The sequence below is a fragment of the Sprattus sprattus genome (assembly GCF_963457725.1).
Source record: "Sprattus sprattus genome assembly, chromosome: 13".
NCBI classification, from domain to species: domain Eukaryota; kingdom Metazoa; phylum Chordata; class Actinopteri; order Clupeiformes; family Clupeidae; genus Sprattus; species Sprattus sprattus.
In genome coordinates this window covers 5,363,527-5,507,705 of record NC_137911.1, presented here as the reverse complement: position 1 = coordinate 5,507,705, position 144,179 = coordinate 5,363,527, and the positions used below count along the sequence as shown (strand labels likewise).

Genomic DNA, 144,179 nt, shown 5'->3' with positions numbered 1-144,179 from the left:
TTACAGTAAACATCATACCAATGATATGGCTCTGGCCATCCTATTATGACAAATGAGCAAACTGAAGTGATCTTTTCTAAAATATTATTGTATCTCAGTGTCCAATTCATGTGCAGACATGTGTCCATGCATACATGCAAACATACATACATACTACATAGTACTGTTGCTAACAATGGATATCTCGTTTCACTTGGTGAAGAAGTATGTCCTACTTGTACGTCATACAGATGAATTGTCACAGTCACCAGATGTTTTCCTCATCTATTGGCTTCCATCTGCTTGGGATTATGATCTGAAAGATGCACTGTCTCTATTATGTAGTTAGCTATGTCACAGAGTTAGGAGTGACTAAAGTGATTTTATCCTCTTGACAAGTGTAACAACATAACCATATAGTCCAAGTATACCTCTTAACCCCCATTTCAATGATCATAGAATTGTGGTTACACGCGTAACCCTTCTTGTGTGGGCTGACTGAATTATTAACAGGTCCAACAGCAATAGTTTCCTTAATGACAAATGGAAGTGACAAGAGTTCTGGGGGAACTCTCTGGTTGTAAGGACTGTGTTTGATATTAGTGCTTTCTGGGGGAACTCTCTGGTTGTAAGGACTGTGTTTGATATTAGTGCTTTCTGGGGGAACTCTCTGGTTGTAAGTACTTTGCCTGATATTAGTGCTTTCTGGGGGAACTCTCTGGTTGTAAGGACTGTGCTTGATATTAGTGCTTTCCAGGTCAAAGCCTCCAGGCTAATAAGCTCAGCCCAAACTGGGGCGCATACAGTAACTGCTACATGATGCTGTCAGGAGATGCTGCCTAATGCTGTGGCGGCAGCACATGCCAGGTTGATGCACTGTGGTTTCCCATGGATTATCAGCCACAGGACCCCCTCTATGCATAATGAATTATGCTTGGAGCTAAACTTCTGCACTTTTTATACCTTTTTATACCTCCTCTGGTGTTTGATGATACTCTGTATTGAAAGTGCCACCACAAGTGTCTGCCTCATATGTACAGTAAAATCCTCTCTTCTGAGGGAGAATGCTAATTAACAAGTTTGGGTCCTTGTGGATTTGCATCCACCTTTATTCTTCTCAGTTGTAGAAAGATAATTGGTATTCTTACCACAGAGCTATCCTCAAATAAATAATCCAGTTGGCTTCCAAGGCATTATATGTCAGATTTCTGCAACTTCTTTCGCCAAGGTTTTCTTTTGTGTTCATTTTGTTACATAAATTGTACTCTCATTGTTTGCATCTGGCTGAAAATAAGCTATTTTTGACACGTTATCCAGGTCAACAGAAACTTCTGTTTTAATAGCTACTGATACTGCCACGTATTTGCCATCTAGAATTGAAATGCCATAATAACAATGATAGAAGGTGAAACTGGAGTTACACAACAAGTGTGGCAGACATATTCACTTGTAAAGGTGGGGTCGACTATGAATTGACAGCATATATGTTTAGTCGGAGTTTTTTTCTTCTGTTTGCCGATTTTCTGTCAACGATTTCCGGGACACTGATACACCGGGGTGCACAAAATTTGGTGGGCATGTAGCCTTACTAGATTAGCGTGGAACCACTTATTTTCGTTTTGATCCGTTGCACCCCCGTGGGACTGGACTCGTTTTAAAGAGGGTGGGGCGATTCAGTTTTCTGTGAATTCGTTGAAAACCGTAGGGCTTAGGAAGACCACATTGTTTTTGTATGTTGGTCTTAAGAGGACACGTCAACTATTCCACTACCACTTATTTCATGTATAGCGCCCCCTAGTTACAAATGAAAAAGCAAAAATGGAGTGTTGTAAAAAATGTTAATTGTAAGTTGACAAGGTCAGAACTGCACAAAATCGGAGGTGTGGGATCAATATAACACCTTCTGATTGCACGTTCAGTTTCGTGGAATTCTGTTCACGGGGGGGGCATGCAATAAATTGATTTATATGATTATACACCAACTGGCCTGTAGGTGGCGCGACACAGTTTTCTTCGAATATCCCGAGAACCGTAGGGCCTTGGAGGGCCAAATTCTTCTTGTATGTTTGTGTCAAGGGGCCATGTCAACCCATACCGTAACCAGTCATTACATGTATAGCGCCACCTAGTTAAAGGCACCCAGTGCAACTTTCGAGGCTTTAAAATAAACATTCAATTTCTAGTCTTTTTTACACGTAGTACGTTTCAATAACTCCATACCATTACATACCGACATTCAAGCAGCAAAGATGAGACGTCGTTGTGTGGTGGGAACTGATAGAAAATCGATAACAACAACAATCGCCGCCATTTTCTTTATTTTTTGTAACCTACAATAAATAAAGCAGGCTTCCAGTCAATGGAAAAATGGCTTCTCCCCACCGGCGATTGTTGTTGTTTACGATTTTCTATCAGTTCTCACCACACAACAACGTCTCATCTTTGCTCCTTGAATGTCGATATGTAATGGTATGGAGTTATTGAAACTTACTACGTGTAAAAAAGACTAGAAATTGAATGTTTATTTTTCATTGAATGTTTACATAAAGTTGCACTGGGTGCCTTTAAAAATTAAAAAGCAAAAATTAGGTGTTTTAATCGAATGTATGTCAAAGTGCTCAAAAAATTACCAAATTTGACAGGGACATTAAGCCTGTAACCGTCCATCTTTGGTAGAGTTTTGGTCCATGGATGGAGCAAACTGGCTCTGTAGCGATCCCTAGAACATTGCAAAAACCCCTGCGCATTGGGGTTATTTTGGCGAAGCTTGACGGAATTCGGTACACGTCTTCATCATGCATGGACGCACCAAAAAGTCTCTTGACGCCATGGTGGCGGGTCCACAGGAAGTCGGCCATTTTGAGTGGAAGATGCGTTTTGACAGCGTTTGCACACCTCACATCTTATCGAACTCCTCCGACAGATTTATTGGTAACGCCTTGAAATGTGGTCCGGCTACTCTTCAGCCATGGGCGACTAAAAGTTATATTGGATTTTCTCATTAGTCAGAAGGTGTGGGCGTGGCAGACCATCAAACTTTGCCAACTTGTTAGTGCTTGCCACAAAACACAAAGTGTCTTATAACTCAATCGCATATATGTCAAAGTGCTCGAAAAATTACCATATTTGCCAGGGACATCAAGCCTGTAACCATGGATGGAGCAAAATGGCTCTGTAGCGCCCCCTAGAACATTGCCAAAAACCCTCAAACTTTGCCAACTTGCCAGTGCTTGCCACAAAACACAAAGTCTCTTATAACTCTTGCGTGCATTGTTTGATCCAGAGAAAATGTCTTAGGTAGGGCGCTGGATCCAGCCCGAACGCATACATATGCCTGACTGATATCACCTATAGCGCCACCTGTTGGTGGTTGGAAACTTCACTTTGTTTCTACACCTCTTTATTTGACCTGTTTTAACAAACTACATTGCAAAAGAAAAATATACCAAAACAATCCACAAAAAAGTAGTACACAAAACATTGCATAACCAAATCATCAAAATCTATCACAAATAATTCCTTTAATACATAAAAATTAAACACAAACCAATTTACACACACAAACACACTGACAACCATGACTCATTCTGTGCCAAAACCTACTGAACAGTTAGGCGGTCATATTTTGTAATGCTTTGCGTTACGTCTAGTTCTTTCTGAAACAGTGTGTGTGCACCTCAGGAACTCTCAGTAACCTGGTAGCTTATATTACAGTATAATAATAGCATGACTACGAAAATGTATATTGAACCCCTAGGTGTTAGAACATATTTATTTATGTACATCATTTTGTCAGTGTTCAGGTGTATATACAATAGCAGAAATAATTACCATTTAATGCTTCTCTTGCAAACGATATTAGAATCACTAAGAAATATCTAAGACATTAAGCTATTTGAGTGAATATTACACATCAGCTTATCAAAATTAATTGCCCAGGTGAATAACTTTAACCAACAAACCTTATCTAACAAAGTATTGTATTTGACACCACAAAGATTGTAGGAACAAGCTTTTCTTCCTTCACCACTAAGATAATCGGTGGGAACAAATATTAGCATTGTAGAATGCGTTGAGTAGGCCACATCAGTGAATAAATGCAGTAGGCCTAGATACGCAGAACATATAAGTACAGTCTAGCAGAGAGGTTTTGGCGGATTGTCTAAGAAAACAACAAAGATATAATGGTGGCAAGGTATTTATTCAACATTGTCCATTAAATGTTATGTTTATTGTGTCTTTCTTATACACATACTATAAGCAAAGGCAACTTAACATTGATTTGTCGAGCAATATTTGGGCAATAATACAGAGATATTGATCAACGCTAAATGAATGAACGTAAAGTGAAATGTTTGGCGTGGTGTTAGCGATAAGCATTCACCAATATGCTTCCACACACGCCAGCTAAGATGAACTACTTCAGAGAGTTATGTCGGGATGTACAATAAGGACTTTGGAAAAGTCCCTTGCGTCCGCCATGCGGTGAAGACGCACCTAGGAAATGCGGCATCACACCAAGGGTGTTACATTTCTGCAAAAGAGGCTAGCCTATTGCAATTGCTATAGCTAGCTTGGTGTTGATGTCCTTCAATTGTGTAATGCGTGCTACAATTGTCCCCAGCCGACCCCTCCTAATATTTGATAATATAATTAGTATAGAACACATTATGTGCAGCTAATACTTATACTAGCATCTACATTGGAAAGCACTGACCATAGCCACCTGTAAGGCTACTTGTATCCCTGTCTAAAAACATCAATTGTGCAGTTAAAAAGGAACAATATGTAATACATTCTGCTATCAGTCTGCTATCAGTCACACTGCAGGAGCAACGGGCTATGGGTGTTTACAACCTTGGCAACAACCAGCATGACAGAAATGTACGACAGAAACTACAAGTTTGACTCTAAATTGACTCAATTGACGAACGCAATTACTCTACGTTGAATGGATACTGATTTCCAAACAGAGTAAGGTTACTCATGCCCATTCCTATACTAGTTATTCATCTATCTTATCAAATAAAAGGCATATACCCGTTGTGAAAGACTTTGTTCAATTTTGTGACTATCAATGTGCTCAAATTTCACCAGCTCTCTCCTCTTTCTGTCGTTCTTCCTATGGCTCTTCCTCTCCGTACTCTGTGTCTTGGGCCAGTCCTGTCCAGTCCCGTTGTATCCATGAGACATTTCAACATTCCTCATGTCTCACACTGTCCGCTGGGATTTCACTAAATCTCACGGATTTTCACTCCCAATAGCATAGAATAATAATTACATGTCAATAACACTGCTGTGCAATGCAAGTGAGAGACTGCCATGTTTGCACTGTGTGACTCACTATGTCTGTGTAGCAGTTTTAGGCTAATATAGTCAACAAGGTTTCATTATTCAGCATCACTGAACAACTAATTTAAAAGCGAACCAGACCTATTTATGAAATGCCTCACAAATGTAACAATATGCTTGAACATGTTGTCTTTTGTGTGTATGTGTGGGCAGTAGGGATGGCTCATAGATTTACACAGATCACTGACCTCACAGATTTCAATCATGTTAATGTGACACGTATGCAGGAGTCAGGACCTGCACTTTCTCTTCTCTCTGTTGCTCTTCCTCTAGATCCTCTTGTACCACTAAGACCTGCACTCTCTTCTCCTACTCCTCTATCTAGCTCACCCTCTCTGCCCTCTGTCTATGGTACCAGTAGCACCTGACCAGCCCACCCTGGCTTCACTTGACAATGGTAAGAGCATTTCATAACTGAGATCTGCATCGGGCTGCAACAAGGAAGAACAGTTACTACTCCCAAATAGATGTGAAATGATTTATACGTTATCAGTTCAATTGAGCAATACGTTATCATTAACTGGGGCCTGGAAACTAAGAAGTAACTCCAATCCAGTGTGTAGCCTATTTTTGAAGCAGTAGGCTTACTTTCAGGATAACAGGCTTAGTTCTAGCCAGGCATGCATCTTGCTAACACTGACAGAGAATACAAAAATGAATACAAACTGGTTTATAATTTGCAAACAATAGAAAACACTGCAAATGTATACAGTAGCTGGCCTACTTATAGTCTAGGACTCGTCATCACTTGTCAAAGTTTAATATTGAGCTCGTCATGCGTTTGTTCGTGTAGGTTCAGTGACCTCAACCTGGCAACTGGGGAGAAAAGGGAGGGGGACACAATGCTAATGCAATAACGATTGTAAACGCTTGGTGGACTACAGATAGCTCCTTTAAAAGTTACAGGTGTGCAGCACAAAAATGACTTCTGTCTATAACTTTTGACCGAGATTGAGATTGAAACTGACATTTTGAGAGAAGTATGCTCACATGTTTGTGTGTCTGTGAGTTTCATCACATGGCACAACCTTGTGAGTAATGTTCAAAGCAAATGTCTAGCGCTTCATTAGCCAATATCTTGTGATTTAAAGGTTCACACTTTGACAAAATTTGACACCCTGACATCTTGACCACATTCCTTGCACACAGTCCAAATTCCGACACATTTCAAGGTGAACAGACATGCCATTATTTCTCTCTGTATCTGTTCAACCAACAAAATGAACTGTATTTGTATCTGTATTTCGGAAAAGAAAATGGGCATGGTTTTAGCGTTCTCAAAAACCAAACTAGTCCAATCATCCATTCTTTGTTGGCATTGAAACGGAATCTGAGATAAACTAAACCACGAAACACAGTTTCAGCTGCATTTTTATTCATCAAGCACATTTAACCACAAGTAGCGTAAGAACATGTGCCCTGTCACAACAAAAGTACAATATAATGCTGTAACAGCACTAGCTGGGTTTCCATCCAACTCTTTAATGCAAATCGCTTAAACCCCAATGAGGAGCGTGTACATTTTAAAATCTGCAGTCACAGCTGATGGAAATGCACAGAGACATGATGATGATGCCTAGGCTAAATGATGAGTCAGAGACAACAAGGCATGGCATTGAAAATTGTTATTATTGCATCATTGTTTGTCTAACCAAATTGTATGCAGCCAGTTCATACACAAGCCACCTGCTACTGCCAACATGCGTCTGATGGTGCAGGGGCTGCACTCGTGTCCTCTCTTTAAACTAGCATAGGCCTACACTAAATAACAAATCTAAACTCATATCTAAGCATGCACCCATGTCAAGGACGTGTTCTCAAATGCAGATTTTTTTTTATACAGTTGTATTTAGCTTCAAATTAAATTTGAAGAGCTAAAAATAGCTGCTAATGTGCATGGCTGTCACCCGAGCTGTTGTTTGTTGAAATACTTGGTAGGGTGTTAGTTGACACTATGTCAACATTCCGTGAAGCTTATGGCTGATATGTACATCATGTTATTGACTGAAATGCAGGGTAGATTGTTGTATTTCCCCATATTTCAACGGAAATTAACACTTACATTTAAAAATGACAGGTGGTGTAGAGGTTGCCGGGGTTTAAACTAAATCCACCAGGCTTTTGGTTTTGTTAGCTATTCCTGATTATGTGGGGGAGAATACAGAGTATAGCAGTTGTCGCTGCCAAATGTGAGGACCCTGCCTGATGTGAGTCCGCCGCTGCCTGATGTGAGTCCGCATGCGCAAACACAAACGGTTTACGGCAGAAGGCTCAGGAGCAAACTATCCAAGACGTGCATTCTCATACATGGTTTAATATCAACTCATCTGGCTTCTCTTAACGCATAATGTAGGTTTATTTAACGTAGTGTTTTATAATTTTGTCAACGGTTTACAGCATAAGGCTCAGTGTCAACATATGGGGCTATGTTGTATTACTGTTACTAGTAGGCTAATGAATGCACTGCTTAACTAATAATTCAATAAACATGAAGCTTAACATCATAAACCTTGGTGGATTTCAAACGTAAACAAATGCGCTTGTCATTCCGCTTCATGCTGTAGCCTACACCACCAGCATTAGGCTACCTGGCTCGTTGTACTACAATAGTGTCGCAAAGTTTGCGCATGCGGACTCACATCAGGCAGGTCCTCACATTTGGCAGCTACAGCAGTCACGTGCGGTGGGGTTCCTAGCTGATGAGGCACAGAAACCGGAAGTGATTACGTCATTCCGATCTCTAGTTGTTTAAAAAAAATTGAAATGTATACACATACATGCAGTGTTGTGCATGAGCGCGTTCAAAACAACGCTTTCATTGAACACGTTCATTTTTACGAGAACGATGAACTGAATGCAACTTAATTAGAAATAATGAATTTGAACGGTGAACACGTTCATATTATCTGGGTCCGGTGCAACTTAGGTCTAGCTAAAACGTTACGGAAAGTTTTCCTTCTACTGAGGAGAGACGATGTTTAAATCGAATGCTTGCAACCTGTCATTGCTCAGTAACTGTTAAAAAGGCCATAGTAATTATTTGTTAAGTTGCCAAGACAGAGCATGTTAAGGTAAATTACCATATTTGGTAATTGCGTTGGTCATGTGATAGTGTTTTGATTTCTCTTCACGGCTTATTTAGATGGAGTGGCAGTTAACATCGGGAATATTTTCACATAATTGAACGTTGCACTTTGTTGAAGTTGTGTGCGTCCATGTAGCCTATACATAAGTTTGACTTTGTAGCCTACCTTGTCATTACGTGTTTGTTATAGTTTAGCTTGCTCATAATTGTTACGAGCACTCTCACTTAATTAATCTAGCAGGATGGTACTGTTCGTGAAGTCGCTTAGCATAAACTGCTAATGTACAAATACGAGTGTTACAGGGTTTACCTTTGTTAACTTTTGAGCGGTCATTCATTTAGTGAACATGCTCTTGTCTATCTTAGATTAAGCCAGTCGCATATCATTGAGGTTTGCATTCTTACCGTTAGTTCCCTGTATAATTCATTATTTAAATGGTAGCCTACAACAGGGCTGTGTATCTGATAAAGTTTCCGACAGTAAAAATCGCACCTTTCTGTGCAAACAATGTCCTCCTGGAAAATTAGCAATTATTTAAAAAAAATGAACTGAACTGAACTATGAACGAGTTCAGAATTGAAATGGTGAACTATGAACGTGAACGATTCATATTTACTTGTATGAACTGAACTTTGAACGAGTTCATGTGAGGTGTGAACGTGCACAACACTGCATACATGTATAAATGCATATGGTTTAAAATTTGTCATCTGACCAGGACTGAAAAAAACGTTATGTTTTATTGTCTAATACTATTACTTTTAAACGATCGGTTTTTTTTTTATTATAAGAAGTTATGCGGCTCAATACTCAACTGACTTGTTAACCTAACTTTTACAAGGCTATAGGCCTACAGCTAAACGTACAACCGGTGTGCTAATTGAACTTTTACACCCTGTCAAATAAGATATTTATAGTATCAAGCGAGCGTATGTAGCCCTTATATGGCTAAAATTGATTAAACATTGATTTCTCGCTAAAAATGCAATAATAATAATAATAGAAATCAATGTTTAATCAATTTAAGCCATATAACAGAAAAACAGTATTTCATGAAGCAGAAAACAAGGAAGTACGAAGGTTTTGACAAGACCCCAGTCAAGTGAATGGAGAAATTGCCTCTAAAAATATCCTTCTCGAAGTCAAACGGTGTAAAATAAACGTGTTATTATTGCATTTCTAGTGAGAAATCAATGTCAAAATTTTACAATATAACAGAAAAACAGTATTTCATGAAGCAGAAAATACGTAATTACAAACATTTTGGTACCATTGATTTAATAGGAAACGCTCAATCCAATATGGCGGACAAAGACGGATTGAGCGCTTCAGAGTTCAGAGTTTTGTATATATATTCAGACTTCGTTTTGTATATGGGCCATTCTACCGAATTTGTGTAATATGCTGTCCCTCAACAATAAAAACTATTTACAAAATAATTAGGTATTAAGGCATAGATATTTACTAAGAAAATGATATGGTCTATATAAACCAAATGCATTAAATGAGATAGTGATAAGCTAAATATATACAAAATCATCATTTATAGGGTACTTTCTATTGGGAAGTAGCTGTCCCTAACCCTGACACCTAAATTTCAATGCCTGTAAATAACACTTTTAATTTTTTTTTCATTTTTTTCAATGATTTCATTTCAAAGATCTTTATGATTGGGTTGAAACAGAACTTGGAATATTTAGATTTATTGTGGGTTTAATTTTTAAATCAATTAACTATACTCAAAAAATCATGTCCCTAGTTTTCATGTCACTACCGAAACACAGGAGTTTTAGCCCATTGGCTGAGCCTGTTTTTTAGCCTCACCCCTGCCTTTATAAACAGGCAGTGATACTGCATCCTTGTCCTTCACGGCTGAATGGTAAGTAGCTTAACCCCATACTTTTGATATAAATGTGTTCCAAAGTCTGAAAATCAGTGTGTAACCTTAAGAATCGTCACTTCCGAAACGCATGTTTTCTTCAATTAAGTAAACCTTTTGTTTTTTTTTGCAAAATCTTATGTTTGTATGTGTGTACACCTCTTCAAAGATTTGTTTGCTAGCCATGTGCTTGCTAGAATTCTTTATTTATGCTTAAAGTTAGCTAGAATTGTCACTACCGAAACAGTCACTACCGAAACAATTTGGTAAAGTTTCGGTAGTGACATGATCGTTTCGGTAGTGACATGATCATTTCGGTAGTGACAAAATGTAATGTTAAGTAGTTAAATCGCATCATTTTGAAGTAAATGTGTTATGTGGACGAAATGACTAATGGTTATGTTGATAATGCTGATTTCTATCTGAAATTGTTTAGGAGAGAAAGTATCATAACACACCAAAATGCCAAAAGGAATGCCAAAAAGTGGAGCAGAGAGGCTGAGAGAACACCGGCAAAGAGTGAGGGATGACCCAGTGAAACACCAAGAATATTTAAGGAAGGAAAGAGATAGGAATAAGAAACGAAAGGAAGAAGGAAAGTTGTACCAGTGATTTATCCAACAGGGAGCAAAAGAAGGTCAGAGAATCATGGAGGATAAGACAGCAAAAGCACAGGGCGTTGGTGAAAAGACAGAGCACGGTGGCTTCCACATCACCTAGCACTTCTAATGAGGCTGTACAGACACCAGAGCCTGCCGACCAGGAAAGGAAGAGAAGTGCAACTAGAACTTCTGGCAAGGCTAAACAGACACCAGAGCATAGACCTGCAGAAAAGAAAGGGAGAAGGAAAAAAATGTCTACCTACAGAAGATTACAGGACCTAGGGCAGAAGGTCAAAGACACGCAGCGGAGTGAAGCAAAATTTAAAAAAAGATTTCAGAGGATAAGGTTGAGGTTGGCATCAGACAATCAAACATCAAATATTTCCCCAAGAACGAAAACTCGGAAGGATCTACAGAAGCACAGAGTTCCTGCTCATCTTGGAAAGACGCTTCTCTTTCACAATACACTCATTACACACAAATTAAGGAGAAATACAAGTCTGTCAGCTATAAAGAAAGAAATCCATTAAGAAGGGCTGTCTCAAAAAGGTTTCTCAGAAAATACAGACTCGTTAATTTGCTAAAAAAAACTGTAGGAATCTCCCACTAAGTCTACAACAAGGCTGTAGACAAGCCTCAGCTGAGGTTCACATATCAAAGAAGTGGTCATAAAAATACGATGGACATAGTCAAAATGTTCTTAAGTCGAGATGACAATAGTAGGGCATCAGCAGGGAAGAAGGAAACTATCACCAGATTTAAAAAGAAGAAACAAAAGAGGTTCCTCTCTGACACAATGCTGAATTTGCACCATAAGTTGATGCTGGAGATGCCTCATCTGAAATTGTCCTATTCACTTTTCTGCAGGACAAAGCCGTTTTGGATTGTTGCCCCAAACATTAACAACAGGGAGACATGTGTCTGCAAACTGCATGACAATGCACAAATGAAGGCAGAAAGGCTCAAGCAACTTGGCATTATTAAGTCACAGAGCTTGAGAAAAGTTGCAGAGGAGTTGTGCTGTGACACTCAGGCTAAAGCTTGCATGTACAGGGAATGTCTCTCATGCAAGAACAAGTCTCTCACACAAACCACAAGTACTGGTACATCAGGACAGGAAGCAACATGGTGGTATCAGTGGCTCACAAAAAAAGAAGAGTATGAAAAAGAAAAGGATGGAAAAAGACAGAAGATCACTGTAACAAAAACGGTTAAACAAAGATGTGAGGGCAGCCCAGAGCAACTTTTGGGGGATTTTGAAAGACAAATGAAGGCCAAAGTGTGTAAGCACCTGTTAAACATCCATCACCAGTATACCCAGCTACAAATCCTGCATAGATCTTTGAAAGAAGACGAGGTTATACTTCAGATTGACTATGCAGAAAACTTGCAGTGCAAATATGCTAAGGAGGTGCAGCAAATCCATTTTGGAGCATCCCACAGGCAGACTACAGTCGTGGCCAAAAGTTTTGAGAATGACACAAATATGCATTTTCACAAAGTTTGCTGCTTCAGTGTCTTTAGATATTTTTGTCAGATGTTACTATGGAAGGCTGAAGTATAATTAAAAATATTTAATAAGTGTCACTGGCTTTTATTGGCAATTACATGAAGTTAATGCAAAAAGTCAATATGTGCAGTTTTGACCTTTAAACGAGACTTCCAAAACACAATTGATATCACCTAACCTACAAATACTACAAAAAGGTTACTCAAATATCTACTCCTAATGGTATCATTTAAGAAGTTCCATAAACTCTCTTCCATTTGCAGTGTACAGCAGTGCAATAGGCAATTTGATAATCCTTTGACGCTGTATAATCAGTAGCATAACTTTAGTGTGACATTCAACAGATATGGGCCTAACTGCCTCCATGAGACTCATTAAAACTGTAATGGTCCAAACCATTCTGGCCATAACACCATGACCTTTCTCTCGTTCTTCTTTTAAATTGCTTAAACACTAATAAGACTGGCAGCTACACATGCAATACAGTGGCGGTCCGTGCATTTCACGACTAGGCCTTCAGCGATGTCCTACACGATGTTAAACTGAGTGAATCCACCTCCTCATACCATCATTATGACGCCATGGCTCTCGAACCAGTATATTTTATACAGAAAGGCAGTAAGTGAGCATTGCATCACCTTAACATAGTCGAGTACAACAGACTTTATTAATATTTCCGGAGCATTTCAAATCAATACACCCGTATTAACAATACATTAAGAGTAGTAAACTCTAAGTTATATGATCGCTTGGATATTACTGTCACAACTTAAAAATAAAAGGCGATTTTCAGGGATTAGTCTACAAAGTTTTATTAAGTCCACCAAAAGTAGCCTATGTGACTCAATGTGAGGTTTAACAAGTTTAACAAGTAACATCGCATTGTCCCACCTGCAAAGCAGTTTCATTAAACTTCCCATCCTCACGATATCCAGTTTTTCTTGAAAGTTCCGTCTTGAAAATGGCGTTGTAATTGTATCAAAAACTGGAATTATCAAGTTTGTGTAAACTAATTTATTTGAGTTGGTTAATGTAATTATATTTAGTCTTACCAATTGAAACAACTAGAAGAATAAGCATTGAAACCGATGTACGTCGTTTAGCCAGCTAAACTGAGCACTGAAGCACTGCACCGGTCTGCCTTAGTATCCAATCAAAGGACGTTTACGTGTCACGTTTAACGCGAGGAAAGAAATCTTCCGGGCCTTCTAGAAGGCCCAGTGTCGCCAACTCGAAATCTGATTGGTTGTCACAACTGTCTGTTTCAGTTCATTCAACTTAAATGAACTGAAACAGCAGGTTGTGATAACCAATCAGATGTACACGGGCCTTCAATGTGAATTCTGAAGGCCTCAGGGAAGATTTCTGTTCTCGGGGAAGATTTCAAGGAGCGTGGCAACACATGATAGCGGAAATATGATTGGATGAAAGCTCTAACATAAATGAACAACGCTGGAAGCATGAAATGAAGATAATGGACTATGGGGAATCATTTAATACATATTTATGAAAAGAAAATATTAAAATTAAATTTATTTTGTTACATTTATTTTCTGATGATGTTTAGGCCAGCAGAGAAGGCCTTGAAGGCCCTGACGGACCGCCACTGATGCAATATCATCTATGGGGGTCAATCCCTTCATCTGAATGCCCACTATGTATTGAGCTCAACTATCGGTGCAAATATCTCCTCTATCTTTCTACCATATTCTAATAACACTCAGTTTATCATGATGGAAAATGAGCTAAGTCCTTGAATAAATATGGCATTTCATGAGAAAAAAAATCTCAATCCATTTTATTCTAGCAGGGGTTTTTTTTTTTTTAAGAAACTTACTTTCAATATCCTTTTCCCCCATAATTCATGGTATCCACTTAAAAAAAGAAAAATATGGCTAGCTATAATGGCTAGTGCTCTTTCTGAAATTCCTCATCTCAGATTTGCTTATTCATTTTGGTCAAAGCACATATTTTATACCATTGTCTGAATATTGCAAATCATGTCACCCATACCCACACCCCCTCCCTCATTGCTCAAATGGATATGCCCTGTAGCGTTTAATTGATAAATACAACATGAAGTTCATCAGGAAACGTTGGCCACAGCTTATCTACTGACCTACAAAACTCTAATGGCTTACCACACTTGTGCACAAGAGAAACTACCAAAACCAGTGAACATGATATTAAACTGCTTCTCTCTCTCTCTCTCTCTCTCTCTCTCTCTCTATAGGCACATACTGTATGTCCAAATGGCCATTAACCTAGGCTTCTCTCACACACATGCACCCAAAGACCAAACAGGAGTGAGCACATTTGTCATTATTTGGAAGAGTGGTGTTGAGTTACAAAAAGACTAAAAACCCAAACTCTGATAAAAATGTGTTTGCTGCTTTCCATTCCATTTGCTGCTTTCCACCTATGAGGAAAATGACAAAGCAGTAACATCAGTTACCTTGACACAACTTAAACAATTGACCTTTCCTGACAATTAAAGCTACCGACTCTAACAGTGTTTTATTGCTTGTGGAGCCAACATCCAACTAGTGCAACACTGGGTAAAAGCTCAGCACGAGCCCATCTTTTCTCCTTTAAAGAGACATTATGAAGCACTGTGTATCCTATTAGTTGATACCCACTCAGTTCTTTGCCTACTTCAGGCCGATCTGATATTCTGCACCCACAATCAGCCAAACATGTATCATGTTGCCCTAATGCAGATCCAATGGTATTTTAATAAGACTAAATCCAGTTGTGGTACATTGTGATGTTATGCTGTCATATTAATGTTGTGATATTCGTCTTGTTTTTATTCAATGACTTTTGAAGTGATAGGGTCTCATTTCCAATCTCCTTTTCAGTGAATGCATTGAAATTCTTAGAACTACTGCAAAAAAAAGAAATTGCACAAGCATCACAACCTTCGATTGGTTTATCCAAGGACAACACTGGCACTAAACCTAAGAGTTATTTCCCTGCAAGCCATAATGTCACAGACAGAACCACTGATAACAGCATAGGCATAAATGGCCCAACGGTACTTTTGGAATCACCTGTGCAAGTTGTCTTGTTAAATATAATCCCTCGACAACAGAAGAGTGTGTAACAGTACTGAACTGGGACATGAACAACCTGATATTTCTGACCTTTTTGGGGTTATTGTGAAGCCAATAGGCTGATAACTGAGTCTGTTGTTGTTCTTCTCCTTTACACGTGATGATTCGACCATCTGTGTTTACATTTCAGATCTCAGTCTCAGCCATGAAATCAGATATCAGATAAAAAGATGACAAAGTTGTGTTTTTGAACTTTATTGACTTTGTTCGTCGTTGTCCTTAAGCCCATATAAAATTCATGAACAGCCTCCTACGATCAACACAATAGAGAGTACACAGGAAATCAAGCGTCATCCCTCTCAGCACGGGTATCAAAGTCAAAATTGTCTGTGATGTGGATTTGAGGCTGGAGATCTAACAGTGCAAAGTGTCACGCTAGAAGAGTGTTGAGGCTAAAATGGTTTTGAAATGTAAGTCTTGTGCCCAGGCTGGTCAATGTAATACTCCTGAATGAAACATTTTTCAACAGTGCACAAAAGGCCCTTTTATGATACATAGGATAAGATGTTGTGTTAATAATTAGAGGACAAAACCTGAAAACATCTTACCAATAGCAACAACTTATAAAAACAACATCCCAGAATGCTAAAGCTGCATGCACATTGGATACATGCTCCATGCCATCCCCATCCATAGTTCCATGGATGGATTATGGTATCCACCATTGATGTGCCAAAGTTTGTGTTTAAATGTTGTCAAATAATTAATACTATATTTTATGTTTGTTTGGGATGGAAATGTGATGTCCGCAACCAGAGAGAGACCTGTGCCTTTGTTCGCCTGTGCAGTATTCAAGAGGCCCAGTGGGGCTCTCATCATAAGAATAAAACAGCACTGATACTCCGTCCATGGGGGTGCACTCCAGGCTAGAGGCAGAGGGTGTCTGAACTGTAGGAGGTGGAACAGAATTGACCAACTTCAGTCAGCAGCTGAGTTTTAGGCTCAAAAGACAGAATGAAGCTAAACATCAGTCAAGCTGAGCAGATCAACCTGATGTAAACTGATCTGACTGAACTAATGCTATGCTCATTATAGCGAATCTCAGCCAGCACTGTTCTCATCCGATCTCGATACTGACCGTCTTTTTTCTCATCTTCAAGAGCTCTTATTTAAAATTGGGCTGAAATACTAGCACTATTAAGAGGGACAAGGAGAACAGTGGGCTCATGATAAACAACATTCAAAATCCAGTTCAGGAAAATATATAAATAAACAAATTGTAATGTTCCAAAGTTTTTTGAAAGCATTAGAATATATCATCATACATTTCATCATGACAGGACCACTGAATCACAAGGCCAAGCATAAATAACAAAAATCATCTTATTCATTTTAGCGGTACAGTGAAAAAATAAATATAATTATAAATAATCTATCATCACTGTCATTTCCAAGATATAAGACAAACAACTTAGCATTCACTAATGGAGCATGCTGTCTGTAACATCTTGTCAGCAGGGAATTTGTGTTTTGGCCGAAGGGCTGAAGCAAAAATTGTATTCGAATTTGAAAGAACGGGTATTGCTTTTTTACTCAAGCAGACATAGGAATTATTCATGTGATCTTTCATCTTAAAGCTTTAGCATCCATGACAGTTAATTTGATCAAATTCGTTTTATCTAACTGAATATATTGTTACAAATTTTTAGCCGTCTTTACTGATGTACGTGCATGAAGGATTGTTGTTCCCCCTAGTTGCCTGTTGAGCATAACAGACTCACAGATTCTTGCACCAGGATGATACCACCGTGATCCATTAGGTGCATCACAGAAAACTAGGAAAACTAGTTTGATGTTATCACATGATGCAGGAGATGTGCCTGAATGCAGCTGATGTGTCTCCCACAAAAGTGTACTTTGGAGGGATAGTTCTGTAATCTTCTTTAATGGCCCTTCACAGGAGATCTTTAAGCAGCTGCAGCCTGTGCCCGGAACAGTAATCATTCTGATCATTATTCTGCACATCATGTTCAGCCCATTTCAAGAGTGTTTTTCACCACTCCAGTTCGCAAGGAAACATAAACGCTGAGTTATAAGTAGTCCTGGGTAATGTTGAAAAGACTGTAGGTTTGGGGGTTGACATAACATCTAAACCATGTTTTTTTCATTGCTTTTTCATGGCTTCATGGTCTCAAACTCAGGTATGCACCACAGGGTGCCATTGTTTCTCCAGCTCCAGTTAGGCAGAACTTTCCACCAGAATACTCAGAAACCAGTGGCGGCTCCTGAAAAAATTCTCAGGGGGGGGCAATATTTTGATAATGATTAAGGCGACCCATTCAGTAGGTACATTAAGTAAGCTGATTTACTCATATAGTAATATCTTTTTGTCCACTATTGGCACCAACCAACAATATTATTTCCCCTCTTTCTACATAGCTAGAAGAGTAGCAAGTTACAGTAGGAACTAGGGTTGCCACCTATGTCTGACAAAAACCCTGGACATATTGATGACACGACATACCACGGCCCACCTATGGACGGATTATGAAACCATGGGCCCCTGGGCCTGGCCTCTTCGCGCCCAAAAAAAAACATTCTTGTGCGCTCGCAAAACCTTACATTGAATTGACATTGACATTTGTTTTGTTCAACAGCACAATAACTTAATTCACCTGTACCTCAACAGGATATACAGCGCACATATACATTTGCTAACACAGCGCAGGTACACTTAATAGTTAATAACAGCGACTTCATGCAGAGGCTCTGGTTTAGGGCCCCTGAGCTCATGGGGGCCTGGGCCCAGTATGCCTGTTCGGTAATCCATCCCAGGCCCACCTGCATAAACAAAAATGTCCTTTAGACATCCAACTGACGCGACAGAATTGTCTTTGGTGCAGATTGTATGCACCGAATATTTTAAACATAAAGTATTCTCATGAGTGGAAACAGCTTACCTAATTCCTTAGATAGTGGTGTGTGCATTGCTTGTGTTTGCCTTCTCTACCTCTCAGCTAAACACATGAGGGATGATATTAGAGTTGCCTTTAACATACTTTGGCATCACATAGACTCTTAATGCATCTGCCATATAGGCCTTTTTGATGTAATCATTTTCTTACCTGGTCTTCCATGTATACTGTGTCACACTGACTGACTGTGTGTTTCCCTTTGCTGCAGCTATCAGTGACACTTGACAGGTAGCTGTAACCATGTCGCACACCCTAATAAGAAGTTGTTAATTCGGCAACAGTAACTTTGTCTGCTGAACATTTTGTAATCATGAATGAAATTGCCTTGGTTTGTCTGGTTACTTGAACACGATTCTGATGGTTTTATGTTCATCCAAAACATATTTCACTTCATTCTTAACGAGAATCTTAACTGAGCATAGGTAACATGTAGCAGAAGTGGATCGCCTGGTGTGGTTATTAGCCATTTGGAGTCATTTCCGTTTTTCATCCAATCATTATTATAACAGGTGTTACGTAACATTTTCTTTTTAACTGGCCTGTCAGTTCCAGTAGTGCCATCCCCGTCCTCAGTCTCCCCTCCCATGTCAACGTTGTTGAGTGGTATATAGAAATACAGACCGCGTTAGCCACTTCACGACCGCGATTTTCTTTCGTTCCAATTTCCCTCTCTTTGTAGAAACCTGTTGAATGGATACATTTGGTCTAGGAAGTCCTAATGGTTTTTTTGGTCAATTTATCTTCATTAGTACGCGGACTAAAAATAAGTTTCTGTCATAGAGCGGATGGAGTTGTTGTACTCATAGGTATATACAGGGGTTAAAGTGGGCCGGAACGCTCCGGTACTCAGTACCGGCACCTCAGATAAATTAATAAATAAATAGATTCTTAAAAAAAAATAAAAAAATGTAATGTTAAGGCCAGTCCACACCAAAGATCTCTCGATCAAATCAAAACGTAATATCATCCCCTAGCCCCGCCTTGTTCATCCCTCTGACAAACACGCTTCGCGCGAAAAAAAAAACCAGGTAACCTTCCTGTCAGTTCAGTTGAGAGCGCGACGCTTTGCGGTAAGTGTTTAGACTGTTCCAGTCAGAGCGAGTGCATGTGCATGTGCAACACAACTTAAAGAAAGAACCAGGCTTTTAGTTATTCGTTTTCTATCACTCTGGCCCTGACTGAGAATGACGAATATTAACAATGGTTAACTGCAACTAGTTGGTTATTGGCTATCACGTCAGCTTGTCAGAAAGACAAAAAATGTGAGTACCGGTACGTGTTTCCTAATTGGAAAACACGTTGGTAATGTTATGTCTTCATAATTTCCTTCTTAAAGATGGAGGAGGATCGAAATAAGAGAGGGTGTAGACGAAAAATAACTGATTATTTCCAAGGGTAAGAATTTGTCTGGAAATGGTGCCTAAACAGTCATTCTTTTTAGATTTTCTTTTAAAATCAAGCAATTGATAGTCTAAGAAGTCTACCAAGCATTGTTGCTATGTCATGTTTTGATAATTCATTTAACAGTAAAATATTTTTAATTTAAAGGTGCATTAAGGATTAATAGCTATTCGCTAAAGGTATGCTAGCAGCTAAAACTAACGAAATCTCTTGAAATGTGCTGACTTTGACATTATGACAAACTAATTACTCAACGACTGTCCTTACACAGTCAAACATCAATCATGTGCAACACAAGACCAAGCAAGACGGCAAATAAGCTACTTACTAGATCGTGAGAAGGTAATCAAAGTCAGGTCGGCGGGCATCGGCAGGCAAAACTACAGAAGGCAGTTATATGCCTATCGACCCTGCTATGCCATTGGCACGGACGCAATTCTCCATATTAAAAGTCATTGTAGCGCCCCAATTTTTTTAAAGCTGTTATTTTAAGGTTAAACTGCTTATCCTAACCCTAATCCTGAAGCATAATTGTTGCATATTGTGCCTTTAATAACTGAAGTCTGCAGTGTTGTTTATTAATGGCTGTGTGAGTGGACAGTCCAGGCCATGGAACTAAGTAGGCACTGTGTAATTTGCGCTGTGATTACTGTGTAAGAATGACTAAGATTTGGCCTGATGCAGAACAGATTTCAGCACTAATTGTTCATTTCCAGCTGGCCATCCCCAAAATGCACCAGACTACAGGAAATCATATTCACCAAATTCAAGCTAGATATCTTGCCCGCGTTTCTGGCCGACGGAGTCGAATGTCCGCACATGGCGGCCATTTTGAGTCCGTATAGCTCGCTCACCATAGACATGAGAATAGATTATTTTTCTTTTTCTATGTCTATGTCGCTCGCCCTTAACATTGTGTTGGTAGTGGTACTTTTTAAATAACCAGAACTTGCTCAATTTTCAACCGATTTTGAAACGGGTTGGTTTGTTATAAACGTAAGATATTTCTTATGGCACTGCATACTTATGAATAATTATAAACATGGGTTTTCATATGAAAATAACATTGAACAAAAAAGATAGGTGCAATAAATACACATGCACAAGCTATTTATGTAAAATCAATATCTAGGCTACTAAAACTCAACATACAGAGTGGCAACAGGAGATAAATGTATACTATTATTTTCACCTTTATCAAAGCAATATTACTGATATAATAAAATAAAGGTGATCCCACAGGGTCTCGTTTCAAGGGAACGTGCAATAGAGCAGGCTGCACAAAATTCTGGCATCTTTATTGGCAATAAAGTCAGCAATTTCCCATCGAAATCATAATGTAAGATGTTTAACAAACCAACCCAATTGGAAATCATGTGCAACTTCAGTTTTATTATGTGCAATAAGTTGTATTGAAAAGAAAGAACAATTATGCCTCGGCAATTGATGACTGATACACAATAGCTGTGATACACAATTAAGCTGCACATTTCAACATGTTCAAGCATCCAGAATTATTACCAAGGTAATGACGTTTGTAAATAAAGTCATTTGTAAATCCGTCAAGATTTCCGCGAGATAAGACTGTAAACGATTGTGAAGATGACTGATGTTACCTAACGTACCACTGATCCCTACCGGAAGCTATTCTGTCTAAAAATGGCCTCCTGTGTGGTCGTTCAAGAGTCCGCCATAATACATCTAGCCTTTATCTATATGTCTATGGTTGTACTGAACAGGTGCCATCTTGACATGCTTCTGTCGAAGCTGTGTGACGTCCTTATTGGCTTTTACCATAGGCTTTTACGTCCAATACTTATGACACGACATGGAGGGGCGAGCCCTCCCGGAAGCCATTGAGAGCTCTGTTTTGCGAAAAAAAATGGATGTAACATGGGACTCAATGAGAGAGGTCTGGGGCAAAATTCACTTCGCCCAAATTCGCCCCAAAGGGGCGGGGCCATTTGAAGCACGACTTTTGCCTTGACTGCCTGGCTGTTACCTGACTGGACAATGACATTCAAAGGCATATCAGACGGTCTAGTGGTAGAATCCGACAGAAAAAAAATATGACATTAACATTTAGTCGTAGACGCTTTAATCCAAAGCGATTTACAAGGAAATTGAATTAATAACATAGGCAGTGCGTCGCCCCAATCACCCTTATGGACAAGCCACTGTCAGAAACACAACAGGAGAGCTATTAAAAGGAGTCCTAAAAATCTCCAGATGTGGTCTAAAGAGTCAATTTGCTGTACCTCGCATCGTTGCAGTCTCCAATGCAGAGGCGATCTCCAGAACTCTATTAGTAGTTCTTTCTCAGGAACTACCCCCAAAGCAGATAGAAAAAGGCACCAGCATGGTCTGGCACAATGCATCCATGATGGTTTGGCCCCATGCTAGGATATTTTAGTTATTCAACACTGCTACTTATGTTGATAACAGAGGGGAACCTTTAAAAGTGATTCCATAAAAAAAGCACCTCAGAGAGAAGGACCTCATGACATCTTAAATCAGTTCTGTGAAGTCCATTAACACTGTTTGGCTGACGTGTCGAATTTTCTCTAATTTGCCCTGAGAAAAGGGCTCTGAGGGCTCTGCATTATGTTCTGCATACCAAATCTGCCCAGCCAAGCACAGGCTACTTGATAGCATGTCTTCTGTTGTTAGGTTTGCAGCTTTTTACATAGTGACAGTCCTTTTCATATATCTAAGCATTTGCATAAGACACCACTAAGGGGGAGTCTTTTCACTTCAGACAGTCCTCTGAGTCAACAGGAGCGAAACAAAGCCATCTTCAAAGGAATTCCACTTTAAAGTTTTCTAGTTTGAAGCATTTAAAAATATAAATAACCTCATTAACACGTTAACGTCTTTTGGTACTCTATTTGTGCCCTTGAAAGGGAATTTGTTTACACTCAACCAAAAGACATTTCGAAAAAGAACTTACTGTGAAAATGATTGGACCTAAAAAACATTTTCTTTTGTATTGTTAAGGTATACTGTGTTTAATGTAATTTAAACTCTAATTTGAACTAGAATGCCATGGTGCTTCTTTCCCTCTTTCCAAAGTAACACTACCACTTTGACATGACATGATCTTTGAACTAATGGCATCAGATGGACACTTTGATTGCAAAAGGTATTTAACAACAGTCATGCTGAACACCTCATGGTGGAGCTTGGGATTTAATGATGAGGTGAAGCCCCAGGGTTCAGTTTCACGGCAGCTCTTTGGTATTCATAATGATGTCCTGCCTTTGCACAGTCATTAGCCTTTGGTGCAGGCAGCCTTGTCAGATCTGCAGAGTTCTCTCTTGTACGACCACTCATTCTTAAAAACCGCTCTCAAGGATTCGAAAAAAGTAAAAGAGGCTTGTCAGTGCATATCAATATGAAATTGGGATAGGGAACAAACCCGCAGTGACAGACCCTTTGCATTGTGAGAAAATAGACTGCATGACTCCTGAGTTTCCCTTGATGTTGGGCTTGGACAGCAGAGCAAAATACTAAATAAGAGAGCAAGGAAAACAGAATTGAATCCCAAATGTTTTATGTGTGTGCTGACTCACAAAGTCATTCAAACTATGAGGAAAGCACTAATGGTGCATGGTTGGTTTAATCTGAAAATTATATTAAGGCTGTGTCTGTGTTGAAATGAAAATGCATGGATTCCTGTAGACTATTTATTTAAGGGATCTGTGGGACCGGAGTCCATGAGTGGTGGGGAATCATAGTGTCATTGGAAGGCAAACAAGGATTAACAGTGGGGGGGAATGGATGGAGGTGAAAGTATATTTTCAAACGCACCAAACAAAAACAGAAACACATGAAAGTGTTGTGAAGCTTCCAAATTCATATTAGAGAGCATACATAAGATAACCTCTCCATTAGCATGCAAAGACTCTCAGCACCCAGAATCAACCTTGTCTGTTGGGTAAAGAAACAGATGACGGCATTTATTATTTTCATCACACTTCACTGTTGGTCACTGCCCGTGAGTTTATTGGTAAATCATAGAAACTTGGAATCAAAGTCAACATCTTTTAGTGTGTCACTCAAGGTAGTTTTAAATTCTGTCACACACTCTTTTCTGAAAAAAAAAGTCTGTCCTGCTTCAGAGCGCTCAGGGATCAAAAGTATATTTCTGTGATAAACTGTTGCTCTGTTAAGGCTTAAGCATGACATGGCAATTTCACAAGAGGCATTAGTGAAGGATACAGGCTCCATTCGATTCGGTGGTTGATTCTCCTACATGAAAGGATGTAAATAGATGAAATCATGATCTGAAAAGAAAAACAAACAAATGAAAATAAGTACATGAGAGAGTACACAAGACAGAGAGAAAGACACTTGCTTGAGACTTTTTGTTGTAGAAAATATATATCAGCAATGACAGAAAAGCCAAGTAGACAAATTCCTCTTGTTTTTCTAAAGTGCTTTATGGTCCCCCAGAAGATCGGCTCCTGCCATAATAATCCCCTGGCATCCCTCATCTCTGACTACCTCATGACTGACTGATTTATGCTGACTGATGTATGAATCATGATGACTAATTATGCTGACTACTACCTGCCTGCCATAGATGTTATGCCTTTTCCACTGCCAGACTTGCTTCCTGAGCGTATGCTTGGGGTGGCTCTCTGCACATGCTGATTGCTGAAATAAACTTTAAATCATTGACCTCCTCTCCTTCTTCAAGTTGTGAGATAATGGTAGGTTTCACATACCAGGCCCTATCAACTGATTCCTACACTTAAGGGCAGGCGAGACTAAGCCGATTTTCATACTTTTGCGGAAAATAACTTGACAAACTGGCCTCCCGGCCAGATAAATCTGCCATTTGGAGCGTTACTTTCCGTCAAGGTTAGAATCCCCTCTCCAGAGTGGGAAGGTTGCAATCTACCCTGCTATCAGGGCCTGTCTGGCCGCAAATCGGGTTTGAATCCGCGAATCTGATGAAGTAATTATCCCACGTGAACGCTGGAAGCTGTCAAGTAGTCACGTACATCTTCCCAATCGCAATAAAAACAAAAAAATGTAAGTCTTCTGTTCTGTTTATGGCTGGCAAACAACGATCTAAGAAGGGCACGTTTTATTCACTGAGTTACCAAAGCAGTCTTCTTTATGGGGACTAATTTACACTGCACTGAATTACACAACTAATATTACCAGATACATATAATAGTGGACATTACACTAGGCAACATGGATCTCATTCATATCTCATCCAGTCGAAATCTTAGCAGGATTGAACACATCTTTATTACAGCGTATCAACATAAGAACAGAACATAGCTAAATCTCCGCTTAGCGTGCTAATCACTACTAATAGCACTAGAAGGTAGCCCAAAATGTGGTATTTAATACACACGATCTATCACAGTAGCAACTTCATGAAAACCCTTACTTTCATTAGGTATGCACATAATGCATCACATCAGTGTTCACGTTAGCCGGCTATGGCCGGACATTGGCCGATTGAACGCATGAATGGCCGGTATAATAAGATGTAAACGGCCCAAATGTCCGATAGAAAATATGTATGTAGGCTATGATTTATTTTAATCAGTAACATATGAAAACAACAAAACAACTGTAACATAAACCTGAATATAATCAGCCTGCTATGTCATTAAAAAAAAGTTCTAAAGCAGATTTGGATTGCATTCGGAACATGCGCTGGTCGAGGTTCCGCAACACACGCAGGCTGGTTTCCACGCTAAAAACTGTTCACTAAAATAAACAATAACAACATTTTAAAAAGGCTAAGCAGACGTCTCTCGGTCAGTTCTTCAAAAAGACAACTAATAGCCTTGATAGGCCTTGATAGGCCTAATGATTCGTCAAGAAATTATTCGACTCCAAGTACATCATCCGAGGCCCCGACGGATTTAGGAAATGCGCCTGCCAAAAACTTAAAAGGAGTTTTAAAGCTGAATGGCTCGAGCAATTCCGTTGGCTAAGGTCGGAAAAGGTGGATGGTCGAGACACAATGTTCTGTAGCATTTGTGAGAGAGCAGGCAAGTTAAATGGCTTTACGAAAGGCTCCATGAATTTAAAAAGATCTGCCTTAGTTGACCATAGCGAGTCGTCTGACCACAGGGCCGCTATGTCCCTAACACCGCAGCAAAGTGCAATGAGAGTGCACTGCGATAACGCCACTACTACTCGTGGCACAAATGAAAGTGATGTATCACATGGCTAAACGTGACATCCCAAGTAATCAGTTTTGCAGATTGACAGAATTACTTGAGTGTTTGGAAGCTCCTGATTTTTTAAAAATTTGTGTTGTTTCTCATTTGGAGTTTTGGTGGTTATTTAATTAGGCTATTAGTGAATAATGTCCGGTAGACATTCCAAATGGCCGATATTCTGGAATAGCGTCGGACATTTGTCCGGCCAAGAAAAAGTCTAGCGTGAACCCTGCATCACATACAGGTCGAACAATGATGATTTAAGCATAGGAAATGTATAAGGCACAGTATGGTCAACTACTTGGCGACAAACTGTCACCAACTTAACTAGTTGTAACTTGTCGTCTTCTTCTACGAGTCTTCTTCTCCATTTCCGGTAGCACCCTTCACAGCGCCACCAACAGGCCTTGCATATGTACTACAGCATATTCACCAGTTTCAATGGGTGTGTGTGGCCGTAGAACAGCACAGCACAGCTTTGTCTGGCAGCGATTGACTAAACCCGAATACGTTCCGGAAAGTATGAAAATCGGCTTAGTCTGGCCTTACTCTTAGTCTCAGGCACACCAGGGGCTTGGAGCCAGGGCCATCAAACACCCCTATAGACCTATTGTCCACATTATATTCCCCCACAGAAAGAGTGACACATTTACATAATCATTTCCTGCCAAAGGGTAGGCCACACTTCAGAGCTCCCAAAAGCTTCCTACCAAGACAGACACCTGTGGGAAGTCTTATGCTATTGTAGTATGTTCATTATGTAGACCTATACGAACTACAGAATTATGTTTCCATTCAGAGGATGGCAGCGAAAGAAGATGACGAAAGATAACCACGGAGAGTAGCCTACTCTTGTGACTACACGTTCAGAGATTACCTTGAACAACATGTCCTTGCTTTTTACAGTTGTTGGTATTACTACGAAGCCAAAACCACAGATATATCATGGTAAACAATGAATCACACCACAAGGATGACAGCAGTGTTCACCCATGATAAAAATGGTGACTACCCAGAATACTTTATCATTGAGGGGGGGAAAACAACACATTGTTGTCAGTCATTCAGTAACAACTGAACTCCACTATTCATTTCAAAACTCAAACATGCAGGTTTGTGTTGCATGCTATACAGTACTTGGCATGTGGGATATTACCAGCCTGTCCTCAGTAATGCATGGGTGGTCACGTAAGCAAGCAATTTAGAAAATGATTCATAGTCATTTGCAGTTGTGACCAGATCCATTAGGGGAGTGACCTAATTCAAGAGAAAGGTACAGAGTGTCTCACAGTTTCAAACCTCCTAATGTAACCATACGGATATCCCAGAATTGACTTTTTTCTCCTCCATTTCAGGTCTGTTTGCATTTTCCTCTCAGACATGTAGACGCTATCTTTCATAAGCAAACAAAAAGGCTACTCCAGCAGCTCCCATAGAGACCCAGAAACAACAACTCTGTTTTTGATAATGCATGCCCTTTTTAGGATGCTCGTTGCTTGCTCTTCTCCAGGCTGACTCACACATATTTACATATTTTTCATTTACACAAATGGATACACTGGGGGTATTTAGGTTCATTACCTTGCTTCAATTTTCCAAGTTTTGCCTCATACTCCAACCTGCATCCAAAAAATGTAACCAATGCCAAAGTTTTGATTCAACTGCAACAAAAATAAACCAGCCCAATGAGACTTTAAAGGTCTACTCATTTTCTCATAATCCAGATCGGCTTTGACATAATATGACACTTTATTCATTAAAATGTGATGTTTTAATCACCTTTACCTCCTTGAAACATTTTCATAGATTGACTTATCACTAAGCTCAAGGTTGATGTCATTAATTAACAAGGAGTGCAATCAAAGCTGGCAGTTCGGTTATGTTGTGGAAATTGAGACTTCATAGATTATACAGTATGTCTCACACTGTCTGTAAAGATAGTATACATATTTATACATCCAAGTATGAAGTAAGAATATATATTCTTGGATGTATAAAACTTCAAAACAAAAATCTGCAACAAATGCTATCCTACTACTATAATACAATGATTTTGATCTATCGCACAAGGTCACCTTTATTAATTTGCAAACTTATGTACAACTGATGTTAAAGATGCAGTCCTTGATTAGGTTTTGTTTTTTGGTAAAGGTTGTTGATATTTGATTAAATGACACCCCTCTCTTCTGTGCCCCTGTAGCACTGTGATGACATGCTGGGACTGTTAACGGTCCGAGCCACCATGTTTGTTTCCCAGTTTACAGAACCAGGGCTGTGAATGAATACCTGAGATTTTTTTTTTGCATAACACTGAACGGAAAGCTAGAGGACCGTAAGGAGCAATTAGCTGAATTTGACAGTTGGGATTAGAATTGTTGACTGCACCTTTAATTCATTCAACGTGTAGCTATCAATGGATCCTTGTTGCAATATGTGGTAAGAGTAAATACACACACACGCACACACACACATTCAAATAACAAAGTGTTCAAGGCTGTACAACTGTACAAATACTAGAATAATTGTATCCTGCTCCAGCCATTCTGCTTTATAAAATCTCTCAGTGGATTATTGCATCTCTCAGTCTGTGGGCTTCCTGCCTGTCAGCATCTTGACAAGCATTTGATCAATTATCAGAGACAGTGCTGGGGTTGCAAGGTGCTACTGGTTAGTGACTGATGATCGCTCAGCCTCGACACTGGAGTGGCATGCCGCACTCTTCTCCTCAGCACTCTTTGCCGGCTGTGTCGCTTCTAGCCCTGGCAGGCTGTCGTCTGCTGCATGGTGATCAGCGGATGAATGGGAAGCCAGAAGCGATGATCACTCCCAGGGCTTAAGCAAGTCCTCTGCACTGGTGTTGACACTCACACAGCTGGTGACAATTCTGACAAGCGCTTTGATGTCTTTATTTATCCAGCGCAGTGGAGATATTTATTTTGCTCATATAGTCTCACAATTTTCTCTATGCTCTAGGCTGTGGTCCCTGTAGGTCATATTTTGTAACACATACCAACGTAGTCTGATTAACACGACTTGAGCATTAACTGGAACATTTGAATTTGAGAAAAATAATCATTTTTACGGTTGATTAGTATTCAAGTTGCCATGTCTTGGTAGATTTATGTCAAAACATTTCTAAAGGGAATTTGGGATTTTAACTGACATACAGTATATGAATAATATCAATCAAGAAAATGGTCAGGATTTTGGCCCCCACTTTAAATGAAATGTGCCTTAGGGAAGCAGATCAACAAGTCCACACTTTTCATGTATTAGTTTCTCGAACAATAATTATTAAAGAGTTGGTTACCATGTTTTGAATCCTACCTGATATCTTGTTATTTGAAACAGGGAGTTGGCACAGTCTGTCCACTGATGTTTAGCTTGGAAATCGGTAAAAAATAGAGATGTTGTTTGCTCACTCCCATCGCCTGATTGGAGGCCCAACTGCTCATGACATTCTCAGTGACACATACAGTAGACAATCAGCCAGCACCCAACATAGCCTCTGGCCACAGAGAAACAAACAGAGAGCAGACAGCAAAAGGTCACATTGTGTACTTTATGGTTTCTACTTCATTTGCACATTATTTACAAATTACAATTTAATCTCTTTCCCTTGCTTTATCTTGTCAGCAGAGAAGCCTGGGTTTAAATCCTATCCTATGGCTCAACTTAAACAGTTTGGACAATTTTGCATTCAGTTTATTTTACATTACTATGTTAAAAGAGTCCCTATTTTAAATGGACCACAATGTACCACAATGCACCCAGTTCAGATTGGAGCCCTTTGAATTGTAACATTGCCTTATCATTTCAGTAGAAATCATCCAACCGGTTTTGTTACCAGTTCTCTTCAATTTCCAATGATTTTGGGAAAGGCAAACTAAACCCTTTTTGTGTGTAACATTTATAGGTATCAGGACACATTTTTAAATTAATTTTAGGTGAATACTAATGTAAACTGATTAAGCATCAACACCACCTAGACAAACGCACTGTATCTAAAATGATCTGGTGCCATGAATATTTCCCCCTGAAATGTGGTAAATTTAGCTCTTACTTATCATTTACAATGCAACCGTTAATATATCTGAAAGGTGTCACAGCTTATGACCTGCTCGAAAATATCATGGTGATGGATTCTTAAGGAAAAAGAGAGTGAAGAAAGAAGAGGGGGAGAGAGAGAGAGAGAAAGAAGATGTGTGATCATGTCAGAGTGACGTTTTGGCTGCCAGAGTTTCATTTTCACCTCAGAAATCGAAAAATGGGCTTTCTGTACTTCTTTACATTGAAAGCCTGCTTTCCTGGCTCCAAATGGCAACATTTCCATCCTTTATCAAATTGCTTGCCTTATTCAAATAGACCCCTGCTGGCAGTGTAAATGAGATCTATGATGCCAGAGTCCCTGACTGTGTGCAGCATGTTCAGCACCTTAGACAATGTCCTCACTTCTCAATGTGTGAAACTAGTGTTGGTCAAAAGGAGCAAAACAAAATGAAAAGCAGATTTAGGGCCTGTGTGTGTGTGTGTGTGTGTGTGTCTGTGTGCGTGTCTGTGTGTTTTTGGTATGTTGGACAGAGATATTGAGAAACATGCAGGACAGATATTCAGATGTAGTTTGTTCTAGGCGAGGTAAGGGTATACCCCATGAAGAAATACAATTTAAAAAAAACATGTGAAGACACACCATTCTCTGCAGAAATGTAAATAGGATGGTTCCTCTTACTGTGATATATTGAGTGAATTCATAAGGTGAGGCTTATATGAGGAAACTTGAAGTTCCCTAAAACATGTTTAACACCAACCGACAGTGACTGTCTCATGTTACTCCTGTCATGGTTATTTAATTGCCTAGGGCTTACTAAAATATATTTTAGGGACTCTTCAAAAATAAGTATTTGTCTAATTAATACATACACATTCCAAACTACAGCCTGAAGCAGATGCTGTTGAGGAGTGTGAGTGATTATTTTCCACACCATGGATTTCTCAAGCTTTATTCAACACCTACCGTAGTTTGGCCTGATATGACTGCTAAAATAAAGGCAAATCCATCATATCATCTTATCTCAGCGTGATTTTGATAAAACTTGAATTGTCAATGTGCAGATCTAATTAATCAAACATTGAAAGGAATTTAAGCTTGAAGGGGAATGTGCTTTGATGCTAAATTGTTGATGCAGCTTTCCCTGCAAATGTGAAAATTCTTCCGCATCATGACATGCAAGGACTAACAACCACGACAGAAAGCAAGGGAACAAAGCTGCCTGAGGCTTCTGAGAAGGTGTCTCCCAGTACCCTGGGTAACTGCTCTGTCATGCCACATCCCATCGAGTACATCGCGACCCAGGTGATTCTCCTGATGTCAGGCTCCTGTTGGGTTTAGTCATCCCCATGTGTAATGAATGTTTATCAGGGGGTCAGTTTATGCAAGGGTGACCAGCTCTGTCTACAGCAGCCTTCTAGATGTGCTGCTGGCCCATTGCCCAGACACTTTAGCTACCTCCCCCTTATCTCCAGCCCTAGGATCACTTCAGTCAGGCATAAGGAGGAATTTAGTTTCTGTCTTGCTGTGCCAAAAGGTTGAAATCATTTTTTTTGGTAATTGAATATTCAAATAGACAGAGCTTTTGACCTCACCCATACTGGTCGTTTGAAGGTGAGGGGATTGGTTATTTTGCCATATCTTAAAGCTATGCCTAGAACATGGTTGTAATTATGTGACCACACTTGTGAGTCATTTATAAGCACTTACAGGGCATGTGTTTGATAGAATTGTCCTCTACATTATAAAGCTGCTGAGGAAGCCATTGCAGATGTGGTTGTATACACAAAAGCAATATACGTAAAAAGGAAATGGAAACCTAGTGACTAGTGACTGTTTTAACGGCAGAGACAGTGACACACACACACACTCTGAATTTAGTCTCTGCATTTTACCCATCCAGGGTAGTGATACACACAGTGAAGCACACAGTGAAGCACACTAACCCAGAGCAGTGAGCTGCCTTCAGTGGCGCCCGGGGAGCAGTGATCAGGGTTAGGTGCCTTGCTCGAGGGCACCTCAGCCGTGGATGTGGGCATGGGAGAGCAGTGCTCAACCACTTCCCCCACCCACATTTTTCCTACTGGTCGGGGATCGAACTGGCCACCCTCCAGTTACCAGCCCGAAACACTAACCAGTAGGCCACAGCTGCCCCTACAGTATATTCTGAATGTTTTTTTGTATATGTTTAACTCTAGCAGAAATATATGCACTGCTGGGGAGGTATGGCGGTTGACCTAGATGTTGGCAAGGGTCAAAACAGACCCTTTTTTTTTTTTTTTTTTTACAGTTGATTACTTTACAATTTTCAAAAGAGCCAAGGTCACTGGACAACGGAATTAAGTTCTGGTATCAGTAAGCACACTTACATTTTTCTGGAAATGTACTAGAAATGTCTATTAGAATTGGTGACAGATGTGTAAAAAGCTGAAGCTCCTTATACTGTCTGCTTTTAAAATGCCGTGTTCTTCAGGGGGAGGGGACAAAAACAACAGCGAGCTAACCAGTGCCCTCTAGCAAACTTAGTAATGATCAGTTATTTTGCCAAGGGGAGCATGGCATCTTAAGACACCACCCCCTTCAAAGGAGAGAGAGGAAGAGAGAGATACAGATTGCAATAGCGATGTATTGTAAAAAAGGTCTACAGACATTCTCTATTGAAAGCAAATGTGAAAGGGAAAATTAGAAATTACTCAATACAAACAAATCAGATTTAGAATAGTTGTATGTGACAGACATTTAACAGTTAAGCTTTGACCTCGCCGGATTTCTCTTATCGTGGCGAATAGGAGGAGAGCGCGAGCGGCAGCAGGTGGAGGAGGCAACATGCTGCACAGATTGGGCTTCGCGCCTCTGAGACTACATCGTTTTCTACAGAGAGCAGCTGGCATCAGGGTGCAACGGTCACTTCAAAGCAGCCCTCTCACAGTTGGTTCTGTTCCACGACGACCATGTTCTGTTGAGGACTGAAATATTTTTTCTCTCGTGTCGATATCTGAAAATGGCAAATTGTCGACAATGTTAAAGTATTGAAGACATTGGACGTGTTCCTGATAACTTGTGCAGACAGGGTAGGCTTAGTTTGAAGTATATTTTGAAGAGTACAGAATGCGCGTTCCTCCGCCTTCGGACCACGGAGAGACATCGGCGGACTGAACTAACCGGTGACTGCTGGATAAATGACTGATCAAAGTCTTTTTGACTTCAGGGGACAGAGCCTGCGGCTGAATGGGCAATGAACGTGGCCGGAAAGCACCAACCTGATATTATTGAGCGACCAGCTAGTCTCCTAGTGCCAACATGGGTGAGCACAGCTCTTTCCTTCATCTCAGAGGTTACTGCCCCAGCTTTAACCAACGTAAAAAAAAACTCCTGGGTTTTCATTGATTGCGCTGCCATTTGCTTTAGCATGACCTAGATTTCGTATTTATTTCAAATGTAGGGGGGAAATAAAATAATAACGTGCTAGCTATGGAGATTGTAGCCTAGATAGGCTACCTTATGCTCTTGAATGTTGATACAACGTTATGTGGAACGGTTTCTAGCGACGGCACAATTCCTTCGCACTTTCACTGCTTTGATAACTAACATTTCTCATTAGGTAAGCCAAACCACTAATACATGTGCATGAGTAGGATATTGGTGCATATTCCGTCAATTCAATTTCACCAGATTGCTCAAAATAAAATATTGTCAACACTGTTTTATAGCAATTATATGTTTACATATTTCAGTAATGAGACATGCTTCTATTTGCTATGGCTATATGGCTGTTTTTTTAAACTTATTGTCTTGGTATTATGTGTTTCTTTATTATGTGTTTCTTTGTGTTGAAATGGATTTGTGAGTTCTGACTGGTTTGACTCGATAAAGTAGTCAGGTACATGACCTATTCTGAAAGATTTTTGGTATGCACGCGAAGTTAGGGGTGTCTTATGTGAATTAGACAATGTACTTAGTTTCATATCTGTTCCATATAAGAGATCCAGACTCAACGGTGTTAGAACTAGCTTGGCACGTAAGAACTGATATGTAAATTATGACTGAAGGCACATGTCTTTGGGCAATTGTTGGGCTTTTTTTGTACTAGGATTAGGTTGGGTGTAGCGCGTTATCACTCTTCTCATGTCACCCTTCCCCTCTCTCTCGCTTTCTGCATATATTTGCACGCGTTCTTGTGTGTGTGTGTGTGTGTGTGTGTGTGTGTGTGTGTGTGTGTGTGCGTGCGTGCGTGCGTGTGTGTGCGTTCGTGTGTCTCTCCGTGTGTCTGTCTGTGTGTGTGTGTGTGTGTGTTTGTGTGTGTGTGTGCGCGCGCGCGCAAGTGGATAGATGTATCATATATGTATCAAAATAATGTAATCAAAGACGACCTCTCTGAATTCTGAGTAGTTGTACGCATATGGTTAAATACCTAAATTACGATAGGATATGGGCATTCTTTTAATCTTAAGTGCTATGCTGAAATAGGTGTGTGACCATCAACATCTACTTTAAATAAGACGGAATAGCTGAAACATGATTATTTTATGATATTAAAAAGTAGAAAAGTAGTGCAGTGTTCATGTTGAACGATACTTTCTAAATTTCTTCCTGTGTGATTTGTGTTTGCGTTGTGCATGCTATTGTGTTTCACATTTTTGTTGTGTTTCACTTTTCCCACTACTGTTTAGTGAGGTGCTTTGACTGAATAAAAAAGCTGTTGGCTTGACAGGTTTTATTCTTGATTTCCATACTGGTTTCTATTAGCCTTTTTCTCCATTTGTTCATACTGCCAGAAATATATGAACAAAATGACAGAACTTCTGTAGCCTGGATACCAGCCTGAACTCCGCCCACAACATTTTTGGTCTGGGAGATTCAGTCTGGCTTTGAGCTAGTTGGGAGAGATTCAAGTCTTCGAAAAAGTCGAAAAAGCAATCTGACCACTAATCAAATTGTAAGGGCGGGCTTTATACGATGATGGACAGATGATCAACCAACGCTTGAGTTGAATTAACCGGTAGATTCGAACTCCGACCAAGATGGCCGCTTCTTGGGAGCTTAGTGGGGAATATTTTATGTGAATTAAGCTATCTACACAACTTTTTAATGTCTACATTGACTCGGTTAGTTGTGTATGTGCAACACGAATGTTGCAGAGTATTGTTTGTCTTAACTAAAGCTCTCTAGACCATTATTGTTAGGTCATTGCTAACGCGTACATCAAAAACCCATTGAAACACACTGTAGCTTCTAGCCTTGCTTCTAATTAAGTAACGTGAGCAGGCATATCTCAACAGATATTGACAGCGCATTCATTTTGAAAGAGGAACAGAGAAACGCGATCAAGGCATTTGTCGATTGAAAAGATGTTTTTGCCGTCCTTCCTACGGGATCAGGTAAAAGTTGAATCTATCAGATGGTAATACTACGTTGCTCTGATTGGTTCTAGGTATCCAATTCAGCGAAGAGGCATTTTCTTTCCTGGTTCGTTGAAACACGCCCCATAATCACAGCCCAATGGGTCAGGATCAGACTCATATTCTGACTAGAATTATGAGTATGACATCGTCAGGCTAGAACTTCTGGCTTCGTCTAACACAAAGGGGCTATCAAATACATTTGGTCGGATGCAGTAGGGGAGACAGTGTTCACTTGTTTGTTTACTTTTTGTCAAAAGATCAGCATGAGTGTCACGTTTAATTTTCACCTATAGCCTATGAAACATATGTCTTTTATCTGAATATATTTTCTGCATTTATTCACTATTTCTCGATGTTTCATCTAAATGCAGTAAGTGCCTTGGGTGAAATGTAATTTGTTGCAGACAGTTGTAACAATTCTAACATACCAGTTTTAAGGAGTAAAGTACATTTACGGCAACAGCCACGTATTATTCAAACCAAAATAGTGGTGGATAAGGATTTTTCTGTTAGGTGTAGTCTTTACAGTATTTGTTTCCAGGATGCCAGTAAGATGGTCACTTACAAACCAAGGGTGTTACATACTCACAAAAGTGGCTAGCCTATTTCACTTGCTAGCTACTCTTGCTGGTCGCAGCTGTTTGCAATAGGTGTTACAATTGTCCCCAGTGGTTCTCTTCTAATATTTGAGATAAGATAATTGGAATATAACACATTGTATGCAGCTAGTAATTACAAATAACTGATCACAACCGCCTATTACTTGAGCTCCTGTCCAAATGCATCAATTGTGCAGTAAAAATTGTGCACAGAACCTAAACGTTACAAATTTGCCCCACAAAAAGACTTCTTTCTCTAAGTTTTGACAGAGATTGAGACACAAGCTGAAATTTTGAACGGAATATGCTGATACCATCACATAGCCAATGTTGTCTGTAAATTTAATCGCATATTAGACACAAACTGAGACATGAAGCAAGCTACATCTGTTCCCGTGTTGCAACCATACCTGGTCTCCCTTACCTTCAATAATTGTATGATTATCGTTAAATAGTGTTGACATCAGTGTCAAGTCCTCAAACAACTGAGCAGGGGTGTTTATACTGTAGAAAGCATTCTTATCTAACCAGATGCGCTGTTCCTGCATATTTGCTGTTGTTAATCTTTAAATTGCGTTGGACAAGATTGACCCTCTCCCTACCTGCCTGAACACTCACCAACTGAGAATCGCACGTATAATACAGTTTTAAATTAATATCAATTAATTCAAATGCATATTTAAACTCATAGTCATACACACATGTTCTTACCATGGAGCCACTGTGCGTGTGCAGGTAGATGCTGGCCTTGGCAGGCTGTTATTAATAGAATAGTGGGACACTCATTCTTAACAATTAAGTATTAAGTATCAGATATAAGAGATCAGCCCATCGACTGCTCTAGTAAATGTGTAGGACTCCTTTTTACCCTCTACATTCTGCATTACGTCATTAACAACGTTGTTGGAGCTATGGTGGTGTGAATAATGGAAGTGGCTGTTTGTGATGCCGCTATATTTCAGCCAACGCGCTAGCATACCATGTCGTTTAGGGAGGACTTCCGTTGTTATTCTTAAAATGCACCCTAGGGGTGTCTAACTACGTCTCAATCTTGGTCATTACAACTGTCGTTCAGCGATTTGGTTTTTCGCGAAAGCGTAGTTCCAATGATCAATCGCAAAGATTGGGTGTTTGGAACCACTGCTCGAGACCAGTCGTTAGAATTGTCGTTCCCTGGATATTTGCTGTTGTAACATTTTAATTACATTTGTTTGACAAAACTAATCCTCTTCCTTCCTGAACACCCACCAACTAAGAATTTCACTCATCATACATTTTAAAATTATTACTCATTCATCGTGAGTGAGGCATGAACATAATTGTTAACAATTACAAGCAGCTTATCTGAGAGAAATAACACTGACAGATATGCTGAATGGGAACACCATGATTGTAATTATTTACTTTGAGAGAAAGCAGCAGGCCAATAACCTAGATACTGGATCTTTTTACCGATTCACTGCACGTCAGCAGGTAGATGAATAGACTGCGGCAGGCTGGAATTAATACAATATTAGGACAGCTTCAATAGAAACAATTATTAAGTATGAGCCATGTCCATCAGCTGCTCAAGTTAATGTGTAGGATACATTTTTAACCTCCACATGCTCCATTACATCATTAGCAACGTTGTTGGGACTACGGAGGTATGAATGATGGAAGTGCCGATTTGCGATTTGCTACCAGGGTTTCGGATTACAGTCGTGAGTAGGGCGATATTTCAGCCAATGATGCAGTGTACCACCGTGGTTCAGTAGGGATATTGTCATTATTCAGTCATGCTCTAGATCAGGGGTTTTCAACCAGGGGTCCGCGGCGGCGGTATTGCAGGGGGTCCGCCATTTAAAAAAATAAAAAATAAATTTGCTTTGATATTTTAACACATTTCCAGATTACTCTTGAAAATGTCTGAAATAAGAAAAATATGTCTAAAATAATATAAAGGAGATTCACGCTGACAGAATGTAGCCTTGCACCTATCCAGTCTATGGTAGCCTGTGCTTTGCTGATGTTAATGCATTGCGTTCGTAACGTCACGCCATACCGGATTATTCATAACGTACAGTCTCGAGTGCATAGCCTACGAGTACTTTTGAAGTTTAGTCGAAAAAGTTAAACTTTTGGTGAATGACTGAAATTATCTACCGTACTTGAAAAATAAGTACAGGGCAAGAGAATGATATGAGATTGTCGCTGTCTACCATCTCGCCACGAATAGACGCTGGCACATCAGGGGGCCGCGGATTACTTTCTAGTCAGAATGGTGGTCCCTGGGACAAAACCAGTTGAAAACCCCTGCTCTAGATGGTTATCTTCAGGATCTTCTATGAAGATCTCCTCGTCTTCAGGCAGCTGTACATATGCTGTGAGGGCCATGTTGTCGAGTAGTGGTGTAACGATCACCACAGCGCAACATTTTGTAGCGTGCAGTTGCACACCAGCAGACTTGCTGACAAACCAGAAAAGCTGCTTTCACGTCCTGTAGTCCTTTCCATGTGTTCTGGTGTAAGTGCTGTTGAATCTCATCTCTGCCTTGTTGTTGGCCTGCTGGATGGGGTTGAGGAGGTAGAGATGCAAAGGGTAGCCACTGTCTCTTAGCAGCCCCCTATGGCAGAGAGCAGACTTTGCCCACATTAATGCGTCTTTGGTGTTCCCCAGCCACTTTGTGACGATGTCTTTGAATACAGCTTGAAAGCTGTGGCATCTGTAGCACTGAAAGCCAGATGGGGCACAATAAACTCTGAATGTGCAGCTTCTGACTCATCAATAAAACTACACACAAACACTACAAATGCACCTCATCAATGATATCACAAATGTACATTTATTATCTTTAATGTGATGCGGCGCAGGACTTAGCTGAATACAATCATTGTGGTCTGCAACTGTAATAACACATTTCAGAGAAGGGAAACATTTTAGAGAAGAGAAACCCTTTGTTTTCCAGGCTTTAATCTACAGACAAACTAACACCCCTTGTAATAATGCAATAAACCCACCAATTACATTAATTACTTGAAATGCAAAACAATCTTTCATCTGGGAAAACTTGTCAATACGTTTTGTCAAAATCCACCAATCCATGAGTGAATTCATTTTCAATTGATAACATAGCAAGTGTATTTAACCTCTGTTGCCCCATGGCTTTGCCTGTAAATGTCTCTCTGACTCAGCAGTGGTCAATGGTGTAGTGATTTCTAGGTGAAGTTCTGACCTTTACTCAACAGGTATAAGAAGATATATGAAATGTATCGGACAGCGTTGCTGTTGTCCTATGTAATAAACGTGCAGCAATGTTAGTAAAATAAAATACTTATTAAATTGGAAATTGAATTATTGATTATGTTGTGCACTGCTCCACTGGGTCATCTGGTGGCCCCACCGGCACCTAATGTAGAGACCCCCTGCCTAATAGTTACTGCCTACCTGGATATGAAGAATGTCTGCAAATCGAAGCCTCAGTTGATTGTGGTGATCTGCACTGGAATGATTTGATAGGTCATCCTCTCAGCAAGCTGTTACAGCACTGGGATTTCAGTTGTCACAGCCCTGCCTGTAGAAGCTGCGTGAGGTGTAATAACCAGTATGAACGCATTCATGTATACCACCTCAGTGTGCTGTAATGCTGCCATTGGACTGTACTAAAAGCCTCACATGTTGCCACATCATTTATAAGGATCAGGAAATGGCACACTTACTTGGAGTTCTTGTACTTGGAGTACCTGGAAATGATAGGCAGATTTCATTGGTGGGTATGTAGATGGAATTGTTGATGTCAGCAGTTATTGTAGGGTTAATGAAAAGAATGTTTTAAAATATTTGAATTATCCATGCTTTCATTGCTTTGTCATGATTTTGCTGTTTTTAAAACTGAGCGATACATGCTGATAAAGGAACAGCAGAGATATAATTGTCAATTAAATAAACAACTGTCGTTCTCTCAACACTGTTATGGTTTTGTTTTCCAGCAGAAGCATTTCTCATCTTGTCTCAAAATAGCTTATTCTACTTTAAACTACAGAAAACTGCTATATGGCTACATGTTAGGGGTACCATATTTAAAATCCAGTAGTACAAGTGTCTGTGTTCAGGACTCAACGTTCACTTTAAAAAGTGGTCGCAAAACAGTGCTGACTGTTTCACACTCACTATTCCGTAACATGCAGTTTCATGTGGGAATGAAGACACACAGAACTCTGCGGGAGAAAGGAAATTTGTTATTGATTATGGATTATTGTTGATTTAATCTGACAGTTAGGATTTCATATGTGAAATGTACTTCACTTTGACCACTTCTGATCCAGTTTGATCGCTCATATAACAATTTGTAAGATCAAAGGTGGCATCCAGGGGTTAATTAATGTGGTTGCTGAGGGCGGGCAATTCAATTCACTCAAGGACTGTGGACATGGCTGTTCTAATGGATACTATTTATGCAGCCAGAACATATAATGCAATTTAATAGCAAGACTAACTTGCTTTCAGAGGTGGGGAAACACATTGTAACACTGGGCCTGTTGCCCTTTTGGGCCAGTAAGGCCAATTTCTCCCTCCAGTGGGCCATTATCTCCTCGTTGTGTCGTTGATTCTGTTCCCTCAGGGCTGCCAGCTCCTCCCTGATGCTCCTCGGAATGGATATATACTCACCCTCTGACCTGAAGAACTCTTTACTGTATTGGCAGCGGATGTTTCTGCACCGGTGCGTCTGGGCAGTGTTGGATGAGCTCTTAGACTGGGGGGATTCTGGGGACCCAGGGGAAAGTGCAGCCCTGCGGGACTGGTGGTCATGCCGAAGGGGGGCCGATGTAGAGGGGCCCTGTGTGGGGATGTCTGATGTAGAGGGACCCTGTGTGGGGATGTCTGATATGGAGGGGCCCAGTGTGGGGATGTCTGATGTAGAGGGGCCCTGTGTGGGGGTGTCTGATATGGAGGGGCCCTGTGTGGGGATGTCTGATGTAGAGGGGCCCTGTGTGGGGGTGTCTGATGTAGAAGGGCCAAAAGTAAGTGGGCGGTGTGGAAGACATCTCAGCCCCTCTGAACTCCCTCCAGAACTTCTGGGCCTAGGAAGCCCAAAATTCTATCCTCCCCAGGAGTAAGATCTCCCAGCACCAGTCATTTCTTGGTCCTTCCTAGGAGCTGCAGCCTTCTTCTTTGTCATGCTGGCATAGGCCATCCATTTCCCCTTCAGATCCTCTGCCTTTCCTTTTTACCTCAGAATTAGTAAGTGCTTTTTTCAGTTTGGAAAAAAGAATATGCCTGTTTGGAACAAACATATCTCTTGCAGCTTTTTTGCTAATGTAACTTAGACCTATAGGATGTCTGGCCACCAGCAGAAGGGATTAAATAGTGTCGAGCAGCAGCGACCTGTTCAAAATTGCTTAATTTACTGAATGACTCACCTCATGAAAGGACAGAGCATGAAAAAGGAGGACTTGTAATATTCCCTTTATGTGTATGTATGTGTGTATGCCTATTGAAGAAGATGTTTAATCACTGAGAGCTTTTGTTGCCAGTATGAAAAAGATGAAAAGAACGCATCGCTGCCCAGATTACGAACCCACGTCTGTGTACTCAAAAAGTCACATCCACCATTCCAGTCAGTGTTGGGCCAGGTATTAATATTGAGTTTTAATAGTGTTAAAAAGAACACATACTAACCAATAGAGCCCATTTCACAAAGAGCATTGGAATAGTTAATAATTATTTTATTTTTCTTCTATGAGCGATGCATATTATTATTAGGCTATTGCTATGTGTTTTAATGGTTCATTTCATTCATATTTTTCTTGTTGTTGGTGTATGATAACAATATGAATAGCCAAATAACAACTGTCATATTTATGCGTAATATTACATAAAGACTGAGCACATCTTGAAACATTGTAGTTCGATCTACAGTGGTTCAGGCGAAAATGGTTCAAATTACTGTAGTACGAACAAGGTAGAATACTGCAGTTTAGGAAAACCATTGTACTTCAGATGTTGGTTTACCGATGCATCATACCATGTCAGTTTAATTAAACTCTATTATTTCTCACAGATAAGCTGTTTGAAATTGTTTACAATTATGATAATGCTTCACTCAAGATGAATGCAGATTCAGTTTTTTAGTTATGATGGGTGAAATTCTCAGTTGATGGGTAGGGGGTACATTGACAACAGCAAATATCCAGGAACAAAGATTTTAACTACTGTTTGCTTGCAGTAGTTCCACCCACCCAACCTTTCTGCCATGTTTGCGATTGTTTGAACTACGCTTTCCAGAAACACCAAATCCGTGAGCCAAGGTTGTAATAATGGAGATTGCGATGGTGGTTAGACAAGGCCGCTTTCGAGAAATGCACCACTGGTCTAAAAACTATTTATTTCTCTTTTTTGCCATTTTACACCTTTTCACATTTTAATAAAAGTAGGAGGTGGGAGTTTTATCATACTGAAAGTATATCTGCTGGGCTGTCTTGTCTCAGCCTTGGAAACTGGCAAATGAAATTGCTATTTAAAGAACTTCAATGAAAAATGAAAGAGCACTCCTAGTAAGATGAATAGTGAACTGTGTACAAGTAATATTATGAATGAACTAGACATAGCGGTTCAGAATATGATTGCTGCACACAGTGAGAGAATGAGGATTATGAAATCAAGGGCCCCTGGGCACGAAAGCCTCCTGGGCCTTCCAACTCCTGGGTCTGTGCTGCGTGCCCAGCAAGAAGCAATAACAGTTCATCCACCCAGTTCTTACGTGACATATTTATTTACACCAGATCCATAGTCGTAAGACAATAAGATATATAATTGTATTTGGAATGCACATTAATGGACAAAATTAAACTACTAGCGCACCTCACAAACCCTAATCATTTGAATCTGAAAATCTTGTTGACATCCAAGTACTGTGTATTCCCTTTTTGTGTATGTATGTGTGTAGGCCAATTTAAGTATACGGTGCAAAACATACATTTAAAGCAGTACATAATGATGAGACTAGCTTTAGACTTTAGCTTTAGATGGGCGCCATGTGAGGGCTTTTGTGTATTCCAAGAGTCCTTTTAGGGTCTCTCAAGGGCCATCCCTGGAGCAGCAGGGCTTACTTGGTGCAGGTTTTTAGCACTCCTGTGACCTTGGGGCCCCTGTGCCGGATAGGCCCGTGTGGTAATCCAGTCCAGAGAATGAGCAAGAATTAAGTGAATAAGATGATATTTTCTGTTCAAAGAAAATACAATCTTGAATGATAACATTTCTGGCAAAAATAAGCTAAAACTTTTGTTGTTTGACTTTTAAATTCATTACATTATTTATTTAATTTATATTCTTGTCTTTGTTGACTTTTGAGAAATAAACATGTATTTATAAAAAGGATTCTTGTTTGTTTTCTTTTGGCAGGAAAAACTACTAATCTAACATTTTTTGACAGATGTAACTGTTTGCTCAGAGGTAAATATTTTAAGGGATTTGGTAGTTATTTTGGAAAGGGGGGAAAATGTTTCTGTACAATACCACCATAATGTATTGTCGTTTCTTCATCATTACCACTTTTCATAAACAGACCATGTTAATCTTTTTTGACAATTGCCGTTGAAGCGTGTGTGATATCAACTTAATGAAATTTGACTATGAAGATGGCAATATTTCGGATAATTGCCCATCTCTTTTACCCACCCATGGAAGTAGACTGGACATGATTAATACCAAACCACTCACTGTTCGATTTACAGGTGATGTGCAGGACTCAAACGCACGACTTAGAACTCAGTAGTAGATGGAAGGGTAAACGTTTTACTAAACAGAATTCGGTACACAGGTAGACATTCCAAGAGCAGGCAAACAAATCCAAAAGGGCATAGGCAAAATAGAAGTTGTTGTTCAGTCCAAATTCAGCAACACTAGAAACTTAATTAACAATCACGGAACTTGAGAGACAATCACGAAACTTTGAGAAACACAGAGAAAACACAGACAAACAAACACGTAACATTAATGACGAAGACTCAAAGAGTAACAAGAATACATGGACTATATACACACACACACACAACAGATACAAGGGACAGGTGAGAAAAATCAAGGTGGGGTAGACAATGAGACACAGGGGGAATTAACAGGACACAGGAGAACCCAATCAGACTAACAAACCAGGTGGTGATTGGGAACAGGTGAGGGGTGGAGACACGGACAACAACAAGAGGGCACATGGCATAAACAAACAAACACAGGAAAGCACATGGCGGGAACAAGGAAGCACAAGGACTAAACACAGGAACAAAGAACACGTGACAACACAAGGGAGACAAACTATGAAATAGAACAAGGACAAAGGACAGACCTTACACTCATGTTGTCATGTGATCATTTGATCATTTGTTCATCATTCATTTGGCTTTCATTCAGACTTTATTTGAAATAGAGGCATCATGAGAACCTGGGTGGTAAACTGGGAAATATTCATCTTTTGTTTTTTTTATTTAATTTGATTTGGTTTGATAGTCTTGATCCAATAGCCCTCATTGTGGCCATTCTGAGAATTTAGTAGAAATATTGTTTAAACAAAAAATCCAGCCCAATACAATTGTTAGAATTATTCAGAAATTATTATTACCACAAGAGGATGCACTTTCCTGTGATATAGCCAGTTTAGTAGTTTATAACTAAATTACAGTGGGGTAGTAAGTGCTTAGACACTGCATTGTTTGGTACAAGATTTAAGAACTGTTTCAACTTGTACTAGCCCATTCATAACTTCTGCCACTTGAAGGTATACCATGTTGCATATTGATGTACAGATGAATTTAATCTCTAAAGCCACTTTTACCTCAACTATTGCAGTACCTATCCAACGATGTTTCAATGATTTTCCCATTGTTTGTCTACAACTGATCCAGGGCATAATTGGAGGTATTTTGAAATAACAAACTCGAGGTGATCATGATTCACTTCACAAGTGACTACTAGTTCAGGCAAAGTAACCCATTTTTGAGCCAAAAATAGAACTATTTGTAAAATATTTTTTTTCAACATAGATCATTTCTATGAGGTGTCCAGAACAACATACTACAAGTCCTAAGAAATCCTAGTTCAGGAAATATGTTTAATTCTCATCAATCTGAGATGTGTGCTAATAATGCCATGTAACAATTCACCCCGAAAAAGTATTTTTTTTCCTTTACTCCTATCAAAATGAAACTTTTTTTTTTTATATACTTTATTTTTAAAGACATACATACCAACATGGAAACAAAAGGTTGGTCACCTATACATGTATACTGCTGGTACACAAAATGAAACTTTACATAATGAAAGTACCCATGGAAAGTAACTTTCTTTGTATTACCAGTTTCTTTGAAAATTAATTTAAATATACAAATAAGCTATACACTAATCGAATATGCCCAAAATACATAAAACATATTTCCTCAACTAGGATTTCTTAAGACTTTTAGTATGTTGTTCTGGATACCGCATAGAAATGATCTATGCTGAAAAAAAAAAGTTTTACAATTAGTCTGTCGTAAAAAGCTACTTTGCCTGGACTAAACTGGAGAACAAAAAATGAATGACAAGTCTAGAGATAGACGATGTTTTTGTGGTGGCATTTCTGTCAGAGACACTTAGGACATGAGGATTGAGAAGAGTGACAAAAAATGAATCACCTGAGTGGGCTCATTTAGGCAGTAAAATGATGTTATTGCACATAGTTCATCCAGTGGTTATCATGGTGCTACTTGTAAAACAGCGGCATGCCAGTCACATACGCTGTTTAATGATGCTGTATTGTAAAGTGATGATAAATGCAGTCTTGTGATGTCTGTAGATGGCTTGGCAATTATCCATTCTGTGCTGCTAATGTGCAGACACACAACTGCTTTGCAAAGCCTGCACAGACAAAAGGCATAACATTGTGCATCATTGGTAGCCTTTAATAGATATGAAATGTTTTGTTCAGATATGCTTTCTAATCTTGCCAATCTCTCATGATAACTTGTACCGTTTCTTGGGTATTATGCCTAAAATGTATTCAAACATTCAAACCATGAGTATGGATCTTTAACATGAGTGATTGCATGCTCTGTATGGTATGTATACATTATAGTTGATGACTAAAAAGTGAGAGTTTCTCTTACTATGGCATGTGTCATGGGAAAGATAACTGAGAAATTCTAAAAGTTCAGGAGATACTATTGTTAATACTGTTTCCTGTTCTTAGACACACCACAGCCTATAGTACACTTACCAATAAACTTAGGAATAGCGTCTGTCTTATTACCTATTACCATAGATAATGTGCACTAGCTCCGATTACTGTCTGTGTAGCCACTAACAGAACCCGACTTAACAGCTTTAGTAGTTACCTTCACTCACATGGTCACAAGAAACAGAGAGAATAACTTACTATCATTTTATTACAATTTGTGAGAACACGCCTTTAAATATGGTTTCCTTTTGTCCATGATTCCCATGGGTTTTGTGTAGACGCAGCACTGTGGACCAGTACTTGTATTTACACTTATACTTTGGTATTTGATCTTAAAGGGTACAGGTAAAGGTGATTCTAATTCAATACACTTTTTTGTAAATTGCTCCTCAGGGTCCTCTATCTGTTCAGCGAGTGCGCCCAAAAAAACAGGCTCTCTAAATGTGAAACAAATATAGTGGCTTGGATTGAGTCATAAACAATTCCAGCCAATCAAAACATTGCTTCAGAAGATCAGAAGGGAAGGGTGCTGTAAATCACAACCTCATCTCTAAATAGTGACAGTCTTTAATTACCTGTGGCCTTATGCTTTTAAATCTTTTCAGTAATTTAAAACTTAAGTAGGGATAAAGACCATCAAAATAGAGAGTGCATTGGGTGCTGTTTGATACAAGTCACTGAAAGAAGATCCACTTCTTCCACTTTAAGAAATTTTGTCTGGTCATCCATGAGATAGGAAAATTCTGCCTTCTCTCCCATACTTCTACCACCTTAGAATTTCTCTTACAGAGTACAAGTCTATGACAGGGAAATACCTTTTGGATGTGTTGGCCGATTATAAAGGGAAAGCAGTGCCTTATATTATGGCTTTGTCTTTGAGAATAAAAGTTTGTTAACTATCCCAAGGGTGTCCCTCTGTGGTTGCTATGGTCACCATAGTCCTTCAGTTTCTGTGATTTGCAGAGGACTCACTCAGGGGAAGAGAGGTTTGAGAGACTGAGAAGTTCTCTTTCCCATTTTAAACCTGCTAAAACACTAGTGCAGGTACAGTATGAAGCGCATTCATTTCTGCTACCTGAACGGAACACCATGAAGTCCATTATCCCGCTTATGCCATGGTTGCCACACTTGCATCCCACATTTGGATCGCTAAAACTGACCTGTTTGTAGAACTACTTCTTTCTGCCACACATTAAGTTGTTTCTTAACTTAAGCTAGCATGTCCCAGCTCTTAGATTTCTTAAATCACTGTGGTTCGTTGCCCAAATTTAGAGTCATGGCACTAAAAGCGATTTCAGGCATATGTAAAATGTCACTACTCGCTGTCCTTACGATGTCAACTAATTTGGATTCTGTCACAACGCAACAGTTCATTTGAAACTTCACAACGAAATTGGCAAATTGATATGGAAGTGCCATACAGTCAACGAACTGGAACTTTTTCATAGGTGTACAAGTATCAAAATTTGCAAAATAGGTGTTTAAATTCAACCAAGCATTGGTATGTTTTATTGCATTTTACATATTGTCTTGCCATGAGTCTGAAGACTGATATAGCAACCAAAATAACCCTAATGCTGCAGACCTCGAAACAAGGTGTTATTACAAAGAATATATAATAGACTACCTCTTTGATTGTCTTTGCCTCAGTAAACCACAATAGTTTTATTCAGAAGCCAAAGTGAGCCCTCTCTGTTGCTAAGCAACAAACAAACTGATTGCAGACTGGCTCCCTAAAACGAAGTGATGCTGCAGTAAAACTTTGCAGTGCTTTTGTCCAAAAAAAACCCCTCATGGAATGCATCTTGTGCAATCAAGGCGGAGACTATAGCTTTCGTGGCGTGTAGATCATGTATCTAGCTTGTTGTTGGCGGTGAAGCCACTCTGCTCAAAAGGACTAAAGGAAATTCACACAGCTGAGAGAGTTTGTGTTTGGGCTGCTCTTTGAAATGAAGACATTGGCCCTCATTCTCGATCTTTTTCTGTAATTCTTCAGAAATGTTTCTTACACGACTTCGCAAAAACAACGTAAGAGAAACGCTTCCGCTGCATTCCCGCACGCTTGAAAATGTGTTCATAAGCAGCCGAAGTCTTCTCAGCTGTGTTCGTTCCAATTAGTTTCTTAGATTGATGCGCGTTCTCGTGAAAGTGGATTTGCATACATACACGCCCCGCCAGCTCCTTATTAGGGCATGCAACCATTGCCAAGTGTCCTGTCGGAATTTCCCAAATCCACACGAAAGCAACTCGTAACAGGTATTCATTAATAAGGTGGAGATCTTTTCTTACGTTGAACTTCCGAAGTCCGTAAAACACATTTAAGAAGTCACTTTAAAAAAAATAAAATCGAAAAATGGCTACCATAAGTATAAAATGCAGTAAGTGCATGTGACAGTTCTTAGAGATTGGGTTTAGTGTTTATTTATTTATTCACTTACATTTGCAGTGTTCGTGTACATTTACATTCACATTCACATTCAGTCATTTAGCAGACGCCTTTGTACAAAGTGACGTACAAGGGAGAAAACAGTCAAGCTACGAGCAATAGAGACCTAGTGTTACAATCAGTGTTGGGAGTAACGCGTTACAAAAGTAACGAATTACTGTAATGCATTGCTTTTTGCGGTAACGCGGTAATGTAAGGCATTACAGAAACAAAATTGGTAATATTTACCTCGGTACAAATGTCAGTAACGCGCGTTACAATGCATTTTTAACCTGGAATGAAGTGTTTTATTTTCCTTCATCCAAAATCACCGCGAGATCAGCAGAGGTGAAACGTCGGCGCAAAATGTTTCACTTCCTTTTCCTTTAGGCTAATGATGCTGCTTTCAACGGTGGAATCGCCAGCTTTCCAAAAAATTGGCAGCAATATGTGGCCACTAGCAGCAATGATGACAAGGTAAGGCTAAAACGTTCAGATATGGTATCCTTGCAGATATGATACCCACACTACCATTGCGTCAACATGTTTTTTTCTTACTGGGCTAAGGTAACTTTCCTTCTGAAGCCATGTCACTATTAAATTAAATGTGGTTTGGAGCCACAAATGCATTGGTTCTAACAGACATGAATGAAAATGTACTTTTCCATTCTCAGAATATAGCTTAAAAAATGAATCACAAACGATTAAATATGTGGCCATCCATCAACATGATCAGACAAGTTCAGAGAATTAACGTTAGCCTAATTTAGCACCAAGGTTCTCCCTCCTAGGCTAGGCTATGTGATGTTACTTCACCCGCCACTGTGGCTGTATCGTTTGACTTAAGAATCTAATCAAAGCAAACAAATGTATTGACAGTCTCTAGTTCCGCTACATATCTAACTGAACACAGGGATTTTGTTTCATATCAAAAATACGCCTAAAAGCCCACCTCTTCACTGAATAACCCGCTAGCTTGTTAGCTGAAAATACTTGGTAACGTTACTAACTTAGCTCTTTTACCATACAGTGTACATGTAGGATAAAGCGTCTTTCTGTTAAAGTGCACTTTACCTACAAATACCACTACCTACTAGTTTAGCCCAGAGCCCTAGAATCTTTCTATCTTTCTAGAATCCTTCTATGTATCTGGTTTAACCTACATAGTTCTAGATCAGAACAGATGTACATAACGTCATTGTGAACCACGTCACTGTATTAAGATGAAACGTAGTCTACAAGAAGTATGTTTAATACAATAAACCATAAGATGAACTTGAATTTGAAGGTTAATATTGAAAATGTGTGATGCACTGCCTGTTTCTGTCCCATTTTAATTTAATTTTTTAGATCTAGCCTAGGGCCTATACATGTATGCGTTTTATACATTTGAAATATAATGTGAAGCATTTTTGTAAGGGCGTGCTGAACTGAACATGAACATTGGGGTGCACTAGCCTGGGCTACCTGTCCCATAGAAAAAAATATTTTGACACACATTAATATTTCAATCTTCATGTTCAGCACAGCCATACCTTACAAAAATAGTTGGTTTCATTTGGGTTGTACATTGTAAGGCCCCTTAGCTAATATGTAGTGTTTATATCTTAGACTCTTGAATTTGAAATCTGGCTATTTTCTTATTTTTTCAGCATGTACTTCAAAGCCGAAAAACCTTCACAAAGGACTTGGATGCCCAGGTGCTATGTGTAGGCCTACTGCCTCCCCACCATAGGTGTACAGCCCATACACTAATCCAGTTGCAAACTATTTTAAATTTTTTATGACGCATAAACTATGCTTAATGCTGTGAAGTTGGAAATAATAAAGGCATAGAAATGCTAATTTTGTATCCTGTCATATTTTTAGACATTACAATACAGTCCAATTATTGTTAATATGAATAGGCCTAAAGTTACAGTATTTCTATCGCGATTTGTCAGACTTTGACCTTTTGTCTGTTCTTGCGATGATTGTTCTTTGTATTGTGCCATGAGCCATCACTGTGGCTATTATGTTCTACTGTTTGCCATAAGTACAGATACCACATCACCTTCCACTGGATGTGTGATTCACTAATTGAGCGTCTTGAGCTTCATTACAGTAAGATTGCCAAATCCATACTTCCAGTGATTTTGGTGCGAGTAACTTACAAGTAATACAATAGTAGTGTAATGCCTTACATTTTAAAAACAGTAATATTGTAATGTAACGAATTACTTTAAAATGACAGTAACAAGTAATAAATAATGCATTCCAGTTTTGAAGTAACTTGCCCAACACTGGTTACAATAAATACTACCTCGTAGAATCATGACTATAAATGTGAAACATAATTGTTTATGATACAAATATTCTCGTATTTATTATTATCATAATTCTTTTAATCCGAGGATGTCTGTAGAGTTGACGTGAACGCAATCACCAACGGGTTCTCACAAATTCAACCGTTAGCCTAACCCTTTTAACACAGAGTTTTTTCAAACATCATTCCTCAAAGCGATTCCTCAAATAACCACAAGAGGGCCCCGTGGAATCTGTCAGGAAAAAAATCCTAAACACGTACTAAGTTTTGTTAGAATTACTTAGAATAAAATGACACCACAAACCAGGGCAAAGTTATAACAGAACTATTACGCTCAGGCCTTAGAGCGGAGAGGAATCTGACGCCTCTCGCATCACCTCTAGCTCTTCCTCCTGGCTTTAGCTCTTTTATTAGAGAAATCAGTGATTACTAGGGCTGTAACGATAAACCTACCTCACGATTCGATTCGTATCACGATTCTTGACCCACGGTTCGATACACCCCACGATATTATTATTATTATTATTTATTTATTTTTACCTCGCGATTTTTAAAATATATTTTCTAATTCACATTAGAACAAGTATGAGCTATAAAACAATTTATAACCAAATATTGAGGTTTTTATTACTGAAAGCAATGCTGTTGAAAAACATTCAACAAACTTCTGAAAAAGTAGGCTTGAACATAGCCTAAAAATATGAGGGAAACAGCACATAAATAACCAAATAACTTAAATAACTTAAACTATGATGGCAGTGTATGGCCAAATGTGACAGACCCTAACTGCCACGTATTTTATGAACAGGGCCCAGGCTAATCAAATGAATGAATATCGAGGAGGCAAGAGTTTAGCAAAATAAAACGTTTTATTTCTGTAGTTTAATAAATATCTGGTCACTGGTATTTAATGACACTAGTGCAGTGCCCGTAGGGGGTAACATCTATGTCGACGACTGTTCTATGACTATGACATCATTCACAAAAAAGTGTCCCGATGTATCTGTTGTAATTCGTTTGTAGGCCTACTTTGTTTTCTCATTATTGCAATATTGTTGTAAAATGGTGCGGCTCCTTTAAGAGCCGTACGTACAGGGTGGGTGTGGCAGAGCGAGGATGAGAGAGCGAGAAGAGAGGTGATTCTGTGGAATGGTTTTTGTGTGAGCGACCGGAGAAAAACATATGTGCTGTAAAGTTATTTTGGTGTGTAGTGAATAAATCCTCTAACAAAGAATACAGTGGCGTTATTTGCTAACCAGCAGCAGAGAGTAAGAGTACGGGAATTAACCCCGAAGTTATAAACAGTTGATACTTCGGCCCTGGAGCAGTGAATTCAGTCTCCCCTGCAATCTCCGACTACGGTCAGAGACGGACAGTGCAGGAAAGGTTAACAATATTATAAACCTCAGTCTGCGAGTGTATGAATGAAAGGCTGGGTGCCAATCAAAATCACAACGCAAGAGTGGAGTACTACACCGCTACAACGGTGACATGGGTTTGCACCGTACGGCAAACGGTAAAATACAAATATCTCGCGAACTATGAATTCAAAAATCTTCAAAATCAAGGATGCACAGGTTCATGACATGCGTAAGCTACATTACTTTGAAACTTAATATAAAGAAGCTTAAAAATAAACTAATAGATCAAATCAATCACTGTCTTAAGATTACCTGAGCAAAAGTCTGTATCTGTTCACCAAGAAGAATTTGAATGCGGACCTCATCGTATCCAACGGTATTCTGAACTTTGAGTGAAGGCAGGATAGTTACTACGCGTATATTGTTTGATTGTGACGTCACTACCCATAGTGCCGACGGGACGGGAAACGATAACCCATTAGTGGCTACGGGAAATGGTAAAATACAAATATCTCGCGAACAATAAATTCATAAATCTTCAAAATCAAGGATGCACAGGTTCATGACATGCGTAAGCTACATGCGAAATATCATAACTAACGTATCTACCGTCAGGGAGATACGCCCTAGACAGACTGACACCCTGACACACAGAGATTCCTGGATTTATAGATAGATGACAAAAACAGTTCTCACACACGCACACCCTCATACACTGCCATCATATTTACCCACGATTACCCGCGATATACAGGCTACTGGCAACAGTAACACACCCATCAAAAAGAGCTATAAGATCTGGAATAACCCAACTCACGCACACGAACCAGAGCAATCAAACGTGTTACAATGTTTCAGAACACTACACACATTAGTGAATAGCCGCCACACTACTACACCACGTATTATGGTATGCACTTCCACACAATGCGCACACTTGGGACCCACTACAAACTGAACGTTAGGGTTACACAGTAACCCCGTACATCACAAGATGGCCATTAAGTTACGAAAGCACACACACATTCATACAAACCAAATACAGAAAGATCCAAAGAAAGTAACATAAAGTACTGGTGGCTCTCTCACAGCCTATTAACTCAAAACAATTTAAGTACGGGAAAACAGTGGTCAAAACACGACGCAGTGTACGTCTTTCTTCTGAGGGAGCGTTAGACCACCCGCAACCAAAACTCCGGAGAGGGAGAGGGAGAGACAGCTACGGAGCAATTAACGCACACACTTCTATTCTCCGTGCAGAGCAGTCCTCCAGCGACAAACAATCCGGCAACCACGCGCCAACAATTCAAATGGCCGATTCAAATGTCATCTGAGGTAGCCATTGCGCACAGCACACGTGTAGGCTTACTAGCGAACCAAACCTTTTGTATCACGTGACCGCTGAGGGCATGTCGCGGTTCTGCCTCCTCGCATCGCGATGCAGGTTCGTGGCCCAGAGTGTCGCGATTTCTCGGTTTGATCCAATATCGTTACAGCCCTAGTGATTACACAATACTTTGACCACTCCCAGGTCTCTGACGAAGTTGCAATCTGGCCTCTGTTCTCAGGCTTTCTCAGGTGACATCAAGCAACCCCCTTTCTTATCAGGTCGTGAGCTTTCTGTTGAGGTAATAAGGTTTCACAATCTTTGCTGAGTTTCTGTCCCTGGAAAAATACTGCTTCAAACCAAATCAGAACACAGAAACAGAACACAGAAAACAATAGAAAATAGCAGTTCAAAGAATTCCCTTTTAGTCTAACACTTCATGATAATATTTAATAATTTCTTTCAGAGAATCGCATTTGAGAAGATTCCGGAAGAGTTACGACTGCTATTTCGCGTTCTGAAAGTCTTCTGAAGTTCAGAAGAAATCGCAGAAGAAAAAACTATGGAGAATGGCAAATGTTTTCCTAAATCCTCCGAAGTGGAGTTCCTTCTGAAATCCTTCTGAAAGTCTTCCCAACTGCTGTCGAGAATGAGGGCCATTGTGTGGAATGGAAGATGGGAACTTTTAAGCTTGATATGAGACCAGACATATTTTATAAGTAACCATCTATGTGTTCAGGCTAGAAAACCTTTACAGTTAGTTACATATTGACACAGGCGAGAGTATAATGCATAGCCTAATTAGCTTATGCTGGATTTATCCAGTTATGCAAATGTTAGCAGTAAAGATTCCGTTCTCATGGAAAATCACACTTCTGATTTTTTCCATGGATATGGAGTGAAGGAGATGCCTCTGTGCTGCAGTTTGAACCTGCAACTCAGACCTCTAAACTGCTGCTTATAGTAGAGAAAAATACCAATAAGAAACACTGATATGTCATTATCAATCAGGGGCGGAGTGGGACACAAAAATCTACATGGACAATTCTGACTGCACCGGCCCACCACGGGCCCACATCGAGCCCACAACTGGCCCACCCCATCTCCTCCACCTCCCATATATCAACTACACAAACAAAATGTATGGACTTAACAGAAATATGACCACTAGACCACGGGTGGCTTTTGATCATTATTGTTAGATTTAGTGTTGATGTGTGTGTGACAGACATGTGTATTTGTATATGTACATTTATGGAAATACGGAACAAATAGTGTCTCGTATGGGCTCAAGTGTTATGCTAATTCGCAACAATGTGTCCTGTCAACTCACTCGCATCACTAGTTGACGCCGGCTGGTTGTTTCGGAATAAATCCGTAATCCTTGACCATTTTGATGCACTCTCCTCCAGCATCCGCCTCTTCTTCATTCTGGCCTTTTCGGCCCCTCCTTTCTCCTTTCTCTTCTTTCCCTCCATCAGGTCCGCTTCACCTGCTCTCTCTCTCTGACAGCTACTTATTCATCTCCCTACGTTCACTGGATAAAGGCAGAGCGATACGCAGGTCCCATTTCCCATGAGACTTTGCTTCGACCATTCAACATTAATTTATGAACAAAAAAAAACTAATTAAATCGCTGGCCAATTTATATTTGTGGTCATGAAAGTTATGTAACGTCTGAATAAAAAGAATTAGATCAAGATAGGAGGCTAAACAAAATATCAGTAGGCTGGATTAATGAGAGTGAGTTCAGAAATATAACTGTAGGAGAACTTGGACATTTTTACGGGAACATGGCTTGTTTGACAGTAGTTTTATCTGTAAGTCAGAGCTGAACATTTGAACATGGTCATTTGTCCAAAGGTAACGTGTCCCCTGATTTCTTTGATCAGTTCCCTTTTGTTATTAATTTTCACTTCTGATCATGGTAATATCATATCAAAACATATCCGTATACTTTTACAAAATTTTTTCCCGGCTTCCATTTTGCACCCATGTGTCAATTTATTGCTATACAAGCTGGATGGGAAGAGAAAATGCCCTTTAGATGCTTAGGATCAAGACCCAGCTGGCCCTCTGTTTGGGTAACAAATATAATTGCACCCTTGTGAAGAGTGAACATCGACAAACTCATAGGCAGACAGGCAGGCAGGCAAGCAGGCAATCAATCAGGCTTAGCACACATCTGAACAGGTCCTCTTGGCTTTTGGCTTTATCTAGGATGCCTAATTCCCCACGTCCAGGCTGTGAGATTCCCTTTCTGGTGTAGTCGCATTCCGTAGCGCTCCAAGAGTCTCGCAAGAGATTCCACAATTATTCCCCCGAATCAGTTGCAGCGTTCAGTATTAATCCTGGCAGGCGGGTGTTTGCTCAGCAGATAAACGGCTGCACTTCCTCACTTCATTATCTCTCAGCACCCCATCCTTGCTCAGACACCCCATTCATTTTCATCTCCATTCTGATTTAGGGCAGGTATGAATTTGAATGATGTCCTATGCCCTGAAATGATTGTGCTATTATACATTTCTTCTTCAAGTGTCGGAGTGCAGTACTTTAGTGCTTTGGGCATAAAACAAAGAATAGAGGCTCCACCCTCTACGGCTAATGATGATGATGATAATGAGGTGGAGGAGGAAGAAAACTGTAAATTGACTCTTGATATTGATGCATTGCGTCTGTGTAGTCATTGTTAGGTTGAAGCATAATAGAAAATCCTTTGAAGTCTGGAACTGTGTTCTCATAGTTAAGTATACTTGGCCACTAGTTGTTCCCCTTGGGTTTATTATTATTATTATTATTGGAATAACTACACTTCAATGATGTTTGAGGTTCGATGAACCATTATAACCTCAATTTAATTCAATTTACACAGACTGGTTTGTAAGTGTGTAAGTTCAATTTTATTTATGTAGTGCCAAGGAGGAGGAGGAGGAGAAAAGAGTATCAGACGCAAGCGGATTAATTCATACACACATCGGGATAAAACATATTAGCCTACATACAGCATTTATAAATGATTTTTGCAAGATTCCATAATACTTACAAGATGACATAAACATGATACATTCAAGACGTATCAGGATAAACAGAGCAGTGAAGCAGAAAGCAATTATGTCATTCTTTTATTTTACAGTTAAATAGGCTGGCACATAATATCTATATAAGAGAAGAAATCGTGAATAACAGTTTGGTAGGAATGGGCAGCTGTAAGAAGAGGGTTTTCTGCAAGTGGATCAGGTGGATCCCACATTGGAGGTTATGGTGATGAGGAACATCTGGGAGAGAACAGAGTCAGGTTAGTTAACAAAATATCATCCATACACACACAAAAAAAGATTTCACAAGCATATCTCAGTGTCTCAATGATGCACTGCCTAATTATCTAAACATCCATTATACTATAGTATGGTATACCACAGGCTATCCAGGGGTGGGAGGGGGTTGGGGAGGCTGACTCCCTCTGGAGTACGGACCCACCTTAGGGTAAGGGTTGGGTTTGGATATAAACCAATAATTGAAGGCGGTATTACGAACTTTGATAAGGATACAAACTCTGGTCACAGGAGGGGGCATCAGGTTTCATGAATGGTATAGTTGGGTGTCATCAACATGCTTCCTTATTACTGTCACGTTAGAGCCCGGACCTGCACCAGCCACACCCCCTTTGGTTTACACTTGCTCACCTGTGCCACGTTCACACTCACCGGAATACTAATCACTCACACCTGTTTACGAATCACCCACACCTGTCACTGTCCCTACTAATACCTCTCACTCCCTTCACTCTGTGTCTGCTTTCGCACATGACAAGTAACATTGGATTACCTGCTGCCTGACATAAGGCTGAGTATTGCCATAGTTCGCTACCAAGTTTGTTATAGTTTCGTTCATAGTCTGTGTTATAGTTCTGTTCATAGCCTGGCCGAGTGTGACTCGTGTTTTGTTTTACGCTGCAAAGTTGAGTTAGTTGAGTGAGATAGTTTAGTTAAAGAGTAAGACTCTGTTTTGTGTCTTTCTGCGCCTTAAGTGCCAGTTCCCTGAGTTTCCTCCAGTGCTTCGAGCCTGCTCCCCTCTGTGGGTTTTGCCTGCGTGCAAGCCATTTGTGTTTCTACAACCTGTAGTCTGTCTTGTCTGTTCCTGGCTGTCTCCGTTTGCAATAAACTCTGTTTCTCAAGGTTACAATCTCTGAGTCAGTCCGTTCCTTGACAATTACAGCACCTGAGGGTAGCATGTTTAAAGAGAAGGGCAGAGGACCAAACCCAGAACTTACGTTTGTATGACTGGTACATGAACAAACTGAAGATAGTCAGAAAGCTTAAACCTTACCCAGCACAGCTGTATGGATCAAACATAAAATGAGCAATGAAAGTTGTCAGTCCGTTGAATTGGTTTTATTCTAATGATAATATGGGGAGAATGTTTAAAAATAAATTAGCTCAAATATTTGTATAGTATGCTGCGTCAATAGAGCAGAAATATAAAGGTATCTTAATGTGCGGCCTGTGCATCTCTTTACAGAGAAAGGGGGGAACACGTCTGTCTAACTTTATCCTAGGTAATGAATCATACAAATTGTTCACTATAAAATCTAGTCACCAGGGGCCGGTATTTCAAAATGATCCAACAGGATTAATCCTCCTGGATTGGATTAAATCCTGATCAGATCCTAAAAACAGGTATTTCAAAGCAAATCTGATCCTGAAGATTCAGATTCAGATTTGTCAATCCAATCCTGCCTTTGATCCGGATTAAAAGCTGCTGTTGAGTATTTAAAAACTTAAGTGGGAAATCTGGATCAGTTTGATCCTAAAAATCAGGATCACCCTGATCCCACCTCAGAGGTGGATTTGAGGGAGATTACATGTTAAGATTTGAACAGTTGAAGTGTAACTGCTCCCAAAGTTCTTTGTTTAATACAACTAAGCTTCACTGCTGTTTGATCAATGTTTATTTCCTTTTCACGTTCCTTTTTTTTTCTGCAAACATGCACGCTGTTCACTGCAATGCTTTAACAAATCGGCGTCAGAAGTGCAACACAGAATAAACATTACACTACTGCGTGTAAGTGACATTACAAACTCCAATTAACAAGGAATTATGAAGGAAAAACAATGTGATTTATTAAACAAACAGTGTTAAACTATGCAGTATACATTTCATTCTTTTAACTGCTTTTCCAGCAACTGAATTCTTAATTTCACTTCTTCTTGTTTTAGAAGTGTTAGTTTGATTTGTTAATTTGTTAGAATAATTTGTTGCTGAGCCCGTTCCGTTTCCATCTTCAGTAGTTCGTTGTAGCCATCCCCCTTCTCAGCTTGCCTTTTGTGCTTACATGGTGGTGGTGGTGGTGCCGGTGGATTCCACATCTCCTCCAAGACAGGGCTCTGGCTTGTGCTGGGCTCTTCAAAATCAAATGCCAGCTCCACAGGGGTGAGGGTGACCAATTCAGCAGACAGGTTTAGAGGCTCCGTGGGGTCAATTGACTCCCCTGTACCAGCTGGCAGTATTCCAAACAAGGCTTGGTAACTCTCACCTCCTATGATGTCCAAAACCGTATCAGTGAACTCCCCACGTTTGATGGATTTGTTCCCTGTTTGGGGGCATTCATTTGCCTTGTTATGTCGGCCCATATTTAATTTTTTACTTTTGAGGATAGAGAACTCTGTCCAGGACCACTAAACCCTCCAAAAAGGGCCTGGTAATTGTCGCGAACACCCTCCAAAAGGGCCGTTGTTTCTGCTGTTGTGAAATTGCGTCCTTTATTCTTCTCCATGTTGTCTGAGAAAGCCCTATCACTAAGGAAGGCCTTAAATACCATAAAGCTAAATTGAAAGCAGGTGAGAAAGAACAGGTCACAGACTTTAAAACTGGGCTCGTTAGGTCAATGACCTTTGCTTCTGCAACATGACGTCCATAGTACATGTCCTGCGGCACCGTCAGAGACGATACAAGCCTCGTCAGTATGTCCAACGAGGTAATTTCATTGAGCAGTACTCAAATGATGAGCTTTATGCACGTTTTAGATTTCGAAGAGAAGATATTTTGTATATATGTGAAATTCTTCGCCCACATCTTCAACGTCCTACAAGAAGGAGTCATGCCTTAAGTGTGGAGGAGCAGGTGCTTATTGCCCTACGTTTCTTTGGGTTCACCCGCAGACTGGAGAACAGTTTCTACCCTAAGGCCATCAGACTCCTAAATGAACAATAATGAACATTAATGCACTCTCATCACTTGTTATGTTATGTTATATCATGTTGGAGTACTTATATGTTTATATGTTTATATGTTATGTCTTGTTATGTTATGGTAGTGTGGTATGGTGTCCTGTCCTAAGAATTTCAGTGCCCAGTCCAACTCTGTTGTTCTGTGTATCTGACAATAAAAAGACTTGACTTGACTTGACTTGACACTGTGGCACAAGAAAGCCATACAACAGTGGAAACACATCGAGCATGGCCACGCATTTACAGCGACATCACCCCGGTGTTTCACTGACAGGAGTGAAACCGAAAGCGGCTCAACAACCGCTCATAAACAAAAAGACAAAACATGTTTATTTTGTTTTGTTTTTTTGCTGATCCGAAAAATGATCCGATCCGTGACTGATCCGAGGAAAGATCCGAACCGTGAGTTTTTTGATCCGTTGCACCCCTACCTGTAACACAACTAGCAAATCCCAAGAGGCTAAAAGATGCCTGACAGGAACTCTAAGACGCCTTACCACAGCCATAAAGCGCGAAACCAATGGGTGGTTACCGGGAGATTTGCCATTAATGCCAGTATGGCATGCAGAGATGGCTGCTAAGTATACTTTGTTGGTAGAAGCCGCCTTCCCCTCATCGAATAATTGCTGCAAGAATTATAGGATGATGCCCAGAGCGCAGTTAATGGGGTCGTGCTGGAACATGCGCCACTTGAGCGTATACAGAGATCGGGTAGACGTTGCCCGAGCGCTCTGTATATTATTCACCACTGAATCTGACAGGCCTGAAGCTAAGAGCCTGTTCTTCTCAGGTGCCAGGCTGTGAGCTGCCACAGCTCCGGTCTGGGGTGCCAGACCATCCCGTGAGCTTGCGAGAGGAGATCTCTGAGCTCCCACGGAGGCTGCGCTGACATTCTGATTAAATCCGCTAACCATGGCTGATTGGGCCTATGGGGCGCTACCAGTATCAGTTCTATGCCCTCCTCCTCCACCCTGCAGACTAATTGATGCAGAAGAGGGATCGGAGGAAACGCGTAAAGACGCATGCTGGGCCATTGCTGGCTCAGTGCGTCAACGCCTAGTGGAGGGTTGTTGCCTCCTAGCGAAAACCACAGAGGGCAGCAAGTGTTTTGCCTGTTCGCGAACAGGTCCACCTGTGCCCTGTAAAATCGCAGCCAAATCTGGTCGACCACCTGACGATGGAGGCACCAGTCTGCTGCTTGAGGGTTTCCCCTCGACAATAGGTCTGCTCCGTAAGTGAGATGACCTGGAATGTGCACCACTCTGATAGAGCGAACATGGTCCGCTGCCCACAAGAGAAGTCGGTTTGCCCATAGGTAAAGCGCAAGGGAGCGCACCCCCCCTTGAAGATTTATATATGCCATGGCGGACGTGTTGTCCGTCCTGACGAGTACATGTTGCCCGCTTAGTATGTGTAGAAAATGCCGAAGAGCTAGAAAAATCGTTTGCAGTTCTAACACATTTATATGTGACGCGGCTTGCGCTGATGACCAACGACCTTTCACAGATTCCCCTTCGCAGATCGCGCCCCAGCCTGTAGTGGAGGCGTCTGTGGTTACGACAATGCGGCCCGTCACTATGCCTAGTGGAGCCGCGGTCGAGAGTAAATGCGGGGTTTGCCAGATGGCTAGAGCCTGCCAGCATCTGCAATCTACTGTGATCAAGCGAAACTTGTCCCCGGTAGAGCTGAGCTTTAAGGACAGATACCACCCCTGAAATGGCCGCGCTGGCAGCATCCCCAGTGGGAGCGCAACGGCGGCAGCTGCCATCAAACCCAACAGTTTTTGACAGCGAAGAGATGTGACTTTTTGCCCCAGTCTGAACTGTTGCACACATGCCCTGATGACATCTATTCTTGCCTGAGACAGACCGACCGTCATTGGGACGGAGTTCACTGTCATGCCCAGGAAATGAGCAGTCTGCCGTGGGCATAATACGCTCTTTTCCTTGTTGACCACGAATCAGAGGCAATACAGTTGCGCCACCACAAGATGGCACTCTTGCACCGCCTCTGCCTCTGAGCGAGACCCCATCAGCCAATCGTCTAGATAATTGAATAGGCGAATGCCTATTTTTCTTAACGGGGCAATGGCAGCTTCCACGCATTTTGTAAAAACTCTCAGAGCTAGGGACCGAAAGGGAGCGTGTGGAATTGGTATGCTATTCCGCCGAATGCAAATCTCAGATATCTGTGATGTCTGGGATGAATCGGTATGTGGAAATACGCATCTTTTAGATCTATCGTGACCAGCCAATCGTTTGGCTTTATGAATTGAACTAGATGGCGTGGAGTAAACATTTTGAACTTCAACGGCATCAGAGCTTTGTTCAATACACGTAGATCCAATATAGGGCGATAATTCCCGTCCTTCTTTGGGACGAGGAAATATCTGCTAAAGTGGCCGGAATTCATTTCCTCTGGCGACACTACACTTATTAGCCCTCTTTACGAGTAACGCGTCTATCTCCTGTTGTAGGAAATCTATGCGATCTCGCCGCACCAATTGATTGAATGACGCCCCTGAACTTGGGAGGAGGTCTGGCGAACTGCAGTGTGTAGCCCACCGACACCGTCCTCAGCACCCAGGGCGAGACTGCGCATGCGCGCCAGCTTACAACGCAGTCTGCCAGGCTGGGAGATAAGTTGAATTTGTCGGGACCTAGCCCGCTCATGACCAATCTGTCTTAACCTAGATCTGCCCCCGCTCCTAGGGAGGAGGGTGAGATCTGGGGTTTCCCCCTCATGGTTTGAATAAAAAATTGGTTTTGCGAATGCAACGGGTGCATCCCGGGAGGGGATAAACAATGACGCATCTGGCGACCTTCCCAGGTGGTGGCGGGCACACCACCTCCCCCCCCCCCTTTCTTTTCAGGGGACGACGTGCATCAGGGCGCTGCCAGCTTGCCTAGCCCTCTCGTGCCACGGTGTGTATGTTTGTGCGTGGACCCGGTGCTTTGCTGGGCAGCTGGCTGTAGCTGCTTTGCGGCGGGCTGGGCTGGCGGCCGGAACCGGTTCTTGTTCCAGCCGCGGCGCACAGGCACCCGGTGGTGCTGGAGAGCGGAACCCTGCGCTTCACGCCCTGGGCCGGTGTGGATTGCCCTGGAGAGGACTGTGGCTCGGAGCTGCTGGACCTTGGCATCCACACCTGGAAAGCCTTGCGGCTTTTTTGTTCGGTCTCGACGGTCTCATCGTCCCCCAATCGAGCAGCAAGCTCTGTGAGGAGCTTGGCCTGATAACGTTGAGGCAGGGTGGAACACGCCAACTGCCCCGCAGCTAAATAAGCCTTCTCGGCCAGAACCGCCATATGTCTCGCGGACTTCGTGGGTAGCACGGGTTTCTGGCTGAGGCGCATCGTTGAGGAAGCAGGCGAGAGGTAACCTGCTACGGTATCCTCCACTGGTGGAAAGGAGAGGTAGCTCCTCTCCTTAGCACGGTCCAGCTGGAAGTAAGCCGCAAAGCCCGGAACCAGAGCGCGCCCTGAGTCACAAGCCCATGAGGTTTCCAGCTCCTCGTGAACCTCTTCAAAGAAGGGGATCGACGAGGGAGCCGGAGCGGGCGGGCCACCATAATACTCCCCGTCCAGCAATGCAGAACGCACGCTGGGTGGGGGAGGGAGGGTGAAACCAAGCCGGCTCACCGCCCTCCTTGCTACCTCGTGTAGCTGGTGGCCCAGGGTCCGGGAGAGCGGCACAGGCTGCGTAGCCCGAGGTGCGTCACCCAGAACCATGTCTGTGTCCTCCCCGTCCGAGCCGTGCTCGAACGGGTCGTCCAACAGACTCTCTCGCTCCAAGTCGACGTCCCGTTGAATATCCTTGTAGCACTCAGAGCTAGTAAGGGAATTTAATCCGACAACTCACCAAATCGAAAGAGTAAAAAGCACACAAGAACAAGAATAACGCTGAGCGTGAGAAGTAGTATTATCCGATCTTGACTTCGAAGGAGAAGAGTTAAAAGAGGGTGAGCGATGTAGTCACCCCCTATTTAAGGGTACCTGAGGGGGTGGGCTCAGGGCGGTGATTCGTCGCAATTCGGCCTTCCGGCGTGAATAGATAGTGCTTCGATTGGTCCATAACAGAGTCATGTCCCGAATGTTACATCGCAGTATTTGCAATAGGGAACCTAGTGTGATGGTTAAAAATATTTAAACTTACTCATACAGTTCCTCCTCAGATGGTTTGGTAAGTTAGTAGGAAGTGGTAGCTCCATATTCCATCACCAATTATTGTCCCTTGGAATTTAAAGCTTGGTAGGAATAAAATACTGTTCTCTCCATGCCTCAATTAACATGAGTAAGTGGACATGTAATACATCTCCTTCAATGGAATTCCATTTACTTCCAAATGTCAGGGCTTGCCTCAAAATAATGAAATTATACTTGGACCTGGGTGGAGTGATGTAAACAGTCGTCTTTCTGCCGTGTGGACAAGCCTATCTCCTCCCTCAACGCCACAGGTAATGTCAAAGTCTTTAGCATGTGAAGATTAGAACAAATGAAGGGGTGGGTGTTTTTGCTGTCCTACTGGTGCTGTGAATTATACATATACATACCAGAATGTCTGACTTGTTTTAGGTACTCTTCAAAGAGTAGTTTCATTTGTCATTGTTTAAATGGGAAGAATACGCCTCCTGTTTGAGTGATACTATAGACTGGATGCCAGCCCGAACTTAGCCCCGCCCACAAAATTTGAGGTTGGGAAGTTCGGTCTGGCATTGCGCCGTTGGGGAGAAATTGTGGTTGATCCAAAAACGGATCTAGCCAATCAAATTGTCAGGGCGGGCTTTATACGATGATGGACAGATGGCTTGAGTTGAATTAACAGTAGATTCGAAATCGTACCAAGATGGCGGCGTCTTGGGAGCCTGTTAGTGGGAAATATTTAATGTGAATTTTTTATGTCTACATTGACTCGGTTAGTTGTGTATGTGCAACACGAATGTTGCAGAGTATTGAAGGTCTTAACTGAAGCTCTCTAGACCATTATTGTTAGGTTATTGCTAACGCTTAGACCAAAAACCCATTGAAATACATAGTAGCTAGCTAGCCTCGCTGCTAATAAGTATAACGTGAACATGCATATCTCACAGATATTGACAGCGCATTCATTTTGAAAGGGGAACAGAAAAACGCGATTAAGGCATTTGACGATCGAAAAGATGGTTTTGCCGTCCTTCCTACGGGATCCGGTAAAAGTTTAATGTTTCAGATGGTCATACTACGTTGCTCTGATTGGTTCTAGGTATCCAATTGAGCGAAGAGGCAGTTTCTTCCCTGGTTCGTTGAAACATGCCCCATAATCACAGCTCAATGGGGCAGTATCAAACTCATATTCTGACTAGAATTATGAGTATGACATCGTCATCGGCTAGTGATACTATGGTACAAAGATTGGATTTGAGATGGCATCGTTCCCCCAGAGGGTTAACACACAATCACGCTGAATTGCAATCTTTCTTCCTGATGTACAGTAATTAGTGTGCATCAGTGTCTTAAATCCCATGTTGTTTACAGCTTTGAACGGCACCATATACCTAGCTAGATAAAATGTGACTGCCTCTTTCACCTCTTCCCATCGTTGGCTGCTTTGATCGTATTTTTTTTACCACGCTAATGCATCTGTCAATGATAACTGTTTACATTTCGGAACCTTGTGAGATTCAGATGAGTGCGGTTGTTGAATACATTTATCGTATTAACTCTGGAAGTGCCGACCGTTGCACAACAAAATCTACACAAAACTCTGCCTTGAGAAATATCTGACTACACAGGCGAACCACTGCCCAGTACTGGGAGCCGAGTCCGTTTTTGGCACCAGCTCCTCGTCCACCATGTTGAATTGTTTTACAAAAAATATGCATGAAAAAGACCTATGAAAGAGTCAATCAGCATAGCCATCTTGTAGGCAACCATTCTGTTGGTTTGTCAACATAACGTGTATACACACCATCAAAGCTTTATGTGAAGTTCAGATACATTAGTAGGAGGACATAAAATGTGATTTTCTCCATGATTCATCAGAAAAATAAATCATGGACGTCTTCAGTTCTATCGTGATATAAAATAGATCATGGACGTCTTCAGTTCGATCATGATATGGAATAGATCATGGATGTCTTCAGTTACATTAGTAGAAGGGCGTAAAATGAGACATGATTTGTCTAAGAAATTGATTATGGACGTCTTCAGTTCACTCATGATATAAAATAGTCAGAGCGCCCAGCACAGGTGTATGTATGAATTTCAGCTAAACTTGAACTGTCATCAAACATTGTGGCCTTAGTGAGAAATATCACTCCTAAATCTAGCGTGCTATGCATTGGCTCATTTGTACTACTCTTCTTATGAAAGGGACAAGTTTAAGGGCAGTGACAGTTTACCTTAAACAAGATGACTAAGCTTTCAGACCCATGGACCTTAAAGTGTTCTTGTCTAGGCTGCAAATTGACTCAATGATACATTTGTTGCTTAAAACTGTGGCCTTCATCAAAGCAATTAAATTTATTTTGTGTATACAATGTTTTCCATTGTTTAGCCTTGTAGGAATTTTCACTTGCTATCTGAAGCCCTTTCATTGTTTAATAAGGACTTGTATGTGATTTCTTTGAAGACATGCTTCACTCATTCTCTTGAGTGAATGCATCATTTGATCTATGACTGATTTGTACATAAGACTGTGGTATGCAGCAGGCAGAGCATTGTGTGCACTGACTTGAGTAAACCTGTCTTGTAGGTTGTCTTGTCTCCCAATCATGCACCGACATCAATCATGTTGCAGTAGTGTGAGCAGAGGTAACCTCAACCCAGGGGAAATGCTGTCATGAAGGCCTAATCCATGTTTCATTATTTGCAAGTGATCCGTTTGTTATTTTGTTCTTTGTTGTTTTTGCAGTGGTTGTTATTCTGGATAGGGGATGAATGAGAGAGGTGAGAGAGAAAGAAGGAGGGAGGGAGGGAGGGACAGAGAGAGAAATGATAAAAATAAACAGCATGCCTCTCTAGCCAGCAACATCCAGAGCTTGTCATCTGGCCATTTCCTTTTGGAAACACAAATGCCTGTGATGTGTAACTCCATTGACAGTAAGCTATAAAAGAGCTACAAAGCTATAAAGAGTTTTCATTTTCTAGCCAAGAGTATTCTTTGACTTGATTGGCCTCTTATCATTCTCATTGTTATTATTCAGGGTTATGTGTCAGGGGAACTACACATTTGTTTTTAGATCAATGAACATTAAGGTTACAGTTATATTTGCTGGACTGAAATACTCAAAGGTAAAAAAAAAAATACATAGCCTTGGTACCCTGCTGTATTATACTCGGATTCAGCATTAGTTTTATATCATGGCTTTCAGTTTTATAATTTCTCACCAGCAAATGCACTGCATCACTATCGTCAAATAACCTCTGTATCTTGTTGGACGTTTGACAGTTGGATACGTCTGGCCAAGACTAACATTTAAATGTACAGTTCATGATTCTGATGAAAGGTTGTTGATATTTTTGCTCAAATTACGCACCTCCCTTCCATGCTCCGGAAGAAACATGTTGATTGGCCAGAATTGTGTTTGGCTCAGTCTGAACCATTATGTTTGTTTTACATTTACAGAGCCAGGACTGTGTGGGTTTCTTTTTGTTTTGGAGAGCCCACTAAGTGGACATCAAGAGGACTGTGAGGAGTAATTTGCTGAATTTGACAATGACAGTATTGAATTAGAAACACAGACTCCATCCTTAATGCACAGAGGTTCTACAGATGGATGCTGCATTCTCACAGGCCTCCGAGGCAGAGCAGGAGGGCCTTGCCCTGCACTCAGGGACATGTGTTAGGGTGTGCTTCCACAGGGTTCCAGCCTGACCACCACAGTGTGCTTTGATTAATCATCCTGGCCCTTCAGAGAGCCAAAGGGAGGGTGCTGTGACCTACATCTCTATCTCAGGGGGAAGAAGACGAGGTGAGAAGAAGAACTAGGGCAAGTCTGAGAGGCTTTCAATGGGAACCAATGTGGTTGAGTTCCCCACAAAATAAAAATAGACAGATGTAGCTCATTTGTGAGGAATACAAATATGGTGAGGTGTACAAGCAGGTCTCAGGAGAATGCTTTTAATGAAACTAACCTATATATCTTGACACCACTGTGAGTATTACGAGTTTTGGTTTATATGTGGTCATTGGAACAAATGTAGTGTGTATGTAGCCTAATTGCTGGGTGAGGGAGCTAATCCAATAGCAGGTTTGGCCGAAAACAACACTTTGTGTGACCATACCGCATAGTGGAGAAGTGGTTGAGTTGGATATACAGCATATTTCTTTTTCATTCCTTTGTGTCCTTACTGATATTACAGCAATTTGTTACTTTTAAGCTGGAAAAGCTGTGGCCTTCAGTTTGTTTTTATTTGCTCTCTGTGCAAACTTGATCATTTACACACACTCCAAGCACAGATATTTTTTCAATTTAACAGCCACAGGAATACACACTTGGGATTAATTTCAACTGTAACTAAATTAACTGCACTCTGAAGAGTGTTTTGTATCTGTCTTTAAATTCCTCCTTTTTTCCTACCTGAAATAACGTGCCTAAATATTGTGGGGCTGAAAATACATTTCTCTGGCACATATTCAATTAACCTGAGGCTGCCGGAAAAGTCTCTCTACACAAAGCTGAAATCAATCTTGGGAATTGCATTGTGCTCCCACTGTTCTTGAGCTGACAAAACAAAGACCATGCATCACCTTTAGCATGCCCACCCCAGGTGTATATGCTACCTCTGTAAAGCATTCCTGCCATAGCTGATGAGGACATTATTTACTAAATGGCTCACATTTTTACTTTGATGTATTCCATTGATAAGTTGAACATAAACCCTCGTGAACTGATTTTTTTTTCAGGCAAGATATGGGACTGAATCAGATTCAAAAACACATTGAATGGATATAAACCCTCAATATGTAGGCCAAGGCTATGTTTCAAGGAGACCATGTCAGATTTTTTTTTTTCATTTGTTTTCTAGAATGTTCCCTCCTAAACCCGTGTGTATTCTCAGCACATCCTCGTCAGGTGTGCTTTAAAGATTATTGGCCTGCTGTGTGCTCTGGGTATAAAACCACTCGGTCCACAGCCATCTCACTAACAAAGGTCCAATATCCTTTATCAACAGACAAAATCCGGCCTTGCCCTGGTGTATAATGAAGATAGCGGTAATACCTACGATATCCGTCTAAAGCTGTCGAAAGAGATGCTCACCATACAGAAACAGGATGTGGTCTGTGTGCACGGAGGAGACCCCCACTTAAATGTAAGTACTTAGACTTTTCTAGAACACTAGCCAAAAAAACTGATTTTGCCTTTCTAACATTTATTTTTATTTTTGTCTTATTTACAGTTGACAGACATGTTCATTTTTCATAGGCTGTGATTGTTGATTGTTGTGAGTAATTCAGCTTTTTCAGGGGAGGCCTTTCCCAGCAGAGCATTGCTTAGAATCAGTGGAGGGAGAGGCCCAAGAGTATTTTTCATTATATGTGACATCCCATTTTCAATGCTTTATGGTCAGGGCACAAACTTCATGTGGAGCTTGTGTCTGTTATGTATTCAGCCCTCATGCCATTCGGGCTCACAGTGGCCCCTGCCTTCTTGTTGACTTTACTGTGATGTGCTGGGTAGAACTGATACAGAGTTTACTGAGTAGCACTGGATCTCAACAAGCATGGTTACTGTGTTAAAGGTACGGATGATAAAATACTTCACTCTTTATAGATGGTATTTGACAAGCTATTTGTCTCAGGTTACCTTCATCACAAGCCGGTTGGAATTATGGCTGTGCATACACTTACTTGCTCTCTGTTATTATTTTACCAAACTAAATTCCCATTTTCTAAAGCACAGAACTGTTGTACTTCGAAGACAGCCGACTGGAGGTCTCGGACTAAGCATCAAAGTAGGTTTCATTTAATTGCTTTTTATCTTTCTTTTTGTCATCCATTATTTGGCCACTCCATTCTCATCAGTCTTACAGCACAGAGGAAGTGTAGTGTACTGTGTGACAAATCCATTGGGTAAAAGACAGATCAAGATGTAAATACTCTCTTGAAATGCAGCTTTGATAAAGCCATTGATCTGAGCTGGAGTGGTTCATTGAACATATCTGTGGCTGTGGATCTGTCAACAGTACAGTGCATTGAACATATCTGTGGATCTGTCAACAGTACAGTGCATTGAACATATCTGTGGATCTGTCAACAGTGCAGTGCATTGAACATATCTGTGGATCTGTCAACAGTGCAGTGCATTGAACATATCTGTGGATCTGTCAACAGTACAGTTCATTGAACATATCTGTGGATCTGTCAACAGTACAGTGCATTGAACATATCTGTGGCTGTGGATCTGTCAACAGTACAGTGCATTGAACATATCTGTGGATCTGTCAACAGTACAGTTCATTGAACATATCTGTGGATCTGTCAACAGTACAGTGCATAGAACATATCTGTGGCTGTGGATCTGTCAACAGCACAGTGCATGGAACTTATCTGTGGCTGTGGATCTGTCAACAGTGCAGTGCATTGAACATATCTGTGGCTGTGGATCTGTCAACAGTGCAGTGCATTGACTCATTGTTTTGCCTTTCAGGGGGGTGCTGAACACAAAGTGCCTGTGGTCATTTCAAAGCTTTTTAAAGATCAAGTAGGTAAGGCCATATTGCAGTCTCCTATGTGTCAGTCCACCCCAGACAGAGTGAAGGTCAGAATAATTTAGTTTTTTTAGCTTTTAATCTGTGGTTAATAGTGCTAAAGTAAGTGTTTTAGAAAGCTGTGAGTTGCCAACATGAGACCAGACCCATGTCACCCAAACCTTTCCCCTAGCAGAATATGGATCACTTGGTCACAGATGAATGTAACGTAATTGGTCTATGCCATGTCATGTTAGATGAGCCATTCCCCTTTGCAATATCCAGGGGTTTTGATTATAGTTTTCTCAGAAAAGTTTCACCCTTTTTTCACTCAAAGTATTGTACTGGGCCAGCTTTCATTAGCTTAGCAGGGCTTCAAAAGATTCCATGGTGCATTATGGTGACGTATCGGCTCTGAGAGTTACACAAATCCTTTCCAAATTGCTAAGAAGTTTCATTGTTTCCATCAGTCATGCCGAGATGAGTTAATATCCAGATTTGTTTAATATTTAGTCATGGATTAGCCTGTTCTTGTCACCCTAGCCTACTTGCTGTTATAATTGGAGACTAGGCAGATGCAGGCATTGATTGCTATTTCCAGCCATTTTCAGTGTATGAAATGACTCATTCTGTGTCAGTGCCTCCATTAACCTCTGGCCCTATCCCCTGCAGCAGATCAGACAGGGATGCTGTTCATCGGTGATGCCGTGTTACAGGTTAGTGTATCCAGCCTGAACCTCCCTTTCTCACTCGGACTACCCAGGGTCATAGGTGCATGTCAGAGGAATGTGCTCCTGCATTTTAATAAAGCTCTTCTCCTCGTCATTTTCCACAAGTCCACCACGCTTTTAACCTCTGCTCCGACTGAGATAGGCTGAAGAGCCGCACTAATGAAATGCTCAGAAATGATTTTGTTTCGTGACCACACTGACTGGTAGGGGCCAGGTGAGGACTTAATTAAATGTCGTCTTGTCAGTGCTTCCCATTACAAAGCCTTTTAGTGAAGACAGGATTAATGTTGTAACTGTCTATACATAAAGTTTGTACAGGAAAAGATATATTCCTTTCTCTATACTCTACTGTCTACTGTATATCAGTTTTGGTATGACATTTATTGTCTGAATTTACATACTGTATGTATTTCCACTTTTATGTATGTAATAACCTGTGATCTCTACTTTTTTTTCTCTATAGGTCAATGGTATCAACGTTGAAAAATGCACTCATGAAGAAGTTGTGAGTATCCCATGTCCTTTCACTGCACATCCAAATCCCCTGCACGCTGAAATCTGTACCGTTTGATGAAATGGCTAAAATAGTGCCTTTGAATCCTGTGTGCAAGTTACCTTTCTAATGCCACAGTTCACAACAAATCAATACGTAGCAAATTCATTACAGTAAGACCTTGCCAAAATTAGAGGACATGGAAGGGGCGCTCTGAAAGATGGGCAAGGCTCTCACTCTCCTGCTCCTCAAGCTCCATACAGCTGTTTTTCATTTACTGGGAGGAAGTCAAGAGACATGATTAATGATGTCTGTCCTCCCTTTAAAAAGCATTTGAGAAAGCAAGGCTCTCACCACTGTTTCACAGAGGGGGGTATGACTGACGCTACAGAGAGTGTTTGAGTGTTCTTGTTGGCAGTCATCACTACTATTGACACGATAGACCGATGGGAAATAATGCATGAATTGTCATATGGAGGAACTCTTACTTGAACTGAATTGAGTGGAGAAATGCTGTTGAATTTGCATTGGCATTGTTTAACCAGAACCGCACAGTGTGGAACGTGTCTTTGCAGAAAGAGAAAATTGGTTCATGACATTGTCTTCATTGTGATTTTGTGACGCAACCATGTCAGATCTTGTAGAAATCAGATGAAAGGACTTTTCGCCAACAGATGGTGAAAGGGTAATTACTTGTCTGAGAGGCAGTTAGCCACCCTCTTACAATCACACTAAGCCTCTATTTAAGGTTGCTGGTCCCCTTCTAATTATACATTGGCAATAGCATGATCCCGCTTGTTGAGTGAGATGTTGGGGCCTCTTTGCTCTGGAGTCCATTCCACTCAATTAAGTGTGCAGCAAGCGTGTAAGAGTGTCTCGTCGTTAGTATGATTTTAATCTGATGGGGCCTTGAGGAGTATCTATGTCCCTACATCACCTTCTCACCACACCAATTTCTGTACTCCCCTCGCTTCCCCCAATCTCCCTCCCGTTCAATGCAGGTCCATCTTCTGCGGACGGCTGGAGATGACGTCACGCTCACTGTTGGGTACCTCAGGGAGGCGCCAGCTTTTTTAAAGCTGCCATTAGGTAACACTTCAGACTTGGAGAGCTAAACAAGAACAGAGGTGTCCGCATCAGGTGTGGAGGTCGTTTTTCAAACTAGTCACAGCTAATACCACATATTTGATGCTAATTTGGACAAACTGGCTGTTTGCATGAACAACAGTCCTTTCAGTATTCATGTTGGTCTCACTATACCATGTACACCACTACATTGAAAGGAAAATTTGGATGAATAGGAGAGACAGAAAGAGATGGAGAGAGAGAGAGGTCAGACTGTGTTCTGGGACATAAAAGGTTTTGCATAGCTATTGCTATAAAGAGACAATGAGGCATTTATGGGGTGTGTGTGCTTCTCAGGCTCTCCAGGCCCTTCCAGTGATGACAGCAGCCGAGCGTCCTCTCCTCTCTTTGACAGTGGTTTACATTTAAATGGGAATTCGAGCAACACGGTGAGTCTTTTTTTCCCCCATATCCCTTTACCACATTTGCCTTGGGGCTTTAAAAAAAAAAAAAAGGTATTGTGCTTTCCACACAGGGGGGAAGATGATGAGACTAGAGAGGCTTTGGCATGACAGAATCGGGTTGTAAATATGGCATTAGCATCGCAGGGTAACTAAAAAGAGAGCTGATGTTTACCTCAAGTACGTGGTGAGATGAGACAGGCTGGCTAACGATAGCAGCAGTGGCTCTGATGGCTCATCCTAGTGTGCTCTAATGTGTGTTGTCTACTGTTGCAACCCCAGAAGTGTTAACCAGGATCTTGCTCTTCACTTAAGAGCTGTGTGTCTGTGTGCAGTGATGGATGGTTAAAGGGTTCAACATCAGTTCAACATGCTGTTGTTATTCTGCTTTGGAACAGATTAACCCTGTAGTTAGCAGTGTGGTTTCATAGGCTAAATGAATGTAGTTGAGCAGCTGTATATCCAAGTGCCTCTGGAGTTGCTGTGGGTTTCTTGGTCCAGATAAAAAGAGAGGACAGTGTAGTGTACTGTAGTAATTTGTTCCTTCCATTTTTTTTTGTCTTGCAATAAGAGAGTTGGCCCTAGAGCCTTGGACATGTAGAGTGGTGCACATACACGCTGGGCTTGTCCTCACCAAAGTCCACTATCCAACCTCCACCCACTGTCAGCTACAACAGTCATATTATTGTGATGGGTCTAATTCTCGAGCTCCCAAAATTTCTGGGACTTGGTGAGTGTGTTTGAGCAAATTTGCACTGACACATGCCTACCTTGGCAGCCAATAAACAAGCAAGCATTGCCTTAATAAGGTATAGCAGAGCTGATCGCAGGGCTGCGCTTTAGATTCGCTGCAGCAAATACTGCCTTTGACAGGGCAGGTGCCTGCCACAGTCTATTAGGCGGCGAGGTATCTCGATGAGTACGCCCTTGTGAGATTAACGAAACGCGGTGGCCAGACTAGCCCCGAGTCACAGGCGCCGCACGCACACCCACTGAAACGAGGCAGGAGGTGCACGCGGGGGAGTCATTAGGCAGTAATTAATCGCCAAGGAGAATGAGACGTTATGCAGGCAAGAGTGAGCCATTGAGGAAATGTGACATTTGGGTCCAGGCACTTCTGTTGCAGCACGCCACGTGCTTCTTCAGCTCATTCTTCATGTGCGCACCATGTGTGCAATATGAATGACAAGGTCTTTCGAGGGCTTGGGAAGGCCTCACTAATGAAGTGGCGTGGAGGAAGCGCGAGGACGGACCACAGCAAATACACAGGAATGATGCGACAGAATGCATCTGGGTTTTTTTTCGTTTCTTTTTTTTCTAATTTAGATGGGGAACAACGAACACAGATTCTTCATTATTAAACATTGGAATGTCACGCTGTGTGTCCAATTACTTGGCGTCACCCGTGAACAAACGATCGTCCCTTGCTCGCTGCCTCCCGGTTGGAGGGTGTGAGAGTGTGCGAAAAGACAGGCCATGCTTTCCCCCTAATTGCTGAGTCAACAGAGTCGGTGTACTCCTGTATTTGCCAAATGAGCTTTTTGATCCTCTTTTAGGCTCGCTCATTTCCGCGCCTGAAGGTGATTAGAATTCACTAAGCTTGTCATCCCCTCTAGGCAGCTTCGACATTGAAATGATTGACAGTGTTTTCCTTTCACAGAGCCCAGGAGGGGCACGCATTGATTCATTTACATGCCAGCAAATAATTAGAATGGCACCTGGTGTTGCGAGGGGACACATCTTGAGGTATGGCAGAGGGAGTGATGGGAAGGACAACAATGTCAGCTTAGTTCCTGCCTGGCCAGGTCTACATGCCCAAACTGACACCGCATCACTCTAATCTGTCCTGACATCACAACAATATTGTATTCCTTGTCATCTCATCTCCTACCCTGGTGTGGCTTGACATGAAAGTCAAATCAAGTTTAATTATCCAGCATTGGCCTGCAAAAACATCGCAAAGGGAGAGGATCAGCCTATGGGAAGTGGTGGCGGCGTAATTGGCTTTGGCACCCAACTTTTGATTAGATCAGAAGGAGAGGAGTCCACTTATAAGACACTGTGTTAAAGCTCTGGACCAGGGAGCAAATGACACAGTGTGAGGAGGCTTGGCGCTTGTGGCTGTTATCCAAACAGCTCCCTGACATGTCTGCAGGGGCATGGAATCAGTGTGGTCTGAAGTGCCTTTTTTTCTCATCAACAATCACCTTGACCATGGGTCAGAAACAAGTCAACAGTTTCTACCTTTTTCATCCTTGGAAATGTCAAGTAAACTGGCATGGATTACATTTACTGTAGGCATCTTTGGTTTCATTAAGCTAAACTAAGCTAAAGTCAATGCTGTGATTGCCTGGTAATTAGCATGTAAAGTGGTGCACATATATGCTGTGCTTGTCCTCACAGACCCACTATCCAACCTTGACCTACTGTAAGAGCACACAGTGATATTAGTCTTATAACTGTACACTGACTGAACAGGCATCTTACCACAATCAAATATCTCCCGCCCTATGTTGTGTCTGTGGCAGATGTTGGTCTTATCTGACTAAAGTAGTAATGCTGACTGGATCAGTGGATCACTGTGTATCAGAAGTAAGACTTGAAACATCTGATTCTGAAGGAATGCATATTTCTAAAAAAAGATAGGTCACTTTCATGGACAGTGAATCACAAAGCAGTGAATCCCCAGACCCTCACTTGAAGGGGGTCAAGTCTATGTGCTGTGCCAGGAAAAAGGGAGGCCATGCCTGTGAAAAGCAATTTTTCCATTTCTGTTTGTTCAGTGAAGCAGCCCACTTTCAACAAACACTAGTTGAATTAAGGTTGTGTCTTTAAAGCAGGAAAGGGCACTGTGACAGGCTTCCATGCCGTGTTTAAAGTGTACATGCAAAAGTTTACAGATAGGATGTATAATGTGTGCACACACCCTGCCAATACTCTTATTAACACTAGCATGTGCTATTCCCCAGTAACAGGCTTCTGTGATAGCCCCGAAGAAATGTTGCACTCAGAATGAACACTGTGCTTGTTTAAATGAGTCTCATTTGTCTTTGAGGGACCCTCTCATCAGCCCTCATGATAACTCTCCATTTGTCTAAGGCAGCATGATCACACTAATGAACGGCGTGGTGACACAGTAGTAGCAGCAGCAGCGCAAGAGCAGAACACAGCAGCTGCTTCACGAGAATGGAAATGCACCATGAATGTTATTGGATTGGAGGATGCTGTTGAACTCTGATCACTGCACCCTTCACTGATCAAAGATGAGATACTTATCCTCTTGCCCCTCTTTCTTTCCCCTACCTTCTGTCTCTCTCTCTCTTTCCTTCTCTCTCTCTCTGTCTGCCTTTTCTGCTTCTTTTCTCTATGTCATTAATTCTGTGTAGGCCCCGTCGTCGCCCTCCTCACCCTCGGCTAATGAACCAAAGTATGAGAAGCGCTGGGTGGACGCGGTGTCCCTCCCTCTGGCCATGGCCCGGGTCTCCAGACACAAAGCCGGAAGCCATAAATTAAGGTGCAGTAATCCCGTGCCACCTAACTCACCCCAGCTCCCTGCCTCCTCCACACACTGTTTACGTAGCGACGACTGTTTGGGTGCTTCGCAGCCTTTTTTTCCATTCCGTGGGCGAGGACGTGAGCAATTACGTTAAACCCAATATCTATGCACAAGCATGATGTATGGAAAGGTTGCTGATCCTGCATCAGCACGGGGAGGCCTGCAGGTTAATGAAACCAAGTCCCTCCTTCAGATGACCCACCCAAGATGAAGACAAGGAGGCAAACATTGCACAGCATTAGAGCGCTTTTATATCCACCAATTAGCTTTGATGATGAGCATTAACTAGACTCAGATCAATGGAGGAGAAATATTCTGAAGAATGGTGACGCACTGAAAATGACCAATCTGTGTACATGACGATGAGCAACTAATGAAAATATGTCTTATTAGTTCCCTCATTAATTAGACTAGTTCCCTTTGCCGTTTTTTTTTTCTGATCATTAATTTAATTAGTTTGCACTCACAGAGGAATCAATGCATCATTTCTTTGCTGAAGGCATCTTAGAATAAGGTAGATTTCTCAGATCTAATCACTGTGAAGGGTAATTAGGAGTGGGCCTGTTTGCTCCAATTAGTCTCTACTTGCAGTTTAATATTCTGAATGTGTGACTGCTTACATGTCATTACTGGAATCTGTATGGCCGTTTGCCTCTGATCCTACTTCTCTTTCAAGTAGGTTTGGTCATATACGAAGCCACTCTGTGGATTGAAATAGTCTATCATTTCAATTTCAGATGTGTTCATCTGATGAAACTCTTTTTCTGCTCAGTGGTCTTAAACTGTGCTTCTTCTTTCCCTGAACTCCCTACCAGGGCTTAGCCTTGGCCCCCAGTGCTGCTTACCCAGTCCTTTTCTATTTCCTGCCTGCCTGCCTGCCTGCATGCCCCTCACAGCAGGCTTGATATAGATGCTGAACCACGCTGGACCACTGTGATGTCCAATCATAACCTCTCAGACTGATCAAGCTTTTACTGTTATTGGTCCAATAGTATGGAATAGTCTTCCCTTTTATGTGAGATCTGCTTCCTGCTTGGCCACTTGTAAAACCAGATTGAAAACACATTTTTAATTTGTGCAGTCCTAGGTTACTAGTTGGTCTTTTATTATTTCACTTTTATAGCTTTTATTTGTCCTATATGTTGTTATTCTGTTTAGTCTTTTATCTCTTTAGTGCTTGTCTACTTGTATTGTCAATTGATTCACCTTAACTGGAAACTCTTGTTTTTAAATGTGCTAGATAAATTAATGTGATTTGACTTGAGTTGACTTGACTTGACTTGACGGCATCGGCACCTCGAGTCCTAGTTTCAAAATAATCCTGCCACACACTCTCCACTTTCTTGTCCACATCCATTCTCCATACCAACATCCCTTTCGGTTCCCACAACGTCTATTATTCCTTGTCCCCTCTGCAAAAAACAGCCCTTCTCAATGTATGCGAGAATCCAATGAAAATGGAACACTCTGGTCTAATGGATTTCTTATTGTGCTATGTCAATCACAATGGCAGTTCGTTGGTTTCACAGGCTCCAACTGCAGTCTGCTGTGAGCTGGAGCAGAACATTACATTCTTGAGGCAATTTCTATCCGAAACAGGCCAAGCAAGCAATGGTTGTATCTCTCTCACTTGACTTGGATTAATTGAAATTATGCCTCCTTACAAATGGCTATATCAGGCTAACCTCACTTTCACAATGTTTCTGGATACGTATGTGACACGCTCGGATATGTATGACCTAATTACATGTTTTGGATTGAAACCCCTGTCTAAAATCAGGAAACAAATATATGTTGGGGTCACTCCTTAAGTAAAACAAAGGATTTAGGAATAATTATCAATAGACAAGACCTGAATAGTAGATTTCCCTGATTGGCATTGAAGCGCTACATAAATAAATTGAATTGAGAATTACTGTTGCTATGTTTTAAGTTGCTTTGGACAGTCTTTCTAGATTGACAGAGCTGTAGTTTAATTTTTTTTACATATGATTGTTTCCCAAGCTGTCCTTGTCCTTTGTCTTGCCTAAGTCTGTCTCCTTTCCAAGTTTCGAAGTGCAACAAACATACATCCTTGAGCTGAAGTTCTTAGTAATATAAGACTTGACTGATAAATGTGACCCCTCAACCATCAAAGAGAACATTAGTTGGCGCTTTACTCAAAGAGACCCTATTGTTCCCTGGAAGCAAGTGACAGCTGCCATTGGACAGTGCAAAGAGTCATTCTTCCACAGTGTTTTATCGATACACAGCTAAATTAAATGTCAACACATCCAGTGAAATACAATAGATGCAGGCAATACTTACATTTTATTTGTCTTAATTCTGTTGAGGCATGTCTACTGAATCTTTATTGTGTTTGAAAACACGCTTGCTTCCCACTGTTTAATTAAAAGCGTATGTACTTTAGATCCTAGACATTTCCCTAATTGTACACAGCACTGTACTTGCATAATGGCTTATTGATTGTTGTTATGGCAAATTATCACTGTTGTCTTTTGAAAACAAATATTTCAACATAAGTCACAGGATTAACTGAACTGTTTGGATTTCTAAGCTTCTCAGCTTCTCCCACTGGAGCTATTGATCTTCAGCTCCTGTGATTGTTAATGATTCCACACTCTGATTTTCTCCCTTTTTCTCTCTTTCCCTCTCTTTCTCTCCATCTCCTCTCTGCTCACTGTGTCCTTCCTATTACCTTTCTCATTCTTTTAAACAGATCGAACAGTTTTGAAGTTTTTGCCTTAGATGGATCATGCACCAATCTTCTCCAGTTTTGCACAGCTGCAGAAAGCACAGACTGGCTACAAGCAATATCAACCAACAGTAACGATTTGACACAAGAGAATGTAAGAAAAACAATAATTGTGAATATAGCTCTGTATCATGTTTGTTTGTTGGCAGTGGTCATAATCAGTGGCGCAAAAAGTGGGCATAGGGGCGCCGCACCCATGGAGGCGCCAAAGCGATGGTAAAAAAAAAATAATATTAAAATGTTTGGGGTATTTTCTATATGTAGCTACTGTTGTGCGTTTCTAAATCATTTCTGCATTTCCTTAATGTTATATAACATTTTAGAGGACTAAAGAGGCTAGAGTAGGCGCCTCATCTCTTAAGATTCCATAATAGAATTTTGACATAGAAGAGGGAGCGTGAGCACCGTGACCGCTGAACACACAAGCAGTTAGAACTAGGCTACGAGTAGTGAGTTGGTTGGATGGAAGATGGAGCAAAAAAAAATTTGAGCCAAAATTGTTGCTGCATACCCCCCTGACACTGGGCAGTTGCATCCCTGGTCATAATCATTTGATTCATGGATGTCAGATACTTGGCTTGAATGCATATGGATAGAAACTAGGTGAATAAAGTGCGTGTGGTACCTATATACAGACACGATAGCAAGCACATGGGATTGAGCTGCACAAAGGGTCATTACTGTATGGATCAGCTACTGCAGGGCTGTATTCATTCACTCGCCTGTCTCTGTAACCCACTTTCAGACATGAAGTACATGCAGTGCCTTCTGATTCATCCCTCAAATACATTAATAGGCCTGAATAATGAGCTTGTTGCAGGAGTCTCACATAGTACTTGTTCTAGCTCCTGTATGTCACCAAGCCTGGTTTACCATGAGTAGTATCAATCCCTGAATTCTGCCTAACGATCTTATTTCCTGTGTGTCGCCTTAATTGCCATACTGATGATCCAAATGGCCCTTTTTCTCCACCAAAGACACAAACGCGCTCTGATTTACAACCGCACAGCTGATTTTTTTCCTTTAAAAAAAAAAAAGAGTAATTACCTCACTTGCATCACCTAATCATGAATGCAAAGACTGATTGCTAAACGTCCAATTAAGGCGTGATTGTACATCAGTGCAGCGAACACAGAGCTGTGACTGGTGTTGACCTACAGCCTAAAAAAAGACACTGTGACATGTTTGACTTTGATTCCCTGATGACGCCAGACTTCCAGCCATTGACAGCTGCTGAACGGCAGTGATAATAGGGTTTAATCTGATGTGAAAGTGACTCGGTCTGAGCTCCTGTGATGCAGCTGTGGTGCTGCCATGTTTGTGGACATGCCAGCACATACTCAAGAGTATTACATTCAAAAGCCAAAGATTGGGTTGATCCTGTATTGAACCTACTAATTGTTTTCTAATAATGCAACATATAAATGTATGGCTGCAGTAGTCATGTTGTTTGAGAGAGATCGTGCTGAACTTTTCTGAGGTTTTCATTTATTTGCCTCCATAAATTTGGAGTGTTTCTTTTTAGTGAAATGATGTGTAATATATCCTTAATGACTTACTATACTTCTCCCATTTTAGATCAAAATGGCCAACCAGGGCTCCTCTCCTGATGATCAGGTATATGGTTTTCTCTTATGAAAAGCGGTGTGTGTGTGTGTGTGTTTGTGATGCAACATGCACTGTTGTGTTTATAGAGTCCCTGGTAAGAACGCAAAAACAGTGCTAGGATTAAGCACGTATCTGGTTTGAACAGAGGAGCAAAATCAAATTAAATAACAATAATTAATGTTGTCATTCTTCAATAAATTAAAATGTATTGAGTGTGAGTATCACATCTATGTTTCAGTAAGTTAATTTCCTCTCCTTGTCATCGTTCACTTATGAATATTCAAAACACAGACTTGTTTGACGGCAGACACATTGAACCCCTCAACTTCTTTGCTAACTGTCTGTCCTTTAGGATAAAAAAAGCAGACAGGATGTCAGAGGCACTCCCCCCCTTTTCATTTTATTTGCTGAGGTATTGATTCTGCATCTTGCACACTATCTCCATTGTAGATCATCCATATGGGCTGGGTCTGTGAGCACCTCCAGTCAAGCGATGCCAACCAGACTCACAGCTACAAGTTCCTTGCTCTCAAAGGATCCTCTCTCTCCGTCCTCAGGAGTCCGCCTGTAAGACAATCTCTCCCCTTCTTACATCTTTATTTTAGCTTCCCCCAAGGACAAGCTATGGGTGTTTTTAGCCAGCAGAAGCAGGGGAGAGTGAATCTTCATAGAGGAGACACCTGTACACGTGGAGGAAGAACAGTTATCATCAAGGAAGGGTTGTTAATGTTTTATAAAGAGGAGAGGTATTTTCAGCTCCAGAGCAGTGTAGCTGGCTATAGGTGAAATATATCCAGAAATACTCTCCCATTGTATGTGCAGCCATTCCCTTCTTGCTGCAGTAACAGAAAACACCTCCCTGTGTGAGGGGAGAAGTATGGCTAATAGGCCTAGAAAGTGCTGTGGCGATGTTTCTTTACTTTTCGTTTTTTAATCACTGAATTAATGACGAGAGCAGTCTTAAATGTATGCATCCAGTGTGCCTTGAGGGGAGGGGAAGAGTTCCTAGTTATACATTAGCATGTCATTAGCAAGGTTATATACAGTATTAATTGTGCTCCCTGTGAAAGAATGGCAATAGCTAAAGTTTCTTTTATCAGTGGGTCTTGACAAGTTAAATTGTACTGCAGTGTGTGTAGAAGTTCATTTGGAACTGACATTTAGTCCAAATGCCCAGAGGTTCAAATTAGTACTTAGAATCATAAAACAAATATGCAGTACATTTTAAGTTGTGGTTTATAAGATAATATTCAGTCAATAATTATAACAAGACATTGTTCCAAGTTTGGTCTCCATGGAGAGATCTTAGTTAAGCTCTTTAATCACACAGAGAATCTCCAGATGCTCTCATCCATTTCAATAAATGCGCTATTCTGTATCAATTAATAAGTCAAGGTTTAATGTCTCTAGTATCCATTTGCAATCAAATGATTCATATCAGTGGTATGTGTGCTCTGTTGTTCCCGCATGGATATGTTCCCAGTTCCCAGACATGATCTGCTTGTATTCACTGAACAGCTCTTTGACATTTCCAGTCGTGATTTGCTGAGAGTATGCGTCACCTGGGAATAGGGGATTGTTTTGTATATCTAGTTTGTATGATGTACTATCCTGACATTTGCTCGCCAAGGGATTAATCATAGAATGTGGAGTTGCATGGAAAGAGCCTCATTTACAGGATGTTCTGACATATCTCATGTGTGTCCTCTTTCGCCAGGTCAGTGTGACGGAATGGGCTCAGGCCGAAGCCACCTTTAACCTCTGTGAGGTTCTATTTAAGGTCCACAAGGTATTCATTATCACTTATAGACCTCCCCAACAGAATCAAGGCCTTAGCTTGGCAGGGTTGTTTAGTTTGGTCGGGTTGTCTTAAATATTTGGATAGACGCATAGCGACATATTCTTATCTGACAGGGGACATTTGAATTTGCCAATCACAAACCATTGTTGGCCACGTCTTATTTTTCTATTTAGCAAAAAATATAATTCTCCCTTTATTGGAAGAGTGGTGCATTATTCGTACATATTTCTGTATCAGTATGTAAGCAAGACAAATCTGTGTTATGGGTTAATGCAATTCATCTATATTGGATATCCTCTGAGTTAACACATATCCAAGCTTTAAAAAAATAATTAAATGTTTCTTTTAAAAGGTTAAACCCCCTGAAAGACAGTCAGCAGTAAACAAATGTCAGCCATGATGTAAATACACAATAATGACTTATCTTGTTATTTCTATTTACATGCTGTAGTCTAATTAGACTAAGCAGTCCCTCCAGGATTTTGCAAGGGTTTTTTATGATTGTGGCCAAAAGTGAATTTGACATGGGAATTCTCAAAAAGTGCAGATAAAATTGTGGTGATTTTGAGTTGAATGAATTAAATAATACAGAAATGACATGACAATTTGCAAAAATACTGCAGTAATAAGATAAAATTGCAACCCACAATTGAATTTGTGCGAACGTAAAATCACAAAATCCTGGAGGGTCTAAGTCAGAAGAAGTAATGTCGTGCCACAATGGCACATTTTACACAACAACAACCAAAAAATGCTTTTCTTGGTCGCAACGGAATGCAGAAAGAAATTGGATTCAGGTTGGTCCAGGTGTTCAGGTCAAATTTAACAACACAAACATAGTTGGCAACCTTCCATCTTAGTGCCTTTGACCTCACCTTTACCCCTCTCTCTTTCCTTGTTTGTGCAACATTCCACATGCACTGCCGTTTTGCCCGCCATTTTCACCCTCAAACTAGGGCGCACAGTGTTTTCACACTGTCAAAATGTCAGAGTTCAGTAGCACGGTTGGAATTAGACCAAGCCTTTCTGAATCTTATTCTTATGCTCTCTGTGGAAAATATATGGGGTATATATATAAATATATATATATATATGCTGGTTGTATAGAAAGTAGGGCTGTCAACGTTAATGCCTTAATCTATGCGATTAATGCGGCCGCGATTAACGCAACTAACACAACTTTAATACATAATATATATATGTATTTTTTAAACTTTAGTTCAGTTTAGTTAGGGGTGTGAAGGCTACTGTTAACTCACCTTGCTCCTTTATTGATGTCAGGTGAAAACTAATGAGTGAAACAATTAAACACAAGAAACGGAAAATACTTAGGTATCTTAACTAAACACAGCAAGTTACTATTAGATGCATTACACCAAGAATCAGAGCAACAACAGATTGCAACACAGTTGGCTAATAAGTGCTAATGTTTGCCACCAACAGAGCTATGAATGATTGATGTGCTAACGGTCACATGTAAGAATGTAACATCATTTTTTTTAGACTTTGTATTTCTTAATATCACAGGTGGCTTAAATGTATCTCTTATTTGTGGTTGGAAGCGGTGTATTTTGTTACACGTCCTGACCAATGTTTTCATAATCCATCCATGTGTGCATGTCCATAGCAACAACACACTACAACATGAAACATGAAATCACTCCAAGCAATATACATTTGCGAACCTAAATAAGATGATATTTGTTATTACTTGAGGTTATTTCAATAATTGACAATTTTAAGCTTGGCCTTCCATTTTATGGGAGCGATGAGGGACAGGTGGGGCTTGAAAAGTCGCCCTTGTTCAAAGTGGGGAAGGACAGAAAAAGTTTGAGAACCACTGCGGTAGATGAAGATGGAGAGAGCTGAGGGATTCTCCAAAATGATGGAACAATCGTCAAAACTAAAGTTTTATGTAGCATTTGTCATTTATAGCATTTGATTACTCGATAATTTATAAGATTTAGTCTTTAGAAGAAAAACTAAATTTTAATTGTGATTAATTAATTTAAAAATATGCGATCCATTCGTTTTTTTTTTTTTAATCAATTGACAGCCCTGATAGAAAGCACTCACTACTCCACACACTTCATTAGCTATTTATATAAGCAGCTTTAACCTGTGAAGATAATTGAATTACATGATAAGCAGATCCACTTACCAGGGATGGAAGAAGATTACTAAGTGGAGTGTCCATGGAGACATTTGACTTTCCATCTCATTTCATTTAGACGTAAATGCTCTCAGTAAGACTAGTTGACGGAGCAGACTTTAAGTTATGCCCAGGAAGTCAATTGTGACTTATCTTATGACCAGGTGTGTTAGAGTATGGTTTGAACTCTAAGCGTGTTGGTTCAGGACTTGGTAAAGTACGCCAGTACGAAGGTTTTGTTGTAACAAGATAGAGTTTTACTTGATAAGTTGCTGCACACAAATACAGTTGAGTTCACAAGACAATTTCATCTAGTAAACACAACAGGAGACTCCGGAGTTCTGACCTGTGATCGAATAGGTCCAGTTCTTATAGTTGTTTCTGTCCCTGAGGGCATCATGGGTCTATCAGGTGTGGGCCATCATGGGTCTACCCTAGGTGTGTAATGAATGGGATCCCTGTACTGGTGTGTTGTTGTTCGTCAGAGAGACACAAATGTGTCACGTTGTGTGAAACCTCTGCCTCTCCATCTCTCAGAGGACAGCTGCCCATGCTATCTGCCACAGTGGCCTTCAATGTATCAAAGTACGTTGAACAGCGTGCTCCTGTCTTGGACAGCCAGGAGCTACAGTTGGCAGTGACCTAACCTTTCTTAAGCAGAATACATGTGAGGCCTATGCTGTGACTGGGCTGTTAATCAGAACACATGTGAGGCCTATGCTGTGACTGTGTTGTTTTGTCAGACTATATGTGAGGCCATCCATACAGGCACATGACCCGTACAGGCTTGCTACCCCACTCTGGTATGCAGACTGCTGCTCAAAGATTGTACCTATTCTTAAGAAACCTATACTGAACTGAACTACCTATGAAATTATCTTACAGGTGTCAGCTCTTTTGGTGCAATCAGCCCTAGACTTTTAGTCATAGTGCCTGATGAATCAGGGTCTCTCTGTCTCCCTTTTCCTCTGGCTAAGCTTTCTCTTTCTTTTCCCATGCAAATAGTGAGAAGACTGTGGTCAGTTGCTAGCCTGTTGTTTACCTGGTGACATGTGTTTGGTGCGCCTTTACTATGTTGTGGGTGTAGTTGAGGTTGGCCTACCTAGTAGTCCTTGATCCATGGGATTTAACAAAGGGGTTTCAAATATCTCTTTCTTTTTTTTCTTTATGTATCATTCTGTTCCTTTCTATCTCATCTCCTTTTTGCCTCCATATTGCTTTCCCCCGTCTCCCCCCTCTTTCTTGCCTCCTCCCTCTGCGCCTTTATATTTCTGTTCTCTGTCTGTCTGTCTCCTTTCCAACTGATTCAGCTATGGATTGCAGACGACTGCTGGATCCAGGCGAAACTGTATCTAGGCTTCCAGCAGGACTGTGAGCTGCGGGGGGACGGGGGGGACGGCGAGCCCTTCTGCTTTAGCGTGCTGGTGGGCCATGGCCAGAGCCACTCCTTCAGTGTGGAGCTGGGCTCGGACCTGGCGCTGTGGGAGAAGGCTTTCCAGAGGGCTGTGTTCGCTGAGGTGCACAGAGCAGGGGTAAGTCTCTTTCTTAATGAAGTGCTCAGGGGATATTAATCACTCCACATCATGCCAGAAATGTCTAGGAGCGAACGTTACTGTCAGAAGAGAGCAATTAAGTCCTCCGGAGTGGTCAAGCATTGGTATCCTGGTTGTGTTGAAGTCCTCAGTACCTACAATGTTCTTAAATAACTGACAGTGTAGTGGCCTAGCACACTCTTATACAAATATTATTTTTTAAAGTGCCTTTATATCTTGTGCCAGTTTTGTATTGCCTGCATTAAAAGGCCATTTTTAGAAGCTAAACATTGATATAGTGTATGTGAGAACTGTTTTTTTTTGTGGGCTAACCTGTGTGTTTTTCCTTGATCTTACTGTCCCTTTCAACAGACTTTATTAAGAAATGAAACTTTATTGTGGGGTACTTACAGAGAGTGCCTTTGCTTTTATTGCCTGTTTTAAAATGGTCTCTCTGGTTGGATTGGATTTCTTATTCAGACCTCATCTTGTACAGCTAGTGCTGTAATTCTCTTTTTTTCTCTACAATTTGGAAGGCTTCAGTGTGTGTTCAGTAGTGTGTAGGCCTGTCTTTTAGTAAAGGGCAAGGGCAGTGCGCTTGGATGGCAAAAGAGAGGAGCAAAAATAGAGAAGGAGCTTCCTAGCACCAGACTTCCATCATATGAGTATGGATCTCTATTAAGTACATCATGAACTCAAAGTATACAGTATATATGCCATTAAAGGGGGAAAAGTAGTTGCTTGACAGGGTTTAAAAAAGTGATTGGTTTTGGATTTTTGATGAGATTGAAGTAAAGGTGTTGAGAACAAAAGCCACTTAAACTGTCTGACACTATCTGGACATAAACAAGGTTTATATAGGGCCAACTCTAGACTCCCTTAACACTGGCCCTATGTGAAATTAATGACTGAGGAGGTGCCTCCCTTAACACTGGCCCTATGTGATAGTAATGACACTGAGGAGGTGCCTCTGTTAACACTGGCCCTATGTGATGGTAATGACACTGAGGAGGTGCCTCTGTTAACACTGGTCCTGTGTGATAGTAATGACTTTGAGGAGGTGCCTTCCTTAACACTGGCCCTATGTGAGGGGAATGACACTGAGGAGGTGCCTCTGTTAACACTGGCCTTATGTGATAGTAATGACTCTGAGGAGGTGCCTTCCTTAACACTGGCCCTATGTGATGGGAATGACACTGAGGAGGTGCCTCTATTAACACTGGTCCTATGTGATAGTAATGACTCTGAGGAGGTGCCTTCCTTAACACTGGCCCTATGTGATGGGAATGACACTGAGGAGGTCCCTCTGTTAACACTGGTCCTATGTGATAGTAATGACTCTGAGGAGTTGCCTTCCTTAACACTGGCCCTATGTGATGGGAATGACACTGAGGAGGTGCCTCTGTTAACACTGGCCTTATGTGATAGTAATGACTCTGAGGAGGTGCCTTCCTTAACACTGGCCCTATGTGATGGGAATGACACTGAGGAGGTGCCTCTGTTAACACTGGCCCTATGTGATAGTAATGACACTGAGGAGGTGCCTCCCTTAACACTGGCCCTATGTGATAGGAATGACACTGTGGAGGTGCCTCAGTTAACACTGGCCCTATGTGATAGTAATGACACTGAGAAGGTGCCTCTGTTAACACTGGCCCTATGTGATAGTAATGACACTGAGGAGGTGCCTACTCTTTGTGGATTGATGTGTGCATGTCAGTTTGGCAGAAGCCCAGTGAGAGTCACCTGAAGGCCTGTTCCCACTGACTCCGCCTGTAAATCAGTACTGTCCTGAACTGGTCACCTAACCCATCTAGCTAGGAGTAAATTACAGATATACCGTTACTTCAGCATCAAACTAAATGCCATTGGAAAATGTGGTATTTATATTCAACACAGAAGACAAAGGTCAGGCTATTTTTTGATAGAAAGAATACAAAGAACGAATGTGTTCACCAATTTAAAACTAACAATGGCTGTTTACAAAGGTGACTTCTGCCTACACAAAGAGAACTTCAATTACAGGTAAGGTATTGCTTTTAATTTACCCGTGCAAGAAGAAAATCCATGGCAAGAGGCATTGAGGCCGAGATGGCGCTCTGTTTCCAATTCATTCCTTTTCAAACATTATTATTAGTTTAATTACATTTTACTGAAGAACCTGTTTTGTAAGTCCTCTCCTCATTGAGCCGTTAAATTGCCTTACTCACACTGAAGTCTAAGGCATTGCAGCTTTGCTGATGAACTCCTGAGGCGGGCGTCGAACACGCCACGCTTCTGATGGGAGTACAAGAGGTGAGGCCACTAAATCTTTCAGTGGGTTCTGGGACAACTCCACTCCCAGTTTAGTTGGCAAAGGTCAAGGAAGGTCAGGCACAATGGAACAATGAAACCTCAGGGAGGGAGGGAGGGAGAGGGCAGAGACGAGCCGTGGGCACCTCATCAGATCATCCCATCAAGTGTTTGAAAATAGTCTGCTGGGCTCCCACCACTCCAACGGATATCATGTCAGCTTGTCACGAAACAACCAGCAAATCCATTCATTGAAAGTCCTAGATCCAAAAATGAATAGCATCATGTCAAAGAATGAAAAAAAAAAATGGCCAGCAGTCCTCTATGCATGTATTTAATATTTTGGCCTTGCACTGAAAACAACCAAAGCTGAAGCAGAACAGTACTCTCTCTCTCACTCTCTTTCTCTCTTTCTTTCTCTCTCTCTCTCTCTCTTTCGCTTTCTCTTTCTCTCTCTCTCTCTCTTTCTCTCTCTCTCTCTCTCAAACACACACACACACACACACACACACAGACCCAGGGGCTGTGAAGCAGGGAACCCTTAACTAGAGACATTTATAAATAATACAAAGGGAAGAACCTGTCAGAAGAGATTTAAATCCTGGCTGTGCTAAGAATCAGAGGCAAGGGCAGAGTGTGAGACCCACCCCCCATCCCCCACTCCCCATGTACCGCTATCCATCCCAAATTCCAGTATCTGGTTCTGCATCAGCTGTGGACACAAAGAAGAGCCAAGTATTAAAGCAGCAATTATCAGAGCCATTCTCTCTGTACCATTCCATATGTGCCTGCTTTAACTTCCACAGTAATAGGGGACTGAGATGATAGCATGACGGCCTTTTGAGGCGCTGTGTGAGAGATAAAATAATCACATTAGGGCTACAGAGGGGGGATTGGACAGGGCTGAAGTCACCCGGAGTTCAGGATCATGATTCCAGGGAGTTCAATTTAGTTTCCATTGAATTCTGTGGACAATCATTCATTCCTTAGGCTAGTTCTTCACAGAACCCGTAGAAAGTGTCCACATGGCGTATGAAGCGGCGAATGATGTCGGCAGTGCTCTTTCAAAGCGCATTAGGCAAAATTAAATCGCGCCTCGCTCTTCATTTCCACCAGCCGGATCCCTGAGAGCGAACACAGGAGAAAAAAAGTGCACCCATCAGCTCTGAAAGTGAAGTTCACTGCTTCCAGAGTGGAGTTGGCCTATCATTCAGATGGAATTTACATAAAAGATCTTGAATTTGTCAAAAACTGAAGTTGGTGAAGGCAGTGGGGTTGCTTAATATGCTCAAGCATGTTGGCACGCATTGCCCTAGAGTGAGGTTGTGTGTGTGTGTGTGCCTTTGTTAGCAGTTTTCAGAGTGTGTGCCAGCCACCACCTAGGCAGCGGAGGAGCTGACGTGTTTGTTGTGTATGCATGAGGATAGCAGGGCTTCAGATCAGTCCTAGGGGGTTTCTCTCAGACTGCAGCAAAGGCCGCATAATGCAACTCCTCCTCTGAGATCAGTACAACGCCACTGTCATCCAGCCACCTTTTCCTCCCAGAAAAAGCAAACAGTGAAATAATGTTTCTATTTTTGCCTTAATAATATGAACTCGGGACCTGATCCTTTGGGAGAGCAATGAATGTGATGGAGGATTTCAATTAGCTGGTGATTCTCTGTTCTCCAGCCAATTAGCCAAGCCTCCTGCTGTCTCAGTGGAGTGTTCAACAGTTCAACTTCGGCTAAGTCGGCAGCTCAGCACAAGGCCTTGTGAAATAAACATGAGCCACTGACAGAGAGCAAACCCCAGCACCTGCCCGGCTGTGCTAAGCCAGGAGAGCAGGTATTCAAACATCAAGTGTGCGGAGCATTGCACACTCCTTGTCATCCTTGTCATCCTTGTCAGTTAGCCTTGACCCCCACTTTCACCTAAACTGTGGGAGATGTGCTCACTTGCTGTGTTCCATTTGAGATGGTCACAGAGATGGTTTACCCTGAGAATTTACCGAAAGATATAGCCCGGTAAATACACACACTCACTGACTCACGGCCCAATATGCTGTTAGGCTGTTGATTGATGAGTAGGTAATGGTGCACAAATCAGTTGGCAGATAAACAGACATTTATTTATCTTATGGAAATCATGCTCATTATAAAAATAACTGTTCTTTATAGGTGTGATATTGCACCTAACGAAGGTTGTATTAGTGTGATTCTTTAGCGATAAAAGGTCATTTCTGTGATCTGTTTGCACCACAAATTATGATTCTCATCATGATCAAGATTGTGATTGAAAATCCAGTCCTGTATTATTCAAGTCTCTTCCAGGCATGCCACTCCCGACTCATTCCTAACTCAAGGCAGTCTCTGCTTTATGGATTTGTTCTGGTGGTTATTGCAAGGTTGAGCACAGTTAGATTGAATCCAACATGGCTGTTTTGGAAGCCACACACAGTAGGGTAACTGTAAACTACAGTGTTCAGAGCATCAAGCATCCCAGTCACTCTGACCTGTTCCTCAGGGTGTTGTTCTTCTTCAGATGCATACTGATGCAGAGAATCAGCTCAGGACACAGCATGGCATTACTGGTCAGCGCATCCAAACATGACAAGGAGCTTCCGAGAAGCACAGCACAGCTGTGCCCCCCCCCCCCCCCCCCCCCCCTTGATCCTCGAGAGGAAACCCGCCAATTAGCGATGTGTAGTCCGCGCTTCACGTGCCACATCGAGCGCTCATGCAGGGTGACAGTAAGCATTGCAAATCCGCTTCGCTGCTGCTTGCGTTCTTGGCACGAAATGTTCCAGCGCCTCCCGATCCGATGGCACATCTGCCAGGGGAGTGCTGAGTCCTACCTCATTTAGCGCCGATGGTACATCACAATTAAGTACGTTACAGTGGGGCACACTCCCTCCGCATCTCAATGTGTGCAGGAGAGTGGCAGCGTATTCTGGTGGGGAGTAACAAGCATGTGAGTAGAAGTTCTTAAAGTCCTGGGATTTGGAGGTGGCAAACTATTGGTGCACTGAAGCCAGATGAAAGTCAGGCCTCTGGGGCAGATGCCTCAGAAGAAAAGTGAAACTCTTAAAATGATAGAAAGTGAAACTCAAAATTATACTGTAACTCATACAACTCTGTTTTAAACAGTAGCTATATTTTGAGACTAACGAATAATGTGCAACACAAAGAACTCTTGTGAGAGACAATTAGTTCAAAGGTAAGAGATATGAAGGTGTTGGATCTATATGGCCTCAGGGTTTGATAGGTAAACATCAAAAATGTTAAGCCCAAGAGGAAAACAGCTCTTCATTTCTAAAAGATGGAAGAATTGTCAGTGGGCTCTCTGGGTTTCACTGGGCTGAGAGGGAGAGAGGAAGAGACAGAACTAACCTGGACTGCCAAGTCTAGTGTGCCAGAAGTTATGGGCGTCTTGCAAGGCTATGGAAGTGAGCTCCATTGCCAAAGCCTGAGAGAAATGTCTTAAGCGTGACATAAACTCTCTGTAGAAGCTCAGTGCAACCCAATTATGCAGCCCCTCGCTGTCAGCTTCTCCAGAAGGCCTGCCGTAAGTTGGCCTAGGGCTCCAAAACAGAATGCCTGTCAATCTCCTCACAGCGTGTCAAAGTCCACTAACAGTGAGTTCATTTCTTATTGCATCACTGCCTTTCTTCCTGCACAGACAGCAGTTGGGGGAGGGGTGGGGGGTGCTGTATCAATTATTCACAAATTACACCAGTGAAATATCTTCCTAAGACATTTTGTTACTATAATGGCAAAATTGTTATCTGTGGACTCTATAATATATGCATTAGATTTTAAAGCCTTCATATTTTTCTAATTTCCCTCTCTGCTAAGAGGAGACCTGCATAGCTGTTGCCATAGTGACAGGATCGTACCTGTCCAATTGGTACAGAAAATAGCTGTGGCAGTGACAGCAGGCGTGCAGGAAATACCCAGCCATTAACATAAATACTCATTCCCATAGAAGCGCCGCAAAGCAGAAATTATACACAGGTGATTCAGATGCCATCACAGCACATGATGTGGTTTGGCATCATCTAGTTAAGTTTTCTAAAGCCTCATTTATGTGTATGTGTGTGTTGGGGGTATTTATTCTGCCTAATTAAGATCATGTGTTTTCTTTCCTCAGTCAAAGACGTACATGTGCAGCAGTCATGGAAAAATACTGTGTTTTACCATTGACTTCCACTCCGGCTTCTCTTGCTCAGAGAGCATATCAAAGGTGAGAGGTCAGGGGGTAGGGGTCATGTGAGATGCAGACTCATCCCTGCTGGGTCTAAAACATTTCTTCTCAAAGATTTAATCGGGTCTTTTTAGCATGCCAGGGCTATTTATAAAGCCACAACAAATGCTGAGTAAAGTGTCACAGCGACGTCTGAAACGAGACATACCTGTCAATTCCAGCTCCACAGTAAATGAGAGATGGCTGGAAAGCGTGCTGACATAAAAATGGACGGATGCCAGCTGTTCCCATGCTGATACTTAGCAGCCAGCATTATGAGTTTGGCATGCCTGGCACACACCATGCCTAGTGACACGTCATTAGAACCTTTAGTGTAGTCGATTTAATAGTGGCCGTTAACAACCACGTTAAACAAAGAGTGGCCTACATAGCTCAGTCTCCATACACACATGCCACTCTGGAAAGTTTTCGAATAGGAAATCAGCCAAGTGCTCATGTTCTGTGCCTCCCTGCCCACCCGTCCATCCCACTGTAGTCTATACAAATATTTCAACAGAGTTTGAAGCCCCCTTGTGAAGTGACGCATTAGGCATCATTTATTATTACGATTCTATTGCTGGTGGTGAACCAGTGAATGTAAACGGCACAATGCTGTCTGATTTCTACCCTGACAGTCGGCCATTCATTGTGTGGGGTCTGAAGTGTTTTTTTGTGAAAGCAGCAGGAGAACGCAGTGCACCAGAACCCATCCTCTGACTGTGTGTGAGCTGATTGGCTTTTTTTGAAAGTCAGAGTACGGACTGTCACAATGTGCTGTTGTGAGGGACTCTATAGCCCAGATCTGTCATCGGAATTGCCTTTAATTAACTGTCTTTTAGGGATCCAGCTGTCTGTCTTTGTGTGAGACCCAGTCCACCAGTCAAAAAAAGAAAACATCGACAAAAACATCCTTTTTAGTGGTGTCAGTCACTCAACAAAAGGAAGTGTCTCCCCAAGCTCCAGTCACCTAATACCCCAGTAGTTTCATTAAACAATGCCGGTTCAAGCACTGGTCACAGAGAGGACACTTTGTTTTTTGGAGAGAGTGCTTTATGTAACCGCCACATAAATGAATCGTAATAGTAAGCTTTCAAGGAGAATTGGACCCTGTGGGTGTTGAAACAAAAACAAATACCCAAACAGAAATAACTTATTTGGCTGGTATTGAGAACAACAACATAAAAGGGCTGGATTCTTTTTTAGAAACAATGCTAGTGTGCTTATTGAGCTGGCCAGCTTTGTTGATGCTATTTGTTCTGTGCAACCTGATAGTCTGTGATTTATTTGTTTCCTTTGCACAGAAAATCCTTTGGAGGTACAAGTTCTCCCAGCTAAAAGGCTCTTCTGATGACGGCAAGACGAGAGTAAAACTCCTCTTCCAAAACTCGGAAAGCAAACAAATTGAAATGAAGGTAACTGAACACTACCTCCTCACCCACCCTGACTCAGCAGGCATTCACCCAGCTGACCAATGACCTCTGACATTTCCCCAGCTACAGCACTTCTCATGTGCACCGTCCCTCTGTTTGTGTTGATAGGAGTTGGAGTTTGCCAACTTGACGGCTGTGCTCCATTGCATACATTCCTTCATTGCTGCCAAAGTGGCCTCGGTGGACCCTGTCTTCGTCAACAATCAAAGCATCACCAGGAAATACACGGGCAACAGCTAAGGACCCCAGTGTTTTCATGTACATGTGGCATCCTTTCTCCAATGACTATTTTATGCAAAAATTCTATAGATATATTTAGTTCTTGTTATTTTTATATGACTTGTAAAATAAGAACAATATGTGAAAGAAACAAACCTTTTAGGGTAGAGGATATTTTGACAGGCATCGACTAATAATTTGGTACTGACATTCTTCTCTCCAAGTGGTGGTCATGTAGCATAGCAGATATTGACACAAATTGGTCAGTAGTTTGTTACTGAATGCATGCATGTGCTGCCATTAACAATTAATGAAATACACAAAAGCTGTACATGAAAATGTGAACAGTGTGGATGGGTTTCATGGCAAATTTAAAGACTTCTTGGGAAAAACTTGGAAAATCCCAGTGTACAAATGGAGGTTCCATAACTTGTGCATTGCTCTCAAATATCTGAGAGTGTTTTACCGTCTTTACTTTTGTTCAGTGACATTCATTACTTCCTTTGTCATATATTTCATCATACCAAAATGCTGCTTTGTTAATTCTTCAGTAGGAAAGTGTAAGTGTATGTCTCTGTGTATGAGAAAGAATATGGAGAATATCAGAGTATGCTCACTTACATATAAATAAGTGCTGTCAATCGATTAAAAACAATTAACTAATTAATCGCACAATCTGCTGTGATTACTCCTGATTAATCACTTTTTTTCTTTTTAAGACTGAAGCTTGTAATAATGGATATTTAAATGTAAAATCACAGAATAAATGAAGAATCAACACAAAGGAATTATACTTAGATTAAATTACTATTGTTTTATAGCATCTTTTAAACTTTGAAGACAGATTCTCTCCTGTGAACTACAGATTTCCAATACAACTATCAAGGCCATCAACATTCACTGTCAGCTTGAAAGGCATATTTATTATAAGTGTAGCACGTAAAGTGTGAAGAAACTTTTATTGTGAAATGGGGACTGACAGACTTCTGTTGGGTTAGTTGGAAGTTGAAGTTTTCCATCAACCTCTACGTCAGGTGTATGTTGGATGCCATGGAACCATCACTAATGCACTAACAGAAATAATAACATAACCAAGGCAGCTGCATTAATTGTGTTTTTTTAACGCATTCAATATTTCAAGTTAATCCGAAAATGTACACGATAATGTTGACAGCACTTATATTACAGTTTTGTATGTTTTCTGAAACTTGGTTTAATTTTTTCAAAACTTTACACATAAATCTCAAAACTGGACACAGAAAATGCAGATCACCTTCTCCTGCAAAATGAAACACTGCATTCAAAACTCAATAATCCCTTTTCAAAATCTAATTTATGTGTTAAATGGCATTCAAAGCTAATTATACGGTCAGTCTTTTTTTATCAATAAATCTATCTTGTCTTTGCAGTTACGGTGTTACGATGCTCTTCAAAGGGTAATCTGAAGAGGTGGTTAGAATAGACTGAATATATAAACACACAACTATAACATACTTCAGTCATTTTTGTTCAGTTCTCCCCAACACAATGGACTGAGGCGTTGAATATGGACAGGTCATCTTTTATATTTTCAGTTCTGGAATGTAGGCAATACAAAATAGTTTTCTTAATAATTTCATTACTTGTACTTGATACATAAAAGAGTCTGCATGACTGTACTCAGCCTACTGCAATGCCCCCCAGAATAATTGGCACCCTTATTTATGGAAAGAAGATCAGACTTAATTTCTTATTCAAATTACTCGGGTGGCAATGAGTTTGTGACATGTGATTTTGTTAAGATTTATTTTCTGATATCAATAAAGTTTCAAGATTTAAAAATGATTTTTTTATAAGCCTTTTATAAGACACTGCATTTCAGTCTTGTCATCACAACACAACAACATCACAGCCAAGTGTTCAATGTCCGGATTTGTGTGTAATGTTTTGCAAAAAGTGTTTCACAAAATTGAATTAAAGGCTGATAATTAGCTTATGTTTTTGCAGATTTGGTGTGGGGTTTTGGTCATCAAGTGACATGTTTGAGAAATCGTGTGACATGTAAAATGTGTGTGTAAACAGTTTTAAAAACTATATACTGATGATAGCAGCACAATATTTTCTTTAACACTGGCATGTGTTACAAAAAATGCAATTAGCTCCGCCTATTTCAATCAGTATTTTGCAGAGAAAGTCATTTAAAGAAATATTTCAATTCAAGACCCAACAAAATATACCAACGTGTAGGTTTACGTTACATTCAGATGTTAACATTTCCCTAAAGCCCTGGGCCAAAGCTATCAAGAATTAACAATTTATTTATGAGCACTCTCATTTAAAAGCTGTATAAAAAGGGATATCAGTGCTTTCAAAACAATTGACCTGTCAGACAGGTGTCAAATCTTGGCTTGCAGAGCTGAAAGGTTGACTGTATCGCATCTTAACCCTGTGTCAGTTTATGACCTTAAGATATTTTTCTCTTTTTAGTGTGTGTGTCAAGGCTCTCCATTACATGAAAGCTGAGATCCAAAACGGACTAATAGCACTTTCAAAAACCTCATTAACACAAATGCCTACATCAAAGAAGCAATTTAGTTGAGGACTAGAACACATTTGTATGTATGGTTTGTGTGAAAGGTATCTTTTTTTCTGGAGGTGGAGGTGCTTTATTCTGACATTAACTCAGCAGTCTATCACATAAGTTCTGATAAGCATTCTTGAATAACCACAGCTTTGATGGGAAATAAAGCCTCTACCAACATATACTCGGTTAAAATGAATTCCATGGCCTTCAGAAAATAATAGAGATGTTCGTGCGGAAACCAGCTGCCTATAGTAAGAATTGGACGTATCTTCTTTCTTCCAAAGGGGCAAGACGCATGGACTCCCTTTTTTGATGCTGCTGAACCATTACGATCTGGGCGTTTTTGACACTTGGTGGAGTTCTAATTTCCAAGAATTTGCTTGTGAGTCATTAATTACTCAGTGAATATTTGACTACCTTCTTGGAACTGCTTAATCCAAGAATCCAATTTTTGAAAGTCCTTAGAGGAATATCCTTTATCAGAATTATACATGTGCGTATCAGTCAGCTTTGTCTGTCCCTTTCAGCACAGTGTAATGCCTTTACACCCCTTGACTTTTGAAGAGTCACACAATATGGCCAGGTTAGTTGGCTGTCTCCAGATGTGCATTCTAACTAGTGTCTCTGTTAAACTTAAAGAGTTTAGTCACATACAATGTTCGTTGAGAGATTTAGCCCCTGGTTCTGCTTATGTTGGTTTACATAGGACACTTATACTTAGCCCAGAGCTGTACCAACAAAACTCTAAAAGTCACCCTAACAAACCTGAATACCCAGGGTTATGTAAACACTCATGAAAAGAATCTCCTCTTTCTGTTGGGCGGCTCCTTGACTCTCCCCCCTCATCATTTTGAAAACTATTGGAACATTATACATTCAGAATGGGTGCGACTGCTTTTGTGGCGTCTGTGTTTATGTGTACAGGTGTGTATGTGGGTCTAGGTCTGAATGGCTGTGTGTCTGTGTGTGTGCATGCATGCGGTTTCTACATGAAAGATAATCATTCTTAAAAAATATTTGTGAGTTTATGAGTGGCTTGTTTTAATAAATGTATCTCAATTCATTTTGTGTTCAGAAATTCCATATCATCCACAGTCTCCTCTTTCAGATGCCTAGTACATAAAATCAAAGAGAGACCCTGAATTTTACACCCCTTTGACCCTGAGACTTACAACTGTGTTCACATGTGATGGTACCTATTGTCTTTACAATAAAAGGATTTTATTGTTACAAAATAGATCAACTGTGATTACTGGCTTTTTTTCTCTCCAACCTGGATAAAGAGGATATACATTTCTTTATTTCTTGACATTGTTGCAGATGATGTTGTAAACAAACAAATCCCTTTAGCTGCTGATTAATATTAACCACTGGTGTTGCATTTGAATCCCCCAGTGGATCTGATATAGACATGTAAGCTCTGTGTATTAGAAACAGAAGAAGTATAATGTGTGGGGCACTGCCCTGTGACCACATACTGGCAACTGATCCATCAACTGACAAATAAGCCTTACTAATTAACTTTAATGATGAATTTAAGCGTCTACTGACTACATGAACTTTAAATGGATTGAGGTTGACTTGTAAGGGTTTGATCAGCACTGTATTCATTTTTAAAGTGACAGACAGAGATGGATTTCTGTACGCTCTTTTCCTCGGCAGGCAGGTGTGATGTTTTCTTTAACAATACCCAAGCCACAAGCCAATCATAGGTACTCATATCACACTTCATGCCCCGAGGCATCTTAAGCCCCTGTGACTGCACAAATAAACATAATATTGATTCTCAATATTTATTACCATGCCTGACGCTTCATCTGTCCCCTCTGTATTTCTCACAAACATCCCTCAGGTTATGTATGATTGCATTGGTATAATTCTCATTAAAGAACACAAAGGGACAGTTTTTTATTCTCATACACATACTTACACTGCATATTCTGTACTCTTAATGATTGTCCATATGGGTCAATTATAAAATACTGACCGATTGGTAATAATATAGCTTGTTCTACACATTAACATTTACATGGTATACAATGGACATGGAAAATGCATCAGAAAATTGAATGGATGTCACAAATGGCAACTTAAAGAAACCACTCACCCTAAGAAAAATGTCAGATGCATTGATCCTGTAGAAGATGTTATCTTGTGCCACTAGTCAGACAAGCCCAGAGCATTATAAGATGCATAGAATGGTGCATAGTCCTGTGGGCATGGCGAGCAGGAGTTCTTTGAAGAGAGGGCTGTCTGAGGCACTTGGGCAGGAACAGAGAAACCTTTTCCCGGGTGAATTCTCAACCAGCAGGTCCCAACCTTTGATTCAAAAGACTCCCGCCGTGGACTGAAAGTTGCAGTGGATCATGCAGAGAGATGCATTAGAGCCCCATTGGACAGAGGACAAAAAAAAGAGCACAGCTTCAGAAACAAAAAAGGAATAAACAGGAAACTAAAAGAGCTTTTTTTAGTTTAGATTGAAATGCTCTTTAGTACTGATTATTTGTGTCAAATTCATAATGACATGTAGTCTGTTTTTTTTATTTATTTATGATATCCTGGATGTCAACATTCCATTGTATTTCCTAGGTTTGGTGAAAATACATTTCAGAATTTCTAAATAACGACATATATTGCATATTATGGACTACAAGAATGAAATCAGTAGCAGTATTTAACACTTTTTTTTCAGAAATCATATGAATATTGAAAGCCCTCATAAAGTTCCATTCTGCTTTTACCAGAAATAGGAACTTTTTCAATGCAAATCGTAAATCTCCCATCCTGAATCCTGTTGACTAGTTGGAGACTTTCCATTCAGCCCCCACTATGCTTATCTGAGTGATTGGGAACGAGAGGAGGAACAGGAGAACTCAAGTGGCTTTTGAGGGGAGTCAACAGTGTATGAAGAGTTCTCCTCAGTGCGTCTTTGAGAGAGAATCTATGCAAACAGTCACAAACGCAAACGTATACATTGTCACCAGGAGATGCTGCTCGTCCTTTGGTCGGAGAGCAACAAAGGAGGAAAGGTCCTTTCACAGGTATCACTCTACAGTCTTTTATGGGTGCACACTTTATAGGTGCTGAAACTGTTGTTAAAGTTCCATGTACCACTTCAAAGTTAAACCCTTTAAAGTTCAGATTATTGTTATACGTTTTTAAACTAATCCTGTTAATATATGACTATATATTATGGCACTAACAGTTAAGATGACACATTAGTAAAAAAAAAAAAATTGTAGTCTTTTGTTTGATTGGTCTGTTGATGACAACCACAGTATACTCAGTCTACGCTTGTTTAGTTCCAGGACTTTGTGTCATTATGGCTGGTTTGCACAAAATCCTCATACCTGTCAACCTCTGTTGCACCCTGCTTGTACTGATATCAACCAGCGGAGCAGAAATCTCTAAACGTGAGTTATATTTATGCATAACATTTCATCCGTCATCTGTGAAAAATGTCAAAACGAACATCAAAGCCATTTGTCTTTTAGAAAGCTTCAGGTTTTGCTACTTTATGGTGACGTTTTATCAATATCTTTTCTCATTTAAATATACAATTGACAGTTTTCTGAGTGGTCATGCTTCAGCAAGGCTACTTTGAATAAGATAGCATCTTACCACCAGTGAGATTAGCTTTGTAGAAGCCTCAGCAGCTAGGTGTGAATCATGTCAGAAACGGTGTATGCTCATTTTCACTAACTGGGAATGTGGACCTCATTTGTAGTCCCACATCTGGTGTCTTTGTCATCTGGCTCCTCATCACTTCTCCTCTCTTCTCCTCTTCTCTTCTCTCCTGTCGTGTTGTCTGCTCCCCTGAGCCTTAATTGGGAACAGCAATATTTTTACTCTTGAGCTTAGCAAACATAAGCTACACAAAATCAGACATGGGTATATGACATGTAGTTCTGTATTAAAATAACACAACATCATATAGACATGGGTATATGACATGTAGTTCTGTATTATAATAACACAACATCATATAGACATGGGTATATGACATGTAGTGTTCAACTAAACTAACACAACATCATATAGACATGAGTATATTACATATAGTGTTCTATTAAACTAACGCAACACCATATAGACATGAGTATATTACATATAGTGTTCTATTAAACTAACGCAACACCATATAGACATGAGTATAGGACATGTAGTGTTCTATTAAACTAACTCTGTTCCTCTGTCTGACTGCTGCCATGAGAGCCGTAGTTCATGCTAAGTTACATCCCAGACCACCAGTAGAGGAGTGATGTTTGGAGTGTTATTCACCCTAATCCCTGAGTCTCTGGTCCTCTCTGGACAGTGCAAGAGTGTCCAGACCTCCAGTAGAGGAGAGATGTTTGGGGTGTTATTCACTCTTAACCCTGAGTCTCTGGGCCTCTCTGGACTGTGCAAGGGTGTCCAGTGTGCAGTGCTCTATTATCAGCAGTGAATGACCAGCTGTTGAAGTTGTTCCAAGTGTGGATTTGACATTGCCTCAGTGCTGAGATGCACCTCTCTCCACCCATATCTTGGGCTATTGTCTGCTGCTGATGGCATGCCATGCCTTTTGGAAAGGCATGATTTCAGTCGTGCTCTGCTGTTGCCCACAGGGTGTGCGGATCAGTCTCAGTAGATTGGGCGCCTGCCGTGAAAGACATCTTCACACCGCTGCCTGTGCAGATTTGTCTGTGTCTGACCATTCTCTCTTTGACAGCAGTAGTACAATGCTGTTAGTAAGACGGTGCATGTGTGGGAGCCTGTCGGATCCGTGCTCTTCGGAGAGGTTACTTGTGGATGATGTGTCTGTACAGATAGAGGTGGAAGCTGTTTGGCTGGAGCTCTTGTGAGTACACACAGTGCAGTGTTTTCTACTCAGTGTCCAGTGACACTGATGTGTTAGACTGCAATGTGAAATTGTAATTTCTTATTACAGTTTTTCTCAATAGCTTGCACACTATAACTGGACCTATTAACTGAACACCCCAAACTATGACCCCATCTACCAAAGGATACATGTCCCCAAATTAAACACTGTTCCCCTGTTTTCACACATGGTCCTGGCTGCAATCACAGATCAAATCCAACTAGCACACATTTCCCCAGGTGGAAACACTGAAAGTCAAAATTGGTTTACACCAATCACCAAACCTCAGGATAGATAGCCTACTGTAGATTGAAGGGTTGGAAGGATTACTTAAAAAATGTATTCTGATACAATTACTGATTACCTGTTAAAGGCACAATATGCAACAATTATGCTTCAGGATTAGGGTTAGGATAAGCAGTTTAACCTTAAAATAACAGCTTAAAAAAAATTGTGGCGCTACAATGACTTTTAATATGGAGAATTGCGTCCGTGCCAATGGCATAGCAGGGTCGATAGGCATATAACTGCCTTCTGTAGTTTTGCCTGCCGATGCCCGCCGACCTGACTTTGATTACCTTCTGTCGATCTAGTAAGTAGCTTATTTGCCGCCTTGCTTAGTCTTGTGTTGCACATGATTGATGTTTGACTGTGTAAGGACAGTCGTTGAGTAATTAGTTTGTCATAATGTCAAAGTCAGCACATTTCAAGAGATTTCGTTAGTTTTAGCTGCTAGCATACCTTTAGCGAATAGCTATTAATCCTTAATGCACCTTTAAAATGTTTATTCTGATACCTAATCCAATTATCACAATAATAAAGTAATGTTACTTGATTACTTTCCGTTACTTTTGGATAACCTCAATCTGCACAGATTTAGAACATCCACAGTATTTTTTAATGAATCAAGTGTCCACTTTCTGAACTGTCAAAGAGAATACGTTCTTCAAGTAAATACTGACAGTAGACCTATGGGTTCCAAGTTAAAATATAGGACGGACAGTATAGTAGTATAGTATAAAAGCCTAGTTTATGCTGCTTGAATGTTGTGTAAGTGATAGTCATGGTAACATTGCACATTTAACTTGCATGTAGCCAAACTTTTGTTGTTAATAAAAACAGATGTTACTCAGTCACACATCACGCTGAAACTTCAACTAAACTGCCACAAACATATTTCGGTCAGGGGCTTGTTTTTTATCCAAACACAGTCCCCTTTTTTCCCGGCTTTCCTACCCACTTTTTGCTGCTTCAGCCTGCTGATAAGGTAAATGGGGCATTTTTTCTTGGACATGTCCACTTGAGGACCTCTTTCAGGTTGTAGTAGCCATTAGCGCATACTCATTTTCACAGAGGCAGTTTGGGGTAATTTGCTGTGCTTCCCCATGTGGAGCACGTGTTGGACAGATATTTCTCCTGAGCTTCTTAAATGTCATTGTGTGGTTTGTGGCTTTGCTTACTTGTTAGTAACTCACTGACAAAGCTCAGTCACAGGTAGCCTTATATTCCATGTGTGGTAAGTAGTGACTGGGACTAATAACTGGCTGAATGGATCATTACATTGATTAGATGGTTCTAAATGTAAAATCTCCAGGAATAAGCTTGACAATCCAGCTTTGAGCAGCCTACTGTGACAACAGCAGCTGCTGATTCCAGCAAAATGGATTAAGTAAACTGGTTGGAATTGACAATCAGAACTAGATAAACAGTGCAGCAAAACCTTCTTTCCTTAAATCATATCACTTAGGACTGCACCCTGGAATGGGCCTAGATTTTGAAGCAGTGTATGCTAAAGCCTGTTTGTCTCGTTTTTCCCCCCAAATGTAGCACACCATATATCATATCATTTTTTTATTTTGCTAAATGAATTGCACCACATGAATCACACTGCTCTCTAGTCCTCTCTGAGCTTGATCCTGAGGTCATCAACATATCCCTTTTTGTCCATTTGGCACGATGAACAGTCCAGAAATTCACTACATCCTTTTCAAGGATGCTGCTGCTGAAATGATGATCCAACAAGCTGCTGTTGGCTTACCTTCTGGCTTACCTTTGGATTACTCGCGACTTGAATGAATAGCTTCAGTGCATGCACTTGCTTGTGTCACAGAGGATGAGAGCCTGTCTGAGTTCTTATTTCATGGTTTGCCCCTCCAATCTGGCTGCTTTGCAAGGGTGCTGAATGTCTGCCAGGAAATACTGCCATCCATTTGGGCATACCAGGATGTGACATGCTTTGAGAGGAGGTGGTTAGCACCTCAAGGCAAAGCTTTGGACACAGTAATCCAATAGCAGCCATATGCACGAGGATGACTGCCCCAGGTCAGTGTGCTGCTTGCTTGACTCAGAATGAGAATGGCTGTGTAGGATGCACCACTGCCACGTGGGTCTCCTTGAATAGACATTGGATCCTTTCTTGCCAGAACCATAGCTGAGTTATGAAGTCAGTGTATGAATAGATTCATTGTGGTGACTCACTTTCACCTTCAAAATGACTTATGTCTCCCACAGCTAAAACCGCAACAAGACCACAAGTCTTATGATCATGGGAACCTTCACACTGAAATGATTATGTTTGCCATCTTAAGTAGTCCACCAGGAGTATTATGACACAATGCCTACATTTAATGACAATGAAACATTGTCCGTTTTGATGTTGTTTTTATTTTATTGCTTCCTCTTGTGCATCCGTTTCAGGAAGACCAGACCAGTCTGAAGATTTGCTTTTTTCTTCATTTCAAGAGAGTTTGCAGATGGCAGACAAGGCTTCCCGTCACACTAAGAAGAGGTAAACAGTTGGAGTGTGCTTTCTGCACTCCACACACTTTCTCCTCCTAATGCGGCGGAATCTGCTGACTTCCTCGGGTTTGGTGCTTTTACAGGCGAGGCACAGCGCAATCCCCCATGCAGATGTTCACGCTTCTGAGGCAGCCTTCGCCAGAGACCCTGGAGATATCAAAAGCAGCCGAAGTCTTTGAAATGACTTTACACCTCATAAAGGCCAAGGCCAGCCTGAGACATAAAAGAGCCTTTGCTGTGACAGGTGAGGTCCTGTTTCATTTAAACTTAGCCAACTCAGCATTGCAGTAATCCAGCCACCCCCAACAACCTGTCTGTTTATGTTGTGTTTACACCAAAAGTCATCATTAAAAGCTTGATCCCAGAAGTGGGTCATTTTCATAACCAGCAAGTGATAACATTCGTCTTGATTCTGTACTTCTTTTCTGAATAAGCTAAATGTCATGTCTGATCTATGTACACAGGCTGGATATACAGTACATTAGGCTTGGAAATAGATATTACACACAAACCTCGGAGGACTGTTGACTGTGGGATGTTTGATGATTTGCATTTGTCAACCTAATTAAGAGTACCTCTCTGTGGAGGACGTGGAGCTGATCGCTAACTGGTCCGGGTGCCCTGCACCTGTGCAGTCAGCCCGCTGTCCCCAGGGAGAGCATTCCAACAAGTACCGCTCCATCGACGGAGTCTGCAACAACAGGTAACACACCTTGACCTGCCTCACATCCAAAGAACATTTCATGGGATGAATATGTACTCGCAAAACCAAGTTGTGAACAGTATTTAACACACTGACTGGATAGCTAGATAGCTAGATAGATAGATATATAGATGGATAGATCGATCGTCTTTATTGTCCCAGAGATTTGCTTTTTACATGTTCCATATTAAACGTAACCACAGATAACCACAACATATAACCCCTAACATTAATCCCCTGACCCGTGTACATTAAAAAAAACATTCTGCGTCCTCACTTCTGGCTCAGTTGGTTGAGTGCTGCAATGGCAGAGGGCACAAAACTTCTACTAAAGTGAACTCTTTTCCATTTTAAAGTCTACTAAAGTGAACTCTTTCCCATTTTAAAGTTCCCGTTACAAGAGTGGATTCAGGGCCTTATTGTTATCATTCGCTATGATTTGTGTCGGAGGTGTCATTCATGTCTGACAGGCTGGCCACTGATCTTCTAGGATCATATCCCAGGCAGCGTGGGCCACTGGCACAGAAGCAGCGCTGGGCTCCGAGGCTGACCGGATGGTGGCATTTTACGCAAGGAGCAGTGTGGGTGCTGATGAGATGGCCTGTGGCAGAGTGAACCGCTCAAGGAGCAATGGGCAGATGGAGGGCACAGCAGTCCCGCTGTGAGGGGAGCCTCCAGCAGGGAGAGTTGGGCTAAGCAGAGCAGCAAAGATATCTTGATATCTCCAGTGCTGTTACCGTGCACATAAAGAGGGCCCGTCTAAATAAATATATGTGCCTGTCTGTGTTACCCAGGGCAGTGCAGCGCAGAGCTAGTCACTAAGATGTTCCCTGGGTGGAACAGTGCCAGGCGCTTTTTGTCTGGCAGCTGTGACTGACAGATGTGGAGGGGAAAGTATATTGCATTTCTGTCTCATTCAAGTCGCGTTGCTCCGAAATGAACTGACAGCTGAGTTGATTAACACAGAACAAAGTAATTCAACAAAGCCCAATCAGCCACTGTGCTCTGTGCTCACGATGTATCCAACCAGCCCGCACGGTCCTCTTAAAAACCTCACATTTTTCACTCATGGTTGCCGTGCACTGCTTCAGATATTGCTTGAGACACTTGACAGTGTCATGTTTTACGCGGATGACAGACTACATCTAAATCTCGGGCTCGGGTTGGTGTTAGAAACTGTGATGTGCCTGAGATGGGCTTTCTCAATGCAGCTATTCAGACGTTCTGTCTTATTCAGAAATAACCCTCTCTGGGGAGCCGCCAACACGGCATTGGCCAGATGGCTCCCGGCGGAGTACGAAGACAAGGAGAGCCAGCCCAAAGGCTGGAACACCGGCCGCGAGTATGGCGGTTTCCAGCTCCCTCCGGTAAGCTGAAAGATGTGACAACACAGGCTGAAAAATCCATTTTGGTTTCATTTTATAGCCTACAATCATTTTATACTTACATATAGCTAGAATATAGAAACAGTACATTAAAAAGTGTCCATTGTGATGTGTCATGTCGGGGAATGTAGGCCTGATTGTAGGGTTGCTGCTGGGAATGACACATTAATATGTGAACATGGACATTTAAAAATAGCATATGTCCCACTGTGATAACAGACGTTACATCAGAAGTTACATATGGTAATAGCTGCCACCTTAAAATTGCATTGCACCATTTTAACATTCATGTTGCAGAAGTGTTTCAAGGAAGTCTGCATTAAAAATGTAATATTTGAAGCCTACTGCCTCAATAAAACATCATTCTCCCCAAATACACAAGTAAACTAAATCTTTTACAGTTTTAGTCTAATGTAGCCGAGAGATATGCAAAGAAGCCCCTTTACACAGGGTCAGGAATGAGGACAAGACAATGAATCATGTTGATGCTGTAACTCAAAACGGGCTTTTATTTGCTTCCTATTGTTGACATACATTCAGTGAAGTACCTTCTATACATACATATACATTCTGTAAACACACAGTATGGCCATAGTGTAGCTCTGCTATCCCAGTAAGTGCTTAATGCAGCCATCCTCATTTTAATAAGCTAAAGGAGGGAAAGTTCATTAAAAAGATTGCTGAGAGAGGCTGCATGCTAACGATCACGGAATGGAGGGCAAAGCATTCAGTTGCTCATCACATCCCACCCTTATTTTCATACATTTACTTTTTAAATCATTGCTGATGCTTTCAGGGCAAGCTGAGCAGTGTTCCATATTCATACATTTATAGGTGCGTGAAGTGAGCAACAAAATTATGCAAGGCTCTCCCAGCAAGCCTGTCCTGGAGGATGAAGCCTATTCCCAGATGCTGGTGGACTGGGGCCAGTACATAGACCACGACATCTCTTTCACTCCGCAGAGCAGCAGCACAAGCACAAGCAGAAGCAGCACGTCGGTTCCCACCGGACCAGACTGCCTGAGCATGTGTGAGAATGCCAACCAGTGCTTCCCGATAGAGGTACCGCTCACCACTCACACACTGTTTCTCATGCAGTCAGCTATGCTGGTTCATACGTTCTTACTATGAGTCCTGAGTGCTTGTTATTCTTGTGATGTTATTGTGTAAGGAACCAGCTACCTAAAACATGTAGCTGTGCATGGCACTTGCTCATTATATTGTTCATGTGATTAGTTCAACATCTTCAACCATTTTGGTTAATCCTCGAAACGCCTCTAAAAAAAGCTCCAAATCACATGAAATACTATACATAAACATCCAGTGTTGTGCACGTTCACACCTCTCATGAACTAGTTCAAAGTTCAGTTCATACAAGTAAATATGAATCGTTCACGTTCATAGTTCACCATTTAAATTCTGAACTCGTTCATAGTTCAGTTCAGTTCATTTTCATTTTTTTAAATAATTGCTAATTTTCCAGGAGGACATTGTTTGCACAGAAAGGTATGATTTTTACTGTCTGAAACTTTATCAGATACACAGCCCTGTTGTACCATTTAAATAATGAATTAAACAGGGAACTAACGGTAAGAATGCAACCTCTTAAGCAATGATATGCAACTGGCTTAATCTAAGATATACAAGAGCATTTACACTTAATGAAAGATCGCTCAAAAGTTAGTAAAGGTAAACCCTGTAACATGTAATTTGTACATTAGTAGTTTATGCTAAGCCAGTTCACGAACACTACCATCATGTTGGATTAATTAAGTGACAGTGCTCGTAACAATTATGAGCAAGCTAAACTATAACAAACACATAATGGCAAGGTAGGCTACAAAGTCAAACTTACATATAGGCTACGTGGACGCACACAACTTCAACAAAGTGCAACGTTCAATTATGTGAAACTATTCCCAAAGTTAACTGCCACTCCATCTAAATAAACCGTGAAGAGAAATCAAAACACTATCACATGACCAACGCAATTACCAAATATGGTCATTTACCGAAACATGCTCTGTCTTGGCAATAATTGCTATGGCCTTTTTAACAGGTAGGCTACTGAGCAATGACAGGTTGCAAGCATTCGATTTAGACAGCGTCTTTCCTCAGTAGAAGGAAAACATTCCGTAACGTTTTAGCTAGACCTCAGTTGCAGCGGACCCAGATAATAACGTGTTCACCGTTCAAATTCATTATTTCTAATTAAGTTGCGTTCAGTTCATCGTTCCCGTAAAAATGAACGTATTCAATGAACGCGTTCTTTTGAACGCGTTCATGCACAACACTGTAAACATCATACATAAAGATCATGCATAAACATACATGAACATCATAATGAACAGCTATCATTGACAGCCCTTGTAAGACTGTACAAAGCCCATTACAATGCTCATAATGTACCATGAAGAGAGTATTAAAAAGAGTGGTATAATGAAAGTACCACCAGCACAGGCTAATTGAAATATAGATCTGTCTTAGGCTAACTCCTGATATAAGTTATAAGATTTAAGGTTTAGCTAATTAATTGGAAAGTTGCTGCATTTTGCCAGGCGGTTGTATAAGTGCTAGTGAGAGTGAGACGCCATCATGAAAGGCCCCACCTGGTTCTGTTACTTGAAGGATCAGATATAACAGTGAGGGATCTGAGTGAGCATGTGACTGGCACCTTGGATTCAGATGCAGGGATTAACCTTACGCTTCTTAAAGCCACTACTAGAAGAACACAGCTGAAGTGCAGTAGAATATGACGACTGAAGGTGTAAGATTTTTTTTAAAAAGAAGGACCAGGACTGAGGACACCATTAGTTTGTCTTTGACAGGGCTACAGCCTCAAGACCTTGTTTTTACATGTGTGATTAGTGAGTGTGTTCAGTAAAACATTTATCTTCTCAATCCAATTAAACAGGAGAAAGATTTCATGTTTTTTTTTTTTGCACTAAAGGCTGACTTTGAGCCAACAATTCCATTCACTAACGAGTGTGTTCCATTCACTAACGATCAAGTGTTCTCACAGTATACGGTATCAAAATTAGGCCCATGCACATGACCAAGCTAAGGAAGGGTAATGGTGCAGGTTCATTCAGTTCATTGTGTTAGATGCCATTTAAAAGACTCACAGACACCAGCATCATATCATATCCCCCTCCTTCCCACCCCTACCCCTATTCTGTTCTTAGGTACTCTGTGTTATGTGGAGAGCAGCCTGTTCTGAGGTACTCTGTGTTATGTGGAGGGCAGCCTGTTCTTTTCCATGGGACCCCAGACATGCATAAGCCTTTGGATGCTGAATGTCTGGAGCATCTTAAGCCTGTGCACACAGGCAGAGTCAGCCGGCTATGGAGCTGTATTGAGTAATATACCATAACACTCCCATTTTAATTCATAGTGTAAAGTGTCTCCTTCAATCCAATTCCCCTTAGCAGTACTGCGATATAATTCTTGTTGTCGAGCTTATCAGATGAGTGGGGTAGAAACAGGAATTGTTTTGACAGCTTGGGAAGCCCCTTTTTTTGGTGTGCCGAGGATGTTTAAGCTTAATTTTTCTCCATGAGAAGTCTGCTGGTGCGGCCAGAGAGTGCAGTGAACTGTGTTTATCAGTCCGCTGGAGTGAGAGGCCAGGAGCCCAGGGCACTGACCTCTGATTAAGGCTCTTTGATTGTTTCTTTATCAGAACGGACCAGTACACTCTCTGGCCGGCCGGGCCCAATGGGTCCACGAGCCGCACAGTGCATTAATCAGTCTGCGGGCTGTTTTGGAGCTGCGCTTGTTTGCGATTAATCTCAGCCCATCCCAGCCAGAGGAAAGTGACTCAGCCACAACATGGTATGTAATCATCCAGCACGGGTCGCCATGGAGAAATACAGAAGCATGTATGCACGCATGCGCGCACACACACACACACACACACATTAATTCACATACGCACACACAAACACACAAACACACACACACACACATACACACAAACACACACACACACAAACACACACAGACACACACACACACACGCGCACACACACACACACACATTCATTCACATACGCACACACAAACACACAGACACACACACACACACATACACACAAACACACACAGACACACACACACACGCGCACACACACACACACACAGACGCAAACACACACACACACAACTAACAGGTCCTTCACTGTGACTGTGCGCCGCATTCATTGGTCTTGAACAAGCCAGCTTTTGAGAGTAAGATCCAATGGCAGCCTTGGCACTGGAATTCCTGGTTGCTGGAGGCCTGTATCTGAGATGATGAGGATCCATGTCCTTTTTTCTTCATGCTTTTATGCATAGCAGTTTGATGCCTGGAGTTGATATCTCTCCAGATTGCCTCTCTGACACAGGCCTCTGCCCACAGATCTTAGGGGCAGCTTCGGCATTACCAAAGAGACATCTGAGCTCGTCTTTGGGCCGTTTTGCTAAAGCACTTTCGATTTGTTTCCCTGTGAACAGCTTGCTACAGAGGAGTGCCCTGGGCATCATGTTCTTCTTATGCGGGTTCAAATTAGACATCTGAGCTGGTGGATGCAGGGCTGTGCACAGCAATAAATCAACAGCTGTAAACACAGGTATCGTTTCTGCTTATCATAGGTATCATTATTGTTGCTACATGCTAAAGTCTTACATATCACCAGTTCTTTGCTTTGCTGGAAATCCAGGGAAACTTCACTAGGTACCACAATAAGGAGAGGTTTGTGTTAAGTACAGAATGGATGTACTGTTTCTCTGTAGATTTTTCATTTCCCTTATGTGTGAGTCAAGATCTGCTCCATGTTACCATCTTTTGGAATAGGATAGATTCAGTGGAGGGAACCTAAGCTGTCTCAGAGACATCAGTGTTGGTGATAGTATCCTGTCAAAGCTGTAATATGTTGTGATGGACTCACACTTGCCTGTGCAGGCTACCAATCAGACATTATTATTGCCTCAAACCTACATTGCTTCCTCAGTATCTTCTAGCAAAGCACAGTTGCATGGACAGACTCATATGATATAATAAACATGCACATTCACATTCACACTGATAAACACATGGTTACTGACTTAGTGCATGTTACATGTACATACAGACACACAGACACACAGACACACACACACACACACACACACACACACACACACACACACACACACACACACACACACACACACTCACCCCACACATACACACACACACCCCACACATACATACACACACACAGTCACACCCCACACATACACACACGCGCAGTCACACCGCACACATACACACACGCGCAGATACAGACACAAAATCAGACCAACAAAGCTGTCAGGAGGCTGGTAGACTCTGTGATGTTTTGTTTGAATTGCATTTGAGCCTCGTTGAAACTGTTTGTAAGAGTCTGTCAGCTCCTCGGGGACCTCCTCTGTGGAGAGCTGGGAAAAACAATTGTAAGAAGCTACATAATGATGCAATAAAAATGCTCTGGGAAATGAGACCCCCCCCCCCACTGCATTGAAAGCAAGAGATCATGAGTGGAACACATCATCAGAATTAGCCCTGAATATGAGAGGAGTACTGGAACTGAACAAGTGAAAATGAGATGAGTACTGGATCCATCTGAACCCGTGAAAATGAGATGAGTATGGATCCATCTGAACAAGTGAAAATGAGATAAAGTACTGGATCCATCTGAACAAGGAAAAGTAAGATGATTACTGGATCTGAACTAGTGTGCAAATGGCCATCATCTCTTTTAAAACATATGACTGTTTTTCCTTGTGGCAAAGAGTATTTTTTTGTAAACTATTTTTCACTTTTTTCTCAAAACTACGCATACAGATACTCACATCTAACCATGAGGTCAAAAGCAAACTTTGCACTCACACTCACAAGTACTCAAAAACACACGCTGCATGGCCGTGTCTTTCACACTAGAAGTATCACTTTAAAACGGTCACCTTGAAATTGCTATTTTTAAGGGCAAGCTATATTAGTTAGGCATACAAATTACCCTCTCAGAGACACTCTGTCAAAACAATTATATAATTTGAAAAACTTTCAATGCCACACAAAAGATAAATAAATGCAGTCATTTTACAGAACAAAAAAAATACAACATAGTATAAATACATACACATGAAACTACTCTGCCTCACTTTCAATACTGTCATTGTTGATAATATACATATCGCAGTTACACCAATGCAAATTACGTTGTGAATGGATGCACTTGTGAAATTACTCACTGTAAGTTTGGCTGCACTCGCTGTGCAGCCCTTATCAAAAACAGCTATATGAGCACATTATGACTGATCAAACTAGTTGTCTTAGCGTAATATTGTGGTCTTCCTCTTCCTCGTCCTCATCCGCTTTGCGTTGGTCCTCCTCTGGTAACCCCTCTGGTGTCTTGCAATCTCTACATGTTATGATCCATTGTTCAAAGCACATTGGCACACCAATTATTAATTCATGAAAAGGTCTGCTCATTTTGTTCAGATGGTGATGGCTTGAGTTTATTGTATTGATTTGTGAATAGTGTTTACCGTTTGTACAGAGAAAAGTATCTTTCAAGAACTTAGGTAAAGCTATTGTTTACTATTTTTTTCTGTCACAAATAAGGAAAAAGTCGGTTGTCTTGCCAGAGCGTTTTTCACTCACCATCTTAAAAAAAGAGAGCCGCTTTGAACCACGAGGCCCATTCACAATCCCCAACACATTTGCCCTGTGTCAAAAAGGCATCTACAGGGGTGAAACATGAGATACAAAAGTCCCTAATGTGCAGCGAACATCAAACCCCATCTCATCTTGTGTATGCCACCCCGCAGCAGCACACATCTCTGAGAACCAGGCTGCTATTTTAAGACGTAAAAGAGAAGTGTTTGGAAGGGGCGGGGGCACTACCTCCATCACACAAAAAAGATGAGATAGTAAAAAGGCGAACACAAAGACATGAGCACGCTACGTGACAAGGCAGTCTGTGAGTGTTATTCCCCCTCATCAGGGTGCTGCTGCCCCGGGCCTTTTTGCATAAAACAACGTTGAGCCCCACGGCGATGGAAGGCCACGGCGTCCCAGTTTTAGAGTGCCTCCATGTGAAAGGCACAGGAGAAAAGAGGAGCGATGAAGAGGAAAGAAAGGGAGCGCTTTAAAGTGTTTGGATAAAGGAGGTGAGATGCTTTCCAAACGGCAGGTCTGACGGGTTAAGTGTTTTAAACTGCCAGCTTCCTGCCTCGAGGGCAAGGCCGATTCCTCAGCCAAACATCCACAGCGCCAGTGCTGGGCTCTTGATCGGATTTGAGTTTGGCATTTATTAAAATCACACTCAACAGTGTTAAAGGAGGTGTATTTGTATTGTCACTATTTTATGTCACCATGTAAAAACGTTACTCAGCACGGCACTCTTGTTTGTGGCAGATGTTACGGTGTGATTTGGAGTATATGATTCAAGTAATTCAGTCACAATATTTATGCTAATTTTGATGCTTACAGATCCCCCCGGAGGAGCAGCTATTTGGGAGGAAAGGCTGTCTTCCTTTCTTCCGTTCGTCGCCTGCCTGCCTGAGCGTGGAGAAAAGTGGCCCTCGCCGCGACCTCCAGCAGATGCTCCAGCGGCAGCAGACCAACTCTGTCACTTCCTTCCTGGACGCCTCCACAGTGTATGGACACGGCCCAGCTCTGCAGAGCCTGCTGAGGGACCGAGCCAGCTCCGCCGGCCTGCTGGCTGTCAATCACAGGTTCACCGATCACGGCGGGCGGTCCTTCTTGCCGTCTGTTGCCAAGAACACCCCGTCGGCGTGCTTTCAGGAGCCCGGCAGTGACGTTGGTGGGGCGGGGAACGAGCGGGTGGAGTGCTTTCTGGCGGGAGACAGCAGGGTGAACGAGGTGCTGCCTCTCAGTGCCCTTCACACGCTGTGGGTCAGGGAGCACAATCGAGTGGCGGCCACTCTGAAAGCACTCAACCCCCAGTGGAGCGCAGAGATCACTTACCAGGAGAGCCGCAAAATCATCGGAGCGCTGCACCAGGCAGGTGCCTCTACACACGTCACCACATGTGGGGCCTATTTGAAGCAGAGTCATAGAACACATTCACAGCCTCCTGCCGTTAGCAAACGTTTTCATATGATGTACAGATTAGGACTTTGTGGAAAACCCTTGTGATTGTATTATCACTGCATTAAGTCAAGGTTAAAGATTAGGTGCACAAAAACAGCTCTTTCAAATGTCTCAGGCCTGCCTTACATTTGAATGATAACTTCACAGTGACTTGAATTTCATTTGACTTCATTTGACTGCTAATTCATGCAAAGTAGAGTATACACTGTTTTATGCCCGTACAGACCTGACCACAAAAGAATATGTTTTATTTATGATGTCCCATGATGTTCTTTTTGGCACTTTTTTGACCAAACATCATAAAATTGTTTGATGAAAAAGTAAGTCATCATTTTCAAAGCAGCGAGCACTTCATAAAAGACGGACCCATATTACCTACTCATGAGATAAAAATGTGTACTCTCCTTTAACATTGCAAAGGTGCATACTGATTTTTTTGAAGTACAAAGACCTAGATAAAATTGGGTACATTTTGGATATCAAGATATTATTTCTTTACCTCATGAATTTTACAAATATCTCATCAAGGATACATGACACTTTTTAGCATTATCTCTCTAAAACTTGAATTAAATTCCTGTCTAGCCTAGAATGAAGCCAGTGGTATGAGAATATACAGTATGAGACCATATTCATCATGCTAGTCATTAGAGGGCTACATACCAAAGCTACCCCTCATGCTTCCACATACTACAACTTTCTACAGAACAAAACATACCATTATTTGCCCCAGGCCAGAGTCTCACTCTAACTCTTCAGTTAACCAATCTCCCTCTGACCTCCGACACGTTTAACCCTCTGTTAGAGCAGGTGTCTCCATCAGACGTTGCCATGGCACCACACTAACTCATTAGTATATGCAGTGGAACATGAGGCTTAGTGTAATGGAGTCTGGTCATCATTATGACTCAGAGCTTTGATGGGATGTGCTGGGCAGCCTCGAGGACACCGGGTTCAGTTGTCCAGTTGTTGGTGTGAGTGGACTCGCCTCGCCAGAGCTTCAGAGTTCTAACGGACAGACGATTCACCACACTGGGCCAAGGGATTAGGGGTCTTGAGCCGGCAACTAAAGCCTATCCTCTCTGAGCAGTCCCTGGATCAAAGAGGCAGTTTATCGGTCACAGAAGGATCTATAAGGTTGTGTGCAAGCCAGGCCCTTTAAATTAAAGTGGCAGAGAGAGTTTCTCTGAAGTGTTGTGTGAGAGAGCAAGACAGACTGCACACATGAGCTACAGGGAACTGTTTTAACAATGTCCCACTGGACCAGGGAAGAGAGAGTTTTATATTTATAACATACACCACATATATATATATATATATAAAATATGTATATAAAACGGAACCAATGAAAGAGGGTTTGGTCTCACTTTGATGAAGGTTCCATTTTGGAATCGGATGGCCGGCATTTTGATTTACATACTGGCAGTAAAAAGTGAGAGTGTTGAAGGGTTTGTTTAGTGGAGGTGGCTCTACTGTGTGTGTGTGTGTGTGTGTGTGTGTGTGTGTGTGTGTGTGTGTGTGTGTGTGTGTGTGTGTGTGTGTGTGTGTGTGTGTGTCAGTGAGTGTGTCAGTGAGTGAATGTGAGTGCGTGTGGTGGGTGTTGTGATTCTGGAGGTGTGCCCAGGCTTTTATAAATAGTGATAAGAGCAGGAAGAATTTCTGAGCGGAATCGCAAAGGGAATGGAACGTGCAATCTTATCTTATCTCCCAGCTCAGGATGGCCCAAATTGCCACCTAAGAGGTACATTTGGACTCAAATGTATGTGCAATATCCCAGATACCCTGTCCTTATCCTACACCTCTGTCAGCAAACCGGTTCCTGGATTAAAAGCATTTGTTATCAGTTAGCATGGCCAGCCTGTCATATTTCATTTCCAAAACATTTTCAATATGCTAATAGTGATGTCTGAAGATAAAGCAACCCATTGACTTACTCTGTCATTTTCATTTCAGATCATTACCATGAGGGACTATGTGCCAAAGATAATTGGTCAGGAGGCTTTTGATCAATATGTCGGCCCGTACACAGGTTATGATAACTCTGTGAATCCGTCGGTCTCCAATGTGTTTGCAACGGCTGCGTTTCGCTTTGGCCACGCCACTATTTCAGCGGTGCTGAGGAGACTCAACGAGAGCCTCCAGGAGCATCATCTCTTCCCCTCTCTCCAGCTGCACCAAACCTTCTTCAGCCCCTGGAGGATCGTCAGGCAGGGTCAGTGCTCTCCATGCTGCCCACCAGGCATACTCATAGCAGCGGAGACTACATTATGTGTCTCAAGATAAAATCTCTGCAATATTGTAACCAATATTCTAGTCTGGTAGGAGACATGAGAATAATGGGACTGTGTAATCTGGAGGGTGGTTGCCATTTGCCCTCTTTCTCCACTCCAGTTCTCTTTTTTCTGTTCTGATCTTCTGTTCTTTTTCCCTCCTGTCTTTCACACACACACATGCGCGCACAAAGACACATACACACACACACACCCAGGCACAAGCCTGCCTATTATGATGTACGTACTTGTTGACATAAATGGAATCCCTGATTGTAAAGGTTAGCTGTGTTCAAAGGTTATGTGATTGCCAGGCAAAGCTAGTGCCTTCAACAGAGGCAGTTTTCATTAGCAGCCCTGGGCTCTGGGAGCTGTACAGGAGGGCAGTGGTGGAAGGTCTGGAGCGCTGAAGATGTCAATTTGAAATCCCAATAAAGCCCCCTCTCCTGAAACTACTCAGTCCTCATATGCCCATTACACGAGAGCCTGATCCATACTCGCACGCCCAGTGCTCCAGCTGTGGATTCATTATCACATGATCAGATATTTGTTATTCTCTCAAGATTTTCTTTTCAGTTAGGGTGTATAACCACTATTATCATTTTGAATGGGTAGTTGGGTAGATATGAAATGCCTTTAGAATATGGTAGATATTAGGTCCACCTGTTTTTTCTTGTTGGTTTTGTTTGGCTAGATTTTTCATTTATTGTTCTATGGTTTGTATCATGTTTTGCATTGTGTTTTGGCCTGGGTTTGCACATAGTGGCGAAGGGTGTGTGTGGGGGGGGGGGGGACAGCAGGCTATCTTTGATTGGCTGGACAGAGAGCCCGAGGGGGCAGCTGAGCATGAAAGGGAGGGAGCGTGGAGTTGACTCCTCTGGTGCCCCTGCAGGAGGGCTGGATCCTGTGATCCGTGGCCTTTTGGCCCGGCCCGCCGCCAAGGTGACCCGGGACCACTTAATGAGCCAAGAGCTGACGGAGAGGCTGCTGATGCTGACCGTTCCCCAGACTCTGGACCTGGCTGCCCTGAACCTCCAGCGGGGACGAGATCACGCTCTTCCAGGTCCAGTATTAATGGCCCACTCTGCCTTTGACTCTGTGTTTATACTGTCAGAGACCTCAGGAGATTGCCTGTTAGTAGAATATTAAGGCAAAACACTTGGCATAATGATTTAGAATATTCAGTTTCTCCATTGCTATTCTAAGGCTCAGAACACTTCACAATTGTTGGTTGATGATATTCTTAGAGGATAGAGTACTTTGTGACGACTGCATGAGCTCAGTTTTATTTACATTCACTGCTGGCCTTTATCAAGAAAGTGACTCAGGTCATATTTTCAGCACATTTACACACTCGCTCAGCCATATAATAACAGTAATCGAAAAGCAGGGTGACATACACATCTTGACATCTTAATTATACAGTTAACTGGCACTGCTGAGTGGCTAGTCTATGGCTTCAACACAATTTACCTCCTCATCTTGCAAAAGCCACTGTATAAATGTATGCCCTGATTTAGATCAATGCATGAAGTACTCATGGAGAATGTACAAGAGACTGAAACAATTATAATTCTGCTTAACTCAGTTCATATGTCTTACTTCGATAGCTGCATATTTTTAGCCAAATTGAAGAGCCTCTGCAGAATAACATGGCTCTACATTGCTTTAAATCACTACATGTGTTTGCAACAGTTTATTTTCAGCTCACACGTCTTGTATTTTTCTGTGGTTGTCATGGTTTTTGCCAACAATCACCTACCACTTCACCATATAAGAGATTTGAATTCTTCTACAGTCTACAAAAGGGCTAGTACCATGCAGCATTTCATTTTAAAATAGTTAACTGACTCCAGACTTAAGAGGAGAGAGAGCATTGTGCACTGTCAGTACTGTCAAACAAGGCCATGCACAGTGCACCGCAAGGACTGACGGGGGTGACATCATCTCGTGTGATGACATTTGACAGGCATCACAGTAGTCTGACTTCTGAGCTCTGGCTGCTTGATCAAGTTAAGACACTCGTCATTGACAATAATAATTACCCTGCTGCGCACAAGCAGAGCTGCCGACTATGATTTTTCCACAAAAGGGGGGAGGGGGGGATTTAGGTACTCTTAGCCCTACGGAATTCATGGATTCATCATGGCCCATTATTATGCAAAGACCAACCAGAATGATGAGCACCTGGTGCACCTCTGCAATTAACTGCTCTATTTCACCTTGCCAGAATAAAAAAAATAAAAATGTGAACGCCTTCCTAGGAACAAAAGAGCAAAACCTTTCATCTTACATGCCAATGGCCCCCTAATAATATAGGGGACTTCACCTGAAGACCGTCATGCAGGGGATAACAGGAGCTCCTCAATTAAAAAATGATTACAGCTTGTGTCTTTAGCGCTGGTAGCATTAGTGCAGAGAGAGTTGGAATTGTGAAGAGTGCGCTGAGACCAGACAGTTCATATAAAAGTGGCCTATTTTTTCATCTTCACCGATGAATAGACGCGAGGAGTATGGAAACAGAGCCGAGCTGGGAGATTTGAAAGTTCAAGATTTATTTTTAGTATTTTACTGCCTTATAGAATGTTTTATTATTTCTCAGGGTACAACGAGTGGAGGACTTTCTGTGGGTTTGATAGAGTGCAGACTCCGACAGACCTTGGTAAGGTTCTAAATGACTGGCGCCTGGTTGAAAAGATTATGGAGCAGTATGGCCACGCTGACAACATTGATGTGTGGCTGGGCGGCCTGTTGGAAGAGGTGCCGCCCGGTGCTCGGACCGGCCCTCTGTTTGCCTGTCTGATCGGGAAACAGATGAAAGCACTTCGCCAGGGAGACAGGTACTGTAGGATTTATAAGATGGTGCACTTCAAGGCTCAGTGACTCAAGTGAAAGCATATATATATGGAACCACATGCATTTACTCTCACAAGGCACTTCAGAAACTCATTACGGTCTCTCCAAATGATGCCTTCATGAAAGAGAAATGCAGAATGAAGAGACAGTTGTGCATATTGTCATTCTGTATGCTGTAATATGTAAAACAGCAGCTTATGTGGCCATTATAGCGGCATTTGAAGCATTGAAGCATTTGAAGCATGTTTATATTCTATGGCCATTTCTATGTGTGTGTGTGTGTGTGTTTGCGTGTGCGTGCGTGTGCGTGTGCGTGTGCGTGTGCGTGTGTGTGTGTGTGCGTGCGTGCGTGTGCGTGTGCGTGTGTGTGTGTGTGTGTGTGCGTGTGCGTGTGTGTGTGTGTGTGTGTCATTGGGATTCTGACCTTGTGTGCTGTAGGTTTTGGTGGGAGAGTCCAGGCGTGTTCACCCAGGACCAGAGGGCAGAGCTGATGAAGCACTCTCTGTCGCGTGTCATCTGTGACAACAGTGGGATAGAGGTGGTGCCCTCGGATGCCTTCAGATTGGACAGGGGGCCACGGGAGTTTCTCCCCTGCAAAACTGTCCCCTCAATGAACCTTGAGGCTTGGAGGGAGAGTTTGAACCAAGGTTTGGGGCTCAGTATCTTTACTTTCTCATCTACATTTCCAATTATTGCAAAGTGTTAAAGCACCTTCATCTCACTGTATTCACCCTGAAAAAAGCATATTACCACGGCAATTAATGGAGAGAAAAGGTAATTTTTTTTCTTTTGAGATCTGACATTCTGTAGGGTATAGACATAACTTCTGTGAGAGAAGGAACATATATTTATGATGTTTATAACTGACATCACACATGAACAAGCCTCACTTCTAAATGTCACGGGTAATGAGTATTTATTCAGAGTTAATTTGCAACACAATGTACGTTTATGGCATGGACTTCTCCCTTCAAGCTGCTAAGCATGTAATTATGAGATGTGGGCTGGAGTTTCTAAAAAAGTCCAGATCCAGATTTGCCTCTGCCAATAACCCAGTGCTCTCATAACTCCCTCACCCACGCCAGTGCCCAGAGTGAAGCCGGCTCCTGCTCACACTCACTCTGGGTTTCTTGCTGGGGAATGTCACATACAGAAAAAATTTTAAACCTAAGATAATCAAAGCTTCCGCTTTCTACAAATTATACCAAATACATGGGTGCAGAACTGAATAAATAACTGTCCACATACATCCTTTCAGCAGCTGTTTGAAACAAAAATTTAAGCGGTCTTGACATTTCTTCCACAAAAATATTTTTTGTTTAGAGAGGAGTAACAAAGGCAAGACCATAGCAGTGTGGAGGTCCATAGAGGAGACCATAGCAGTGTGGAGGTCCATAGAGGAGACCATAGCAGTGTGGATGTCCAGAGAGGAGACCATAGCAGTGTGGAGGTCCATAGAGGAGACCATAGCAGTGTGGAGGTCCATAGAGGAGCCCTGGATGTTAGCTTCTCAAGTAAAACAAGGTCAACTGAACTCCAAAGTGAACTGTGCAGCTTAAAGATCTGCTTCTTAAAAACCTGCTACTGACCTACTGTTATGATGGGCTTGTAAAAGTTGTATTACAGCTTCCATGTATCCTTCAGTGAGGATTCCTCTGGACTTTTAAATGGAATCTACCAAGCAGACACACAGAAAGTCACATGATTAAAACTTTGTTGGGTTAAAAAACACATGACTGTGAACATTGAAAAGACTCCAAAGGATAAGCTCAGTTCCTTTGTGTTCCAGTATACACATTTTTCTTTTTTTTTTGCCTTATGCAGCGTCTATTGGTATTTATTAAAGCTGTGAATAAGTGGGTAGCATTGCATCTGTCAAGCCTTTAAAATTGAAAAAGATACAAGATGAAAAAATATCCGCAACCTTTAGTATGAGTTATATGATCTAAAAAGAAATACCCTGTATACAAATGTCAGCTTCATTTTCTGTATGAATTACTACAAGCTCTTTTTTTTAAATGGCACAGCAACTAGCCTGTCGTTCCCGTGTAAAGCTACAGAGCTAGCAATCCTTCTGTGTCCCTGTTATTATGATGATTCTTTAGAGGGGGATGCAGAATGGAAAAAAGGCTGGACATCTCTTCTGTTCAGGAGTACTTACTAGGGCCTGAGCGTATTAGTATTTCACCGAGCTGGAAATCAGACAATATTCTCAGTGGAACCAATTAGTTGTTGTCGAAAATGTTGTCGAGGGGTGTTTCACGTTGTGTGTCTGTGCTGTTTGTGCAGTACAGGACCTCAGACTACTAGTCCTGCTGATAATAAGTGTGGAGAAGTGCCTCTAATCCAGACTCCTCTCTTCTCTTTGTCTCCTGCTCCGGCCCTGGATGCCTTCTCTTCACTCACGTCTCGTTAGGGTGCTCACATGCAACGGCCCAAAACAGCTTGTCTTGTTTGATTGCACACTGAGATGTGCCGGCCCCATTTGGGTTTCTCAAAGTACTCTTTAGACATGAACATCCAAAAAGTGGTAAACAAACCTAAACGAACACAGAGAAACCACGGTGAATCCACAATATAAACAAGGCATGCCTGTCATTCTAACCAATAACAGTCATCCATGAAACTGCTATTGAATGTATAAGGTAGTCTGGATGGATTGTGATTAGGTGCATCGGCTGGTTTTGAAGTTGTGCTATAACAGGTAGGTCCATATTTAGCGCTGTTGGTTTACTCTGGGCTGGTCTTTTGACCTTCAAGGGCCACCATCCTCAAGATCTATCTCTGGTGTTTATTTAATTTACCAGCCCTACCTGGTTCTGCAATGGGCTGCAGGCGAACAGACCAGCTTCAAGATAATGTCCTTGGGAAAAGATGGAAGAGGGAAATGGATGTCACGGTAATGCCTGAGCTTCAGGGCACAGAGGGCATCCATATATATATACCACATAGCACTGGACTCTCGGCTGAACCAAATGGCTCCTTTCTTCTAGGAGATTGCCTTGACATTCTCCGGTGGAATACAGCAAATGGGTTCTTTCAATATCAAGAAAAAATTCGGACAAATAAAGAAGATAGTGGAGAGGAGCACATACTTGTCCTTGTCCATAAGAATCCTCCTTATGAGCACAAGGATGTTTTATTTATTTGATCTCGTCTTACACAGGGAAAAATGCCATAGGTGTTGCATGATATATATAACCCAGGCTTAGTGCTGTGGCTCTCAGCATCAATGCAAGTCGTCACCTTCACACATTCTAGAACACAGAAACACAATAACCCAAAGACAAATGTTATGTCTTTTCACTTCACATTAGTTCACACGCTGTTATCACACATGATGCTACAGGGGGCTAGGACCCCATACCTTTGAGGCTCACAGAATATGCCATTACAGGGACTTCATCTTCTTGCACACGGATGGACGCCCAAAGCATGATTCCTGGTGGACGTTTGAGGGGAAAATACAACATCAACCATCAATCACTATAAGGGCCTATTCTCAAAGCGCTAATCCCCATAGCTCAAGTTTCCATCCTTTGTGTGGCTGCTCTATCTAACTAATGCAGGGAGGATGTGTTCATACAGTCGGCAGGTTTAACCAGAGAATTTCATGCATAATGCATACTGAGGGACCACGGCTCCACATGTATTTTTTACATGTGAAGTTGGCAAGAAGGCTGTCCCTTCAAGCCACTGTTATCCTCTTGTGTTCTCTCAGTCAGGGATGAAGTTTGGACACACTGCTCAGTGTGATAATGTGGCCTCCCAGGGATGATGATGCCTTTGTGGATTTGCAGTGGTGGACATTATGTTGCTTCCTGAGTGAAAGTGCCTCAGCCCTAATGTGTTGTAACACCAAAGGTTAAAAATTACTTTTGCGTTCATATCTCTTGCTTATGCCTGCCTGTTAATTTAATTAAAGCTTCTCCCCTACAGACATGAATGGCTTTGACAGCACAGAAAGGCCAGTATGACACAGTTCCTCTGGATGTCTGAAGGTGTCAACGTCAAGAGCCACCGTAGTTCCATAAGCTTGCATCGGAGCTGACTCATCTACGATGGACAACAACATGTGACAAACTAGGAACTATTAAACATGACAACAACATGTGACCAAGAAGTAACTATTAAACAAGACAACAACATGTGACAAAGTAGTAACTATTAAACATGACAACATCATGCGACAAAGCAGTAACTATTAAACATGACAACAACATTTGACAAAGTAGTAACTTTTAAACATGACAACATCATGCGACAAAGTAGTAACTATTAAACATGACAACATGATGTAACAAAGTAGTAACTATTAAACATGACAACAACATGTGACAAAGTAGTAACTATTAAACATGATAACAACATGTGACAAAGTAGTAACTATTAAACATGACAACAACATGTGACAAAGTAGTAACTATTAAACATGACAACAACATGTGACAAAGTAGTAACTATTACATACTCAAGTGCAAAAGAAGTTTGTCTGTGGCCTTCGCTCTGTAATTCCAACACATGAGCCAGAGCCATGCTACACAGCAATAACAAAAAGAGGGGAGGTTTCTGAATAAACTATTCAAACAAGTGTACTCCATAGAAAATACAAAAGATGCACAGTAGATGACTCACATCTACTGATGAATAATTGTCATGTATGAGTGGTGCTTCATTTCGAGATGGCAAAAGGTTGTGCAAGCAGTGGTAAAGTATGTTTAGTTTTCAAATGATGCCGTTTTATGCTAGGCCTGGATGCAGTGATCACTTTAAAAATAACTTGGTAGGCCCATGTGCACACATCTATGGCAGGTTCAGCAGCTCACTGCAGACATGTGCTCAACAGAGCATGATACCAGCACATAACTCTGTTATGGACTAAATGATCCACTCACAGCTGATTGTGCTCTGACAGCTGCAATGAGAGAACATTATCATTCATAAATAAATACTAAATGCAAACAACTACTAATTTGGTAGCACAGCATACTGATGAAAATGAATGTTTCTGAAGATGAATGTAAGAGGTCACCTGAAACACAGATTGTTAACATCAGCGTGGCATCAAACACAAACGACATTAACATCATTCTGTGTCCTTCACTCTGAGTTAGTCACACGTTTGTGTGTGTGTGTGTGTGTGTAACAGTGAATAAATAGCTGGAACACAGACAACCGCATGGCCACATCCGTTAGCAGCCAACTCAGTAGTCAGGTCCACCCTAAGCATGCACAGCGTACAGCATGTAATCATTTGTATTTTCTTTCTCTCTTGAAGTCGCGGTGATGACTAAGGGACAGTACTCTGGCTTACGGGCTACATGTGCACAAAAGCTTCTTTCATTTAGGAGCAGAGCAGGTCATCAGCCTAGCAACATGGCTTGATTTGTAGCAGGAGTGTTTTCATCCTTGTGGGACTCTGCCAGAAATGCCTTTTGCAGGCTAACTTTTAAGTCATTTTCTCATTACGCTCATTTCTCATTGTTCAAAACACTGCCATGAGACTGTCTGGAGAGCACAGGCGGCACCGCACAATTCTGTAAAAAAAATAAAGAATCAAAACACAAAACAAAAAACATGCATCCGCCTTTGAAAGAGACGAACGAGTTGTGATTTTCTAGGGAACATGACAGACATATCAAAACTTGCATTATGTTCTGCCATAAAGTCTCGTTCCTCATTCTAAACATAAAATAACTCCCTCTTCCTTTGCCCTACAAAGCCACATGCTGTAGCAGGCCCTTAAAACTAGAATGTCATCTTTGATATCACACTTGAAAGGAGCACAGCTGTCAAATGACAGTTGTAAATATTCAACCCTATTTGGCTGAAATGCCTAACATCCAGGTATATGAGAATAGGAAGCGATCAGCGCTAACTCGCCTGATGATTCAGCCCCTGGTTGGGATGCCATGTGCCCCCAGTGCGTTCAAACAGGGTAAACAGTACTGGTATGTAAATAGGGCTTCACAGTGTCTTTCTGCTTCATTGTTCTGCTCTCATTCCGACATCAAGGAAGACCCAAATGCAAATATTTTTACATCGAATAACTGAATACACTCGCTGTGTTCAAGTGATGCGGTCTTCTTAAAGTCTTCTGCCATCTGCTGTTTAATTAAGTTTTGTACAATGTATTTATCTGTCTCTCCAAACACACATACTCATACAGAATAATAAGCTATTCCAGGATGCAAACAGACATAATAATATTAGCAATAATAATCATATATAGGGAGCAGGCAGAAGTGTGAATTTTCTACCCAGGCAGGCCCAGACTTGGGGTCCTTATGGACTGTAAATTCAAACTGAAATTGGACCCCCTGTGGGTTTTTCAATTCATTTCTGTTCAAGCTTTTTTCCCCTCCATCCTTCTTCTCCAGCCTTCTCTTCAGGGTAAACTTACTGCAGAGGCATCCATTATGCTAAACTAAATGAACTACAAAACATCAGCTCAAAAAACAGGGTTGTTGTCTTTCTGAGGGACATGGACTCACAACAATATTTCATATTCTATGGAATGGATTTCACAGGCAGAAAATAAAGAGGTGTGTGCTTTAGCATGCAGCCTTTCACATGCCTGAATACTTCTACTTAATAACTGCCTTTCATTACATCCGACTTCAGTTAAACTAGTTCTTCTCATGACTCACACTGAAAGAGGAATCTTTTCATTTGAAAGGGGTCTTAAAGTTCACCATGCATCTGTATGTAGTGGTGAAGTGATGCTCCACACCATCTAATCAGAGCAGTTTTACTGAGTAAACTGCCCAGTATTACCACTGCAGACAGATGATTCCAGAAGACCTGCTGAACCTGAGAATGGCAAACATGGTTAAAATGGTGCTATTGCCTTTTTCGAGTGTCAGTTAGGATGACAGCAGAAAAGCAATCCTCATGGCAGTAATCTAACAGGACTGGATAGAGGAGGCTGAGGCTGAGGCTGAGGCTTCTCAGTGGCCATTTGAGCAAACACAAGAGGCCAGTGGTGCATTCAGCTTCCCTAGAATTGATATGACCCTTTTCTATCAGTAATGTCTGCAGCACCACTGTTAGTTGTTTTTATCAATGTTCTGTCACTCCTTATTTCATTTGTCAGGAATATAAATGATTGGACATAATTATACTGTATATGTCAACATGATATGACTGATCTGATAATGCCTGAAGTGCCTGATGATAATTTAGGGCTAGGTGCTGTGGTGAGTACATTGTCTGGTATGGGGACATGAGATCAAACCCTTTGGAAAGGAGATGTATATGAAGGCTCTGTGCTCTGGTAAATGTATTTCCATACTCCATGTCCATAATACTGAGGGTAGAGCCCATTTACATGATTATGTGGCATATCTAAATGTATGGAGTTCTAATGGTCTGTTAAACTAGTAGATTTCCAATGAAATTTGCGAGAAACACTTAGCTTTGGGAATGGTCCAAAATGTTGCCTTCTAACTAAGCATGAAATTGCAGGTCTTTAAATCAAGAAGTCAGAGTTATTGCATGCATATAAAACTCTGGGAGGGAAAAACAGCAAATGTATGGAGATAATTTATTTGAGTCTTCCATATTAAAATGTTTTGACTAGTTAGCTCAGATTGCACTATATGAGCACTAGAATATAACTTGTAAATTATTGCAAGTCTTTAACCTTCTTATGTCAGCAACAGAGAAAAACTGTTTCCAATTCCTCTTAAGGTTAAACTCTCTCATGTGTCATCGCTAAAACAATAATTACATGCACCAACTTCCACTTCAGCCACAGATGAGGCTGAATATATATATTCAGTATGTACATTTTTTTTTTTTAAACAAGGTCCAAATGTCAACACACAATCAGTGGCTAACGAGGATAATAATGACCTTTCTGGCGTAATTGAAATTTTAGTGGCGGTGACGGGCATGGCCACCATATTTGAAGTCGACCCCCCCCACTGTTCCGATCTGACAAACGAGGAGTGCTCGGCACCACTGCTGCCAGCAGACACGTGCGTGCGTGCGGCAACTGGCCTGCTCCAGTGAGTCAGATCTGCAGGGGTGACAGGGGCCTGAGACGGCTGTAGCTGCTGAGGTGGATCTCTCCACCAACACAATGACTACATAATACAAACTCAGACATCTCCCGGAAGATGCTTCCTCGCCCTGGGCTGTGTCTGTCCTTTCTCTCTCGCACATTAAATGACATACTTGTTTTGGACCGCTACGGATCACCCCTTTCTTATGTGTTAAACAAACTATATGCGTGTGTGTGTGTGTGTGTGTGTGTGGGGGGGGGGGGTTGCTTGGGGCGAAAATATTGAGTGGCAGATGTGTAGAGACTCCCAATGTGATTCCTGATGAATGATTTCACACTGGGATTAGCTTTGCGGCGAATGTTGTCACAGTGGGCAACAGAGGGATAATTGAAAGATATTCTCATTCTGGCACACACTGGCTACGTGAGCATTGGATTCAGTGATACAACCAAATGTCTCCCTCAACACAGGGATTATGGTGGTCCAAACGTGTTGCTCGTTTGATGCCAAATGGGATGGGGCTCCAGGATTCCAGCACTTCACAAACACTTACAATCTAATAGAAAAGCTGAGCTCTCCACTGACTACCAACCAGCTCAGACACAGCTGTGTGGTACTGTGTAATTCACATGGTGAAGAAGTATTGGGAAACAGTTTCAGCTCTTACATACAGATAAGCGCTACCAAGACTGCTGTTTTTCATTGATGGACATGGAGACAAATAGGAGACTGATTTGGATGCAAGACACTGAGGCCGAATGAAACCACACCGGGCCCCATCCACTGAGGACCAATCAGACCACACCGGGGCCCCATCCACTGAGGCCCAAATCAACCACACCGGGGCCCCATCCACTGAGGCTGAATCAAACTACACCGGGGCCCAATCCACTGCGTAAGCTGATGGTCATGATCTCCTGCCTGTCTTGTTCCTTCAAGTAGAGAAGTGAGTAAGTAAGTAAAGTTTATTTTTAGAGCACATTTAGAGAACACCTATCTGCCACCGAAGGCTTTCTGAGTTTTACTACATTGTTGTCCAAAGATCAAATACATCTCATGTTGGTTCCACAACACCCCCCAAGATTAGGTGCAGGTCTGCTTCATATTCCAATGTCACATTAGTCCCACTCTTTTCAGAATGTAAATGACCATTCAAGTGTGTTTCTGTGATTTGGTACTGTAGTAAGGGGCAAGTGTGTGTGTATGTGTGTGTGTGTGTGTGTGTGTATGCGAGCGTGTGTGAATGACCATTGAAGTATGTTTCTGTGATATGGTACTATAGTAAGGGGCACAGGAACACATTAGTTTTGGAGCAGCAAGTAACTGACTACATAAAGAAGTTCTTCTTCAGCTGTCCTGCTTCGCCCCTGTTGGCCTCCCATTTCTCCCTCCCCTCCCCCTCTCTATTACATACACATTTATATTTATATTAAACATTAGATTCATAATCCATATTTAGTTGCTCTATCTGCGATCATTTTTTAAACTAAATTCATATAATAAAATGTTATCTCCATTGATCAAGTCAGATAAAGAGGTATTACAATGTCTTCCTTTGAGCATTCCCTAGCATAAATTAGAACCCCCTCAAACAGATGCAACAAAGTCAATTACAGAACCTGAGGTTAAGGTTAAATTAGCAGTATGAGACCATCTCACGAGGCCTAACATGTTTTTTACACTCATGATAAATAGCATCCGTAGTGCAGCACCATAGCCACTACTTTGTAATTCTCTTCCTTCTAAGAGCTGCATACATATCTATATAGCCCATTCTCTTCATTCTATGAGCTGCATACATATCTATATAGCCCATTCTCTTCATTCTATGAGCTGTAAACATATCTATATAGCCCATTCTCTTCATTCTATGAGCTGCATACATATCTATATAGCCCATTCTCTTCATTCTATGAGCTGTAAACATATCTATATAGCCCATTCTCTTCATTCTATGAGCTGCATACATATCTATATAGCCCATTCTCTTCATTCTATGAGCTGTAAACATATCTATATAGCCCATTCTCTTCATTCTATGAGCTGTAAACATATCTATATAGCCCATTCTCTTCATTCTATGAGCTGTAAACATATCTATATAGCCCATTCTCTTCATTCTATGAGCTGTAAACATATCTATCCCATTCTGATGCCTCTTTAGAATAGGAAGACACTATACACATTATACACCGCTCATAACCTTAAGTGCTAAATAGAAACTATGCATTGTCCCTGTGACTTAACCAGCCCTTAGTCTATCTTCTACAGTTTATCAAAACAGTAATACTGGTGCAGTGTTGCAAAGGGCCTTTGAAGTTGCGTTAATATGACTGGGAATACATGATACACTCTTGTCATTTGCCAAAACCAACTATCCCAATGCTTCAAACACTGTTTGATGGACTACACATGTCTCATTATTCCCTGTGATTCCCACAGAGTTCACAGACAGACAGGGAAGGGAGGTGACTTGTCAGTCAGCATGAGAGTGTTACACGACAGAAGAGAATCTACTGCACTCCTGCTCTGACGCAACACAAAGGCAATGGCTTTGTTGTAATGAAATCATGGGTCACTAGATCGATCAACTGATTAAATCTGTGCACGCTTTTGACACGGCCCGAGCGTAATACTAGTTAAAGAAGTAAAAAAAGTCTAAAATGGGGCTCGAGCAGGTCATTTAAGTCCCCTGAGACGTTTTATTGAAGCAAATTCGGAGATGCAGACCAGAACCGCGATGGCGACTGGTAACAGAATCTTCATCTCACTGTTTTAGACGGTACTGAGTGTGAGCTCACCAGGGCCTGATTAGGACTAATAATCCGTATTAATGTCATGTCTCAGATGAGTTGTGAGGCCTTCTGTACAGCATCTCAATAGGCTATTTGACTTTAAACGATTCTCCAGTGTTGTTTCTGCTGCAGCAACAACTCGCAGGACTGTTTTCTAATTCCAGCCAGCACGGGAAAATGAAAACTTTATTTTTCCAATGGGAATCTTTTTAACGATTCCAGAAAATCAGCACAAGAACACATCTTACTGTACAGGACTGTTACCTACACAAGAAAAAAAAAGGATGAACTCCAATCACTACAATGAGGTAGTCAAACTTCTGTGCTGAACGTGTCTATCACTACCTACTCATTACAACAGGAATAGTTGAGAGTTTCACCGTGGTAGTGGGTGGCTGTCAGCTGTCAGACGCCTCCTATTATTAGGGCAGGCGTCACATGCAAACACCCCAAAGATGTGAACATTGACGAGCCAGTCCCTTGCCAGGGCTTATGAATTGTTCTTGGATCAAACTTTTTAGTTCATATCCTGCTAGTTCTAAAAACATTACTTCCCACGAGGAAGGTTGATGTTTGAATTTCTTAAAACAGAGAAATAAATAAAAACAACTTCCATAGCACTGTGGAGCTTGAAGACATCTGTCTTGAGACAGAACTGAAACTAGGACAAAAATTGTCAATACAAAATGATACAATGCACGCACACACATACAGTAAATACACACACACACACACACACATTGAACAGATGTATAAAAGATGTATAAAAAAGGGGGAATCATTAAAAAACAAGTAATTTAAAACAGAGAAGAGGCCCTAGACTACTGCCTTGCATTTAGCTTCCTTTACTCAGAGACTGACTGAAATACATTTATAATTTAAGATGAGAACAACAACAAACTTCTAATACTAAACTGAAACTTTGGTCTTATTTGGTCTCATTTTTTACATTTTTCTACAGCCTGGTTAAAGGGGCGTGTAAAGTGCATTTTTGACTGGGACCTTATGTACGTTGTTAGCATTTATATGTACAGTATATGTATATTCTGTATGTATGTTTGTACAGTATGTATGCATGCATGCTAGGACTTTCAATACTACAGGCTTCAGAAACAGGATTAGGAAAAAATGACAACTGTACTGACAGCCGTCTTTCAACATTGCACTTCATTCCATGCCATGCTTATCAATGTTTAATGGTTGAAATATAATAAGAGCCAATTTGTGCCCAGCTATATCATAAGGGTAAAATTAAATCTTATGGCATATTAATGAAGAATGCAATGAAATGCTTAAAGACATGCACATGTACTTTTTAATATTCACCATTTGAAATTGTGACCCGGTCTCGATACTTATAGGCCTATATGTTTCATTTACTCTACATTTAGAATTGTTTTCAAACATATTCTTGCCTTAAACTGATAATCCTTTGTTTCAGATAAATATGCATATTTTTCAAAACTTTGCAAATAAATTCCAGGTACAGTTATACAATGAAGCTCATTCTATTGCTTATGTGAACATGTAAAGTTTACAAAATGCTCAAATTTAGAACATAACTCACAGGTACTGCTTCACACCCTATCAGTGTACAGCCGCCACATTCACAAACAATAAATCCTTCCATTGAACTTAGGATAAGATAATACAAGATATACAACACACTTTTGATTCTATTGTTGCCAGAGATGGAATCACTCAGCATATCACACTTTTCTTGGAACGGAAAACCTCTTGTTATTTGACTTACTTCTTGTTCATTCTCTGGCATGTGATGTCATATTACGTGGTATTTTACAATGGTATATTATATGGTGTGTCTAGTTTGTGTTGGCCTTATTTTACATTTACAGTAAAAAGCCATTTTCACCCATTTCCATTTCAAATGTTCAAGCCCAGTTTAAGGTCAGCCATTATGAAGCCTGGAGGTACAGTGTAATGCCATACTTTCTCAAGCTCTACGTAGCTTGGCATTATTAAACAGTGTCGTAATAGCTGACATCAAAGTACCAGATTATACTGACCATGGACAGAATGCCAAGATGACATGTGAATATAAAGTGCATGCCAACAGTAATTTTAAATTAGAACACTATTTTCAATTTAATTCAATTCAATTTTATTTGTATAGCGTCCTAACAATACAATTGCCTCTAGGCGCTTAATGCCTCTAGGCGCTTACCATTTTCCCAGGTTAACAATGACAGATCACATTCACAAACACAGATCAAATATGTTTACAACCTAAAACAGGCAAAATATGTATTACAGTTTACTTATGTAAATTTACTATAAATATGTTTTTGTTCTGAGCTCTTTAAAAAAAAAAAAAAAAAAACATCATAAAATCAGCTGTAGTAGGTACATGGAAACGAAACAGAACAAAATGTGCATCAGTCTTTCAAATGCACTAAAAGCATTTACAAGCCTACACAAGCCTGCAAGGGTTTTTGAATGCCAGAGAGGCAGAGCGGCAGAGAGGCTCAATCCTGGGCGGTTAGTTCAGTGAAGAGGGTTTGAACGCCATTGGAACTCAAGAGCCCTTGATGCCTTACCTCACTCCCTCAACCTTAATCAATGTGTCAGCATAAGCAATGAAAGTGACAGTCGTTCATTAGCGTGCCCACTTCCAATGGCTGGGTTCACCGCTTCATATCCAGACATGAAAAGTAAATATAACACAGGTACCAAGCTGGCATTTTGATAACAAAATAACGTGTGTTCTCATAAAAACATAATAAATACAAGTATTTAGATTAGTAGGTGAGATTAAACCAAATCAATGAAAATTACAAAATGAATGTCTCTGTGTGTGTGTGTGTGTGTGTGTGTGTGTGTGTTGCTGCAACACAAAAAAGTTCCTGGAGGAGAGAAAAAGGGTAATCTCATTGTGAGAAGTGTGTGTGGGTGTGTGTGTGTGTGTGTGTGTGTGTTTATGTGTGTGTGTGTGTGTGTGTGTGTGTGTGTGTGTGTGTGTGTGTTTATGTATGTGTGTGTGTGTGTGTGTGTGTGTGTGTGTGTATGTGTGTGTGTGTGTGTGTGTGTGTGTGTGTGTGTGTATGTGTGTGTGTGTGTGTGTGTGTGTGTGTGTGTGCGCGCGTGCGTGCGTCTGATTTGTACTGTAAAAAAAACGTCCTCCTTCATTATGTTTGACTCCTTGTTGCATCACTGTGGCTTGCCTGTTGTCTTTCCTCTTCCATCTCTCTCTGCATCTTGTTGCTCTGTTGACAGAAGATCAGGAAAGGCTATGGACACACCTGCACAGAAATAACATATCCTCAAATCCATCCCACATGACTCCCATCTCTTAAAACTTTTACTCTTGGCTTTAAGGAGAAGGAAACTACAGCACAGAGAGTGGATTGGGTTTGTGGAGACTGAATTCTTGACCTTGGACATGCTAGCACTTCAGACTACTGATTGAGCTCCTGGAGCCCACAAACAAGAGCTAGCACAGTGGCTCTGTCTCAAGTGGAACGAGGGAGGCAGGAATGGAAAATGTCAGTTCCACACCCCAACATTCCCCTCAGTGGCGGAGGAGCTGATACACGTTCAGGTCAGCGCCATATCAGCTGAGCTCAGCGGCTAATGCAGGGAGGCAACTCCACAAACACACCCTAGCTAGTGCCTCCTGAGACCTCTCTCTCTCTCTCTCACACTCTCATTCTCTCTCTTTCTCTCTCACACACTCTCATTCTCTCTCTCACTCTCTCTCTCACACTCTCTCATTCTCACATTAGCACGGCGGGCGTATCTGGTGGGCACTGTGAACATATTTCATTAGGGTTTCATCAGAGGGGTTTAAAATGCATGACATAGACATATACATAGACACAGACTGCAGAGCCGAAGGCCTTATAGCACACAACCGAGTAGTCACAGAAGAGCATTTCAGAGTATGAGAAAAGAGTTTGGTGAAGTTCTGTTTGTGCATTATTTAGGTGTGTATGCTTTCTCCTTGGAGAAATATCTGATTATTAAGCTATTTATTCAGCTCCTCTGAATCCTCTTTTTTTCCACTGCTGCAACACCTACCAGCGCACATGAAACATTCATGAAGGTGGTTTTCACTTTCTCTCTCTCTCTCTCTTTTTCTTTGTCCATCCATCTGTCTATCTCTCTTTCTTTCTCTCTCATTAAAGAACATCCATTGGTAGAGCAGCTCTTGCCATCATAAAGCCTTTCAGCTGGTGAAATAAACAGATCACCCTAGGCAACTCAGCCAGCTTCCTCACATCACTTTAGACTGATGTGTGCAGCGACACTTCACAGGCATAACCCTCTGTGTTGCTACATACTGAAGGAGCCAATAAAACAATCATGAGTCAAGAGACATGTTGAGTTCATTTCAGCGGGGCGAGGAAGAGACCAAACTTACCTTCACTGGGATACTTTGAGTGATGTGATCGCAAAAGCTGAAAAGGGAGGGGGAGAGAGAGGAGATTGTCCTTGAATTGTAAATGGTGTTTATGTCTTGGCACATGGTAGCAAATGACAAGTGATGGAGATGTACCTCAGCTGAAAAGACTGACATGCCTAAGTGCTTTTTTCTGACTTGGAGGGCGTGCCTGCCGGTACCTGCTCAATGCACTTCTCCAGCCTGTCCTGCTGTTCACGCTGGGCTTTCTGGAGCTGCTCCGTCTCCTCTGACTGCTTCATGTAGAGCTGTCGGCAACATTGGGACTGTTATGACACAGAGCTCGCCAATACACACACAGTACATGTACGCATACAGACACAAATATACAGACAGACACACACAGACACTCACACACACACACACACACACACACACACACACACATACACACACACACACACACACACACACACACACACTCACAGACACTCACAGACACACAGACACAGACACACACACACACACACACACACACACACAAAAACACACACACACACACACACACACACACAAAAACACAAAAACACACACACACACACACACACACCCACACACACACACACACACACACACACACACACACACACACACACACACACCCACACACACTTCTCACAATGAGATTACCCTTTTTCTCTCCTCGAGGAATTTTTTTGTGTTGCAGCTGTTCAGCTCCCGCACCCTCCTGTCACAGGGGAGGAGAACACTTTCACAGCAGGACACCCTGGACACTACTCTTGTATTCTGTCTGTTCTACAGGGCCGCCATACTACAGAGGTCTATCCAACAGTAAGTGGGAAGGACTTGGAGGACAAAACAGCATGACAATCCAGAAGGAATTGTTTACGTAAAAGGGAAATTCTCCTACCTTTCTCTCTCTGCTTTATTTTTGATACTTTTATCTTGACTGATAGCTTTGCCACTCTCCATCGAGGATTTGGCTTGCTTGGCTCGAACCTCTTTACCCTGCCTTTGGAAAGTCACAAAAATTAGCTCTTTTGTTTAAAGATTCCTACAATATTCAAATATCAGTGTCACAATTCCAATGAGATCCTGATCTGCATCATTGCTGTAATAAATAAGTTAATGACGACATTCATTCTGCTTTAATTTAGACTCCCTGGGGGGGGGGGCGACACATTTGTATCGATAAAGAATTTAATCTGACATTATACTTATCATGCATCTCAAGGATCTGGGCTTTAATGAGTCATTCATAGTTTTCAAAGATATAGCTCAATTACCCATGTCCAGACCTCGTTTTCAAATTCCATTCCATTTAAGTATGTTTAAAATGAAATAATCTGTTCTATATGACAGATGACAAGAAATATGCTGAGAGGAGGTAAAAACTCTGTTTAACTGGCTATAAACATTACCAGCAGAATGAATTACAATCTTAATTCAAACAGCAGCCATTCTGATTTGATAGCCAGTGAATATGAATGTCCATCGCTAAGAGCATGGTCTCTTAGATCTAGTAGTTGTTTTCTGCTGAAGAAAAGCAGGAAGCAGGACTAGAAAGAATCCCTTGAGCATTAATGCAGACCTGCAGGCTATCACTGGGAAGATGTAAAAAGAAGGTTGCAAGGCCATTACTTTCTTTTCAAATCAATTGAAGATATCACTGAGGATCGAGGGAGAATTTTGAGGTTGCCAAGAATCACACTTGCATTGCATGGGTAATAGATTTAGGAACTTCTAAAACTTTCCTCTTGTTACTGTAACTCCACAAGTTCATCACTATTCATCAAGCAGACAATCAAAGCCTACCAGCAGTCTGAAAAATGGAACAGTCAAAAACTGGACTCGTCAATTTCTATAGATGACTTGTTGAACATAAAATATACAGCATGATATATTCTTGCTCTGATGTTTTGTTATGGATTAGGTTCACTCTAATACAGTATATAAAGCCTGACACAAGCCGTGTGGATGAACAGACAATGCACTGATTAGGCAGAGTGATGAAACCATATCCTGTACTTCTGTCTAGTACAATTCTAAAGGCTTTGAAAAATGCCCAGAAGGAACTTCAACACAGACTGAGTGAGCTTGCAGTGTGCAAGTTCTATTGCACTTAAAATATAACGCACTGAGAAAGTAAAGGCACAATCTATATGAGGGTAATGTCCTTTGAACTTGGTTACTTTTTGATATTTTTACATATTATGTGCTGGAATATATTTGGGATTTGACTGCATTGATCAGATTGCATCCCAGATTTAATCCGATTGTAGCTCACCTGGTACAGTGAGGTGTTAACAAGCACACACACTGATGGCAGAAACTATACTGTAAGTGACTTGAATAAAGGTGTTTGCTAAATGAATATATATAGATGGATCAAGTTCCATTCCAACACATTAACAGTAAGCGTTTGTTGCAAGCAGACTGGAACCAACCTTTAAGGGTGTACAGGGGCATTCACTTGGTGCACACTTGTTTAAACAAAGCAATCTAATGCATCAATCGCACCATGGGTTGGGTTTAATGGAAGCAGACACATGTGAAAACAGCCTATGAGAGAGCCCAGGTTGTGGCCCATGAGTGCAGTGCTGCTGAGCCTCACTGGTTGTGGATGAGCTGTAGCTGCTGGTGGTTCTGCTGCTGCAGGGACGCTAACAGAGCCTTCAGGAGCTCACACTGCTGCAGCACGTGCTGGTCCCGCAGTGCCTGGCTCTCCGCGCCGTGACCACCGATCAGCCCCGACCACTCGTCACACTGCCGGGACACCAGCTTGTTCACCTGAGGAGCGCGATTTTTTTCACTTTCAGCCTGTTCTGCTCACTGTTTTCCTAAATGGTAGTAATGTATTCTATCTGATGTCTCTGAAGGGAAGGACTGCCCCCTCATACCTTTTCTTTGTGCTCTGCACTTATGGTCTGGAGTTTGAAGTCTGTCTCCATCTTCAGACGGGAAGTGTTCTTTTCACTGCAATAGATCATTTAAAGGACTGAGAGAACACATGACTGGAGAGACGCTGGGCTCCACCACATTAGTCTCGCTGTTGACGTACTTTGTCTGACATTCATTAGATTTCTCACTAATTGCACTGAAACGGCTCAAGATGACTCATAGCAAAGTCACAATACATCATACCTCGCTTTCTTAACTGCTTTTTCCAGCTGTTTCTCCAGACTCCCCTTCTCCTTGTTGTGCTGAGCTACAATTCTGTCCACTTGTGTGCTGTGGGCCCTCTGTATCACCAGCTGCTCCTGCAACACACACACAAACACAACCTGGTCTGAAACACACACAAACACAACCTGGTCTGAAACACACACAGTAACACAACCTGATCTGAAACACACACACTAACACAACCTGGTCTGAAACACAAACACAAACACAACCTGGTCTGAAACACACACAGGAACACAACCTGGTCTGAAACACACACAAACACAACCTGGTCTGAAACACACACAGTTACACAACCTGGTCTGAAACACACACAGTAACACAACCTGGTCTGAAACACAAACAGGAACACAACCTGGTCTAAAACACACACACACACACACACTAACACAACCTGGTCTGAAACACACACAAACACAACCTGGTCTGAAACACACACAGTAACACAACCTGGTCTGAAACACACACAGGAACACAACCTGGTCTGAAACACACACACAAACACAACCTGCTCATGGTTTCACCTAGTTCTGTCAAGAGAATATTTGGCAGAAAACACTGCCTGATACCACCATAAAAAACCCGAAATGCTTAAGGTGAGAAAAAGAACACCAATTCAGGAGAAAACGGTGTTGCTGTGCATGACCTTCCTTTACCTTTGCATGTTTCTTCTTTAAGGCACTAAGCTCCCGCTGCTGCTCCTTCCCCAGTTTGAGGTAGGTCTGTCAGAGGAAGAAAACAGCAGCTCTTTAGCACTGAGCCAATCCCATCAACAAGGTGACTTGTGTAGTCTGAATAGTTGGGTAACATGAAGCAAATAACATAGAATCATAAAAGCACCCAGGGCCTCTCAATGTGGCTGCTTCATTGGAAGGGATGGGATGGGATAAGATGGTGGGGCCTCCATTCAGAATTTGGCCAAGCTTAATGGTGTTCAGGCTGAGGACGATTTCTGAATGCTTCACTTGGCTGGAAGAGTGAACCATTTTGCGCAATGGAGCAATTTTCATGTTCTCTCATGTTGAGCATAATTGTATACTTGTCTTTGAAAGACTTCACATAAATACTGCATTTTACAATAGTCATTTTCAGCCAGCATACAAGAGACATATACATGGAGATCAATGAAGGTTTTAGCTGCTGAACTGAATGACTGGGCTCAGGCTGCTCGAGTGCTTCAGAGGGCTGATGTTACTGGTCTAAGGCTGCTTCAGAGGGTGATGTTACTGGGCTCAGGCTGCTTCAGAGGGTGACGTGCCTGGTCTAAGGCTGCTTCAGAGGGTGATGTTACTGGGCTCAGGCTGCTTCAGAGGGTGACGTGACTGGGTCAGGCTGTTGGGCGCTTCAGAGGGCTGATGTTGATTTTCTGGCCACTTGACTGGAGCTAATGCCTGCCAATCAGCCCAATCGGTCAGCCTGATGCCAGTACCTCATTGTTTCCTGCAAGTGGTTCAGACCATCAATGGAACACTGATAGCTATGGCCACTGTGTTACCACTTCCCTCCTGTGCCGGATGCACTGTGGCAGCCATTTGTTGAGCAATACTGCACCAGAAGTCATATCAGTAACACTTTCTATGAAGCCCAGTGTTATAAGGCCCTATAAGGGCATTATAAGGGCCTTAATAATGACTTATAATGAAGCTGTAAGTCATTGTAGCAATCGCTATAACTACGTATAATGTCTTCATGATGACTCATAACCACCTTTATGATACATTATATCAGTTCATTATTAATGGTTATAATTAAAGGCGGTATAATGCATTATAAATATGTGATCGTTAGTCTATCTGTAGGTTATCACTTTCTATGAAGCCTGCCTTTATAAGGTCCTATAAGGACATTAATGATGACGTTAACATTACAGAACATTCATAATGCCTTCACAAAGTAGCTTTAAGTCATTGTAGCACTCATTATAACTATGTACGTAGGTCTTCACGGCACATCGTAACCACCTTTGTGATATATAATGCATATTCATTGATGGTTTATTAGTATGGTGACTAGGCTGCTATACAGACATAGAATATGATAAACTGCCATATGATTCTATAAGTGTACTTTGTCAGCTTTAAGTAAAGTGACAAAAGGGTAGTGTTGTTATGAACAGATATAAGATTCTATAAGTGGACTTTGTCAGCTTTAAGTAAAGTGACAAAAGGGTAGTGTTGTTATGAACAGATGGTTTGTCATGAAATAACAGGTTAGCCTGACAAGGTTCTGTTGAAAAATAAAACCAAATGAACGGTAGATAATCTGTTCTTAGATGTTAAGAAGGTAGCCGTTCCCAGCTGTGCACCCTCCCTTTGTGCAGATCTTGCACGATACTAAGGTCACAAGACTGTTTTCAGTTTGCCTAAGAGTATTTCACGGCAATTTTGTTTTGCAGATGCGCCTGCTCCAACAGCAATAAATGAAATTGCGGTGCTTAAAATAAAGATGGAGGCTGAAATGGAGAGGGAGGAGATGATTGAACTTCTCCAAAAAAGACACGGTCTACCTCCAGGAGGAGCTGGTAAAGATAGATGCCTCCTTCCAGGAGGAGCTGGCGAAGAAACATGCCCTGATACAGGATATAGTTAAAAAATAAATAAATTAGGAAGCAAGCAGGTATTTTTCTACTGATGACATCGTTGTGCAGTGGTTAATTGAATGATGTAACCTTGGTAATTCCAGCTACTTAATATTTCTTGATTGTTTTTCAGAACTTAAAAAGTGTGAAATCTCGAGCTCATTCGAAAGTCCCCAAGACCTAAAGTCTTCTCTGTCATATTCATCTCGGGAGCCACCCAGGGAAAATAAAGGGAAGCAAAAGAAGAAATAATGGTGTAAATCAACTCGACCAGAGCAGCTGGACTCTGAAAGCCATACGCACAGCCGTGTTCGTGGTAAGTTGTGATTAGACCAAGCAAGGTTACTAAAAAGAAAAATGCGGTGTTGTAGTGTAGACTATGATATTACAGGTAAAGCAGAGGACACTGGGGTAAGTAGCAATATAAAAAAGACAAGAAAGCAACCTTTAACAATTTGTAAGGAAGAGAGTATTAATATGTTTTTTTTTAGTGAAAATAAGTGAGGGCAGCTTTGCTTTGCTTTCTTTAACCATACAAAACCATATGAGGCAAATGCTTTCACATTGGTTTCAGTAAGAACATAATGGGTTTCATAGTAATGAACGTTTCTGTATAAAATGCAATGAGAGGGTGTGCTGTGGCTTTAAAGAAGAAAGCATTTGAGACATGTTGATGTTGCTTTGCTGGAATTTACCATCAAGTTCTGATTGGTGTCTTGAGTAACTTTTTCAGGTATATGAACATGTACCTTTTTCTTCTTATGCCTCTTTCTGTTTAGCGAGGAACACCAAAGGAGTTATTTTGAGATATGTGGCCGCCCGGGAAGCCTTTAAGAATGGGAGTCCATTTGATGCTGTAGGGGTGGATCGCAACACAATGGCCGTTGTGGCTGTGCATTAAAACATTTCATGCCTCACATAATTAATAACTTGTCTACAGCAAGTTTGCTGCTATCAATGCCCTGGGCTATGTTCAGCAAGTGCTGAATTACAAATAAAAGGGTTTTCATCTGTATCCTGTTGTATTTACTGTCAGAGCACTCATTTGATTGAACAAGTTCATAATGTCTTATCTTATAATAATCTTATATCTGTTCATAACAACACTACCCTTTTGTCACTTTACTTAAAGCTGACAAAGTCCATTTATAGAATCTTATATCTGTTCATAACAACACTACCCTTTTGTCACTTTACTTAAAGCTGACAAAGTACACTTATAGAATCATATGGCAGTTTATAATATTCTATGTCTGTATAGCAGCCTAGTAACCATACTAATAAACCATTAATGAATATGCATTATATATCACAAAGGTGGTTACGATGTGCCTTGAAGACCTACGTACATAGTTATAATGAGTGCTACAATGACTTATAGCTACTTTTTGAAGGCATTATGAATGTTCTTATAGGGCCTCATATATGCAGGCTTCATAGGATTCATGATGACACACACAAACTTATGATCACATATTTATAATGCATCATTCTATCTTGGATTATAACCATTTACAATTAACTGACATAGTGTATCAGAGCGGTGGTTTTGAGTCATTGTGGAGATGCTATACATAGTTATAAAGAGTGCTACAATGACTTATAGCTACTATTTAACGTCATCATTAATGTCCCTATAGGACCTTATAAAGGCAGGCTTCAAAGAAAGTGATAGCCTACAGATAGACTGACAATCACATATTTATAATGCATTATTCCGTCTTTTATTATAACCATTAATGATTAACTGATATAATGTATCATAAAGGTGGTTATGAGTCATCATGAAGACATTATACGTAGTTATAGCGATTGCTACAATGACTTACAGCTTCATTATAAGTCATTATTAAGGCCCTTATAATGCCCTTATAGGGCCTTATAACGCTGGGCTTCATAGAAAGTGTTACCGTCATATCTAATTCACTGACTAAAATGGTAAACAAAAACATTTTTACAAGAGCCATCACCATCCGACGCCCTGGGGGAAGTAGTGCCCCCTACTGGCTCTCAGAGGTCTTATCATGTCACTAGTGGGATGTGTGACCCCTTGGGTTTGCCATCTGAACAGTGACTCAGACCTGTCCTGTTAAGCCACAGTCATCCCCTTTACCCAGAACGTAGTATGAGCTTCCACAAGCCAAATGTTGCATTAAGAGCTCTGGTCTTACAAAGTATGAAAATGGGTTATTTTTGATCTAAATAAGTAGCTTACAGAGCAATGCAGTAATACGATAATTTACTTGCAAATACTTAGTCTGTAAGGGATGTTCACCATATATGACCTCTCGCTCTAAGAAATGAGTAGATGAACCACAAGGTGCTGGTGAATTAGTCATCCAAATGTCTTGGTGAAAGGAAAGAAAAGCGAAAAAGCAAAGGAATGTTCAGAGAGAAATCCGCTTTGAAGCACGAAACATTGTGAGTTTCATCTTTGGAAGCTTTCAGTGAAGCCAACCAGTCATTCTGATGTGTACTTCTAGCCTTGCTGTGCTTGCCTGAATTTAAATCCCCCCACCCCCCCACCCCACCCCAGTCATTCAGACTGTGTGCACAGCTTCAGTTAGTCACTGACAGTGCCGATTAACTTTGAACACAGCCATGTGTCTACTTCAGTGCTGAACAGGAACAGCTCCTGGTGCGCGCTCACCTTCATCTGCTTCAAGTCATCCACACTCACTGGATGCACCAGCAGGGCTGTACCTAAGAGAGAGGTAAATCAAAAATACTCAAACTTCGATATTTGAAAAGGAGATCACAGTAAGCTTCATTTACCCC

The 144,179-nt window shown here is 41.3% G+C and overlaps 3 protein-coding genes across 3 annotated transcripts in view; 2 read left to right on the top strand and 1 right to left on the bottom strand.

Moving 5' to 3' along the window:
• Window positions 1-33,320: 33,320 nt before the first annotated feature.
• On the top strand, window positions 33,321-94,923 carry sntg2 (syntrophin, gamma 2; the record flags this gene model as incomplete). The annotated part of the gene is made up of 17 exons (XM_080850096.1): window positions 33,321-33,389; window positions 69,069-69,206; window positions 69,792-69,848; window positions 70,544-70,601; window positions 71,256-71,299; window positions 71,778-71,819; window positions 72,809-72,896; window positions 73,230-73,321; window positions 76,720-76,847; window positions 79,609-79,738; window positions 81,223-81,261; window positions 81,703-81,819; window positions 82,970-83,041; window positions 86,516-86,737; window positions 93,161-93,253; window positions 94,555-94,665; window positions 94,792-94,923. The coding sequence occupies 17 exons, from the start codon at window positions 33,321-33,323 to the stop codon at window positions 94,921-94,923; spliced, it is 1,632 nt and encodes a 543-aa protein (XP_080706222.1).
• A 9,709-nt stretch (window positions 94,924-104,632) lies between these two features.
• On the top strand, window positions 104,633-124,230 carry tpo (thyroid peroxidase; the record flags this gene model as incomplete). Its single annotated transcript, XM_080849693.1, has 13 exons — window positions 104,633-104,645; window positions 105,021-105,111; window positions 105,206-105,366; window positions 105,693-105,825; window positions 107,063-107,192; window positions 108,045-108,272; window positions 114,703-115,236; window positions 117,280-117,538; window positions 118,489-118,659; window positions 120,199-120,436; window positions 120,891-121,099; window positions 121,776-121,966; window positions 124,174-124,230. The coding sequence occupies 13 exons, from the start codon at window positions 104,633-104,635 to the stop codon at window positions 124,228-124,230; spliced, it is 2,415 nt and encodes an 804-aa protein (XP_080705819.1).
• Window positions 124,231-133,423: 9,193 nt separating this feature from the next.
• plcb4a (phospholipase C, beta 4a) overlaps window positions 133,424-144,179 on the bottom strand; it is a 37,211-nt gene continuing 26,455 nt past the window's right edge. The window contains exons 28-37 of the mRNA XM_080850764.1: window positions 144,052-144,104; window positions 139,480-139,545; window positions 138,782-138,897; window positions 138,538-138,613; window positions 138,252-138,427; window positions 136,548-136,649; window positions 136,307-136,364; window positions 135,838-135,924; window positions 135,638-135,674; window positions 133,424-134,516 (exon numbers count right to left, since the gene is read on the bottom strand). Of these exons, the coding sequence (XP_080706890.1) occupies window positions 134,425-134,516; window positions 135,638-135,674; window positions 135,838-135,924; window positions 136,307-136,364; window positions 136,548-136,649; window positions 138,252-138,427; window positions 138,538-138,613; window positions 138,782-138,897; window positions 139,480-139,545; window positions 144,052-144,104 (863 nt within the window). The 3' untranslated portion in view covers window positions 133,424-134,424. The remainder of the gene's footprint in view (window positions 134,517-135,637; window positions 135,675-135,837; window positions 135,925-136,306; window positions 136,365-136,547; window positions 136,650-138,251; window positions 138,428-138,537; window positions 138,614-138,781; window positions 138,898-139,479; window positions 139,546-144,051; window positions 144,105-144,179) is intronic.